We start from the raw sequence: 112,704 nt of genomic DNA, 5'->3' as shown, positions 1-112,704 counted from the left end.
GACATAAACAACATACAAAATCAAGGAACCAACCGCTTGATCGAGATATTTATAGCAACATTAATCGCGAACCAACCGCTTGATCGAGATCTGCTAGTTACGTTACTTTTGATTAATTACGAACACATACAAAATCAAGTACCCAACTTCTGGTTTTGCATTGTAGCCCCGGGCAACAATCTACGTCCCAGCAACTAGCATTCAACTCTGAACAACTCTCTTCGACATTAACTGCCTGCCGCAACAATGTCAAAAACTTCCGATTTACATTGCTATGGATCAGTTTCCCAATTTGCTGAACTAGATTGTCATCGGCCTGCGGGACATATATATTTTAATTATATATATGACAAATTAATCGAGTTAATGGTGTATATGGAAAACTTAATCACCAAAATGGTATTTTATCATCATTTTGCTAATTATAACTCATTTTGTGTTCTTTGTCACCGACATTAACGGCAAAAAAAATTAGAGAAAAAAGATATCCGTTAATGAGCATATAAGTGGTACTGAACCTTCGTAAGTCTGATGGCTGCCCGGTTCCTTACATACTACGGGTAATTTTTTAAAATATCGGATAAATGATTGGCCCCGTGTTTTTTATATGGATTAAAAAATTTAGATGTGAGAGTTTCTGTACAAGCAAAAGTGAATCTAAGATTGTTTCAAATCCAAGCTTAAATATATATGAAATCTCTCACGTCATATCATTACTTTTTTAGTAATATTTTTTGTATAATAAAAAAAATATGTAATGACGTACAAACCTTAGTTATGCCCGTCATCCCTGGCTGTATGCTCGATGATGTTTGATCATCATGATCCGTGGAGAAAGACAAGACCGAGGTCGTGCTCATGATCATAACAACTAGTAACAATACAACTCCTACTGTATTATTGTTCATGATCTATATTACTTGCTAGCAGCTAGGCAATTAAGTGTTCTGAGTTGCAATACGAGTGCGCTAGCTATATCTAATTTATATAGACTTTTATTTTCTTGTATTTTATTGATCACGAGTTGCATGTCTAACGAGTGACGATCAAGCTTTCTCTCTTCTAATTTAATAACTTGTTTATTAGCTCATGTTTATCGTGACAAATCCAAAAGGAATTTTACATAAAACTATATTATATTGGACGGTCCCATGATATATGCCTTTGATTTAGAGTACTTAAACATTTTCAGTAGCATATTACTATAAAAGTTATATATACACAAAAGTGAAATTTTGAAATAAGGTTCTTAAGGAGGAAAGAAACTTTGTTCTTAATTTTTTTAGCTTGTTTTTTTTACAGTACGCTTTTAAGAGTATAAATAAGGAGTAGCTAGTATAGGTGATATGTCATAAAGAGTAATAGGTAATAAGTAGTAATCGATGATGAGGAGATTAACATAACGGGTTCTGCTCTTACTCATCATGACTCTAGGTTTTGCTTATCAATTACGGGTTACGTCCTTTTAGGGAAAAAAAATTTCTGAAAAAGATTTTAAATTTTTTAAAAAATTAGTTAATTAAAGATAGGATGAATAAATGAAAAAAAGAAAAAAAATTCCAAAAGCAAGCGAAAAAAAAAAATGAATCTTTTATTTTTTTGAAATGACCATATTTGGCGGGTATTTTGTCAATTTGCAAAAAATTTTTATCAAACAGGTAAAACCGCGTTTGGGAAACATGGTTTCGGCCATGTCGGACCAAACCGAATTTCCTAAATTACCATGAGATCTGCATGAGCCGAGTATCCAGCTAAATGCTTCGGGGCTAAAAGGTATATCATTTATAAAATGTTTGGCGTCCTCAGGCTTCCCCGCCCCTGCTGAATAGGTAAGTCATGCAACTGTAATGGTCATAAAGCAGCACAATTCCATGTTTTCAACCATTGACTTAAAACACTCACGCCCTTGTTCCTCTAGCTCTGCCTTGCTGCAAGCTGAAAGGACACCAATGAAAGTTACTGCGTAGCCAACATTTGGTTAAACAGATTTATTGTTTTATCGGCTTCCCCAAATTGGGAATACCCTGTAATCAAAGCAGTGTTAGATACTTCATCTGTTATATTCATTTCATGGATGAACTGACTAAATTTCTCAGCAGTTTTACATTTACCATAGAAGGTCACAAGGGCATTAGAGACAGTGATAAATGAAATCAAACCTGAAACCAGTATTTGACCATGAAACTGAGCACACCCTCTTCTAAACAAGCAAGATTTTTAACCTCTTACCCAACCCGACCCACCCATTTTTCCACCTCTAGTGTAAACATATAGCACCAGGGTACCCTCCGGCCTCCGCAGCCTACATAACTATGATATAATTGTCGACAAATCAAAAACCCTACAATTTTCATTCAGTCTCATTTAAAAAACTGCAACTTTGTTTTTGAGGTTTAAACCCATATGTGGTGCATCACTTTAACCCAAATTTAAAGATCATATATACAAACTCTTTCCAGTGTATTCATCAGACTCAACTCCATTCTTTGCATGTCAACATAAACCCTTAACGCTTCTTCACTATGCCCGTTTTGACCATAACCCACTATAATTGCTAACCAAGATACAACTTTTTAAAACGCCATCCTTTTACATACCACTTCTGCATAGTTAACATGTTTACACTTCATATACATATCAACAAGGGAACTTCCGATATACACATTATCCATAAGATCGTTCCTTACAATATATGCATGAATTTGTGAACCTTTTCTTAAAGCCGTAATTGTACTAAAAGCCGTCAAGATGCTTCCAAGCGTAAACTGGACTATACCCATTCCCTACATCCTTATTACCCTAAATATATTACTAATTGCCTTTCTCTCTAGACCATTTTGGGTATACCCTGTAAGTCTGTAACCATTTTTGTCCAAGTGATCGAATCTTTCTCATGCATAAATTTATAGCTCCTCTGTATCATTAAACATGCCACAACGAAGCAGACCCATAATGATCGTATTATACATCACCACATTCGTTTCAGGCAACAAATCAAAAACCCGCCTCGCGGCATTCACAATACCTGCTTTGCAAGACATTTCCACCATTGGACTACCCACAAAGGCACAAACACATAAGATTCAAGCCCATAACTCACCACTTGTCGATATAACCGAATTCCGCAACACCCCATCTCGTCTCGGCATGATATCCAATATCTTTTCCATTTCTAATAAGTTCCCAGACTTCGAATATGCAATAGGAATAATGTTCCATGATACTGTAATAGATTTGGTTGGGGAATTTCATCAAACACCTTGCGTGCATAATTAATACTTCCTAATTTACAGTAACTACTAATGAGATTATTGAGCAAAAATGTTTCGGTATCGAGAAGCGTCAGCGTTTTTACTTGAAAATGGTTATGAGCTTCACAGTAGAGCATAGGTAAAGTGTAATAGTATGTAGTTTGATATATGGCTGGAAAAAACATTATTTCTTTCTAACAAAAGAAAATTGACAATTTGCTAATTTAATAAATAAGGCCTCATACTGGCTGATTATCTGTTTGGGCTGGGAGTTAATGTACAAAATGATGTATGTGAGAAAAATATTTATTAAAATGGTGTATTTTTAAAAATATTTGCTAAAATGATGTTTTTTTAAAAATTATTTACCAAAATGTTGTTTCTATAAATTTTGTATTATTTTGCTTCAAAATCTTGAAACCAAACTAACATCTCTCCATTAATCTATCAACTCTATGTTTGGTTTGTAGTTGTTTTCGGGTTTAAAGGTTTGGATCGAGACCGAGTTACAGCATACGAATGATGACACGAATTTTAACATGGTCATGTTTTTAATATTTCGTGATGTAGTGATAATCGATCAACGCGAAAAAGAAAAAAAAAAAAACTAAAATACTATGCATATTAATGTATCATTCCCTTTCCCGTTCTATAGTAATTTCAAATTAAAACATTCCACCTAATAAGATTAAACTAATTATATTAATAAACAGCAAATCAAAGAACACAACTTAGCTTTTGGTTTGATTTATAAATTAAAGTTGAATAGAACAGAAGTAAGTTAGCTTTTATTTTAATATGCCTCATTCATTATAAAAATTAAATACAAGGGATTTCATTATATATTTCAAGGAGGTTCCTAAATAAAAATTGTAAAAAATCTCTAACATATATTAATTTGCAAGGAGCCATCTTGAATATATGGTGGAAGTGTCATTGTGTACAAGTATTAGTATGTTACTATGTTAGTATGCCTTATAATTTTATGTACGTGTATATGTCACTATGTTAGTATGTCTTACAACTTTAACTCGGTCTTGATCCAAACATTTAAACCCGAAAAACGACTACAAATCAAACATAGAGTTGATAGATTAATAGATAGATGTTAGTTTGGTTACAAGCTTTTAAGTTTTAATGGTCTAGCTAGTAAAGATTGTAAAATAAACAAAATTTAGTTTTTAAGTAAAATAATACAAACCTTATAAAACCACCATTTTTGGTAAATAATTTTTAGAAAAACACCATTTTAACAAATATTTTTGAAACTACACCATTTTGGTAATTATTTTTTTTCACATACACCATTTTAGGCATTAACTCTTGGGCTGGTATGGGCTTGTTGGGCTTAATTAAAACTGTCTAACGACCCCAAATAGCCGAAGGTTATTAGTTTCCACAGTAAGTCGGTATACATGATTTTTTAAAAAATTATTTTAGATTTGTCAAACTATTAATACAATTAGACCTGGACAAAAAAAAACGGAGCCAAAAAAACCGATTTGGATTATCTTAAACGAACTGGTTCCGGTTTCTCAAGAACCGATAAATAGGAACCGTTTCCACATTTGGATCCAAAAATCGGTTCCTTTCTGGTTCCAATTGGTTCCAAACCGGTTCCGAACCGAAAAAGCAGTCAAACTTTGACCAATAAGCGGTTCTAAACCAGTTTCGGTTTTTGAAGAATCGGTTCTTCGCCACGTTGACTGAAACCGGTTCCGATTCCGATCCAATGGCCACCTCTAAATACAACTATACAAGTCAGAATGTCAGATTGTATGTCAAGTTAATACAACTAAAATGGAGGCGGATAACATTTGGTATCCACTAATCCCACAGGAAGGTTAGTGTTCAGGTGAATCTCAACCGCTTAATAATCCCCTGATTATCTCAAGTTTTTCTTTGACAAGACTTGAACCCATGACCTTTCCTGAAAAGTGGCGGCTGGTAATCATTGGGCTATTACCCAATGGTTTTACGTGTCTAAATGTATAAACAATGTTTGTATGTATTACCTAAAAAAAATTAGGCAAATAATGTTTATTATTGTTTTCTAAGTCAAAAAAAGAACATGAAATTTGACCTGGGATGATCTACTTGGGTTTAAGTCTCACTTCTCATATTTGTGATAGTGGATTAATATGCATTATTTCGAAAGTTTTAGTTTCCAGGTATACATGTAATATTAAAGTAAAATAGAATGTCGTACAAAATAAAAAGTTCTTAATAAGTATATTAAATAAAAAATGAACGGGTCTAAATACATATAATTTTTCTCCCAATAAATTAGAGATAAAACCGTACAACGTAATATATACGAGTACTATATAGAGTTAAGTTACTCGTCTGTGACATAAAGATTTGATAAGATTGGATGTACAAAGATAAAATTTAAACACTTGGCAATGGTTTTTAGAAAATATTATCACATAAGTTGTTGCACACCATTAAAGAATTTAGAGTTGTTACATCTAATTGATTTATAAGTATTATATATGATTAAGTAAAATGTTGATAAGATTGGTCGACATTTTTTTTTTTTTGGATTCAAACGATCGACATATCAACATTGTCGACAACTACAATAAGCGTTTTCTTAATCTTAAGAAGCATTACAAAAGTCAAGCTGCTACAGGTGTCATCAATTTAGTTATTATCAAATCAAAGTTGATATAATAAATGAAGACAAGTATATAATATCAACAATCAAAAAAGATTTACGTTGTCAAATTATTTTAATTCTTTTTAATTTACGATATCAAATAAGATATTTCGAATGAAGTTTATTTCGCACCTTTCATGAGTTGAGGCTATAATTATATCTCTTTGAATACAAAATAGAAAATCTTTGTGTTTGACAATGACTTTTAATCGAAAACATAGATATTATGTTTTGGGAAATTAAAAAACAACATAATTATATTACTCTTCGTCTCAATTTTAATATTCAGGGGCAATTTCAATGTTTACTTGATACACATACAAAGTTTAAAATAAATTGTAATCATTGTATGTTATATTAATTTGTAAAATGATCATTTTTTATCTTTATCCTTCATTTATTACTGTATATCTTTATTCTTTAATATTTTAAATTACAATAAATATATTTAGGAGTATTATGAGATAATAAACTAAATAGAGTTTTTTTTTCATATGGATATTTAATAGGAGATAGTTTTAATTTAAAATCGAAATGTAGACGGATAATTGATATGTGAAATAAAAAGAATAGTCTATTATTTTATACTAATAATAATAATTTAATTTAATCTTTGAAAATTTGAACAACAAAAGAATTTGGGATTTGAGTAACTCAAAATTTTCCAGCTCATCAACTGACAGATTTCATCCTTCCCCACACTTTATGCATGGAGCACTCATTTTCTGCCATATGTTGTTTATTTATTTGATATTATATGCTGGCAATACATCACCATTTTTCCTATTTTTATATCTTTCTTTCAAACTACTTTTCATATCAACTCAAGTAACAAATTCTTTTAAACTACTGTTTAGAAAATAAACAAAAAAACAAATTCCCATTCTTTTAAACAAACCATCCCATAAATTGATTGATTCCAAACAAGTTGAGCAATATAAATATATTAATTGCACCAATAAATGTCAATGAATGAATGAATATTGTAGCTTTAGAAACTTAATTAAAATGATGATATTTTACAATGATTTATATATTTTTTTTATGAGAAACTAACTTTTCTAAAACACAATCACTACACATGATAAAATCAAAAGATTGAGCTCATGAAAAAAACTCACTAAATTCTATAGGTCATAAAATTGTAATTTTACAACAATTATCAACATGATATGTTAAAATGATATTCAAAAAATTGATGATAACTTATACATAGTAAAGAAATTAAACTAATTAAATTAAAAAAAAACAACACTAATTAGGTTACTTATTACAATTATTTTACTTATACTTTACTCTTTAAAGTTTATTAAGATTTATACAAGTGGACACCACGATTCCATTAAAGCCAAAAACACTGGTTATGCAAACACAAATACAAATAAATAAATAAATTCACCGTCTTTTATTTAAATTTTAGTAAATACCAAGCACCCCAAAATTCATAATTTAATTAAATAAATTAATATCCAAAACCCCAATTTTCTTTCTTAAAGTGAAAAAAACGGCAATACATCAATCAAGAGAAACAAACAAATAAATAAAGGCCCAACAAGAAATTCAGGTTGGGAAAAACAGAGTATTTCAAGATTTTGCCACAAAAATCAATAAAGTTTGAATATTCATATTTATTCAAAACTCAAAGATGGGTTGCTATGATAATTTCAAGAATTCGATCACTTTTTCAATTTCTTGTTGATTTTTTGAATTCTTATTTTCAAGAACAGATATATTACCAGGTGCTGTCACATCCCTGTTTTCTATATATATATATATATAATATGTATATATTTTTTTGAAGTTTTGAATTACACTTTTAAGATCTTAGTGGCAGACCCATGTGCTTAATGCTACTTTTTATGTGTAAAAATATAATATTTCTAGATCCCATGTACATAAATTCAATTATTGGCTCTGTTTTCTTGGTTCATTTTATTATTTAAAGATTTGGGCTTTTTGGGAAATTTGTAATTTTTATATAGATTTATTATATGGGTATTTGTTGTTTATAAGTTTGGCAATTGCTTTAAGTTGTGTTTGGGAAGAATGTGTTGATAATGACAGAATTTCATCTTGTTTGTTGAAAAAAAAAGTTGTTTCTTGCAAGCAAAGTATTTGATCTTATTGTGCTAATGTGATTCTTTATGCTTGTCTTAATCTTTTGATTTTTGTATCCATTGAGAATTACTTGTAACCAAATTTATATTTTGAAATTGATATATAACTATATATTGAGCTTTTATATTTATGCACTTCCTTTGTTATGATGTAATTTACGCCTTGTGAAGTTGAAGAATTCGTTGTTTATAGACCGTTGTTTGGTTTAGGTGATTCTTAAAGTTTGTGTACGAGTTATTTTGTTTGTGGATTGAAGTATATTTTGGCTGATACTTTATTCTGATATGTAAAAATGCGTAGTGGTGATTAACATCAAAATTTTGTTTTTTGATGGCAGGATTACTTGTTCGTGATATTTTTGTTGTGTTCACCGTTGGTAATTAATAGTGAATAAGATTGATGTAGAATGCAGAGATCGCGTAAAGCTCTTCTCTCCAGAAGAGCTTTGGGAAAGTCTACACTTGGAAAAACTAGCTTTTTCAAGGTTTCTTTGTCACTTGTAATCTTTATTTGGGGGCTTCTGTTCTTGTTAAACTTATGGATCGGACAGGGTGACGGTCATAGAGGTTAGTTGCAATCATATTTTAATGATTTTGAATTTTATCATCTGATATTAGAGTTATATAGAAGAAACTAGAGAGGTTTGGGTAATTCCCTGCACATAGTTCTACAAAGAAAAACCATGATAGAGCATTACAATAGGGTTGATATCGGTTTACTTTTGAATGGGTTGATCTTTGTCTATGCTGTGTCTCAAATGGGTTAATTCAATAACTTTAGCTGTCATTTCAAGGAAAATATTAGCTAAAAATGGGCCAAGAGGGTTGGAAGTCTCCCAAAGTATATTTGTACCGTTATAAAATAACAATCATTTCAGGTATCGATGGATGTAAATACTCTCATATGAACCTGTTTATCTTGTTTTATAGATAGTCCTGAAGATCTTCCAAAAGGTATAAGAACTTTTGATGAATTTAAACTGGAGCCTGATGTAGATTCCCATAGCTCATTATCGTCAAGTGAATGTCCCACCACAGAACTCATCTCAGAAAACGTTATCCAGGGTGATTTAATTAGTAACTTTGAAAACCTTATCGAGGGTGATTTAGTAAATCACTCTGAAAACAAGGAAGAGATTATCAGTCAAGAATTTGAAGCTGTCCAAAAAGAACCAATTCCTCATTCGGTTTCTAAGTCAGAACCAAAAGGGTCATCTAAAACTGAAAGATCAAGACCCGTACCTCTAGGTCTTGATGAATTCAAGAACAAAGCTTTCAACATAAAAACCAGAATGTCAAACGGTAATGTCGGAAGTATAATTCACAGACTTGAGCCTGGTGGTGCAGATTATAACTATGCTTCTGCTTCAAAGGGTGCAAAGGTTTTAGCTTCTAATAAAGAAGCAAAAGGTGCATCTAACATCTTGACAATAGACAAGGATAAGTATCTTAGAAACCCATGTTCAGCTGAGGAGAAGTTTGTGGTTGTAGAACTTTCCGAAGAAACCCTAGTTGACACCATAAAAATTGCTAATTTTGAACACCACTCATCGAATCTTAAAGAGTTTGAACTGCTTGGGAGTTCAGTATATCCAACAGAAACTTGGCTAAAACTTGGAAACTTTACTGCTGGAAATGTGAAACACGAACAAAGATTCGTTCTTCAGCAGCCAAAATGGGTGAGATATATAAAGTTGAATCTTTTGAGTCATTATGGAACTGGGTTTTATTGTACATTGAGTTTTGTACAAGTTTACGGAGTCGATGCTGTTGAAATGATGCTTGAGGATTTGGTTTCTACACAAGAGAAAAAGTTTCCTTCAGAACTTGAAAGTGACTCAAAACCGGAGGGTGAGCCGGTTGATCATGCAGATGCTGATGTGGAACACGACCTCTTAGATGAATCTGAAGGTAACCGTGTGATCACACCAATTGATGTTCCTGACCCACTTTCGGAAGTGCGCCAACAACAAGCTGGAAGGTTGCCAGGTGACAGTGTTATCAAGATTTTGATGCAAAAAGTTCGTCTGTTAGATATTAACCTATCATTGTTAGAGAGATACCTTGATGAATTGAACTCCAAGTACGGGTACATATTCCAAGAAATTGATTCAGAAATTGGAGACAGAGATCTCATCATGGAGGAGACTAAAAGAAACTTGAGAAATGTCCGTGAGAGTAATGAGGTCTTGGTACGTATTATTATCAGATTCTTGTATTACTTCTTGTGTTTTATCAGACTTGCCTAAAAACTACAATGAATTGCATTTTGTGTGCATATCAGAATCACAGTGTTTTCTTTGATGACAATATTGATCTAAAAATTACATTTTGTCCATTGTCATTGTGGCTACTGTTTCTAGGATTGCTCAATGGTTGTTTAGACATTTACTGATTTAGACTACGTGATGAGTCCAAAGTTGCAGCTCTAATGGGGTTGTGGGAGGGGTGAAGTTTTGATTATTCCTCTATTCGATCATAATAAGTGATGTTGTGCATTTGACTGTTGTTGCAGACTAGAAAGGTTGATGATTTAGAATCATGGAAAACGCTCGTGTCTCTTCAGCTGGATGAAATCACAAAGAGCAATTCTTTCCTCAGGTTAAATTCCCTTCTTTTTCCCTTCTTATCATATTATCCAATGGTAATTGAGACGATTACAACCAAACCACTATCAGTGCATTTCAAAAGAAGTATATAAAGAAACAACTGGTCTTTTTCTATCAGTCTTTATGTCTTTGTTTTATTCAGCTGAGTGTGTAAATGTCTATGCAGATCGGAGGTAGCAAAGGTGAAGGAGAATCAAGTACATATGGAAAATAAAGGAATTATTATATTTCTTGTTTCCTTATTTTTTGGATTTTTAGCTATTGCCAGATTATTTCTGGATAAAGTTTTGTTCTTTTTACATAGTAAACATAGATCAGAAGAGAGTAGTAAGTCGGCAGATCGTTCTTGGATTTTCCTGCTTTCTTGTTGTACGACTATCATCGTCATCCTCTCATTATAATCATTTTCTTAAGGCGCTTTGTCTCCTTTTCGTACTTTGAAGTTATTTTGTAAAATATTTATAAACAGTTATATGAAAATAGTTTTTTTGGTGAAATGGAAATAGAAATGTTGAACATATGACCTTTTTATTGACATCCTCTTAAATCCTTGTTGCTCTTTTCAAGTGGTAATGTACAAATGTGATATTTTGATCTGGCTCTTTAGACAATCAAAGAATGATGAGATCGTCTTGTTTATAAAGAACGTTTGAGTGAATTGATTGAATTGGGGAAAGAGAACTTCGCGTGGTGTTTTGCTAGGAGTGTTCCTGACGATCAAAGTTTAATGAAATCGCTTTGATTTGCAATTTATCTGATTTTGAAGACAAGGAAGACAAGGTAGGGCTGTTTGGTTTGAACATTTGCTAACTAGTCTGGATGCATCTCCAAGGAACTGATGTAGTTCCACTACCAGGTAGGCAATTACCACAGTCTGGGAACTCCAACCATAACATTGATGCTTTGTCTATAAAGCTAATAAGCAGCCAAAATATAAAGATGTATATTTACAATGAAATCAAGCACAGTCAAAAATTTAATAAAAATCAGCCATGTAAGGGTGGACAATAAAGTTGAAACGAACAATATAATGAGATGGACTTTAATAATAGTAAAAATGAAAACATTGGCCTATTATCGATTGAAGTAAAGTTATACAAAAAAAACATAGATCTAGAATAAAAATCCATTGTGTGTCTAGATACTCCTATGATGACATAATTTGTGAAACATGATTTGTAAGACAAATGGGGGTGTTTGGTTATGTGTTTAAAAAGAAAATTTTGCGAAATGAAATATATCGTAGATTATTTTAATATTAAATAAAATACTTGTTTAAGGTTTTTTTTTTGTTTTTTTTTTAACGGCAAAAAAGAAATACTTGTTTAAGCTTATTTGACTTGTGAACTTATTTGAGTTTAGTGTTCCAAACGCAAGCATTAATAAACCTCAAATTATCAAATTACACTTAAACTTGACTTGAGCTAAACTAAACTCAACTCAGATTAAGTTTTTATCGAGTCGAACTCAACTAAGTCGATCCATTCATACCCTTGTTAAGAATTTAAGGTCCTTAAAGTTAGAAATTAAATTCAAATGTAATTTTTTAAAATAAATTTTCGGTTTTAGTCAAAAATCCACTCAAACCGAACCACACTCAGTAGTTATAACTTTAAGAGGTATTTGTGTAATTTTAAAAATTAAAAACTTAATCTAAACTAAAAGCGACCGAAGTTATAGCTTATAATTAAAAAAAAAAAACAAAACAAAACTTTGAAAAACTTGTGTCAAAGACTCAAAGTTAATCTTATTAAAACTTTAAAAGTTTAAAACTATAATAGTCTGGAATAATTTTTAACGATTTTAAATATCGAAACCTATTTTTGTAAACAAAATAATTTTATTAAAAACGAGCATGGTATCCGTACAATGCGGCGGTGATAACATTAGTTGCGATGTGGTGGCGTCGACAGATGGTAATGGCATCGGTGTAGGTAATTGATTCAAAGATATTTGATTTTTAGATATAGTGAATATCTTTTAAAAGATTATATAATGATTGTATAAGTTAATTAATTAAGGGTAAATTGGTAATTTCGCATGTCCAAAAATTGTAAACTTTTCAAAATAGAGGTATAATTTTTATTTAGTAGCACTAGCATTGTACCCGCGCGATGCGGCGGCGGTTTGGTTATGAGGACGACTGGTGGTGGTGACGGCAGTTGTGGTGGTGATGAACTATTGTTGGTGGTGGGTGTAAGTAATTGATGTGAAGATATAGCGGAGATATTTTAAAAGATAAGGGATTGATGATGTAAATTAATTAATCAAAGGTAAAATAATAAGTTTGCATCTAGCGCTTTTACGAGAGAGAATGTAATAATTATTATAAGATAGTATAGATAAAAGTATAAATATAATTTTTAGATAGTTGTATAGATAGATAAGTCGGTGGCTGTAAACAAAAATCTAACAAAATAAGTCGGAGTCTAGAAAGTTCGCTTATATATTAAGCGCCTAAGCGGGCACTGCGTCTTTGTCTTGTAATTCATTCTTCCCCAAAATTTGCTTTCGCTACTCTCGTTTTTTCCATCAGGTTAGTTTTTTTTTTTCTTTTCCCCACTCTTACCTGTTTATTTATTTATTTATTATTTATTTAAGCCCTAGAAACCCTAGCTTTTTTACTGTACATAATAATAATCAGTAAATAAATAATAAAATACTATACATATAGGCTTACTGTTAGGTTTAGTCGCATGTTGGATAAATTGTATGAAATTTAGGCAGCCTAACTGTATGATGTTTACCTAGGGAGTTTCAAACCCGGATTATTATGCTATCAAAAAAATATGTGTATATATGATAAACAGTCTATTGTTGTTTCGAGAATAGGATTTTGGAAAAGGTTTTAGTTGTTGAATGTTCATTGAGATAGGGGAAATAAACAAAATAATCGTAATGTTTTGGTGCTAATCGTTGAAACTTGAAAGTTACTGTCGAAACTATATTTTTTTACAAAAGTAAACAGCAAAATTCGTACGTTATATTTATATCATTGATCTTCTTTGTATAACTAACAGAATAACAGTTATTATAGTTATGGAGAATGTATACTATTATTCCCGTTGTATTATTTCGCTTTTTTACTAGCTGCTGAGTGTATTATATGATATGATCATTCTGGAGCAGGGGATGATGATCTGTATTGTACCCTGAAAACTGTTTTAGTAGTTCAAATATTTTTTTTTTTTTCAAAAGTTATAGGATAAAACTTGTGTATGCAACTGGTTTGGAGACATATCGAAATATAGAAGATGTGGTCTTCCGTATAATTATCAAATGAAGAAGAATGTAAATCTTTTTCGGAAAACATATCTAATGGTAGAATATTTGTTTCGGAAATACCACAAAGACAAACTTTTGTGTTCGTTTTCACACTGAATGTTGGAGAAAAGTTTAAATGTTCATAGTATGTTGAGTTCATAGTATTATATGATGATTCTTTTTTCTTATTTCCTATATATATCACATATATATTTATCTTTTGTGTGTAAACAGGTTTATGTAAGGGGTTTCTATTGTTTTTATATAATTAATATAATCATATGTATATAGAAACCGGTTTTCATAGGGTTTCTATTCTTTTTTTGAGGGCTATAGAAACCATTTTTCATATACTATAGTAGTGTATGTTTTCGTTATTTAGTAGTTTTTATATATTTTTCTACATTCTACTATAAATTATTTCAACATAATTATGAATAAGTTGGATTGAAGTTTTTTGTTTCCAATTTATGAACAATTTGTTTTAGGTTTTTGGTTGAATAGTTTATGAGTCTTTGAATGGTATCTAGTAATTTGAATACATTTGATTTTTTTACTTAGGTGCGCTTTTACTTTTTCCAGGCCCTGCCCTTTTTTGCGCTTCTTGCTTAGGCCCCCATTTGGGTCACTGCGCTTTGAGTGCGCCTTCGGTTTTGACAACTATGGCGTTATGCTATTCTTCGTGGTGACTACTGAATCAAGAAAATCCAGTTTTTAAATTCTAATCTTATGCTCCTCTTGTTTTATTTATTATTTCTGTTTAAGTGTGTATTAGAAATAATTCGTTGTTTTTTTTTTTCCTTTCAAAGGTGTTTAAAAGCTACAATTAAACTAGAGTTGTTTTTTGGTTACATCTATCGATTATGATGATCTCCCTCCGACAATTCTTTTCAGCCTTTAATCTTTTTCTCGAATGACAGAGAGAATTCTATTGATGGAATATGTGAGCAACACGTCAACACAAAGAAATATGTTGAATAAGTAAATACTGCTTATAGATTACTAAAGATTAGCAAATGCTTTTACACAAAGAGAGACCTGGTTGTATGGTCTTACCAGTGAATAACAATTGATGCTGCTAGAAACAAAAAGAGGAAACTCATATATCATGGAGGCAGCTTTTAGAACCAAAAGCACTAAATACATTTCTAATTTTGGCCATGATATTAGAATGCACCATCTGAGATTAGGCCATGTATTAATGGCCTCTCTGTAGCTCATGGTCAATTTATCTTGAGGGAGTAAAGAAAATTGATTACCATCTAACCTGCAGCAGACCATCATGCACCATGTATCTTTATATTCCTTTTCTGCAGAGGTAGCAAAATAGGTGGCATTGGGTCAAGTATCAAAATGGGTACTGGTAGTTCTTTATAGCGGGTCAAAGGGGACCTGGCTGAGCTGGCTGACCTCAGACACTCGCGAATACTTCTTTTATACTTTTATGAATAGTGCTTTACTATGACTATAAAAAACTGTATTATTACAAAAAAGTATCTGAATCATTTTAGTAAATGCAGTTTAGCAGGTTTTATGCATTTGATTATTTGAATACATTTAGGATTACATTTGTGCTGGCTGACTCCAAACACTTGTGAATACTCCTTTCAGGCTTTCAGCCCAGTTTCTTTTTCACTCAACTATTTTAGCTTAATCCACCCAATAATTACCCATCTTTAGGTCAATAGGACCAGTTTGCTTCTTTGCTCTTCAGTTTCCTACCAAGTCTGAGCAAGTTACACTGACATAGTCTGATAGGTTGTTCACATAGTAGCCAGTAAAGACATTGAACTTTAAGGTAGAAGTGTATATCAAACTTAAAAAGACCTCTAGCATAATGCTTGCAAGGGCTTGTTCTCAGTGACCCTAAGTTTCTTGCTGCTGTTAGTTATCGAAAGTAAGAGGATGAACAAAGAGGTCTTTGTGCAAGTCATATTGTTTTAAAGCCTTTTACCAGATTTAACTTTTCAGTTACTTATTTCAAACTCTATTATATGCAGGCCGTTTTAAAGATTTTGGGAATTCGGAGCCTTATTCAGAATCATGGCGAAGCATCATCCTGATTTGATCATGTGCAGGAAGCAGCCAGGAATTGCCATTGGGCGACTTTGTGAAAAGTGTGATGGTAAATGTGTAATCTGCGACTCTTATGTGCGTCCATGCACACTTGTGCGTGTCTGTGAAGAGTGCAACTATGGGTCTTTCCAGGGTCGCTGTGTCATATGTGGGGGTGTGGGCATTTCTGATGCCTATTACTGCAAAGAGTGCACTCAGCAGGAGAAGGATAGAGATGGGTGTCCGAAGATTGTCAATTTGGGAAGTGCTAAAACAGATCTGTTCTATGAACGCAAAAAGTATGGATTTAAGAAACGATGATAGCACAATCTCCCTTGCATGATTGTAATCGAAGATGAGTAGAAGTCATTAAACAGCAACTATTTGTACCGAGTCAGTATTTGGGTATGAGGATGTTACCAATACTTTATGTTTTCTATCTGGCATGGTGTATTAATTCTTGTCTGCTATGTTATTGCTTCTGTTTGCACTAGCATTTTGGTTCATTTATTTGGTATGTTGTGGGTCTGATCTTCGTTCATCCAAACATTACTGGATCTGTTCTGTAGAAGTTAAAAGGTTTTTGATGACAAGTTTCTAACTCTTGGATGAATATGATTTTGGCTGGTACTTCCTAAAACAAAGGAGTAATGACCATTGGATTAGTATGATTGATGAAAATTTTTCTTACGTGTCTTAATAAAATATTATCTGTAAAAAGTAAAGTATTATCTAGTATCACTTGAAAACGTCTGTGTTTGTTGAAAGTTCGAGTTACAGGTTGATATTTCATCTGTGACTGAAAGGGTAATAAATGTGCCTTTTGATTCCTTGTTAAGTGTGGGTGAAGTCGCACTTGTAGACTTGTAGTCATCATGGAAACCACACTTTCGTATTTGGCGTGGGGATGCAAGTCGTCGAGGGATAGAGGTCGTTTAGTTTTCTTTTTTTCCATTCCACACATGTTAGTCTCCACTATTGTTGAATAGTGTTTCAAGATAATCGTTTTTATTATTGATGTTATAGTGTCATGTTGTCGTTTAATTTGACGATATAGTTACATGTCATTATTGATAAGAAAATGATTAATCCTCCTAAATATTTTCTTAAAACTTTTAAATCATAACATATGTATCCCACTAATTCTCTTTCTTAATCTCAACTCTTAATTTCACCATATGTCATAATCTTATAATTAGGAGGACTTTTAAGAGGTTTAGTTAAGAGGATTAATCATTTCCCTGATGATATGTTGACTACAATAATGGCTTTGTTCATTTATGTATATAGCATTTTCTAAATTGCAAATTTGTAAGTTATTAGTTGACTACTGAATACTGTCTTTATTGAATTGTTTATATTTAAACTTATATTATTTAGTTCAAGAAGAATTGGTAGTAAAAAGACTTTTAACCGCTAGACCAAAATTAAGATATTTTAATATGGTTTACACTAGAGCAGTAAAAAATACTCCTAAAAGCACAATTTTGAGATGTTTTAGACAAATATGACGTCTAGTTTGAGACTTTGACCGGGTTAATACAAGGGTGTTCTTGTGTTGCTCCGTATAGTTTTTTTTGGAACAACATGAAAGGACAGGGCTCGATAAACCGAAATATTGAAAATAATTTATTAATTTTTTATATATATACTGCGCGCGCAGTGGGTTGAGCACTCCCCACTGCGCCGCAGTGGAAAGGCTCGGAACAGAAAGTTAGACACCCTCCCACTGTGCCGAGAAAACCAAAACTTTACGTGGGATTCCACTGCGCCGCAGTGGGCAAAACCACCCCCACTGCGCCGCAGTGAGCCACCTGACCAGCAACCCTAACCCATTCCATCACTTGAGCAAACTTGCAACCTTCACAATTCAACATGTACTTCATAAAACACATTCCAAAAGTTACCAAGAACGACATAGACACATTGTAAACAGGATTACAACATCATCTAATTTCAAAAACTATGAACACCATCAAATGGGTCATTTACCCATTTTGACACAATTTTCGCCCAAAACTCAATTATACAACTTTCCAAAAGAACTTGCACTTGACCATTTACAGAAATATAACAGTGGTAAGACTTCAAAACATTATGTACCAAGAGCCAAGAGAGAATGGACAACTAAGCCTCTAACCAAAAGATCGTCATTCTTCCACAAATGACCTAAATACTTCAAGTCTTGCAAAAACTTCACCTCAAGCTCTAGATCAACACTTTCCAACCGTCAATATTAGTTCCTTCTTCCGGAACTACCTATAAAAGGGTAGACAACTAAAATATAAACAAAGGCTTAGTGAATATACTTGCATACATTTACGAATACGAAGGAGGGCAAAGTACAAGGACTTTCACATGTAACCTATGACACCGTCATGCCACATTTACATGCTCACCTTGCACACTATCAACACATATACGAATCCATATAAGCTAAACAATCATATCAATCATATCTATAGGGATTCTTAGGCCCCGGAGGTTCTTAGGCCTCATAACATAACAACTATCGGGATTCTTAGGCCCCGGAGGTTCTTAGGCCTCATGACATAACAACTATCGGGATTTTTAGGCCCCAGAGGTTCTTAGGCCTCATAATCACAATGCCCCACATGGGCCCATGCCACATCAATTACCACACATGGATTTACAAACTTTAACATGAAATGGTCAAAACCACCATGGACAAAAGGCTTCAACATGATGTGGTCAATTGATCCAACATATACATAAAGGTATGCAAATATACTCACCTCCTCCGCAAAAAGGCCAACAACGCTAAAACGAAAAGCACAAGCAAGCTTCAACCTATAATCATATCATAAAATGCATAAGCTTACATTCACAACTTGACTAGCTCAACCTAGTCATACTCAATTACTAGCCTTTCTAAACCCAAGACCCAACCCATTTGTCATTGAGTTACTTTCACCTATAACAACAACATTAATCCTACCATTTTCATCCACATTTCAATAACTAGCAAAATTCATCTTTTCTTACAAACTCAATTTATCACATTGAACTCATATATTTCAAAATCAAACACATTATATAACTCAATGACAACTAGGTTAACTAAGGAATTGGGGGAAAATTAACCATAATTCATTTCCTAGCAAAAAACCCCAAATTGGTTCACTCCATGAACCCTAAATTAAAAAGGAAGATGAATACTAAACTAGGGGATATCAATACCTCAACAAGATAAGTTAAATTCAAGCCTTGAATTGGAAATTCTCCTTCTTCTCTTTTTCCCTTAAAATTTCGGCCACCACCACCCTTCTCCACTCAAACCCTAACTTTTTGATTCTTGAATGAAAATTATATGATGGTGATGTTTAGTATAATGATTTCCCTTGAAGAATTAGAGAGAGTTAAGCTTTTTGATTTTGAAAGAAAGAGATGGAATTGCATGAGGAAAGAAGAAGAAAATAGTGGAACTATGAGTAAGGAAAAATGTATGTGGCTGGCACTCTCTTTGGGTGCCACGACCCACTTCTAAATTTGTGGGTATTTTACCTGCTATCATTAAAGTTCCAACTAAATTAACCCCATATCCAAAAATAAAATACTAGAAAATTAATTTAATGTCAAAACTATGAAAAGGGGTTAATTTTTTTTACCTTAAAATCTTTGGGGTGTTACACAACAAATACATTATTATAATTCAACTAACCAGCAAGACGCTAGTAGGCGAAAGTACCAAGATACAAAGAACTTGACAAGGAACTAGCATAACAACGATACCAAAACTTTATAAAAAACAACAATTACAAAGTTCTAAAGAAACCAACTAAGAGTAAAACCTGTCGTGTCAATCAACAAGCAAAACGCACAAGTTGGCTCATTTATAAGCCAAAGGATTCGCTTTCCAATCCCCACATGAAACCGAGAGCTTTCGCTTTATATTCGTTATCCCATCGTGCTTTTCCGCATAATCTTAAATTCTAAAATACTACAATACCCCATTTACATCAATAAGTTACATTAATTGTTGCCGCCACCACCAATAATCGTCACCACAATCTGTCACCGCCATCACACCACTATTGTTACCTTTATTGTCGCCTTATCATGGAAAGTCCTATTAATAATAAGAAATTGTAATCTCATTAATGCCAAAGCCAATGAACAGTGTCACGTGCCACGTGGCGCTGTTCTATTGGTCTTGCCTGTATCCCGCGTTTTTCCCAGACTTTGCCATATCGGATTCCGTTAAGGTTATTTTTTGTTCGGTTTTTTTTGGTTTCCTACATAGTTCTTTTTACTTTTGTGTTTTCTTTCTATTGGTCCACCTATACCACGCATTTTTTCGAATTTTGCTATATCGGATCCCGTTAAGGTTATTTTTCTTTCGGTTTTTATTGGTTTATTACATAGTTTTTTTGCTTTTGTGTTTTCTTTCTATTGGTTCATCATATACCCCCATCACTATTTAGAGTTTGCCATTTTGGATCCTGTTTGGGGTTTTTCCTTGGTGTTCATCATAGTTTTTTGGCTTTTGTGTTCTGAATTAATATATTGGAAACTTTTACACAATATTTAATTTTTCCTTTGTTATTTTTATTTCCGTTAAGGTTATTTATCTTTTGGTTTTTGTTGGTTTTTTGATACCTTTTTTTTGCTTATATGATCTCTTTTATTGGTTCATCATATACCTCGCATCACTATTTAGATTCTGACATTACGGATCCCATTTTGAGTTTTTTCTTTGGTTTTTTTTTTGGCATGGTTATCAATAGTCACCATGCTTATTAAAACTTGACACGTCGCATCGGTTATAAAGTGACACATCGCACGTTTCCTATAGTTTGGATTTTGCCACATTGCATCCTGTTCGGATTTTGTCACGTCTTTTTCTTTTTTAGTTTTGTTTTTCCTTTTCAGATTTTTTCACACTTTTTAATTGTCATTCAACCTTATTGTGATACACCCCGTACCACTACTTGCATTTTGCTATATCGCATCCAGCTGATATCTGAATTAATATATTAATATTTTTGTCATATCATATCCCGTTCAGGTTTCTACTACGGGTTACATTTTATTTTCTTGCATACTTTTAAATAAACATATTAATGACAAAATTATTTCTATTAATTGCGGCCCCGCGTAGGGTCCAAAATTTTCTGAGTTGAAATTAAATGGAAAAGATATATATATATATAGCGGGTAAGTCGAAGAAGAACCTGTGGTTTAAAAACATCAACCAAAACACTCTCCCAACCCAACACCACCACCACCTCCACCTCGCCGCCGTGACGGTATGGCTACGAACCTCAAATTCTTCTTATCCACTAAACCACCACCACCGTACGCCGGAACCACTATTTACCACCACAAACACAACCAACTTCATCTTCCAATTCCACTTTCTAACCGAACATTCTACACTCCACACTCATTTATCTCTTCCAACAATAAATTTTTCCGGCGGAGGTATCGAGTGTATAGTAAAGCCGTTGACGTTGTTTCTGATTCCGACGCAACTGCTCTTGCCGGCCGAGACCGTTTATTGAAGGTATTGTTCATCATTTTATATAAGTATTTTTGATTTTTAAGAATTGCAATACGCTGTCGTTTTATAAGACTGAGATTTATTATTATTGTATATGTATCTCCATTATCATCTCATTTCCCTTCTTTAGTCGATAAAATGATGTCGAACTTCGAGTACTTACGAAACGATTTTAATGGACTTATGTTCTCCATTGTGTAACGTTCAGCACCTGATAGACTTGATTCCACGGTCGTTTTGGGGGTCAAAATTCGTATGAGGTTGTAGTTTCGGATATAGTTTTCTAAGTTTGATATATAAATCTAATACTTACTAGATATATAGTTGCTATAGTTTCGGTTATATGTTGCACAGTTTGACTCCAGGAGCTACATTTAGTTTCGCAGTGGATTTTTCAAGCTCACAATGAATCTATTTTAAAGTGTACTAGTATAGTTCGCACTTTATGTGACGGAAGTGGCGGATAGTTTTGTGTAATATTTTGATTTCTTTTAATAAAAAAGAATTCAGATTTGGCGGGACAGCAGTGGCCGTGGTGGTGTGCAAGAGGGGAAGCGAGATGGTGTGCCATCTTTAAGATAACCTCTCAAATAAAATACATATTCTTCTGAACAAGTTAACCAATATAAGTGTAGGCTTGGTTATCATCATAGTAATTTACATGCTTTTAGGTCTTGAGTTTGATGTTTGATTTTTATGGTATTGCCATAATGCCATTTAAGCTTGCGTATATTGTTTGAGTCAACTGTCGCGCTCTTTTTGGTATTCTTGCTTTGATAGGTCATGAAGGAAGTTTAAGGCTTGAAGTACTTCTATCTACTTCGTTAGTTTGGATGGACATGTTACACTGGTTAACTTAGGGAAGGATAGTGTTCTAGTTATCTTTGATTTAAAATATGTGATTTTTATGGAATTGCAGGTACCTATAGAAAAGATTAGGAATTTCTCTATCATTGCACATATTGATCATGGAAAATCAACATTAGCAGATAAGTTGCTGCAAGTGACCGGTACGGTGCAAACACGTGAAATGAAGGAGCAGTTTCTGGATAATATGGATCTTGAGAGGGAAAGGGGCATCACTATCAAATTACAGGTGCATTATCTTAAGCTGAAATTATGGTAGATTTAGTGTAGCTTTACTTAAAAAGAAGGGAAATGTAATAAGGTTTGCGTTCCTTTTTCTGCTATAGGACATGCCACTTGATTCGTTACTGCTGTCAGCAGGTTGACACTCTTTATATTAAGAAACCGATTAGGAATTTTCTTGGTGGATGTGCCTACATGTTATTGTGATACAGCTTTTTCCCTTTTTCAATCATAGAATAATTCATATAAGCTGAGCTGAATCAGAAAATAATATGGAGCTATAATATCTTTTTAGAACTACTTGTTGATGCCTGAAAGTAGTAAAGATTCTTAAGGTTTATATATTAAACAAGTATGGCTACTAGTATTTCAATTACGAATGAGGCCACTTGGAGGGCTACACTTTTAAGGTGATTTTTAAATTTTTTTTTTTTTTTTTTATCTCTGTTAAGTGTTACAGTATATATCAACATCAGTTTCATCATATTTTCTCATAATATAAAAAGATCAAAAGCAATAAGTTGATAGTGGTTTGGAACACGAAAATCGGCTTTGGGATGATCCATCTTACATCTAATTTTCAATACAAGTATAACATGGCGTGATGGTGATATATAGTACATGTATGCAGGGTGTAAAAGCAAAAGCAGCATGATACTAAATCTTTTGTTGGCAGTCCTTTGGCATTCCTGTGTTATCTGCTAAATTATTATTGCTCATTTTTTTTATCAGGCGGCTAGAATGCGGTTTGCGTATGAAGGCGAACCTTATTGCCTTAATCTTATAGATACTCCAGGTCATGTTGATTTCTCCTATGAGGTATGACCGTATGACATGACATTCAATCGAATTCACTTAGTTTTATGCAACACTTGACACATTCGTGTTGGCTGGCATTCTATTTATTGGATGTATGCTGGTTTTGGAAATATCAAGAAACTATCATTTCATATTTTATGTGCTATAGTATATAATCTATCTGACAAGGCGTCATGGTCTCTCTTCCCCTTTTCCTGATTGCAGGTTTCTCGATCTCTTGCTGCATGTGAGGGTGCTCTCCTTGTAGTAGATGCCTCACAGGTATGTTTTTCATATATTGTTTACTAAGTAGTGGTTCTCGTTGAATTGTTTTGCCGAAGGTTTTCCTGGAAGTAGTCTCTCTACCTTCGGGTAGAGGTATGAATGTCTACATCTCACCTCCCCAGTACCCGCCTTTAATCGGATTGGGTATTATTTTTGTTGTTCTAGCTGAATTGTTTTGACACAATGATCTGCATTGACCTAATGATGCATCTTCTTATTACCTTGGTTCTTACTACTTCTATGTCATCCAAGATCATCACTGTTAAAACATATTTGAATTTTCTTACATGCGTCATATTTACTGATTTTGCTTCCAGCCTTCTAAATTTGATTAAGGAAATTGTGATATTTTATAGTACTTCTGCCTCTGTCCTCTGGTGGCAGTTTGACTTAATAAAGAGCCTTATATTGTAGGGAGTGGAAGCTCAGACACTGGCTAATGTTTATTTGGCCTTGGAAAACAACCTTGAAGTGATTCCTGTAAGTTGATTGGAACATGTTGTTTGTCTGAAAATAACTTGGTATTTTAACTGCTTTTCAATATTATCTGACACAACTTTCACAACCGCAGGTGTTAAATAAGATTGATCTTCCAGGTGCTGAACCAAGTCGTGTTGTTCAGGAGATTGAAGAGGTTAGTTCAGTGGAGGCAAATATGTTTCTATCCGAAGCTGTTGGGATTTTTCTTTAGGGCATTCTTTCCTGTAGTTATTTTTAACTATAGCATGTACTCCGGTGAGCATGCATACCTAATTAAAATGTGCTGAAGCCTTTCAAGAAAGGAAAGATAATCGACATTCATGTGCTGAACATTTGGCTTGCATACCATGTTATTTCAAGCTGGTAGGTTGTATTAAAACATCAGTTTTGTATGAATTGATGACAAGAGTAAAGGCAACAGAAAAGTGAATAGTTTCTATACGAGTGTAGCTGGATGATAGAACTAGCAAAGAATATAAATCAAAGGTTAAAAAAGACACTGCAAAACTAAACCAAGTCAAATAAACAGTGACCAAAGTTTGTAGATCAAGCTACATCATTTTTGTTAATTATATTGTTACTTATTCTGATTTGAACCGTCAAACTAGGCCGATTTATCATTCATTATGTAGGAAATCATTTTTTAATAATTAAAGATAAACATTTCTTCCGATAGTATTGTACTGTTTATATTATTTTTCTATACTTGAAATTCGTAGTTGCATTCTTGAATTTTATGCCTTGTAATTATGGAGTCAATCTTGCTTTGGAGTTTCATCTTCATTAAATTGTTGCATTCTTTCTATGGAGCTAGTTTGGCTTACTTTTTAATTCATTGTATTTATTTGATAGATTATCGGTTTGGATTGCAGCAATGCTATTTACTGCTCAGCAAAGGTTAGTTTATATATCTATCTTTTGAAAAACGCTTGAGATAAATGGTGAACGAGCTAACTCTATTCTACAGTGTGCTTTTTATATTATTCTTTGAAGAAAAAAGGTTGCATATTCTCTACTATTTTAGAAGTCCTCTGACAGTTATGATTCATCCACTCAAAGTCATGTGCCCATGCTAAAACTTCAAAAAATTTCCTCGAATATGCATACCAGAAAATTATTAGCTAATATTACTTGAACATTTGAAACCAAGTAAGGCTTTGTGAACTTTTTTTAAATGGCAACCAGTGATGGGGATATTGTGTGTTTTCTACAGGAAGGAATTGGTATCAATGAAATACTGAATGCAATTGTTCAAAGGATTCCCCCACCACCTGATTCTGCTGGAAGACCTTTAAGAGCGCTTATATTTGATAGGTATACAATGTTGTTAGAGTTGAAATATTTTATGGCATAGGTAGGAGGTGTTTGGAACTTTGGATGGCATATCTTTAGCTTATGCTTATAGTGTAGAAGCGTTTACCAATTTCTTTATCAAAAAGCGCTTAATTCAAATAAACGCAAGATAATAAGCCAATAAGCTGATATCAATTCAGACTTTAAAAAAGTGCTTACCACTTGTAAGTAAGCCCAAAAATATTTAACACCGTCGTAATCATCTTGGAAATAACTTGAAACCAAAAGGTTGCTTTATTATGTTAAGTTCTTACAGCATTATGCTATATACAAAAATAATTAATAGCAGGCCATTAATATGACTGATAAATTGTAAATTAACTAAACATTCTTAACATTTATCTTTAAGGTTTGATATTTTGATCAATATTTTACTCTAATAGGAGCATGAGATTCATGTTTTTGATAATTGTTTTGTGTAAGTAACCGTTCATATCTATGAATTTTGCAGTTACTATGATGCATACAGAGGTGTTATTGTTTATTTTCGTGTCATTGATGGAACTGTAAAGAAAGGTGATAGGATTCTTTTTATGGCTAGTGGGAAGGTAAAACAAATTTTCAAGCTTGTTGATATGCATTTTGTGAAATTGGTCTGGTGCAATTTAATCCTATTGAGTGAAAACTTCCAATGGTTATATTTTCATATTTTTGCAGAAGATGTAATTTAGCTAGGAACCTCAAATATTGTCCTTCAGTTTTAATATTTCTTTTCTATAATATCATGATGCAGGATTATTATGCTGATGAAGTTGGTGTTTTATCTCCTAATCAGTTGCAAGTCGATGAACTGTATGCTGGTGAGGTAGGAATACATTTTACTATTATAAGTCCGTACTCTAGATAATAATAATATTGTGGTTTAAAATTACCAGTCTGTTTTGCCTGGTAATACTGTTCCAGTAATTTATTCTTTCTCTCTGACTAAACCCTTATTTTAGGACAGAAATTCCTTGCAGCTTTATTAATGGCTTACTTTTTGAATTGAAACTTTTGTCTTTGGGTTAACTTGATTGTTTCCAGGTGGGATACATTTCAGCTTCAATAAGGTCAGTAGCAGATGCTAGGGTGGGTGATACCATTACCCACTATAGTAGAAAAGCAGAGCAGTCGTTGCCTGGTTATAAAGAGGCCACTCCAATGGTGTTCTGTGGCTTGTTTCCAATTGATTCTGACCAGTACAATTCTTTTCTTTCATGTTACTCACTTCAAGAACTACATTGCTATGACACTTTTTATCATTCCATAACAGGCATTGATTGGCATTATTGATTGTTGCAGATTTCCAGATTTACGTGATGCACTGGAGAAACTACAGCTAAATGATGCTGCATTAAAGGTTAAGTTCTTTGCTTGATGTGTTGATAAATGGTGACGGTGTGTCACATTATTATTGGGTTGGAAAAAGAAGGCGGTGTTTTACATTCTTATTTGACATGAAATAGCAGGTAAGGTAACACAATGTGATTGGTAGTATTGAATCTTGAAAGTAGGGGTGGTGGGTGCAATATACAATAGTATAGAAAAATGCAACTTGTAATTAAGAACAGTACAGGCTATTAATTAGAATGCTTTGAGTTCTAAATGCTAAACCCTGGCACACTGTTATAATTAGTAGGTGTACGCTTCGATTCCGAGAGCCTGGAGTAATGACCACACTCAGTGACAGGTCCTGAAGCAAAGGACAGGAATGAGTGGAATTTTTTGTGTCTTTCAATTTCTGGATTTGTTTCCTTTTTAGGCCTATTTTGTTTTGTCGTTTGGACTTTGGACCTAATATTGTATATGAATTGTGGTGATTATCTCAAAATGTCAATAGGCATCTCAGATACATTTAAAATTTCAAACGTAGTTATTACTTACTGTGGACATTGTTTCTTTCTTACATTTTTTTCAGTTTGAGCCAGAGACATCAAGTGCCATGGGATTTGGCTTTAGATGTGGGTTTCTGGGTCTTCTTCATATGGAGATTGTTCAGGTACCGTAGATGTCTTTCATCCAGAATTTTTATTACCTAGTATGACAAGTTATGTTTTCATGTAAATGACATTTTTTTTTATTGCACAGGAAAGACTTGAACGGGAATACAATCTGACCCTAATAACTACTGCACCAAGTGTTGTATATCGAGTACACTGCGTCAATGGTGAAATTGTAAGTTTTCGTTATGTTTTCTTATTTCTCCAATAAATTCTTATTTCTCTTGCTGCTATATTGTAACAACCAAACCACAATTTCAAATATTCATAAAAGTGATATAGATAAATATATATATATTTTTTTAAACAAAATTTCATAAATTTTTCACTGGGCCGCAGTGGGAGGGTTCATGTCTCACTGCGAGATAAGAAACAAAATTTTTCCAGAGATTTCCCACTGAGCTGCAGTGGGAGTGTACAAGCTCCACTGAGCCGCAGTGGGAGTCCAACCCAGATTTTCATCATTACTTTTTGACACTAAATTCAGTTAGTAACACCTTTCTACTCATAACCAACTTCTAAAACCTGCTTAAACATCTTTCAAAATGCATTTCAACATCATGTGCATCAAAATTTAGTTTTAGTTACATTGTACAACTTGACCTTACCCCAAATGGGTCAATTTTTCCAACATGTAACCCTACTTTGCAAAAACATTTACAATTGGACATTTCCATGACTCAAGTAATATATTTGCAGATTTTACATCATCAAAACACATTTATAACAAAACCAAAGTATCATTGAGCCATGAATTGCAAAGGGATATTCCTACCCATAATTATCTAAGTTGCCAACCTAGTAATGGCAATCAACAAAATCTTCAAACTTTACCCTAACTTGATCAAGTCCTTTCCTTTGTTACTTGTTTCTCCTATAAAAAGAGTAAACAACTAAAACATAAGCTTCATGCTTAGTGAATGTATACATGTATGATCATAATCTAGCTATATAATTTTTTAAGTGCATACAAGCAACTTTGAGCCATTCTTGCAATAGTCAAAACAACAACATAACAATTCATGATCATGCTAATTCTACTTGGCCAAGGATGTATGCTAGTAGGTATCTCATCATCTACTAGTCTTACATACAGTACATGCTAGTAGGTAATTACACATCTACTAGTCTTACACAAAATCAACAAACATTTGGATCATAGGAATTTACCCACCTATGACCTCTATATAACATAACTATGATCATATACATATACACTCACCTTGGTCCTTGACAAAAGCACACTTGACTATTTGGCTCACTAGGTCAATCTTCTCTACCTATACATTAAGTAAGTCACTATGAGTTTTTCTTAACTCATTTCATTCACAAAACTAACCAAACTCAAAATTCAACAATCATATATGGTGTTTGGCTTTCAAGATCATTTTCCATAAAATTCCCATAATTCTTACAATATAAAAGTTTAGCCAAACACTCTAAAATAATACTTTCACCAATATGGGTTCACCATCAAAATCCTAATTCCATCTTCCCAATTTTCTCAATACAATCTCATTAGGGTTCTAACAAATTCCCAAACTTACAAAAATCCCAATTTTTTCAAATTCCCAATTTCAAATGGAAAGAACCCTAATTTCAATATTATAAGAACCCTAAATTAAATTAAATATTTGGGAGGATTTCTTACCTTAAAAGAACATAAAACAATTGAAATTCTAATTTCTCCTCCTTTCTTCTTATAGATTTCGGCCACCACCAAGTCACTATAAGCCTTCAATTTGCTTCTTTATTATTTGGATTAGTTGATTGGATTTAGGAGGATGAATTTCTTAGATCAATTTTGTAGATTGGAAGATTATGAGAGGATTTGAGAAAGGAAGGATTTAGAGAGGGAGGAGATAGTGAAGCTATGAATCATCAACACAAAGTGGCTGGACACCTTACACACTTGCCACGTTTTTATTTAATTTTAGTGGGTATCATACCCGCTAGCCACTAAGGTTCCAACTAAATTAACCTCTTATCTCAAAACAAAATACTAGGAAATTAATTTAATGTCAAAACTTTGATAAGGGTTAATTTTTTATTACCTTAAAATATTGGGGTGTTACATATATTCTGATAATCTGATATTTGTAAGCTAAATATAAATGCTGGATGAAGAGACATTGTGCTTATCTTTTATGGGGATAAAAGAACAGAGTTATGTCTTTGAAACGCTTTATAGCATCATTATTATAATGTGATCTACTCTATCGATTCACATGTTTAGGTTGAATGCTCGAACCCATCAGCACTTCCTGAACAAGGCAAGAGGAAGTCAATTGAAGAGCCGATTGTGAAGGTTTGTCAGTATTCTATGATTAGTATCTGTAAAATATCGTGCACTTTATGTGGTGTGTACTAATTTTGTTGCTTTATATTCTTTCCAGATTGAGATGCTCACCCCAAAGGACTATATTGGCTCACTTATGGAACTTTCTCAAGATCGACGGGGAGATTTTAAGGAAATGAAGTTTATTAACGAAACTAGAGCTTCACTCATCTATGAGATGCCACTGGCAGAGGTTGGTCCATGAAATAAGTTTAAGACTCCCTGTTTGAACGATTTCGAAATCTAGAGTCTGCTTTTATTTCATCATGCCTTTTGAGTTTTTTTCAAGAAACTAACTGTGATATATCCTTTTCCAGATGGTAGGGGATTTTTTTGATCAGCTAAAATCAAGGAGCAAGGGCTATGCTAGTATGGAGTATTCTTTTATTGGGTAAAGCTTTAGATGAGTAATTTAGTAATTCATTTTGTATAAGACTTGTCTGCTACTTCTTTGTCAGTGGTGAGGTTTCTTATTTTGGTAGGGATTGAATGATTAAGAAATTTGACCTGTAAAATGATATTGATATATCTAATGTGAGTGGTACTGCAGGTATAAAGAAAGTGATTTGATAAAGCTTGATGTGTTGATAAATGGTGATGGTGTGGAGCCTTTGTCTACAATTGTCCACAAAGATAAGGTAGTTTTCTAATCTTTCCTTTTAGTCATTCTTTCAAGAATATGAAACAAATTAATGTCTCCAATACATTTGCGTAGGTTGCAGTAGATATGTTAAGGCTGCCATTGCACTCAAATTGCTTTTGTTTATCATGATTTAAGTTATATAGTTTTTTGATGCTCCATTCTAAAAATTTGCAAGTTTAGTGTGTATCACTTATATTGGTACATGCACATTGTATCTAGCAAGGATATTTACATTACTTATAAGAATTTAGAGAATTTGAAATCTTTTAGTTTTCTTTAATGGTTGAGTATAAATTTCACTTGAATCTGCACCTTAACAATTTTGTTTTATTTTGCCGTTTCAGTGACACGTTATAATGATATGAACTTTTTTCTCTCTTAGGCATATTCCGTTGGAAGGGCTTTGACTCAGAAGCTTAAGGAACTTATACCTAGGCAAATGTTTAAAGTACCCATCCAGGTAAGAGTTGTTATTGCAGCTGGATATCAGTAATAGGACTTTGAGTTGGCTGCTTATGTAAAATAATATTAAGTTGATTAACTAATTCTTAAGCATTCATGGCTAGTATTTACCTCTAATATTGATTTTCTTAATTGTGATTTAAAAAAAAAAGGGTAGATTTATATGTAAATTGATAAACTGCTTTTCTGGCTACATATCAACTACACATGTGTCAGTTACTCAGATGCATACTCATGCATGAGCGTGCTGTTGTTACTTATTTGTTAAAGTTTTAGGGTTATTTATCTTATATCCATGTAAGGTTTCTTGGTTTTTTTATTGTTTAGTCCTAGGATCCTTGTGTATAAATCTATGAATTATCTATTTATACAAAGCTTTTCTTGTACCATCACAAACTTTGGCTGCCTTCAGTTGAACAGCAAAATGCTAGTCGTCACAAGACATTTAGCAACTCTATCTGCCACTAAGCAGGTCCTAGCTTACATCATCACTGACTGCCATTGGTGCCACTTGCCGCCACTAATTCGTATGCCCTAATCTTTGGTTTCTAAGAACTGGAAGCAGTTTTCTTGCCTTAGAAACCTTGTTCTTCAGTCTGTCTAAGATTCTGTGACTTCAGAGATACCCATGTCTTTTGTTTTTTCAATTCACCCTCTGTTGGTGAATTACCTCTATTTGACCAGTGGCCATGTTTTCCTCAGCTTGAAATTCTTTAACTTTAACAAGGATGGAAAACAGTAAATTACAAGAAAAGTTTCAATAGAGTTATTCGGACAGTGCATATGAACATAATAATGAGGAAGACAACTAGATAATGCTGTATTGTAAGACAGATTTCTTCTTCAGGTATATGAACGAATAAACAGACACGCTCATACCTCCCGACTTCTATTCTGGTTCTGCATCTAGCATGCCTCCTACTATCAAGTATTCCTTTCTTGCTGAAAAGACAAGCGTACTTATCTTATGCCAGTTGTTGAACCAACTTTTTCTCCCAATCTTTGTCACAAGGAACTTTTCTCTTGTCGTTTTCCCTAGATCTTAGACGTAGACAGTTATCATATTCCTCAGCAGTATTGAAGCACTACCTCGTCTACGATGCAAGTATCCAACGCATGAAGAAATCTATGCTCTAAAGTAAAATAAAACTTAGCTGACCTTCCTATGGGTAAGAATACTGATGGTTCTACATGTGTGTAATTTGTCAACTTAGACCTGGGTGGCTTACTTGCTAATGTGAAGATGTCAAAAGGTTATCATGTATAGCAAGGATTATGATAAAGCATTCGGCTATGTGGGTAAACCACCTCCAAGGTGGCACAGTGGTTAACATCGTGGACCTCTTTACAAGAGGTCTTGGGTTCAAATCCTACTAGGCACAATCTTGGAGGTGGCCAAGGAAAGGTTCGGAAACGGTTACGCGATACCCTGGTTAGCCTGGTACATTTGGTTTAAAATAAAAACTCGCCTTCTTCAGGTAACCTGAATAGGGAAAGCGTTATCTTTTTTTTCCGGTATAGATGACATTTTTCCGAATCATTAAAGCTCAGTTGCCATCTGGCCATTGCCTCATTTTCCCTTGTATTATCTAGATATCAAAAATCTATTTTTCAATGAACCTCTTGAGGTTTTTATGCATGAAACTAGAAAAATAGATTAATATCTCATTCTCATGCCTCCATCAAAGGAAACTAACATCGTAGTATTCACCGTCTCTTAGTGCCGCCACACATTTGTCTAGCTTTTCATGATAGCCATCAACCACATCTCTCATCTCTGATAATGATCAAGTATTATGAACCTGTGTTACTATCTCATATAATTATCTATAAGAAATAACACGTAGGATTTATGTGGTTGGGTTGATCAGTGAAAATCTTTGCTTAGGTGGTCGATGTATACACTGGCCCAAGCTGTCTATGTTCTAATTTCATTACTGTTCAAATTATAGTCATTTGTAATAAGATTCATCTTGAGTAACTCTAGGTTTCTCTATGATCTCAACTAGTGGCCTGCATATCTGTTCTATCTATACAGATTGTAAGCAGGTTTTTTGTGCAATGCATAATGCATATTTAATGAAACTCATGTTATACAATTGTTTTGACAGGCATGTATAGGTACCAAGGTGATTGCTAGTGAAAGTTTGTCAGCAATTAGGAAGGATGTCCTGGCTAAATGCTATGGTAGGTGACCATTTAGAGCTATCTACCCAGTATTATTGCTGAGTATTTATTGATGCTCAAGGAACTTCAGTCCCATTTTTTACATTACTATGTGTATAATGAATAGCAATTACAGTGTCCATAGATTGTTTTCCTGATCTTGCACCTTTTATTTCCCGGTAACAAAGTTGGTTGTTTAACAAGTCAATGATTTTGTAGGTGGTGTTTTAATTACAAGTTATTTACAGTAATGAGTAATTACTAACTTCTGACAAAATTTAATTTTATTTAGGTGGTGACATCTCAAGGAAGAAAAAATTGCTAAAGAAACAGGTTAATATTTTTTTCTTCCGTTGTCGCAAATTCGCCAACTGATACTATGGCTGGAAAGAATGCCCGCCAAGTTCAGATATCTGTACATTGTTCCTTAACTTATCATTAACTGATGTTTCCTGTTGTTAGGCTGCCGGAAAGAAAAGAATGAAAGCAATTGGAAAAGTCGATGTGCCTCAAGAAGCATTCATGGCTGTATTGAAACTTGAAAAAGAGGTGCTGTAGTTAAATACATGTACATTGTGTATCTAAATCACTACCAAGGTAGAAAGCGAATTTTACGTCAATTAACTGCCTTGGTGTTTTCATCAAGGATTTAGTGATCAGAAAATTGAAGTATATTTTTAGGGTAAATACTACCGATGCTTCTAAATGGGAAGGAATATCAAATTCCTATTTGTATCTACTCGTTTTCCTGTATGGAAGCCAAATTTTTGAGTCACACACAGCTTCAAGCTAAAGGTTATTTACTCATCCAAAGTCTATACTGGTTGGTTGCAAGTTTGTAACCTTATGATTATGTGGTTAAGTGTTAATAGTTTGATCAGTTGACGTTTGTTTATCTATTCATGCTAGTTTCAAAAGAATTGTTTTATTCAGCATCTATATTCAGTATAGATCATGGTGTATAGATCATGGTGTTAGCACCTGACCACTCAACCCACCACTCACTATTTAGTTCTAAGCAATCCCTTTATGACACCTCATTTACTCCTCACTCATACAATAATCCACTTTTTTATTAACTCAGCACTCATCTATCACTCATCTACAATTTTTATTTTGTTTTTAGAATTAAAATTCCATTAAACATAAAATCATTACATAATATTACTAACAAAACATAAAATCATTACATAATATAAATAAACATACCCCAAAAACAAACTAAAAATAAAACATTATGAAAACACTACACGTTTCACACTTCATCGTCGAGGTATGTCAAGTCTTGAGCCGCAATATGCTTTGTAAGACTTAATATAGGTATATGAAAACATTATGAACGGGATTGATTGCGCGGTCGGTGTCATGTATAATCATGTTGTGTATTATGACACAAGCGTACACGAGGTTCCTTATTGCTTTTATCGTGTGTTGTCGAAACAGTCAAGGATCACCCCTTTTATATTGGTCCCTTAACTCGTTTGGAGACAATTTCCATGCGAAATGTGTATGATCTAGGCTGCCGATCATACCGGGGAGGTGATGTCTCTCCTCGTGTGCTTCGTACAAACGTAAAATATCATGTGTTGTTGGTCTATGTAGATAATCTTTCGCATAGGTCTGTACAACAACGTCACAAAAAACTAACATTCACATGACGTTTCTTGAGCCACCTCTAAGTACTCATTGTACTCATATGGTGGATTACTAGTTGCGAGCTGCCTAATAGCAGACCTACATTTTTGTATTGTGGTAAAAAATTTTCTTAATCTAGCATCACAAGACTACTAAAAATACTCGTACCGTAGAATATCATGCACAAATTTTCAGAATTAAACGTTTAGGCATACGACACCTATCCTCGAAAAATACTTCATCGAATTTCGGTTCATCACAAAAGTAGTCATGATCCAATCTTTCTGCAACGGTCCAATAGGTGTGGTTGACAACTTTACGCTTCGACCTTGCCTTAAAACTTTCAGCATCGGCCTTGATCGCATCCGCTAACACTTTGAGACTACTATCGTCCGACCACTCAAACGGTTCATCTAAGAATACTGTAGAACCAATTTGTTTTGCCATTTGTGAGATTGAGTTTGTTTGATGTCTGTGTAAAAAAATGGATGTGTGTTTATGTGTGTGTTAATTTGAAAAGAAAATGAAGTATTAAAAAAAAAACAAAAAATACTAGCCGTTGGAGGGGTTTAGGCCTCATGGTCGACTACCATTCGTCCAACACACTAAGGGTTCTACCCCTCACTTCCACCCTACGCCGCGAAAAAAAGATCGACAGTTAGGAAGTGGTGTGACGCCGCACCAACCTCGCGCCAACACCGCGTAAGACGTCAGTCCCCTTATAGTCACACAAACGCGGTACAATTTGGTAGGGGTACGCAATACGGGTACACCATTGCCTCTTTGTGACGAATTTGGTACGTAGGGGCTACACTCATTTCGGTACAAAGCGTACGGTGTACTATGAATTCGGTTTAGTGTACCAAAAATAAAAACATAAGTAAACAAAATTTCATTAAAAAAAAAAGAAAATACAATATAAAAAACACACAAGCTAAAATCTGATCTACTTGTGGCCTTTATCGTTTTAAAAGTAAATAAGTTCTTATAATAAGAACCTTGGAAAATGGTGAGTAAATTGTAAGATTTGAAGTCACGAGACATGTTTTTCCTGCAAAAAAAAAAAAAATCAAAAACCAATGGAATTCGGTGATTGGAAGGGTGAAGTCGACGGTTGGAACTAGACTCGGTTCGGTTCGCTGTACCCTATCGACTCGGTTTGACGTACCCTCATCGTTTGGAACGCTTTCGAATTGCGCTTTGGTAGGTTTTGTACCAATACTCAATACACAAATTTTTGAGCGATTCTGTAACTATGGTATAGGGTATGTTTGGTAAAGTTAGTTGTAGCTAGTAGTTTTACCCGTAATCCATAGTTTTTAGTTGGAGCTGTAAGCTGTAGCTTTTAAGCAAAGCTGTTAGCTAGAACTTTTATTTTCCAGAGGTGTTTGGTATGGTAGCTGTAGCTGCAACTTTAAAAGGTATTTGTGTAATTTTAAAAGTAAAAAGCTACATCCAAATTAAATGCTCCAAAAACGTTACTTCAAATGGCGTTTCATTTTAGAGTTTTTATATTTAAAATAAAAACTAAAGCTAGTTACATCAAAACAAAGCTTTTAACGCTACAGAAGTTTTTAGTTTAAAACAAAAAACTAAAACTTCCGAAAAGCTTTTTTAAAAACTTGAGTCAAACAGATAGTTATTGGCTCAAGTGGGTGTGGGTATGAAGGTTGCAATACAGTTTTCCAGTCTCAGTTATAAAGCATAGTTTTTTCTTTTCATCATGCTAGTGGTCATTTGACAACGATTAATGTGAAGTTGGCTTTTGCTATCTGCTTGTCACTTTTTGTTTACTATAAACTGAAATGTGAAGGTATCTTCGGCATTATAAGCTTTTTGCTAAAAGATATATTTTGATTTTTTATTTTGATTTTTTTTTAAAATTTCTTTAGCCTTAATCTCCAAGCTTTTAACATCTTCAGTGTTTATTTGACAAGTATTAGATTTCCAAGTGTTAAATTCTTCAAGTGACAAACAATAACCATCCAATCCATTAGTTAATCCTAAGCTAAATCTTCATATATCTATCTATAAGAATATAACTAAAAGAGGAGGTTGTGAGATACTTGGCATCCCTAATCCCTCTTCTTTAGTTTAATATTTCCTCCTTATTAATTCTTTATTTTTTAAAAATATTTATTTAATAAAAAAAGCCGACCTTTAATAGAAAAATCTGTATTATGATTATTTATATATATACCACCTAGAAAAAACCCACACATATTCTCAACCCTAAGAAAAAACATACGGCAAAAAAAAAAGAAAATATGATCGACTACCAAAAAGGGTTATGCATTATTATTTAACTAAAGTTGAAAAAAAAGGTAAACTGGAATCAATATTTATATGGAGTTAAGTTTCATATGTTTATTCTTTAGCTTTTGTATAAATTTTTTTAAAATATATTCTATACACTTTTTGTTTCTCTTTTTATGTAACTAAAGTTGGAAAAAAAAAAGAATATAAACTAGATACAATATTTATATGTAGTTAATTTTCATATGTTTTTTCTTTTAGCTTTCGTATTGATTAAGTTGTGATTGTGGTCATACACTTTTTGTTTTTCTTTTTATGTAACTAAAGTTGAAGAAAAATGGGTAAACTGGATAAATATTTTATGGAGTTAATTTTTATATGTTTCTTCTTTAGCTTTCGTATTGATTAAGTTGTGATATTGGTCATACATTTTTTGCTTCTCTTTTATTTAACTAAAGTTGAAGAAAAAAAAGGTAAATCGAAATCAATATTTATATGAAGTTAATTTTCATATGTTTCTTATTTAACTTTCGTATTTATTAAGTTGTGATACAATTTTTGTTTCGCAATTTTTATATAAGATTTGTATATTTTGAGATTACCCGTCCAATTGACGGGTCTGAGCACTAGTTGACTTATATAAGCTGTTTAAAAACAATTAATCTAGTTAACTTGTAAAGCAAGATACTAGTTAACATTATTGCCTCTGAACATAGAGGTCAAAAGTTTCATTCTCATACCTTGTAAGGTTGGCGTCTTTTCTATTTTAGACATAACTTGAAAGCAGTTTCTCTATACCATCGTAGTAGAGGTAAGGTTGTTTACATATTAATATCCCCCGTACACCATCGATTTATTGGGGCCAAAATATGTGAAAAACGACATTGAGTGTATACTTTACTATTTACTTTTTATTTTTTTTAAAATTAATGATAAAATACAGTGAAACTAAAATCTCATTTATTGATATTCCAAAATAAGAATGAAGTAAAGTAACATTTCATGAGTATGTGTAATATATGGCATGGTAAAATGGTAAAACCTATGACCAATATTTTGAAAACTGGATGGGATACTCAACGATCTCAAAATATTTTATTGTTCGAGTTGATATATATATATATATATATATCAGTTGTATTCATGTGAAAACATAAATTTTGGTGAAACCCAAAGGCTAAGTTTCAGCCCTTGGATCAAAACAGATCTACGACTCATTAAAATTTTTAAAAAAAACACAGAAGGGTATTTTCATTATTTGACACATTATCCCACTTTTTTCCTTTCTAGTTCTAAACACACACACACAGATCTCTCTTTCTCTCTCACTTCCCCTCTTGGGAAATCACCACCACCACCACCACCACCACCACTACCCTCATCGTGTTTAGGTCACCGTCACGTTCCAATCGAAATGGCAGAGCCATCATTTCCGTTGTCATCGTCATCTTCATCAGTCATCATCAATGGATCTTGAGAAGTTAATATCATTGAAGGATGTATTGAATACGAACATTACGACTTTTTGTTATGTAAATTCGAATTTTCTCATGTGATAATCAAATGTAATTTGATAATATGTGATTAGATTTATTCTAACATTTGAACTTGTTAAATTTTATTAATTATTCAATTGACTTTGTTGTTTGGTACAATATTGCATACAAGGTGTTTGATGAAATGTTTGAACCAAAGTTTCTTATATATGATTTAATATCAAATCACATTTGACTGAGTATTGCACAAGGTGTTTGATGAAATGTCTAAATCAATGTTTGATAATATGATTTAATCAACTTTATGATTCTGTATTAAATTGGTGTATAGGTTCGTGGATATAAACTCCATTTGTTTTGTGGAAATGTATGAGTAACATCAAATTCGATTTGTTATCTGTTATTGTTTACTTTTATGTTCATAATCATAGTTTATTATGTATAGAGATTATAGAAATTTCTGTTTTTGTAACTGTATGTGTAAAATCATATTTGATTTTGTATATAGATTCTATAGATTTGTGTTTTGTAACTTTGTTTTGTACAATCAAATTTGATTTTGTATTGAGGTTTTAGTTACTTGTTTTTTTATGCCTAGAATCATATTTGATTTTACTCTTACAGTGTGAAAAATCCTATATATAATGAATTATTCAAAATCAAAAATGATTTTACGCATACATTGTGACAAAACCTATTCAAAATCAAAAATGATTTTACGCATACATTGGAGAAAACCTATACAAAATCATATATGATTTTTTATAACACATTGAGACAAAACCAAATGAGTTCCATACAAAGAAAACCATTTAAAATCAAAAATGATTTTACGCATAGAGTGTCAAAACCCTATACAAAATCATATATGATTTTATTCATTCATCTAGATAAAAAAAAAGTGAGTTCGGTATCATTAAACATATTCAAAATCAAAGTTGATTTTAAGCATACACTATGAAAAATTTATCGAAAATCATATATGATTTTACGTATTTTGAGACAAGGCAAATGAGTTCTATACAAATAAACCTATTTAAAATCAAAATAGATTTTATGCATATAGTGTGAAAAGCGTATACAATATCAGATATGATTTTACGCATACATTGTCAAGAAAATACTCGTATACAAAATCATATGATTTTGTGTAGCACATTGAGTCAACTAAATGGCTTCCTTAAAAAGATATTTATTCAAAATCGTTTTTGATTTTACTCATAAAGTCTGAAAACCTATTCAAAATCAACTATTCAAAATCAAAAATGATTTTACGCATACATTGGGGAAAAGCTATACAAAATCATATATGATTTAGTATAGCATATGGAGACAAAACAAAATGAGTTACATACCAATAAACCCATTTAAAAATCAAAAATGATTTTAAGCATATAGTGTGAAATACCCATACGAAATCATATTTGATTTTATTCATACATCTAGACAAAAGAAATGAGTTCGGTATCATTAAACCTATTCAAAATCAAATTTGATTTTGTATAGGTTTTTAAAACCGTATGCGTAAAATCAATTTTGATTTTGTGTAGGTTGTTTGGTATGAGCTAAATTTGTTTTGTTTAAATGTATGCATAAAATCAAATTTGATTTTGTATAACTTTGACACCATATGCATAAAATTAAATTTGATATTGAATAGGTTTCTTGATATGAAGCTCATTTGTTTTGTCTAAATTCTCTATACATAATCAACTTTGATTCTATACATAAAGTTGTAAGAACTGAAATCCCAAAAAATATCAACACATGATCAAATTTGATTGTAGGCATATAGTCACAAAATCAAAGTTACAAAATCAAAATATCAATACATATAATCAAATTTAATTCTAGACATATAGTCACAAAATCAAATTAACTATAAACTCAATACAAAATCAAATTTGATTGTCCAAACAAAGTTACAAAATCAAAATCTCTAAAATCTCTATATATAATCAAATTCGATTCTAGATATAAAGTTGCAAAAATAGAAATCACTAAAATATCAACACATAATCAAATTTGATTATAGACATATAGTCACAAACACACAAGTAATACAAACTCAATACATAATCAAATTTGATTGCACAAACAAAGTTACATAACACAAATTTAACAAATTCATATTTTAGAATAGATATATGTACAATCAAGTATATGATTGACTGTACAATCAGTAAATACATATATAATCAAATTTGATTTAGTACATACATTTTGGTTTAGACATTTCATCAAATACTTTGTGTGCAAAACTTATATAAAAATCTTAAACAACAACAACCAAATATACAACTTCTTATCATATAAAAAACAAAAATGCTAAAACCTACAGGAGGGGGACAAATGTATATGGTACGCTTAGGGGTTTATGGTTTGAAGTGGGCTAACCCTACAACTTCAAACCCTAAGCTACAATATAAAAACCTCGGAATAAACTAAAACCTAAATGCTAAAGCCTACAGGAGGGGGACAGATGTATACGGTACGCTTAAGGGTTTATGGTTTGAAGTGGTAGGGTTAGCCCGGTTAGCCCTACAACTTCAAACCCTAAACCCTAAGCTACAATACGAAAACCCTATAAAATATAACCCTAAATGCTAAACCCTTAAAGGCTAAAGCCTACAGGAGGGGAACAGATGTATACGGTACGCTTAAGGGTGTATGGTTTGAAGTGGTAGGGTTAGCCTAACGGCTAACCCTACAACACTTCAAACCCTAAGCTACAATATAAAAACCCGGGAAAAATCTAAACCCTAAATGCTAAACCCTAAAATGTTAAAGCCTATAGGAGGGGGACGGGTGCATACGGTACGCTTAAGGGTTTATGGTTTGAAGTCGTAGGGTTAGCCGGCTAACCCTACGACTTCGAACCCTAAACCCTAAGCTACAAAGTAAAACCCGAGGGAAAAGTTACATTCTAAAACCCTAAATGCTCAACCCTAAAATGCTAAAGCCTACAAGAGGGGGACGGGTGCATACGGTACACTTAAGGGTTTGAAGTCGTAGGGTTAGCCTAGGCTAACCCTACGACTTCAAACCATAAACCCTAAGCTACAAAGTAAAACCCGAAGGGAAAGTTACATTCTAAAACCCTAAATGCTCAACCCTAAAATGCTAAAGCCTACAAGAGGGGGACGGGTGCATACGGTACGCTTAAGGGTTTAGGGTTTGAAGTCGTAGGGTTATCCGTTAGGCTAACCCTACGACTTCAAACCATAAACCCTAAGCTGCAAAGTAAAACCCGAGGGGAAAGTTACATTATAAAACCCTAAATACTCAACCCTAAAATGCTAAAGCCTACTGGAGGGGGACGGGTGCATACGGTACGCTTAAGGGTTTATGGTTTGAAGTCGTAGGGTTAGCTTAACGGCTTATTTAGTTTAGTATTTAAATCAAAAATGATTTTGTATATATTTTCTTAATAAAAGATTGGGCTTATTTATTCTGGGCTTTTAGCATAACCATTATGTATTTTCTTAATTAGGTCAACTGTTGAGGATATATACTCAACACTACCACCGCACTTTAATTTTAAGAGACTGTAAAAATAAAAAAGAAACAAAAAAAACAAAAAGTAAAACATAGATTTAAAATGAGTTACATACAAAGAAACTCATATAAAATAAAAAATGATTTAAAGCATGAACTGTGATATTCAAAATCAAAAATGATTTTACGTATGCATTGGGGAAAACATATACAAAATCATATATAATTTTATTTATAAATATAGACAAAAAAAAAATGAGTTCGATTTCATTAATCCTATTCAAAATCATATATGATTTTAGTCATAATTAGTCAACCAAGTATACCAAATCATATATGATTTTGTGTAGGACATTTAGGTGACTTCCATCTCATTCATAAAAAAATAATACGAAATCAAAAATGATTTTATACCTCATTTAGGAAACCTATGCAAAATCAAAAATGATTTTACACATACATTAGAGGAAAACTTTAGAAACTCATTTATGATTTTGTATATTACATCGAGTCAAAACCAAAATAAGTTGCATAAAAATATAACCGTTTGAAATCATATATGATTTTAAACATAGTGTGAATTATCCATACAAAATCATTTTTGATTTTATTCATACTTATACAAAATCATTTTTGAATTATCCATAAGAATGATTTTACGTATGCATTGGAGAAAACATATACAAAATCATATATGATTTTATTTATAAATATAGAAAAAAAATGAGTTCGATATCATTAATCCTATTCAAAATCATATATGATTTTAGTCGTAATTAGTCAACCAAGTATACCAAATCATATATGATTTTGTGTAGGACATTTAGGTAACTTCCATCTCATTCATAAAAAAACAATACGAAATCAAAAATGATTTTATGCATCATTTAGAAAACCTATGCAAAATCAAAAATGATTTTACACATGCATTAGAGGAAAACTTTAGAAACTCATTTATGATTTTGTATATTACATCGAGTCAAAACCAAAATAAGTTGCATAAAAATATAACCGTTTGAAATCATATATGATTTTAAACATAGTGTGAATTATCCATACAAAATCATTTTTGATTTTATTCATACTTATACAAAATCATTTTTGAATTATCCATAAGAATGATTATACGTATGCATTGGGGAAAACATATACAAAATCATATATGATTTTATTTTAGTTAAAGCAAATGGCTTCCTTAAACAAATCATATATAAAATCAAAAATGGTTTTTAGCATACACTTTCATATTCGAAATTTGATTTAGTACATACACTTTGGCTTAGACATTTCATCAAACACTTTGTGGGCAAAACTCATTATAAAAATTTTAAAACAACAACCAATAATACAACTTCTTATCATATGAAAAAACAAAAATAAGAGAAAAAGACTACAAATCATGGATAAAAATGGTTTGTTTGTCTATTTTTTATATTAAAAACATAAATACATAAAATATCACTCTAATAATATCTAAAACATCATCTTTTATTTGTTGTTGTTGCTAGTGGTTTGAGATGAACATCCAGATTTTAGTGGTAGTGGTGGTGGTGGTGGCGGCGGTCGGATATGTTGGTGGTGGTGGTGGTTACTGTCCAAGGAGTAGAAGAGAGAGAGTGTGTGTTTGTGTGTGTATGTTTTGATCAGGAGAAAAGAAAAGAAGATAAATGAAAGATAGAGTCTTATTTTTTTAGTGTAAATTACGAATATACCCCTCCGTGTTTTATTTTTAATTAGGGGTAAATGTTAAACTCCACCATTGATGGGAATGATCCAAGGGCTAAGATTAAGCCCTTGAGATCCATGAAAAATTAAGGATGTAAATGAACAAAGCTCATATATATATATAGGGGTGGGTTACATTAGGGACTGTTAGGGACTCGATCTAGACCGTCCATTTTCATCGTATCTAATCACCACTGATCATCTCCGGCGACATCTCTGGCGAGACTTACACATGTGTAAGTTGAATAAAATTATGATTCGGAGCGGGCTTCGCCCTTAAGGATATTAATAAACCAAAGTTGGTGGGGGTGATAGGTCATTGAGGGTGATAGGTCATAGAAGGTGATAGGTCATAGGGGGTAACCGGTGATTAATGATCTACCTAAAAAAATTGTACTTAAAACATGTGTAAGTTACTTACACATGTGTAAGTCTCGCCGGAAATGGTCGCCGTCGCCGGAGGATCATGGTGGTGGTCGGAAATGATGGTGGTGGTGGTCGGAGAAGAAGGTAGAAGGGGTCCCTAACAGTCCCTAGAATAAGGAGTCCATAATTTACCTTTTCCCTCTCTCTCTCTCTCTCTCTATATATATATATATATATATATATATATATATATATAGGGTAAAGTTATTTTGAGAACATTTTTTTTTGCGAGAACCTTTGAGAACTTTTCAAATTAAGCCCAACCGATGATTGTTCTTTACATGAAAATTGTTTTTGACTGTTTTCTGAATAACTTATGTGTAACTTTGAAGTTTATAATTGTGTGGAAACATGGATTATCATCCGTTATACAATTATGTGGAGATTTGGATTCTTGATCACATGTGCACGAATATTGCTATGATCACATGTATGCAAGTCGATCACAAGTAATCATAGCAATATTCGTGCACATGTGATCAAGAATCCAAATCTCCACATAATTGTATAACGGATGATAATCCATGTCTCCACACAACTATAAACTTCAAAGTTATACATAAGTTATTCAGAAAACAGTCAAAAAACAATTTTCATGTAAAGAACAATCATCGGTTGGGCTTGATTTTAAAAGTTCTCAAAGGTTCTCGCAAAAAAAATTGTTCTCAAAATAACTTTACCCTATATATATATATATATATATATATATATATATATATATATATATATATATATATATATATATATAGGAAGGTTTATTTGAAAACTCACAAATAAAAAAGAATGCGAGAACAATTCTGGACCACTCATTTTCTTATATTTTCCCTCTCTTCCATTAAATAAGAAAATTCACCCAAATCATTTAAAATGTTTTATCTCACAAACCGTAAATCGTTAGACGAAACTAAAAGCATGGGTAGTCTTAAAATTTCGTCCTCTTTCATTAAAAATCCAATTCGATATAATTTTGATGACTTTTTAGTTTTTGTTTTTTTTTTCCATCGCGTTCATCCTACACATGTGTAAGATCATTGTTTTCACATGTAAATTAGTAAATGAACATATGTACACAACAATGAAGGTCAAGGGCGCAGCCCGTCAATCCATGGCAGAGCCCGTTAGGTAGATCACCCCTCACTGATCACCCCCTATGACCTATCACTCTCTATGACCTATCACCCTATGACCTATCACCCTCTTAGCTGCTATTCCTCCGCCATGGACTGACGGGCTCTGTCCTTGGCTACCATGGCTCTGCCATGGATTGACGGGTTCCGCCCTTGACCTTCATTGTTGTGTACATATGTTCATTTACTAATTTACATGTGAAAACAATGATCTTACACATTTGTATGATGAACCTACACATGTGTAGGATGAACGCGATGGGGGAAAAAATGAAAATTAAAAAGTCGTCAAAATTATATGGAATTGGATCTCTAATGAAAGATGACGAAATTTTAAGACTACCCATGCTTTTTGTTTCGTCTAACGATTTACGGTTTGTGAGATAAAGCATTTTAAATGATTTGGGTGAATTTTCTTATTTAATGGAAGAGAGAGAAAATATAAGAAAATGAGTGGTTCAGAATTGTTCTCGCGTTCTTTTTTATTTGTGAGTTCTCAAATAACCCTTCCTTTCTCTCTCTCTCTCTCTCTATATATATATATATTATAATATAGGGATAAGTGCGTCGGAATGCAGTTAACTAATACCAAAAAGTTATTGTGTGCACAAACTCTAGGTCGACTTTATTGTATCCAAAAACCCGGCCAAAAGTCCTAAAGTATTTATACAACCTGCTACGAGTTTAGAAAGTAACTCTCCACATGACTTGAACATTTTTATTAAGATTTTGCATATAATAATGTAACACCCCGAGCTAGGCTCGAAATACTACCGAAAAGATATAGCGTATACATGGGATTATCGTAGAACATGAACTATATGAAAATAAAGGGATTTGGTGAATCCATCATCAACAAACAAGTACATAAAGCATAATGCAAATAGGGGCAAATGAATCCTTGATCCATGTAAGACTAAGCCCAAACTCTAGCGCAAGCATCCATCAACCATCACGTCTTGGATTCATAAGGTTACCTAAAAAGTGTACTAAACAAGGTCAACACTAGGTTGGTGAGTTCGTAAGGGCGAATGACAAGGATCTAATGCCAAAGCCATTCACAATATGAACTAAGCTAACGAACAAGGAACACACTTACAGTATGCCCTTAAAAGGCACGAGTACTCAATATAGGTTGGCTCGTAGCGCAACCTGGACCCACATATATCCATTGCACAATCATACCATAGCTAGAACACACATAATGCACAAGAACACAGAATGTCGACATCAACAAATATCCATCAAGTTCTAAAATGTCAAACATGTCCATCAATGTCCCTCAAATGTTCTCATGTCATCCAATTGTCATCAAGTACGTATAGCACCCGTTTATTGCACATGCACACATTGTCCCTCTATTGTCATCGATATTGTCATCAAGTACATAAGTACCTGTTTAATGTCATCAAGTACATAAGTACCCGTTTAATGTCATCAAGTACGTAAGTACCCGTTTATTGTCATCAAATACGTAAGTACCCGTTTAATGTCATCATGTCCATCAACTCAACCATGCACAATGCACATACATTTCATACGACTTTACATTTAAGGAATCTTAGATGTTTGTATACAGGGTCACCCGCAGCCTTCCCACCACATCTCCAACTCATTAAATGTATCATCGTCTTCCATGTATGTACAACTACCCTAATCATAAATAAATCAATCATACTCAAACAATACATAAAATCAATGTCCGTCAATGACCCTCACATATGTACTCACATAATGAACTACGCAAGGTATTTAGAATACGCATAGTAAACAAGAACAAGTAATAATGATATCAAGAAGTATCTAACAAGTTCTATAATGCCCAACATGTCTATCAATGTCCCTCAATTGCACTCAACTACACGTAATGTACCTGATTGTACTCAATTGTGCGTAATGTACTTCATTGTACTCAATTGCACCATGACCATCAATGTCCACCCAGGAACAAACACTATGTGTATATACTTCGTACAATACTACTTTTGAAAGGCCTTTGATGCTTATATATAGGGTCACCCGCAGCCTTCCCACCACATCTCCAACCTTTCGAAAGTATTACCGTCTTCCATATATGCACGACTAACCTAATAATCAACCAAACATGCACATACAATAATCATATAACAACCACGTATTTACACGTCAACAAATCCATCAATCAGACAATGTCATCACTCAAAACACTCAAACATATGCACAATCAAGTCATGTCATCATCAAGGAAATCAAACGTATGCACAATTGAACTATGTCATCAATCAAGGCAACACATAATTGCACAAACAAACAAGTAATCACACAAAGGCTGTACACTTTTCAGCCCGAATCTCAAACGAGTAGGGAGCTACGAACTCACCTTTGCCTTGCAGTGTTAAGTTTAGAATAGGCTACAACGTCAATTGTTCACCAAACATTCACGACCTATCAAGATATATCATAATGTCATCAATGTTAATTTTAAACTCTTAAACAAGTCGGTCTAGTCAATTTAAGTCAAGTCACAACCCCAAAAACGCTACAATGACTCTCCCGGCTATGAACAAGACACTTGACTTGACACTTTTAGAAATGGAGTAAGATTCACCCCAAATGGATGTTATCACAAGAAACTAGACTCTCATACGATTCCAGCGATAGTTTATATGGCTTAATTTGACTTACGGATCAAAAGTTAAAAACGTTTCAAAATGTTATCAAAATCGGTCCTTAACGGGAGTTACCAAAAGTAACGGCCATCACACCCTTCAGGTACTAACGGCCATTAACGAGACTAACGGCCATTACACGCCCTTCAAATACTAACGGCCATTAACGAGACTGACGGCCGTTACAGGGTCAATTGACTAACGGCTATTACACGCCCTTCAGATACTAACGGCCATTAACAAGACTAACGGGAGTCACGACGTGCAGATGTGAGAAACAACCATTCTTGACCTCACAAATTGATTTGAGAAGGTTCAAACTCTATTTTAAACATATACAAACATAATTAAACATAACCCATATCATAATTTTGATTCATAACATCAAATCAAGGTTAGAAATTGTTTTGACCCATATGAAACCCTAGGAAACCCTAAATGCCCTTTTGACCCAATTTGTGACCCAAAATTTGCTTGAAATCAACTAGAAACAAGTTAATAAACATAAATGATGATTTTGGGATGAGTTTAGCTTACCAAAACCTTCAACAAGTGTTCAAACTCGAAATTGACCCGAATGAGAGGTGTTCTTGCACTATGAAACCCAAATTTTTGATATATTATAGATAAAAATGAAGATGATAATGTTTCTTGTATAAATCTTGCTTTAAAAGATAATAATGGTGATGAATTTCTAGAGAGAGAGATATGAGTGTAAGTGTGTGTGTTCTTGAGAGTTTAGAGAGAGAGAAGAGATGAAAAATGAGAGGGTGGTGGTGGAATGGGGGAATAAGAGTTGGGTCACGGGTTAGGGTTAGACCCATGGGTAGGATCCACATTCATGTTACTTGTTAAATGTCATCCAAATGAAAATCGATTAGCACCACTAATGACCTCGACTAACACATAAACCACCAATTTAATAATACATTGACCCATATGAATGCATTGCACCCAATTAAACCTCAAATTGCACTTGAACTATATTGGTTAACTTAGTAGTTAGTTAAATTGTTCACAAGTCAAAGAGTCAAGGATCGCGGTTGTTACAAATAAAGCTCACCTAGAGTTCGTGCACATAATAATTTTTCGTTATTAGTTAATTGCATTTCGGCGCACTTATCCCTATAATATACTAAATTATTAACTATAAAACAAAAAAGATACGCTTATAAAGAATAGACAAACATTTACAAACTGTATTTATATATAATAAAGACCCACGAGATGATAAAAACCAAGAGATGGCGAGTACCAATATAACAAATATCATATAAATAGATAACCTCTATATTAAATAAAACAAAATTATGGATTACATTCATTATTCTACCAAAATATCTTACATGGCAATTCCAAAATCCTTTTAAAAGTTTATATCTTTTTTAACTAAATAAATTATGACATCATTATAACATTAAACTACATTACTTAATTTGTTATACTATATATATATATACTAGGTTTTTTACCCGCACCATGTGCGGTTATTTAAAAATGTTGTTTTACTTATATGAATATTTATAATAACTTTTAACAACTATACATTATTTAGGCATATATGTAACACCCCGCTAAAGCGGAATAGACGGGATGCACAGACAAGTACAAATGCACACAGTACAAGTTCAACACAGCCATTAAGATTAATCAAAGATCAGGAGAACAAAGTCATTACGAATCATAATTAAGTCTAGATCAGAAGTACGAATGTTATTACAGAATATAACTGAATCAAAATAGTCAAATTCATGGGACAGAACAATTGTCTCATAGAACAGTACTTGAGCTAGAATAGTAATAAGGCCTTCGTAGCTCCAGGACTTGCATGCACGAACCGTCGCCAAAAGGATGAGCTTAGAACGGAAGACTCTTATGCTAAAGATCTAGTACCTAGCCTGAAAAGCATGTAAGTTCAAAGGTCAACTACGAAAGTAGTTGGTGAGATTCACATAAAGTATTTTATAAATATACATAGTACTGGTATGTATAAAAGTCAAGTAATATAGTCTGTACGGCTGTCAAATGTACCTTGCTGTAATAACAATAGTTTAGAATCTGTAATGTACTTAATATGTATGTCTATTATTATTGCTAATCCGCTTGGCCATAACGAGCTATGATAAATCAGGGAACTCATGCAATCAGAAAGTATATAAGTACGAGCTAGGTCAGAACTGGTGACCAGAGCATGTGATCAGAACAGGTGATCAATAAGTCTAGGTAATATGCATTCTCCTATCCTGAGGAGAATGAGGATGGGCCTACCCTAACAGCGCTGTCCATAATACCTACGGTCCATTCCCAGAACAGGTGGGAGATGAATTGATAGCAGTAAGTCTTAGGTCTCATACATAGACAATAAGTACACACAAGAATGTATTCAAGATCCTGCCCATTCAAGATCTAGAACACACATTTAGAAAATAAGTATCATAACATAAATAGTCTGTCTGTAAATAGTCTGTCTATACATAGTCTGTCTGAAAATAGTCTGTACATAAATAGTCTGTCTGTCTTAAGATAGAACGTAGTACAGTCAAGAAAATATATATATATGTATAAGTACAAAATAGTTTTCATGCTTTTCAGTCCCCGATAAAGAACTTTAAAAATGTACGAAAGGGGAAATAAGTGAACTCACAGTGATCTGGTACAATATATAGAACTAGTACAGTGAACAAGTACAAAGATAGATAACTATATCTATCGGGATCCAATTACGCCTTGCCGAACTCCTATGCACATAATAACCATATAGAAGTACATGTATTAGTCTAAGTGATTATTCAAATCACAAATGTCCTTGGTGAACTGATGATTTGGTCCTTTGAACATTTTGACTCAAAATAGTTTTAACTGAACTTTACGTACATGAACTGAGCGAAGGTGAGCCTTAAGTCTATTTGAACTGAACTTGAACGAATTTAGACATTAAATTCGTTGGACTGAACAGAACGAAGTTAGACATTAAATTCGTTGGACTGAACTGAACGAAGTTAGACATTAAATTCGTTGGACTGAACTGAACGAAGTTAGACATTAAATTCGTTGGACTGAACTGAACGAAGTTAGACATTAAATTCGTTGGACTGAACTGAACGAAGTTAGACATTAAATTCGTTGGACTGAACTGAACGAAGTTAAACCTTAAGTTCGTTGGACTAAATTCGTTTTGAACAAGATAATTTCGTTTGATGCAGAAGGCATACGGACATAACACTAAACTTAACAAAATCACGAGTTTTGAAGATTAAGGCATGTTACGACCCAAATTTGATCCCCAAAACAGTTACTAGACTTATTTAAACATAAACCCATTGTTCTTTAACACGTTTTTGACATCAAAATCGACCAAATCATCAAGAACATATAGTTGAAAAGTTTGAACTTAATTTGATCAAAATCACAAAATACGTTGTTGTTACCTCAAAATCAGTTTCAGAAATATGTTTAGATGATTACAAGGAAGCTAATGATATCAACGATTCGATCTAACAATCACGAAATCAAAGAATTTCTTATGTGTGTGTTTCTTGGTGTGGTGAGTGTGTGGAGGTGATGAAGGTGGTGAAGAATAGAAATCTTTTGGGTTTACACTTCTTTTTATACCTTACCATAAAAGTGCAAATTTCACAACTACAAGGACCATTTTGCAATTAAATTGAGCTGAGCTAACGATCTTGTGATATTTGTGAACCGAACTTACTATATTATTGAATGTAATCACAAACTCGTCGTACAATAACAATATTTAGATCAATTTGAAGTTCACATAAGCACATAATGAACATCTAAAGTACGTCTATAACTCATATAAATTAGACTGTCTGACCGATTTAGTGGCATATGTACATTTTCAAGGACTTAAATAGAACATTTCTGGGACGGTTGTTACATCCTCCCCCACTTGGGCGATTTCGTCCTCGAAATTAAGAGTCTCGTCGGTCAAAAAGATGAGGGTACTTCTTCTTAATGAAGTCCTCGCGTTCCCAGGTGTCATTGTACCCGTGTCTAGCACTCCAACGTACACAAACTAGGGGTACGCGGCTCTGTCTTGTCTGTTTAGCATCTTTGTCTACGATTTCGATAGGCTCTTCGGTGAACTCGAGCCCTTCGTCTATGTGAACATCCTTAACAGGAATGATGGTCGGGTCGTCAGCCATGCACTTCTTAAGATTGGATACGTGGAACGTGTCATGAATATTGTCGAGCTCTAACGGTAGTTCCAGCTTGTACGCTACTGGTCCTACACGTTTAATGATCTTATATGGTCCTATGTACCGAGGCGCCAACTTGCCTCTCTTGCCGAACCGGGCGGTACCTTTCCATGGGGAAACTTTCAAAAGAACTTTGTCGCCCACCTCGAACTCAAGAGGCTTACGGCGTTTGTCTGCATAGGATTTTTGTCTGTCTTGAGCTGCCTTAAGCTTTTCTTTGATAACAGCTATCTTGTCTATGGTGGTCTGTACAACTGGAAGCTTCATCCAACTCCTTTCACCGGCGTCTAGCCAACACAGTGGTGACCGGCATTTGCGACCATATAAGGCCTCGGACGGTGCACACTGAATACTTGTGTGATAGCTGTTATTGTACGAGAACTCGATCAACGGGAGATGTTTATCCCAACTCCCTCTAAACTCTAATGCACAAGAACGGAGCATGTCTTCCAGAGTTTGAATAGTGCGTTCGCTTTGCCCGTCTGACTGTGGGTGATAAGCGGTGCTCAGATTAAGTCTAGTACCTAACGCTTCTTGAAGTGACTGCCAAAAGTCGGACGTGAAGCGCGGGTCGCGGTCAGATACAATTGATAAAGGAACACCGTACTTAGTTACGATGTCATCTATATAGATCTCAGCAAGTCTCTCCAGTGAGTAGTCATCTCGGATAGGAAGAAAACGGGCTGATTTCGTCAGTCTGTCTACAATAACCCAAATGGAGTTATGGTTGTTCTTCGTACGAGGCAGTTTCATAATGAAGTCCATAGTAATGTCTTCCCACTTCCACACCGGGATTTCCAATTGCTTCAACAATCCAGAAGGTTTCTGATGTTCGATTTTGACTTTAGAACATGTCAGACATCTGCTGACGTACTCAAAGATCTCTCTCTTCATCCCAGGCCACCAATAATCTAGCTTCAAGTTCTTGTACATTTTGTCTGCGCCTGGATGAATCGAGTATTTAGAACGATGAGCTTCCTGCATGATGATCTCTCGAACACCATTAGCTGCAGGGATCCAAACTCGGTTCTTGAATTTTCTAACTCCATTATCATCAACTTCGAATTCCTGAGCGATGGGTCCTAACCGCTCAGCTTTTATACTGTCTTTCGATCTCAAGCCGAACTCTTGGCCTTTGATCACAAGTTGCCTCAAGTCTGTACGATCTACCTCCTTAATGGATAAGATTTTGACTCGTTCCTTTCTACTCAGCGCGTCGGCTACTACATTCGCCTTCCCGGGATGATACTTGATTTCACAGTCATAGTCATTCAGCAATTCCACCCAACGCCTCTGTCTCATGTTCAGCTCTTTCTGGTTGAATACGTGCTACAAGCTCTTGTGATCGGTAAAGATAGTACACTTGGTTCCGTATAAGTAGTGCCTCCAAATCTTCAAAGCGAACACAACTGCCCCAAGTTCTAGGTCGTGGGTGGTATAGTTCTTTTCGTGCACTTTGAGTTGTCTGGATGCATAGGCGATCACCTTGCTTCTTTGCATCAGTACACAGCCTAGACCTTGATGTGAGGCGTCACAGTACACCACAAAGTCTTCAGTGCCATCTGGTAAAGTTAGGACAGGTGCTTTACACAGTTTGTCCTTTAAGGTTTGGAATGCTTGTTCTTGCTGATCACCCCAAATGAAATCTCGAGTCTTTTGCGTCAATTGTGTCAAGGGTAGTGCGATCTTAGAAAAATTTTCGATGAAACGACGATAATAACCAGCTAATCCGAGGAAACTACGAACTTCAGTGGGAGTTATCGGGGCCTCCCATTTCTTGATGGCTTCAACCTTGGTCGGATCAACATGAATGCCCTCCTCGTTTACAATGTGACCTAAGAACTGTACTTGGCGAAGCCAGAATTCGCACTTTGAAAATTTGGCATATAACTCTTCTTTTTGTAGGAGTTGAAGAACAGAGCGTAAGTGTTGCTCATGGTCGGTCTTGTTTCGGGAGTAAACGAGAATATCGTCAATGAACACGATCACAAATTTGTCTAAGAACGGACGACAGACACGATTCATCAAGTCCATGAAAATAGCTGGAGCATTAGTCAGACCAAATGGCATAACGAGGAACTCGTAATGACCATAGCGAGTACGAAAGGCTGTCTTTGGGACATCACCATCTTGAACACGAATCTGGTGATAGCCCGAACGTAGATCGATCTTAGAAAAGTACAAGGCACCTTGCAATTGATCAAATAGATCGTCTATGCGTGGCAAAGGATACCGGTTCTTGATGGTTAGTTTGTTCAGTTCTCGATAGTCTATGCACATTCTCATTGAGCCATCTTTCTTTTTAACGAACAAGATCGGTGCACCCCAAGGGGATGAACTGGGACGGATAAAGCCTTTGCTCAAGAGTTCTTGTAATTGATTGGACAGTTCTTGCATTTCAGGAGGAGCTAGACGATACGGTGCTTTAGCGACAGGTGCTGCACCGGGAACAAGATCAATATTGAACTCGACTTGTCTCACAGGTGGTACACCTGGTAAGTCGTCAGGAAAGACATCTGGAAAGTCCCGAACGATGGGGATGTCTTGAACTTTAAGTTCTTTAGCACTTTTGTCAATGACATGAGCTAAGTACACGAGATGGTCTTTCTTGTCTAAGTACTTGCGAAACTTCATGGCTGAGACGATCTTTAGCTCGTTCGTGGACTTATCGCCTTGTACTATCAGGATCTCACTGTTCTGGAGTGGTATATGAACTGTTTTCTCATGGCAACAAATAGTCGCGTGGTGTTTGGATAGCCAGTCCATTCCCACGATAACATCAAAACTACTAAGTTCAACAGGAATTAGGTCAATCGTAAAAGTCTTGTCTACTAAAACCAAGGGACAGTCTAGAGCAATTTCATTAGTGCCGTACTGTTGGCCATTAGCGTACTCTACCACATACTTCTCATTTAGTCTGCCAGTGTTCATGTCAGTCTTAGCTTTAAAGTCTAATGCAACAAAGCTACGTTCAGCACCGGAGTCAAATAGTGCTGAAGCATAATGATCGTTCAGAAGAAAAGTACCTGTCACAACCCGTGGGTTCTGACGAGCTTCTTCAGCATTCAGAGCGAAAACTCGAGCGTTAGCAGGGCCCTGTCGGTTTTGCTGGTGCTGGCAGTTCTGGTTCTGCTGTCTTGGTCCGCGTGGATGAGCATCACGCTGAACATGGGCGTTCTGAATCTGATTCTGATTTCTTTGAACTGGTGCAGGAGGTGGTGGAGGAAGTCTGTCATTCCTCATCTGAAGATTTCTGTTCACTGGCGGCGGGTTAGCTCTGATCATGTTTGTCGACACGACATTGCAATATCTAGCCAAGTGCCCAATGCCTTGGCACTTGTAACAGGTGGGACAAGCACCAGTGTGGTGAAGATAGCACTGGGAACACTTAGGAGCGGTTCCAGAATACCTAGGCGGCTCAGGTGCTGTTGTCACAGCATAATTCTTCAAAATCTTCCCCTTCTTACTTGGGGGCTCAACTTTCTTCTCAACAACCTCTTCAGCTTTTCTCTTTCCTTTCTCATCACTCTCCAACACATCTCCGGATCTGATGATGTCCTTGGTCAAAGTCTTAGCCAATACAGTGGCTCTGGACATAGTCTTAGGACCCTTGCTAGTGAGAGCACGACGAACTTCTGGGATCAAACCCCAAATAAAGCGATCAATCTTCTTCTCCTCAGTAGATGCTAGATGTGGTACAAGTCTGGCAAGCTCGTTGAACCTCAAGATATACTTCTCAATCTCCGTTCCCTTCATCTTTAAGTCCCAAAACTCCTGCTCTAATTCTTGCAATGCATCCTTGGTGCAGAACTCAGCCCTCATCATCTTCTGGAGTTCTTCCCAAGTGTGAGCATATGCAGTCTTTCTGCCATCAGTAGAAACAACGCCAGTCCACCATGACCTGGCAGCACCATCGAACTGACTAGTGGCATGCTCAACCATCTTCTCCTCTGCAGTCTCTGTGTGATATAAAGCCTCTTCCATGTTCTCAAACCACATCAACAACTCCGAAGCTCCCTTTTCTCCGGTATAACTGGGGGTTTGCACTGAGTGAAGGTTCTGAATGAACAACCTCTGTTGCGGGTAACTCTGCCCTCAACAGCAACTTTGGTGTTAATCTGACTGGCACCTTCAGAATCACTGTGCACTACTTGGTTCTGCTCTTGTTCTTCCTGCGTCTTCTTGGTGCCTTCAGTCAACGGGATCGCTAACATCTGAGCGACTTGAGTAGCAATGTTGGGTATCATCGCATTCATGCGGTTGGTGATAAGATCTGCTACATCTTCTAGAGTTAAGTTTTTATTATGTAATATGGATATATAAATGATTAAACTCTAAATATATGTATCTTCAATCCCGGGTTTAATAAGCTAGTAGATTATAGACAGCCCACCTATTATACATGCTATCAAATTAACTTCCAATAGGGGTTTCTGAAAAAAAAAAAGAAAAAATAACAAACTTAGTACAACCACGTGAGTAGTCTGTTTCTTCAACCGAAGTACAAGACAAGCCTTGTATGAGTAACCATTTTCATAAAACATTTCATTTCATTGTTAAATCAAACACACGCATACATACATTTACTCTAAAACAAAAACCCCAATCATATTTCCGGTCTACCTATTCATCGTAGCGGCCATCCTTCATGTCCACCTTCCACCAGCCTCCGCCCTCTAGATCTGTTGATTTCTACATCATTGTTGTCGTATTACTTCAACATCACATTTTTCTTCTAAAATATGGGGGGAAAGGAAATCAGAAAGGGGTGCCTCAGACATTTATTGAAACCTTCTTTAATCTTTGCAATATTCTATACATATATAATACATATATTATGATTTTGTACATAATTTCATGGAGTTGTATTATACCTACCAATTTCTTTTTGTTTTTAATTTTTTTTTAAAACTGTCAGAATTTAATTCTTTTGACCATGTGAATTTTATCATCTTTCTTTCTTGAATATTGTAATGTTGGGACCAGATTTCAAGATTACTTTCATGTCTCTTTTCATATTTTCTTAATCTAAAATATACATATACTCTAAACATGTATAAATATAATCCTAAACCTTTTTTTTTGAAAGATCAATCAATTTTCATTAGTTCAGTCTTGAATGAATTCTATTTATTATTGTGTATGCTTTGTCAATAAAGGTTTGTCTACTATGTTTCTTTCGACACTTGATGTGGCATTTTGTACAGACATAAAAACATCATGCAAATTCAGTTAAAAACACAAGATACCATAATACGATGTAGGTTTTTTGAGTTCCTTGTAAACATGATCACTTATAGTAGCAGCCTGAAACTAAATCACAAAGCTAAACCTTTTCATTATATAAGATACAATCAAAAACTAAAAATAATTGTTTAAAATAAAAATAAAAAGGGATATAAGATACAATTAAAAAATTAAAAAAAAAAATTGTTTAGTTACAAATTTTTTTGCAATTTTGAAACAATAATATACAATTAAAAAACATAACTTCAAAACTTTCTAACACTTCAATCCAGTCAAAATTTTAAAAATATAATTTTGAAAAGATAATTTTGTTTAAAAAGATAGTTAATTTAATTGTAATTTTGGAACCATAAAATACAAATAGCAAAACAAAAATTAAATACATAGATTACCAACAAATATAATACACTATAAATAGTGAATTAAAACAATCATTTTCACTAAACAAATTACAATAATAACAATAACAACAAATTAACAGTATTTACAATCACAAGTGCAGGTTAATTTCTTACATGTACATACATAAATCTTTCCGGCAAGTATCTATTTTCCGGCGACATAATATTTGATCTCTAAATACATATCTGTATACATATTGTCATATGTGTATGTATACTTACTGAAAACGGCCTCCACTATCCTCCACCTCCAGCCACCACAACCACCACATGTGATGAACTCCGGCCGCCACTATAAGATCTGAAAAACAACTGCCGCCACTTTCACCCACCTCCGGCCACGTTCACCAACCACACCAGCCACCCCGTAACCCCCAATTCCGGCCGATTTAAATCGCAACCACCACCCGCCATCGCGTAACCCCCACTTCCGGCCATGATCTAAACCACAACTACCACCAACCACCGAATCTGAGAAGGATCTAAACCACAACCACCACCAACCGCCACTTTACCCCCACTTCGGCCACGATCTATACCGCAACCACCACCAACCGCCGCTTTACGAATCCAAACCGCACCACCACCAACCACCGAATCTAAGAAGGGAGAAAACGAGGGTGAGACGTTTTTTGGTGGGTGAGAGAGTGTGGTGGCCGGCGGCCGGTTGGAAGAGGGAGAGAAAAAGGTGGAGGTTTTTTGGGGGGAGAGAATGGAGGGATAATGGAGAGAATGAGAGGCCGGTTGTTTTTGGCTTAATATTCCCACACACCTTTTGCCTTTAAAACATAGTGTGGTCCAGTTTTTTTTTTTTTTTTAATTTGTCTTTTACTCTCATTTTTAACTAGTCTTTCCCTTTCATTCGTAAATTTGATATTATATTGTCAAAAACTTACATTTGTCTTTACTCCTTAATTTGTCTTTTACCTATCATGAAATCATGTGCCATAAGATCATCAAATAAGTAATAAATATATATATATATATATATATATATATATATATATATATATATATAATGAGCTGCTTTTAAGTTTTTTCATAAAATAAGTAATAAAAATATTAAATTCTAAAAATATAGATTAAAACCATATATAATTTTGAGTCTTACATAAATTAAGTAAAATAATAAATGCAATCTTTAGAAAGCATTATTAATTTTATAATACAATATTGATATGATTTTTGCAGGTTTATATAACTTTTGACAGAATATTTATTAATTACATTTTTTGTTAAAGACAAATACAATTTCAAAAAATTGACATTATTTTTTATGCAATATAGTGCTATACTTTTTGACATCTAAAAAGTTATTTATTATAAACAATGTAAAGTTGGTTATCTTTCATTATCAGTAATAAATGTGTCAACTTCTATATAATTAGTATATTTCCTACCATAAACATACAAACAAGCGATGAGTGTACCAGAATTTCTTACTAACCAGGTTTCATCTTTTATCTTAATTTTGTAGATTTTAGTTATTGTAACTTATTTAGATTGTTTGCATAGTGTTTTAGATGTATTATTTGTTTCATTTTGATTGTTTTATATTTTAATACTTTAGATTATAGCAAGTTAGCTTGTTCTATATTATTTGATGTAATATTTTAGATTGTTTACATATTGTTTTAGATGTATTATTTGTTTCATTTTGATTGTTTTATATTTTAATACTTTAAATTATAGCAAGTTAGCTTGTTCTATATTATATGATGTAATATTTTAGATTGTTTACATAGTGTTTTAGATGTATTATTTGTTTAATAGCATTTTACCTAGCATTTTACACTTTGATATTAGTTATTTGATAGTTACTTATTTGATAATATAGGTATTTGACTCAAATCAAGAATGAGTTGAATGGGCACAAAAGGTGGCACGTTCTTATGGTTACATTCTTGTAAAAAAAAGATCTAAGAAAAAAGATGGCTACCTATCTAAAATCACACTTATTTGTGATCGCGGCGGTGTGTCCCGAAGTAGTGGTTGTGGTGTTAAAGACATCGCAAGTAAAAAAATTGACTGCAAGTTTGAATTGGTTGGGAAGTATTACAAACTTCAAGATATAATGTGGTTGTTGTTTTTTTAAGCAACTGTGGAGAGACAACCTTTCTACCACTTTTTAGTAGTCCACCAATGTCACAACCACATAATATTTGGGTAATTGCACGTGTCAATGGTAACCATTTCGTAAGATTGGTGCTACAAGGGGATTTTCCGATACCTCCTACGCATCCACTATGGGCTCCTAACGCATTCGACCGGACATGGGAAAATTCTTATTTGAATAGACAAAATGTGTACAACCAACTTAAGTTTCATAATCATAATTCAGTAGGGATGAAAACTTGTATTAGTATTGATGATTAATATAAAATATCTATTAATTCTTATTGTTTATATGTTATAATATCATGTATTAATTCTGTATGTTCATATCTGTGTAGGTGCAATAATATATAAGTTGTATATTTATGGTCAAAAATTGTGTCATATGTTATGTATATTTAAAAAAAATTATTATAATACATCATGGTCATGTCATTGTCAAAGAATGATAGTATTTTGAAAGACAAAAAAAAAACGGCATTTCTCACAATTCTCAAAAGGGGGCTTATTTACGTACACCCCCATCAAACATTTAATAGGGTTTGGACCACAGGAGCATTATGTAATAATATTGAAAATTGTGAGAAATATGACATTTTCTATCTTTCACCGGACTATCATGTTTTATAGATAATGACATGACCATAATTTTATAATTTGGCTGGATTCAGAAATTCAAATCAAACCTCAAGGATCATTTCGAGATAATAACTTATATATAGATGGTATCCATTTCACATCTCGAATCAGACAGAAAAGAAACCTTGATTACAATCACCAACAACCACAATAACAACAATAAACAATACAATCCGAAGTCAAAGTCAAACTATTAGATAATCGACACACTAGAATCAACAAGTTTTTCATGGATCTTCGTTGATCAATCAAACCCATATAAAGCTACTCTATCATGGATCATTTTTTCATATTCACAATTGGTACTTTCGTCTACCTGATCGGAAAAGGCATAGATCTATGGTTGATCTAATCAGAAAAGGCGTAGATCGGATAAGAAGTGATGATTGTTGACTTGTTGATCTATTCTGAAAAAAGCCTATAGGAATCTTCGCCGGTGTTGGGTTAGATATGTCGGAATCTTCATAAAAGAGAAAATAGGTTGGGAAACTGGAAGATAAAAGAGAGTGAGAGAAAATAAAAGATGAATGAGAAGTTTTTTTTTTTTTTGAACAACATACTTCATTCATTCAAAACAAGCAGGAAGCTTGATATACAAAGGTTGAAATTACAAACATTAAATTGAAAGATGCAGAAAGTTTGAAAATTGAAAGAACTTAACAAAAACATGATAAAGTGAATGGAAAGAGAAAGTGAAAAAGTAAGAACAAGCAAACAAACTTGGCAGTGTACAGGGAAAAGTAAGGACCACCCTATTTTTAAACAATGGGGGTGTGCTGGAAGCATGCGCCTTCTCAAAAGTTAATGGCATAGTGGTCCCATGTGGTCCCCTCCCAAACAAGTACTAGTTACTTAACAGTACCCTAAACCATGTAAAGTTGAAAAGCTGAATTTTATGTTATGGTCCCCTAAGTCTAGTATATGTTTTACAGGGGTGTACTCCAATCACACGCCTTGTTTTTTTTTTGGTGTGGGGAATGTACTTTTTTTATACAGATAATTATATATGGGATGATCTTTTTTAAAGAAATTTTTAATAAAACTGATTTCTATAAATTGTAAGACTAAATTGTAGGACTAATAAAGCTGATTTTTATAAAGTGTCGATGGATATATTTAGTTATGTTTAATTAGTTTTACATTATTTATTTTTCTTATTAATATGATAATAAAAATTGTAGGACTATTTTAATATTTTTAATTTTTATAGGTGTTGCAAAATTATCCAATGGAAGACAATAAATTTTTTATGACTACACCAGAATTTTTCACTAACAAAGTATATTATATATATATATATTATTTATTATATATTTTAATATATTATGTAGTTATTGAGTTTTTATTATTAAATGCATTTCTTATCTTTATATTTATATGTTTCTTATTGTTTTTTTATTATTTAGAGTACTTGATTTATATATCTTAAATTTCATATTCTTTCGATAAAGTCTAACACGATATAATTTATTTTAGGTGTTTAGCTCTCGGGAAGAGTTGATGAATTGGGTAAAGAACGTGGCATACTCTATTGGTGTTGTCGTTGTCACTAAAAGATCTAACAGTTATCTTAGTAGTTTCGTGTATAAAGTTGTACTCATGTGTGATCATGGAGGCAAATATAAACAGACGGCTTCAATTAGAGCTCCCCGTACAAGAAAAACGGACTGTCCATTCGAATTAGAAGCAAAATATTCAAATGAATATAATTTTTGGACTCTATCAGTCATATGTGATGAACATAACCATCGCCCGTTACAAGATATGGAGGGTCACCCATATGCAGGGCGGTTAACTCAAGATGAGTTTAGTTTGGTTGAAGAATTGACAGCGATGAATATGCCTCCACGTGATATTTTAGCAATCATCAAGGAGAGGGATCTAAGTAATGTGTCTACAATTAGTACGACCTACAACAGACGCACTAAACTTCGCATGGCCGAGCAAGTAGGCAATTCTCCAATGCAGGTTCTCATGGCTATTTTTATTTTTATTTTTAGAAATCTTGTCATTTTATTATAAACATTCAAACGTAGAATGCAGGTTCTCATGGCTCTTTTGCATTCTAACAATTATGTTTACGAATTTTCTACAACTTCTTCGAACGAGCTAGAAAATCTATTCTTTGTGCATCAAACATCATTCAGTATTTGGCGTGCATTTCCACATGTGTTGATTATCGATGCCATGTACAAGACCAACTATTACAATTTGCCTTTTGTGGAGATTGTTGGTGTAACGTCGACCAACAAGACATTTTTGATAGCTTTTGCATTTATACAAAATGAAAGGACAACTAACCATACATGGGTCTTAAATTGTCTTAAGTTGACTTTAGACTGTTGCATGCACCCACGTGTTATAGTTACTGACAGAGAGTTGGCTCTAGTAAATGCATGCAAAGAGATTTTCCCAGATGCAACTCAACTATTGACAGAGAGTAGACCCTTGAGATTGTGATTGCCGACTTCACAACAGTTGTGGGTTACCATGTTCTTGTGAACTTTCGAAGTATATAAATTCAGGTAAGTATAATACGATAGATTTATTTTTATAACATTTCTTTAAAAGTTGTATATACAATACTTACTTATTTTTTAATGTAGGTCAATGTATTTCATTGGATTCGATTGACATCTTTTGGAGAAAGTTAGATTTTTCACCGGCAACATCTGTGGAAGATGATGATGTTAGTTGTGGGAGTGTATTGGAACATTTTAAAGAAAACTACAACAAGCAGTCCAAAGATGAAAGAAAGAGCTGGTTAAGAAAGTTGAAGAATATATTCAGTCCAAATACAACCGACATTCGGGAACCGCAAGTTCAAAAAAATACCCGTGGACGACCAAAGAAATCGCAACAAAAAAGATGTGTCGAATTTTCCTCAACAAGATATAGTTGTTCAACTATTCCCGATTTTATTAACTCGGCTAATGAGTCGGCCAGGCGTAGCTGTTTCGAATCTGACCTAAATGAGGTCCCAACTGATAGATGTTTCGAATTTGACCTAAAGGAGGTCTCAGCTAATAGCTGTTTCGAATTTGACGAAGGGCCACCCATGAGTAGTTCAAATTTAATGGATGATATTCCGGAAGTCTTTCATTCTAGCCAACCATTCTTTCAAGATCCTTTTATGAGCCAAAGTCCATACTGTCCGGATCCATATGTGTATACAATCGAAACCCACAATCCAAATCCATATATGTACCACAATCCAGATCCATATATGTATGCACCTGAAACCCAGAATCCAGATCAAAGTATGAACAATGAAGATTATTTAATTGATCAAGGAGTCAAAGATTTTCTTCCGTATATCACATAGGTTCAGAATATACTAGGAGATGGAAACTGTGGATTTAGAGCGACAGCTGTTTGCATTGGTCATCATCAAGATGATTGGCGTCAAATTTGTATGGATTTATTGGATGAGTTATCTGTGCATAATGCAAGATACACTTGCAATTTTTAACAAAGAAGGCGTACAATCACTTCAGTACATGCTGAATCACTTTGAAGGAGGATTTGCATATCCACCATATTGGATGATTATGCCAGACACTGGGTTACTCATTGCTTCAAGGTATAATGTGGTGGTTGTTTTTTTGAGCAAAGAAGGAGATACAACGTGCTTACCGCTTTTTACTAGCCCACCAAGTTCACAACCACCTGATATCTGTGTAATTGGACGCTTCAATGGTAATCATTTCGTGAGACTGGTGTTACAAGGAGATTTTCCGGTACCTCCTATGCATCCACAGTGGTTTAGTCACGCATTTGATCGGGCATGGGAAACTCTTTTTTTGCATAGACAAAATGTGTACAACCAGATTAAATTTCCTAGACGTAATTCAGTAGGTGTGAGAACTTGTATTAATATTGATTAAGAAAATAATATAAAATATTTTATTATCAATTTTTTATATATCTTCTATTATTGATTAAGAACATGATAAAAAATATTTCCTAGATTTTATTATATTTTTAGTCTTTTAATTGCAATAAAAAGTTAAATGCATGATATTGTAAATAAAAATAATCAAATACAATAATATATAATATATTTAAGAAAAATTGTGATAAGACATCATGATTGCTATATCATTATTACTAAATAAAGGTTAAATGAAAAAGTTACACTAAAAAGAAAAAAAACATCATGATTACCATATTATTATGTTGACTTTTATTATGTTGGTGTGAATAATGGAAAAAAATGGTGTGGATAGTGAATCCCATTTCATGATTTTAGACGACTTCAAGCATGGGGAGATGTAATCTCCATTTAATGCTCCGCTTTTACATCTGATCATACTCTTTACATCTAATAATATATCCACACTTTACATTTTTTACATACATATATTAGCTAACATGCATTATCATTTCTAAATCCATACGTATTATCTATCATTTATACATACGTTACATATTATATAACTACATAGTATAAACACGACAATAAAGACAAAAATTTCATCCTCACATTACCGCATAATCTAAATTGTACACTGCCTTTAGTCGACAACTTGGATTTTATGGTATCTACTTCAAAACTCCTCTAATTTAAGAGAGGATGCAATGATGATATTTTTTTCAAAGGAATTTAATTTGTTTTGTATTTTGGATATGTTTAAAATAGTGTTCTACATGTATTTGATGCTTATTAGAAGTATTGGTTGCCTCTCTTCTACCTACCCTACTCGGGCCCATGGGGGGGGGGCACTCAATTCAATTTTTTCTTTGCCATCATCTTTTCAGCAACATCAACCCCTTCATAACTGCTGATTGCTTTTCCCTTCGTCACATTCATTTTATAATCCCCTTTAAAAACTATTTTACCTCCTTCATCTCCTTTCAAACTATTTTTTCATAAAGAACAACAGCTTACTCACAGTTCCCCAAATCTTAGATTATGGAGGATCATCATTTTCTACATCATTACTGCTGATTGCTTCTTTCTCCTTCCGCTTTACCTTCATGACCTTCATTTTATACTCCTCTAAAAACTCTTTCACTCTCGCCTCCTCCGTTTTCCTTTCAAGAACTTTCCGTTTAAAGAACAATGACTTCTTTACAATTCCTCATTACAAGAAGCCTCTGCTTCTGACAATTCGAACGGGATCAGATGATCAGATATAGCAGTATAGTGCAGGGTGGGGAGGCACAAAGTGAGTGGTGATGCTGTTGGTGGTGGATGATGGTTTTTTATTGGGGGTGATGAACATTCGTGTGGTGTATTTAGGACCATCAAGGTGAGAATTGGGGGAGGTGGAGAAACATTGGGGATTTGAACAACTTGAACGGGGGATCTTGGTGGTGGTGACGGTGATGGGTGTGGCGGTGGTGGTGGTTGGGGTACGGATGGTTTGGTGGATGAGATTTTGTCAGCTTGGGTTTGACTTCTTCATCATGATCGGATCGGATTGGATTTTAGGTGGAATTGAATAGATTGGAAGGAGTTTTGAAATATGAATATACATTTCTAGGTTCACGTGGAATTGATCGGAGGAAATGTAATGTAAATTTTAAATTGATGTTATCAGTTGAAAAGAGGCTGATCTGTGTCATGTAATCAAATTAGTATCAAACTTAAGGAGGCCTAATTTAGAATATCAAGATTACATGATGTGAATCGACCTCTTTTCAAAGAATGAGATCAATTTGGAATTCACGTTTCATTTTTGTTTAATCCATTCTACCTAAATCTATAGATTCACATTTTGAAATTTCCATCTAACCAATTAAATTCCATCTAAACATCCGTTCTGATTCGATCATTATGAAAAAGGGGGAAATCCAATCCGGCAAAACATCATCCACCAAAAAAGCAACAACCACCCTTAGACACCCCCCCCCCAACCCCCAACACGACAACCACCATGACCCCCGTCAAGTTGTTTAAATCCTCAATATGTCTCATTCTCCCCCCGCTCCCTAAATACACCATATGAAAGTTTATACATTTGACAAAAAACCATCATTCACCACCAACATTACCATTACTCGCTTTATGCCTCCTCACCCTCCACCCATACTACCTGGATCCAATAACCCGATCTTGTCCAAATCATTAGACACGGAGGCTGCTTGTAATGGAAAAAGGATGATGATGATCCTCTAAGATCAAAGATTCGGGGATATGTGAAGAAGTCGTTGTTCTTTTATGGAAAAGAACTTGTAAGGAAAATGGAGGAGGTGAAAGTGAAAGAGTTGTTACAGAGGAGTATAAAATGAAGGTGATGAAGAGAAAACGGAAGTAGATGGAAGCAATCACCAGTGATGATGAACGAATTGATGACCCTTCAAAATCTGGGATACATGGATCTGTGAAAAAAGCCGTTGTTTCTTAAGGGAAAGAAGTTTGAAAGGAAAATGCAGGAGGTGAAAAAGTTATCAAAAGAGGAGTATAAAATGATGGCGATGAAGGGAAAAGCAATAGAAGTTATGAAGGGGTTGATGATGATAAGGAAGATAGTAAAGAACAAGTTGAATTAAGCAACCTCCTTCCACCTACCCCATGGGCCCTTTGGAATTCTCAAACTATGTAGATCAGTTGGAAACGTCCCACTAGTCCTCCATGGCAACCAAGAAGACGAAACTAAAAATAATAGTTGTAGCTAAGTTGTTGCATACTACATGTTAATTCTTGTAAATCAAATCCGTGTAATGAGAGGAATGTTAATATAGTTATAGATACTTACTTTTTACCTTAATTTACCTTTTTATATTTTTTTTGGTTTAATTCATTGATGCGCAATTACACGAATCCTTCTAAGTGTATGGTTATAATGTTTACTCTAATCGTCACTAACAAGTACAGCTTGAAAGGCTTTACTATACGCATATGGTTTTTTGTGTATATATTTGACGAATGATTTATTTTAGGTTTCCCCCCATGTATTTTGGCTACTTTTAATGCAAATACGAGTTAAAATGAGCGAACTTTTGGTACTTAATGGAATAAAATGTTCTTGCAAGTTCACGGAGCGTACAAATGAGGGTAGACGCGATAAACCAACTCAACTAAGGTGCCATGGGACTTCATGAGACATAAGACGGAGAAATCAAAGCAAAAAACAAGAATCAGACCTCCAGGCCAAGTGTGCACCGCTCGTGGACACCCACGAGCTCCGCTCCTCATGGTCAAAGAAAACGTGAGTGCCACTTGTAAGGACTCACGAGCGACGCTCGTCGAGGTGGCTGAACCGACTTTTGCCTTATAAACAGAAGAATAAAGCCTTGGTTTTCTGAGGGAGCACAGTTAGCCTACCAAACGAAAACCCTATCTTCGAGGTCGAAAAATAGGTACTTCCAAAGGGATACTGGTCTTCCAAACATCTCTTAATCTACAGATCTTCATCTAGATCTTTATCTTTCTTTACTTTCCGTTGATAAATGATGTCTTTTTACTTTAGAAACTTTGTTATTTCTTTAATTATGTTTGGCTAATAGGGTAATACTTGTTTGGATTGATGTGATCATGTAGATTATCAGTTTCTTTGTCTTATGTGAGATCGGTTGGACTGTGTATATGTTTATCGTTGACCCATGATTGTCTAGTTTTTCATATTATATTTAATTTCATATCTAGGGTTTATTAATCTATTTTGGGTTTGATTAGACTATAATTGGCCGGTCATTGGGATTTTATAAAGTGTATACGGAAAATGACTAATTAGTCTATGATTTGCTGTAAAAAGTGAATTTACTTTACAAGCGAATCCATAATTAATATAATTTAGATGAAGAAGATGCTTATAATTTCTAAGGGGTGCTAGTGACACGGACACGCGCCCTAGACCGCCGTAGATAATTAATACAAAGTGATCGACTTAAGATTCGAGTATACATATAAATGAATCGTAAGCTTAACGGTGAATCTAACGAAGAGCTTGTTAAAGGGTAGAGTGAATCTAACAAGAATCTTTACTAATATGGTTAAGTAAATCTAACGAGAATCTAAATCGTGAAAAAGTCCTTCAAACAAACAAACATTAAAACTATAGTCTTAGACTGTCATTGTGCATGTGATCGGATTTCCAAACAAGTATATTTAAAATTTTACTCTTCTTGAAATTTAGGATTTGGACTAGACTAAGCAGTTACGACCTTTAATTTGCTTTTACTTTTCCGTTAAGTAGTTTAATTAAAAATCGTGATAATCACAATCGCTATAGAATTCTACACGTTACTAGATTTAGATATTGCAAACGTCCCGTGAACAATCCTATACTTACCAACTAACAATTTACAAATGAACAGGTGGTAGACAACCTATAAATGCGTATTAGTTATCAGGTATTCCTTGTGCTTTCATAAAGTTTAAAATACGGTATTTTTATTGAAACGAGGTTGAGAAAGCAGAGGAGGAAATTCCTATCTACAAACAAAAGTCCAAGGACGAAAGTTTATCGAACAAGAACTTGAGCAAGCATTTAAGGATCTAGCGAGCACCAAAAGACTCATACAAGTATTAAAACTTAATCTTGAGAGAGCCAACTACGAGTTTAAGAAATGGAACAAGGAATCGAGGATGCTGCATAAACACAACTTGAAGTTGCCAAAAATCGACATCAAGCCTATGTTGCACGGGAACTGGTACGGGAACGAGAAACGGGTACGGGAACGAGAAACGACAAAACTAAAAAAATCAAGAAACGGGTACGGCACGGGTAGAGATATATATACATATATATATGTATATATATATATATATAGATAATGTACAAGGAATATATTTTTAAAAATATACATTTTATTAATATATGTATAAAAATGTATTTTTTACATATGTATTAATAATATATTATAGTTTTATAGAAAATAAAGATTTTTAGCTAATGATATTTTTAAATAAAAGTTGTGAAAAGAAAAAGAAAAATTAAAAAAAATTGTTGATGTCTAGGAAACCGCCCATTTGGAAAAGTGGGATAAGTCATCACGTGAAAAGCCTGATATATGTTTTTAACTTTTCAATGACTTTTCAACACACATATTCCTTATCTCATTTCTTTAACTGTATAATTTCCTTTATGATATCTGTTTCATCTTTCTCTCTGTATATTTCTTCTGAACGGCATCCCTACACCTTTGGCCGGAATTTATTGCTCTCTCATCTTCCTCTTTATCTTCTTTTTAGTTGGAAACTGGAATTTATTGATGTTTTACACCCCTGGATTGCTGGAAGCTTTTAAAAAACGTCCCCAAATTACAAGAAATGCCACTTGACTTTTAGAAACGATCAACGAACGTACCCAAATTGTTGGAAACGGCCCAAAAACGTTTCGCCCACGTCCTAGTACACGTTTTCGTCCCCGTCGAGTTTCCGGTACGGGGTACGGTGGGTTCCAGCGGTTTCCGTGCATTAGAGCATCAAGCAGCTGCTTTAGTACTAGCTAGTATCTGGAAGAAAAAAAATGACATTTTAGAAGAAACTTTTAAAAGTTATGAAACATTAATATATGAAAGAGATGCTGCTTTACAGAAAGCTAAAGAAACAATTTTAGCAGCCAAGATATATCGAAAGAGAAGTAGAAGGTTTTATCATCTAACTTATCTATCTTAACTTCTAAACTACCTTATAAAGCATTTACCGGGCCATCTCATTTTCTAAAAAAAAAACCTTGATCTACCCAAATTAACATTCTCTTTTATCCATTAATTTGAATATCATCACCTAATATATCTATAATACCCTTAAATCTTAACCACTCACTTTCCCTCTCTCCTCAAATCTCAACCATTCGTTTTTTTTCCTATCATTTATAAATTATTTTATTCCTCTAATTCATTCAAAGTCTTTTATCTCAAAAATCGTACATCGATAAATTCATTCAAAATCTTTTATTTTATTTCGGATGTCATTTGATATGATTTTCCGAATTTTTAAATACGAGGGCGGAGCCCGTACGGCTAAGGGCGAAGCCCGTCAGATAGATCACCAATCACCGATCACCCCTATGACCTATCACCCTCTATGATCGATCACCTCCTATGACCTATCACACTCTATGACCTATCATCCTCACCATCTCACCGTCGCACCGCGCGAGCATTTGGCTAGTAACAACAAAAGAATCCATTCATGCTTCTCATTTAGAAGCGGAAGAAAAAAGAATTTTAGAATCTATTGAAAGAGATCAAGAAGCTTTGATGTGTGAACGTGAGTTGAAAGAAGTTCAAGAGGATATAGAAAAATTAGAAGAGCAAATCGTATTAGCAGATAATGTAAAGGCAAAACTAGAAACTTCTGGCTTGCTTCAAAAAGATGAATTAGTGATTTATATGCAAGGAAAGATGCTTGAAGAATCCGAAGCTGATGAGAAAGTCACACGTTGAGATATACAATCGGGCGTTGGTACGTATAGCTAACAAGAATCTTGATGAAGTGAGCCATAATATCGAAAGAATAATCGGAGAGATTATGTGTTTAAAAACAACTGCAAAGTCGTTAACTACTAAGTTAGAGAGTGGCAAACAAGTTTTAACGAGAATGTAAGAAAGCAAAATGACCGTTCTATATAAGGACTCACAATGCCCAATGTTTGACTCGTGTTCGCCTGTTCGGCCTGTATTGCATACGTATTTGCCTATGGTTAGTGCATCGTTACGCTTATTACATCAAATTATTGTTTTTACATGGATAAGTAAAGGTATAAGCATTATCTCACGATGTGCATGAAAAGAGTTCATGGTTTTCCCGGTATGATTGGTAGTATTGACTATATGCATTGGCCGTGGGAGATGTGTCCGACGGCTTGGCGAAGCACCCACACACGTGGTGACCTAGGTAGGCCTTCGTTGATTATTCAAGGAGTTGCATTGTATGATCTATGGATTTGGAATGCATACTTTGGGCCACAAGGGTCTCATAATGACATTAACGTATTCGAGTCATCTCCTGTGCTTGAAGATCTTATATCTGGTTTGACACCCTCAGGTACAGTTATTTACTAATATGTTTAAATTATATAGTTATTTGCCAATTTATTTCATTTATATTGTTATTTACTAATACATTTTTATTTACTAATGTGTAGCTTCCTTTTATGCAAACGGTAACTTCTATCAGAGGGGGTACTACCTAGGTGACGGGATATACCCCGAGTATGCTACATTCATCAAGACTTTTACCGATCCAGTTGACGAGAAGAGAAAGCTTTTTAAGAAAAAGCAAGAGTCGGAACGTAAGGGTATAGAAAGGGCTTTTGGTGTGTTAAAAAAGAGATGGAAGGTCCTTAATCATCCGGCTCATTATTGGGACAAAGAACTTATGCAAGATGTGATTTATGCTTGTATCATCTTGCATAACATGATATTGGAGGACGAGGGCAAGGCCACATGCCAGGACTATAATCCGGATGAACCTTCTCTAGTACCGGGTTATTGGGAACAAATGACACCGCTCGAACAACGAATTCAAAACCGCCATGCCATTAAAAGTAGAGAAACACACAACATGCTTACGGCGGATTTGATTGATCATCTTTGGACGACCCAAGCACATGACTTTGATCCCGATAACGTGGTTCTCCCGGATCTCAACGAGTACGTTAGCTCCGACGATGAGTAGGTTGTTTGTTTTTTTATTTAAATAATGATGTAATATGTGACCTTTAATAATTTGGTATGTATTTTATAAGTTTTATTTGATTTTGGATTAAAAATTGTATTTTTATTTTTAAATTTTAAAAAAAATATTGAAAGTCAAACCTAGAAAAAATTTAAAAAAATAATAAAAAAGGCAAGAACCCCTCATGTGGGAACCCCTTGCTACAAGAGAACCCTTAAAATTACATGCTCATCCACGTGGCCAAAAAAGATGGAGGGGATGGGGTTCTTGAAACCCCTTACTCCTAATAGCCTTAATGTCCACTCAAAATGTCTTTAACATGGATTACTAAGTATATAGTAACCGAATTTGAGTTTATTTACTTTAGTTTTGCGGAATAAATTAGTAAACTCACAAAGATCGCCAAAATGCTTGACATAGATTAACAACTTTGTCACCTTGATAACTGATTTTGTGTTATATTGATTTTTAAATTTCATTGACTATATCAATTTCACATGGAATATCAAAACAAGAGGGAAAAGTTTTCATTGGCTCAATTTCATATGTACCATCATATTATAACGAAAAGTTTTTACTGGCTAAAACAATTAGACATAAATCACCTAAACAGATATAAAAGTTAGAAACTTGGGTAACTGGTAACCGCTTTTGGGTTTATGTCATGACATAATCCTACAATTCGATCACCCACACAAGCGAAAGTGAGGATATGATGTATCAAGGTAAATTTGCAAGAAATATTATGACACAAAATAAAATAACAATTAGACACGATGATTTACGTGGTTTGACATAATTCTTTGCCCACGTCCACCCCAAAAGTCTCCTTAATTTATTCTTCAAACCAAGAAATAAACACCGTACAGGGAAAATGTATAACTATATATGAGTTTACCTAAACCCAAGCCAAGGGGGTGTTTGGTATGAGTGAATCAAAGAAAATGAAAATGTAATAGAGAATGAATATAATGGGAAAGAGAATGAGTATTTGGAAAGAGAATCGATTCCGTCGTTTGGTACAAGCAGAGAATGAATATATAAAAAATACTAAATTTTAAATAATAATCAAATTTAATACATATAACATCACTAAAACAAACAAAAAAATTAAAAATTTCCATTCCCATCAATTCTCTACATTTCATAGAGAATTGAGGGAATGAAATCGATTCCCTATTCTCAATTCTCTTTCCCATTCTCCATTACAACAAAACATGAGAAGTGTTTCTCATTTCATTTCCACCCTTTCAATTCCATTGTACCAAACACCCCCTTAGGGGGGGGGTTTGATAGGATAGAATTATAGAGAATGAAAATGTAATAGAGAATGAAAATAGTGAGAAAGAGAATAAGTATTTGGAAAGATAATAAATTCCGTTGTTTGGTATCCACAGAGAATGGATATATAGTATAAATAAAATTTTAAATAATAATAAATTTAATACATATAATATCTTGAAAACAATTTATTTTTTTTTCCATTCTCACCCATTCTCTACAATTTGTAGAGAATGGAAAGAATAGAATTGATCCTTCTTTCTTCATTCTCATTATCTTTTGTTCGTTGTAAACAAATAAAGAAAGTCTTTCTCATTCCCTTTCTCTCTTTTTATATTTCATCATACCAAACACTCCCTTACACTTTAAGATAAGATCTAAATATCTCGTATACCATTTTCTCTAACCTTACAAGAATAAAACTCTTAATAAGAAAATACACGTAGTTTACTCTTGAACTCTCAATTCTCTTTGTTATGTTTCATATGGTTAAGGAATCATATATTTATACTACTTTGCATGCATACATTAATTCATTAAGCTTCATGTGAAAAACTATTTCCGGCAGACCTATTGCCTCCTTTCTTGTTTTTCTTGGCATTTAAATAAAATAAAAAATTCAAGTTATAATCTTTTTTCTTTGTCTATTCACGTACATTAAAAACATATTTATATGCACCGTGGTAAATGTGCCTACCACATGTTTATTTTTTACTATAATTTCATTAGTTGAAACTAATCACATGAATCACAAAAACTAATCCAATTGGACAAATTTAACATCAAAAGAAAAACAATCTAAGTGCTATAAAGATTCATGACTTGCTGAAATTTTTCTACTTCTGAATTTCTGATGCTCCAGATTTGATAAGTGGGACGAAAAAAAAAATATATCAGTTTGACCACTCAGTAATAAGCCAGGGACTAAATTTGTAACTAACTCAGTTTTACAACCCATCACTTCCAGTCTTCCACTCCCTCTGTGCTAGGGCAAATAACTAAAATAAGTTAAATTAAAAAAAATACAATTTGATATAAAAAAAAAATGCCTAGAAGCATATCAAGGTCTCCGTCGTCATACCGCAGGAGACGCTCACCGTCTCCGGCCATTCGCCGCCGCCGTAGAGACCGGAGCCGGTCAACTTATACTAACCACATCAGGTCTGTTCAAATTTTTATTATTCTTTTTTTTTTTTAATCTCACTTTTTATATTATTGTATCTATTTATAAGTAATTATTATATTATTGTTACAAATATATATTTTATAAAATTTTTAATTAGTATTTTTTGTTTTTGTATGTGAAATGTTGGTTTATTGTATGTGTTAAGTAGGCGAAGAAGTCGGTCGAGTAGTCCTAGACGACGTAGAAGTAGATCTCCGGTTTCTAGGCATAAGAAAAGCCGGTCCCCAACGCCGCCTCGGCGTCATAGGAGACGAAAAAGTAGGACTCCGTCGGTTAGTCCTGTGGAGTCTCCAACCAAGAGTGGTACGTCTACTGAGCGGAAAAATGCCCTTGCGAAATCGAGAAAGGAAGAAGAAGAAAAGAAAAGGTATGTCAACTCTACAAGTTTTATTTCTGTTGTCTAATGTTGTGTATAGAGTATTTTATGTTGAATTATTATTAGAAAGTAATGAGTAACTATGTGAGTATGTGGTTTTGTTGGTTATCGGTGATCTTTGCTTGAATATAGAAAATACTTGTAGGCGTTCACCTTGAATATGGAAACACATTGGAATAGCCAGTGTAGAATTAGAAATGGCCACGGATTAGCAGTTAGATAGTGTACATTGGAGCCAAAGGTGTCGATACTTCTGGGTAGCTTGAACATGGATCTCTCTTTGTTTGAAATAGGATTTTATTGTGTAGTATCATTAGTTGTTTGATATTCTTTATGTTAGGAACTCGGGTCTGATTATTAACACACACACACAAACTGAAATCTGGAAATTACAAGAAAGTAAAGAATACGAAGATTTAACGTGGCATCTCACACATAGGCATCTCACACACAGTATGTGTGTGAACTAATCCACGGGGGGCAACTAGGGTTTTTCTTTTATTGAGTGATGATAAAACATGTACAAGAGATAGGTATTTATAGGCTACATTATTAGGGTTAGCAACTTGCTCCCCATGTTTGAGAACAACTGAATTAGGCCTGCTGTCACAGCAGCCCATCTAATAAGGTCTACTGCCTTCTGTTGAATTCTGGAACTTGGCAGCCCTAATTGGGCCTAAGACAACATACGGCTAACAATCTCCCACTTGGTGTCTTCGGACCTCCAACTTCACGATCTTCTATCTTTTCTGTACATTTGTAATAAGAACCATTCTGTTCATTAATGCGCCCTTGTTACCCCCGACCTTCTCATCAATTAACCTGAAGACGAGCTCAAGCTATAGCTTCAGCTTTTCCAACACCACACACTTGGTAAACATATCTACTGGATTACTAGCACCTGAGATGTTCTTCAGACTGATAATGCCTTCGGTCCTTCACCGATCAGATCTCTGACAAAATGATACCTCATCCCAATGTGCTTCGTCTTCCCATGATAGACTGGATTTTTTGCCAATTTAACAACACTCTCATTGTTACAATACAATGAGTAATTAGCCTATTGCTTCCTTAACTCTTCAAAAAAAGTCTTCAACCAAACTAGTTCCTTGCTTGCCTCTGCAACTACCATATACTCGGCTTCTATTGTAGATAAAGCTACACTTTTTTGAAGTCTGGACATCCAACTTACTGCTTTACCTCCCACTGTAAAAATATATCCGGTAGTGCTCTTAAATGTCCCTTTACAATCACCTAGATCAACATCAATATAACCTCTGAGTATAGCATCATTTCCTTTGAAACACAGCCCCATATACCCTTCAGATAACGAAGAATCCACTTAACCCCTTCCCAATGTTCTTTCCCCGAATTAGACATGAATCGACCGACAACCCCCATGACATGAGCAATATCTGGTCGGGTGCAAACCATTGCATACATAAGACTCCCAACCGCTGATGCGTATGGAACCTTGGCCATCTCTCTTCTGCCTTTTTCATCTTTTCGAGATTTATCTTTGGTAAGGACCAAATGAAATCCCAATGGAGTATTCCTCGGTTTGGTTTTCTCATTATTCATCTTGAACCGATCTAACACTTTCCCAATGTATTTCTTTTGGGACAAAATTAGAGAATCGTCTTTCCTGTTTCTGGAGATGCTGATTCCAAATATCTGTCTGGCTGGACCCAAGTCTTTCTTCTCGAACTCATGGGACATCTGTTTCTTTAACTTGCTGATTTCATGCATGTTAGCTCCAACAATCAGCATATCATCAAAATAGTAGCAAAATGATATAAGAGTTCTTGAATTTCTTCAAGTAACAACAATGAATCATCTGGCATCTTTTAAACTCGGACCTCTCCATAAAGTTATCAAACTTCAAGTACCATTGTCTAGCACCTGTTTGAGACCATATAAACTCTTCTTCAATTTGCATACCCAATCTTCTTTTCTGACAACATGAAATCCTTCGGGCTGTGCCATATAAAGGTCTTCATTCCGGTCACCATGTAGAAAAACTGTCTTCACATCTAGCTGCTCTAAATGCAATTTTTCTGCTGCTACTGAGAACAAGCCTGATGGTAGTTATCTTCACAACTGGAGAGAAGATCTCATCGTAATCAACCCTTTTTACTGTTGAAACCCCGTGACAACTAAACGAGCTTTGAATCGTTTAGACTCATCGTGTTCATCTTTGACCCTGTAAATCCATTTATTCTGTAATGCTCTCTTTTTCTGCGGAAGCTTTATCAAAACCCAAGTTTTGTTCTTTTCAAGAGAGCTCATTTTTTCCTTCATTGTATTCTCCCATTGGCGAGAATCTTTCGCCTTGACTGCTTCCGTGTAACTATCTGGTTCACCAATTTTGAGTCAAAAGAATGTAATTAGCTGAAGGATCATAGAATTGTGTCTGCTTTGTAACTCTGGTGGATCTCCTGACATAATGATCATTCTGGTCAGGTTATTGTGGTAGTGGTTGATATACTTTATTTGAACCTGTACTCCCACTATCAGAAGCTTCCTTTTCCTCTTCATCTCCACCATTATTAAACTCAAACTCCGTGTCGACATTTTTGGTTCTGTAATCTGTTTAGCGACCGATTCAGCTTTATGGTTACTACTTACTAGTTCATATCTCGAACTCTACCTTTTGTTTTTGAACCTTTGAGTTTGATCCCGTCTATGTTATCAATTTCGGTGAAATTTCGGTGGTATTTCTGTGGTATATCGGTTTTCGGTGGTGGGACATAATTTCGTTACTGAATTTCGGTTTTGATATTATTTCCAAAATTTTCGGTGGTTTTGACCGAAATTTGACCGAAATACCACCGAAATTTGGTGAATTCTGTTTCAGCACTTCCGGGTTTTATCTTTTACTCTTATTTATGTATATATATATATATATATTACCGAAATACCACCGAAGTACCACCGAAAAAAACGATATTTCGCATACCAGTCCGTGACCGAAACACCGAAATTTATGTCCTTGACTACTTAGGATCTCGTTAAGTCTTTATACAACTCAGACTCATTAAAAGTGGCATGTTTACTTCGAACTACTTTTCTAGCTTTCTGAATCCTAAAGCCAGTAGCCCATCTTATCTGACCCATAACCAATGAAAATGTATTTCTTGGCTTTTGCATCTAGCTTGTCATCCAGATTATACACACTACACCCAACTATCTTCAAGTGTTTGTATTTCACAACTTCCCCTTTCCATTCTTCTTGTGGCACTTTGTATCCCAACGGTACTAATAAATCCCGATTGATTAAATAAGCAACATTATTGACTATTATTGATTGCATCTGCCCAGAACATCTTTGGTAACCCTGCATTTGACCTCATGCTTCTGGCTCTTTCATTTAATGTTCTGGTCATCCTTTCTGCAACCCTGTTTTGCCGAGGTGTGCGCGGGATTGTATTAATCATTCGAATGCATGTTCAGCACAATAATCAACGAATTCACTTCAAAGCCTTTACCTTCAAATTAGTTTCATTTTCAATAGCAATTATGCATTTCTTAAAAGTATCAAAAACATCAGATTTATGCTTAAAAAATTTTACCCATACCTTGCGTGTTGAATCATCGATGAAGGTGACATAGTAGTGATTTTCTACCACTGAAGCAACTGTAGTAGGTCCATAAACATCAGTGTGAACAAGCTCTAACTTTTGAGACTTTGGTGCTTTTTCTGTCCTTGCAAAGGTTACTTTTTCTTGCCGAGAAGACAGTTCACAAAATTGAGATTCAACCTTCTTCCGTTCTGGAAGTTTTCCTCTAGCGACAAGCATTTTCATCCCCTTTTCACTCATGTGGCCGAGTCGTTGATGCCAAAGCTTTGACGGACTCGGCATTCTGGAAACTGCATTAGCACTCCCTGCAGGTACTTCAACCATATACAAGCTACCCCGTTTCTTTCCCTGGGCAATTACCATCCCACCCTTGACAACCCTTGACAACCCTCAACTGTCCACCCCCAAAGTAGACACTGTATCCCTGGTTGTCTAATTGCCCAACATAAATCAACATTCTTTTCAATTCTGGGATTAATCTAACATTTTTCAATGTCCAAACGGTACCCAAGCTTGTTTTCAAGTCAATATCCCTTATCCCGGTAACATCAAGTAATTTATTATTTTCAAGTTTTACCTGACCGAAATCACCCAGTCTGAGATTCTTCATTCTTGAACTCCATATGGCATGAAACGATGCTCCCGAGTCCATAATCCATGCTTCAATTGCATCCTCAACACAACAAATTAAAGCATCATCAGACTCAGATGCGGCTGTGGCAGAATGTAACGCATTCTTGTCCGCGGGTGGTTAAGTGCATTGACTTGTGAAGTGACCATTCACATTGCAGTTCCAACACTTGATATCTGTTCTTTCTTTTCTGACTTTAGAATTTCTTCTCTTGCCCCTGGACTTAGACCTGCCTCTGTTATTGCTTCGTTCTTTCTTCCTACTTCTTCCCTTAGTGTTAAGCAAAGCACTGGATGATTCACCTGCACTCCTTCTGATATCCTCACCTAGGATAGAATCACGAATGCCGTCGAACTTGAGTTTAGTAGATCCTGAAATCCTGATGAACTACTAATGGCGGTGACAAATCCTAACCAACTTTCTGGTAAAGAGGATAAGAGTAATAAGGCTTGTACCTCATCATCAAAGTCAATATCAACTGATAATAACCGGGATATAAGATTGTTAAAGTCATTAACGTCAGCAACAATAGATGCACCTTCCTTTATACGGGTGTTAACCAATTGTCTAATCAAAAACTAAGTAGTTAATTACTAAAATAGCGGTATAGCGGTCAAGGTCCGATATATGATATATCAGTTATAGCGGTGATATGGCAGCGGTATAGCGGTACTAAAAACATTATGCAATATCTATATAATTAATACTTAATATATTTAATAAAAATATCACAAGTCTTTAAAAATGTCAATTTTTGATGGGTTCTTCTTGCCAAACATGAAAAAATAGAAGTCCAAAGGGGTGTTATGCACGATTTTCTGTGATGATTCTGATCGTATCTTAATCTTTTCCATCTAGATCTTCGTCTACTACCTCTAATTCTATAAAATCTTTCTTTTCCAAATCAATTATACTATTTTAAACCTTTTTCAAGTCTTAAAATCTATTACTATGAACAAAACCTTGAATACGGTGTGTTTAGAAATCAAAATATTGGAGTAATAGCGGTAAATAGCGCCGATAATAGCGGAATTGCTATTTTGACTGCTATTTTTCCTTAAGGCCGCTATCCGCTATAGCACTACTATAGCGCCACTATTAACTACATAGATCAAAAATACCTTGCTAGACGCGGAAGGTTTCTCGTACATGTTTGACAAAGCTTTCATCAACCCTTTAGCAGTGGTTTCATTCACAATGTTGAAGGCGACACTCTTAGCTAGAGTACATCTGATAACAGCAAGAGCTTTTCTATCTTTTTCTGCCCATTCGTCATCACTCGACTTCTCGGATCTTTTATCTGATGTCAAACCCGGTAACAAATCCTTCTGGCAAAGCAAGTCCTCGACAACCAAGCAAAATCCTGTCCCTCAAACTTCTCAATTCTGATCTTACCGTCTTCAAACACCATCTTTGAGTTATGCTACTTAAAAAAAAAAATATTAAAGAAACCTCGAGAAAATAACTTGAAACAACCAGATTGACCTAAGTAGAAAAACGCAGCAGCAAATCTCAACCAAACTGTCCAGAAAAAATCGCAGAAACCTGGAACTGGTTTGCGATAGCAGCAACAGTGTTTTACGGCAGTGTGCAGGGAGCAGGCGGCGGCGGAATGGCAGAACCTTAGCTTGGTTCAGCTGTGACGTGACCTGTTACCCCAGAACTGCTGCGAAACAGAAGCAGCAGTGATGATTCAGTGGTGTTTCAAGGACGGCAGACCCCTAGCAGCAGCTAGAGTACAGCAGTGGCGTATATGTGTGAATATTGAATGTGGAGTTAGTTGAACTGTACAACTTAGTTTGTTTATGGTATATCTAGCAATTTTCATGTGGAAGTTCTTACATGGAAAATAAATATGTTAATTTGTTAACTTTTTGAAGCAGTCTACTTTATGCTGAATCTGATACATTTTCAGTTTATGATTGTGTATGAAACCAAGCAACTGTTCTCATGTTGATTGTTGATGGAGATGTATTTGACCTTTCAAAGGGGTGGACATTCTGTCAGATGTATTTGTGTATGGATGATGCTTTATTGTGGATACATACCTCAAATTCATGTGTTACTATTGTTTATTTGTTTTAGTTCAATCATGCGGGGAAAGTTAAAATAGATACTCCATTACAAAGTTTCAGATTTTTATGATTTGATAAGATGTCGGTATTCATTTGATAAGTTTTGAAAAAAAAATTCTTATAATGTTAACAATTCTTTTCATCAAAAAGTATGAATCAATAAAATATTCTGGTCAGTAGGAAATGTAAATTCACAGCTATTTGTATTTTAAGTTGAAAATTCATTTTGTTTCGACATGTTTCAAAAAGTTCGAGTATTACCTGAGTTTGTAGAATAAAAAGATGGAAGATGATAATGACAGCCCTAAGGGTTGTCATTAATACCTTATTACATGCATAAAAAGTAGTACTTTATACATAAAAAACCACCCCTTGAATTTTCGCATGACAAAGTACAAATTTTATTGCACCCAAATAACTGCTGTCATTAACAAAACCCTAAAAAGATTTATTATGAAGAAAGGTCTAATTACAAACCCATTCTGAATGGTACTTATTTAATCAACTATAATTGATTATCATGAAAGGGTTAGCTTACAAAATATTATTAATCATTTTATGAACATGTGTATTTCTTTCTGAAGAAGCTCACACTAATTGGTTGTTGACTACCTTTATGTGTTGTAAGGCTTGAACAGGAGATGGAGCTCAAAAGATTGGAAGAAGAGACAGCAATGAGAATAGAAGAAGCAATCCGCACAAAAGTTGAAGAGAGATTAGGCTCAGATGAAGTTAAACAAGAAATAGAGAGGAGAGTGGAAGAAGGTCAAAAGAAACTTTTTGATGATGTTGAGGCTCAACTTGAACGAGAAAAGCAAGCAGCTCTTACTGAAGCTAGGCAGAAAGAGGTAACTATCCTGATCATATATTAAAGTAGAAGTGGCAAGATGGGCCATCAGTTAGTGCCATGGTCAAGCATGTTATATTAACTGGTCAAAATGGGTCCGGGTAGTAATTGGCCATTGTTTATTACCATTTCAACAAGAGCGGTTACGGCCGTGTTGAAACATTTTCCTTACCATTTCTTGCTTGTTTTAAGGTGTTACAAAAACTGTATGTCTAATAAGCTAATGATTTATATGAACATAATTTAGGAGGTTGTGTATATAAGTAGATTTTGGGTGACTCCCAACCTGTTTGATCTATTTGACCCACATTGGGATAAAACACAACCTAAATTGACCCATTCATAAGTCGATGGGTTGAAATTCTATTACTTTAGTTTTTGCCATCTGCTTTTTTTCACCCATTGGCACGGCTTTATGGCCTCTCCAAAACTTGGGTTGTTTTGTTAGTGATAATTTTGAGAATAAAAACTGTTATAACTTGTTAGCAAATTACGTTAATCAGGAACAAGCAAGAAGAGAGAGAGAAGAGCTTGATAAGATGTTGGAAGAGAATCGCAGGCGGGTAGAAGAGGCTCAAAGAAGAGAAGCTCTTGAGCTTCAACGCAAAGAGGAGGAACGGCACAGGGAGCTTGAACTAATTCAAAGACAAAAAGAAGAGGCTGCTAGAAGAAAGAAGCTTGAAGAAGAAGAAGAACTTATAAGGTTATCAAGTAAGCTCAAATCTCGATAGCAATAACAAGTCAAGCCAAATGCAGCTGACCAAACACAAGTATTATCCAGGTGATGATGTGTTTTTTTAGTCTTTTCTATTAACCCTCGAATCTGTAGTCTTATTTATTTGAATATGCTCTGTTTTTGTTTGCTCCTTTGTGTAAGTTAGGAAAGCAGCTTAGTGCCTTGAAGTCAGGCGAATGTTCTTTAGTGAATACTTTGGTAGATGTAAGTTAACTTTTTTGTCTAAAAACCGTAAATTTAGTTTAATGATTTTTCAAATAGACATCTCTTCGCCCGACATCCAAATACATCTTTGTTCGTCTATCTCGCTTTTTAGACTAGATATGCATACTGTTGTGTTGTCGCATAGGTTAAGCTTGCAGATAGGGTGGCTCAGGGAAGTTCATGTCAAACAGATTGATTTTAGTATGGGTTAAAACTGGTGGTCACTGGTCAGGTTGGTCTGAGCTTTGAGTCGTCTTTTTTTTTTTACTTAGTATGGGAGACTTGGCAAATAAAAATGTGTTTTCACTCATTATATCAACAGTAGCAACATGCTATGCAATTTACCGAATAGCATAATAGCATTATCATACTTTCACCTCTTTATGATTCATAGAAACATGCTCTATGAATGATAACGTAGCTCACCTAGTCACCTCATGTGCATATTTTACCTCACAATATACAAAGCATGTATTGTCGTAGATGGCTAAAAGTTGCGGATTACCAAATGAGTATGGTTATGTGCTAGGGAGAAATATCATTTTGCTTTTGAAGTATGCTGTCACAAGTAAAAGTGTGGAACCATGTTACTATTTTCTGCGAAATCTTCCTTTTTTTAAGTAATCAACTGGTTAACTACTATTACTGAACATTACACTATGGATGAGTGGATGGGAAAGATATTGACCTTAACCTATTTGACCTCTTTAACTTTTTAGTCTTTTAAGCTGTACAGGTAAAACATAGCCCGACCCAAATCAATCCCTTTTGTATGTAGATGGGTCGACTTTATTGCTCTACGGTCTACTGATAATGCTAATTTGGCTAAACATTCCTCACCCACTTCAGTTTTGATCCTGGTGATGCTAAAATAGGACCATAGTTAGCCCAACTAACAATTTAAACCAATATGGGTGGGAACATACAAGTACTTACCTAAAATCTAGACAGTGTGTCACCATCTTTTTGGTGGACGGGTGGGTGGGAAAGATAGAATAACATAATTCTATCCACCTTACTGTTGTGAAAATCTTCTTGGTTTAAATGCAAGTAACATGGTGATAGCTACATAACAATTACTCAATTTTTTTTTAGCAAAATACCATGTTATAAAATTGGGTTATATATTGGAAGTGACGTTATAAGCAGACTTTTTTTTTTTTTTTTTTATAAACAATTAATGTCTTTCGGTTAAAGTAAACAATAATCTTAAAACAAACATGTATGACATATAGACAATTAAAATAGGACCTGGAACCAAATGTATAATTATATACTCATATTTTACTTATATTTGGCTTTTATATAAATAATTTTGTATTCTCCGAATTAGGAAATTTGTATAATTATATACTCATATTTACTTTTTTTATATAAAAGTTTTCATTTTTTTTACTAAGAACTATTTTTTACCGGAGCCTACCAGTATCTACTATACATTGACAATATGCATGCATTATGTTTAGTGCGTGCAAAATCACTTTAATTTTGCTTTTAAGTAGACCAATCAAACAGCTATTGATTATAGAACTTTTAGGTCGCATGATTATAGAACTTTTAGATTGGTGTGATAGGTGGAATAAACAATAATGCTCATGCATTTTCAAATTACTATCATTCGAGTTTTGCTTTTTGGTTCCAATATTCAAAGACTTTGTCTTGTTTCCAACACTCATTTTGTGTTTGCATATATTTCAAATCTTCTATAAAGATTTATATGCTGACAACATATTATGCATTTGAGTATTTAGCCACAAATATCGTAGAACTATAGCTACAGATACAAGTTTATTGGTTTTGAGCTTCTTATTCAGGTAAAACATATTAATTGACTCTTAACAAAGGAAAACCACACCTACAAAGAAATTTCAAGCGAGCAATCAAACCACAAAAACTACCGGGCCAAACACAATCATGCCCAACCAAAAGCTAATGAGGTTCTCCTAAGGAAATTCCCCGAATCATTTTAAATATTCTCTCTTCCAATTTAAATATCTAAGTTTGACTATCAGTGTTTTTATTTTGCAACTTCAGCCATTAATATTAGGGAAAAACCAATATGCTGCTAGAAGAATGGAAGAAACATGTTTTCCCCTCACAAACTCCCCCTATGAAAATCACATGTTTAAATATAAAATCTCCCCCCTGAAAATCATGGTGGAAGCATGTTGCTAGAAGCATACTAGTTAACCCCTTAATACTATTGTTTGTGTTTTGTATAATATCATATTACAAGAAACATCCATATACTTATATTATAATTATTATTTTTAACCTTATTCGTACTTATATTTTTAAGCCATTCCAAATAATCTTAAATTAAGAGGGTAAAAGAGGGAACCTTAGCCCCGGTACCACACTTGGATACATTCACCATGTATGAGCCAAATGATGTTGCTACAATACTTCCATTTTAATCCCCACATGATCTAGCACCCGAAGGATCGAACCCGCGTATTTAAACTTCACATGTGGGTCTAGGCTTCATTAGTAACGGATACTTTAAAGGATTATTTTTTGTACGAAGCAGGAGGTCACAAAGTCTTTTCTTTACCACTAGGCTAACTCCTTGTTGGTAAGAATTAAAACTTGTAACTCATGCTAGAAATTAAAACTTGTCCTCTTTAAAAGACATGAGTTGCTACCATGATATACTCTTTTGTTCAAATTCAAAACTACTCATATAATTGTGTCATCTCATTGGTTAAGCGTATTAAAATATATTCAACAGTATCAAACTTTAAATGGTATTATTGTGGAGTAAAGGCATATACATGTTGGATATCCATGCCCGAAAGTTACTCCGGCATCACGGATACCAAAAGTCATCTATAATACTGTAGTTGTAATACATACAAAAGTTCACACTCTATCAGCATTATCTGTTTCTTCATTTCTATATATTGGAAAGTGCTGGGGCCATTTTCTAAGTCTTTTCTATATATTGATTGAAGGGAACATGGTGTGTCAACTCTCAAACCTTATGTTTCATGGAACCTAGCTAATGATTGCTACAAATCTTCTTTCGTTAATTATATCTTCTTTAATTAACTCGGTACCCTGTTTATGATGACTTGAAGAATAAAACCTTTTATAAAGGTCAGCTATATGTTTGAATATGAGACCCGTCCGATTAATCAGTTGTTCAAAAGATCTATCAGATTATTGAGTAAATGGTTTGATCGTCTCTAACCATTCATACCTACCTCAGTTTTAAAGTTATCACGTCAGTTTTACACTAAATATATTACATCCAAACACAGAACCAATTTTAAGTCCAATTATATTCATCAAAATTCAAAAGAATTAAATAAAATAAAAAAATCATTCACTCATTTGCCTTGGGCTTTCACCTTGTCATTCACGCCGTCACGCCAGAGTCCGGCCCTTTGCGTCAGTATAACCTTGACCGTTGGAGATGGTCAGATGCAAATATTACTACACAATACGTTGCTCTGTACATCGGTCGCTTAAAATCGGCATGACAAGAGTCATAACCATTTTAGATATTCTCAAAAATTACAACTCATTGAGTCAACTCATGACTCTGTGATTTGTCTTTCGTTATATAATACAAAATTAGATACAAATATACGAAAATGTACATCCTTCTTCTTTGCTATATCAAGAATAAGCAAATGCGAGGTCTAGTTAAAACCGAATTTATCAAGTAAAAAGGTCAAATATCATCTGTCATTATTCATTACTACCAGATACCAGTTATTTGACACTCGTTAAGAATCTGTATCAATTAAGAAGTCATCAAGCGTTGCAAGAGTTTTCAACTGTCGACTTAGAGACGCAATTGTCTTCTGGCACTCGGCAAATTTACTTCCTGCCTTTGCTAATTCCGCTTCCTACAAAAAACATTACATTAAACATGTTCATTTAGTATGTCGTGTGTTCATCAAACATAAGAAAACACTTGAAGTTAAAACTTCGTTAGTAATTAGCAAACCTGCTTTATTTTGATGAATCTGAGTTCTTCCGCTTGAGTAATTCCTGACTTTGGACCTTTAACTTCATGTTGCAGTTTTATTACCTCATTTTCAAGTTCCCTACACTTGGCTTCTGCCTTCCTTGACAAGTCCCGTTCCTTTTGAACATCGGTTTCTAAAGATTTAACTTTTGGAACCAGGATTTCTAGCTCGGCTTCTAAGGCCTTGCATCGTGATTCAGCCATTTCTAGATGATTTAGGGTCTTATCCAACTTGGATTCAGCCTCTTCAAGTAGATAACTTGTTGCATCAAGCTCTGTTTCTCGGTCGTGTAGCTTGGTTTCAGCCTCCTTAAGCTGGTTTACTGATGCCTTTAGCTTGATTTCTTGCTCAGCTAACTTAGATTCAGCCTCTTCAACCTGGCAATTTGATGCGTTAAGCTTGTTCACATGCTCAGCCAACTTGGATTTAGCCTCTTCAAGTTGGTATCTTGATGCCTTAAGCTCTTTTGCTTGAATATTTAACTTAAGTTCAGCTTCTTCAAACTGGTTTCTTGATGAATTAAGCTTGTTTTCACACGCAGCCAACTTAGACTCAGTATCTTCAAGTCGGTTTCTTGATGCATTAAGCTCATTTTTAAGCATATCTAACTTAGATTTAACCTCTTCAAGGCAGTCTTTTGATGCAATGAGTTCGTTTTCACGCTCATATAACTTATTTTCAACCTCTTCAAGCCTACTTCTTGATGTCTTGAGCTCGTTTTCACGATCCTTCAGAACAATATCCAATGATTCAACCTTCCGTGACCTCTCTTCAGTTTCAGAAATTTCTTGCATTGCCGCAAGTCTTTCCATTTCAAGGAAATCATCCATGAGATCCATGTCTGCAAAGGAATCCATTTGGTTTCTTCCAAATTCACTTGTTTCCTTCAACTCATCATTCTGAATTATAGATGTCATTTTTCGACCTTTTGATTCATGATTGAATGCTTTTTGAGGAGTTGCTTTTAGCATATGACACTCGGCTTCAAGCATAACTACTTTCTTTACACTATCAAGATATTGTTTACAAGCTTGTTCTGCTGTTTGGTTGCTTAAGTCCTTTTCAATAAGTCGTATTTCAAGCTCTTCAGCCATTGATGAAAGCTGAAGTTTTAGATTAGAGTTTTCTTTCTCAGCCATCTCAAGCTTGTGATATACCTCTGTATCAGCAGAGGTCAAAGAACTTTCGGTTTCAGAATTTTTCTTCTCCAGAGCTTGCTGCACAATATGGTCTTTTTCTTCTCGTGCTTGTCGCAGTTGTCTTAAACACTCTTTCAAGGCCCCATCAAGATGAAGAACTCGGTCCTCAAGGGTCGAGTTTTTTATAGTTAGAACCTCGACTTGCTGCCTTAAAGCCAAGACTTCCCTTTCGGATTTTTCCCATCCTATAACCACCAAACACACTATTTGTTACTAACCTAAGACAGTTGATTATAACATGAAACAAACAAGATTTTTGTCAGCTTATCCTCCTACTATTTGATGTTAAACTTGTGGGAAAAATATGTTTACAATTTGAAATTTAAGTTTAGTTTGTTTAATCTCTAAACTCAAATGGTCCCTTTTCCTCTTTTGTGGAAGAAAGGGAGAGTAGCAATAGGTATACCTGAGACAGCCTCTTCTGCTACTTTAATGTGTTGTTTTACCGATTCTTCTTTGGCCTTAATACTCACAAGTGCGTCCGATAATTTCTCCGAAAGGGTCTTTTCTTCATGGTTATGTTCAATCTCGTGTGCACCGGCCTTTGAGGTAACTTCGGGTGATTGAGAATGTTGATTCAAGTATACCTTCCCAAAAAAATTGATCAAAACATCATTTGATGTCTTCAAAGAATGGTTTTTAGTGATAGAAAGCGAAAGATAACCAATTGACAGAGAACTAAATCAAAGTAGACCAACAAATTACATATGCATTAAGAGTAAACAAGATCTTGTGTGTTCATATATATCAAACATTCAAATTTATGGCTGGCTTTTTACTCCAAAAATGATAAATAAAAAAAAAATAATAAAAATAAATAAATAAATAAATACAGGCAAATGTGTCATTTATCTTGTAAGTTATCAAATTACATTGTAAATGTATCTATAAAATCTCATTGAACAGATAAGCATCTTGTTCCAAATAGAACGCACACTTGATGCTTGAAACTGTGAAACATCAAGTCCACATCTTCTATAAAAGTTCAAAACTTTTACATCTCATGTTTTCTCACTTTGTATGTGTGTTTTTACATCTCATGTTTTCTCACTTTGTATGTGTGTGTTTATGTGAAATACTGAAATTCATATTCATATGGATATTAAATTTAAAGTTGACATGCATTCTGTTTGACTCTATACAACAATAAAGTCCCTCAAATAGGATGATAATCTTACATTGTCACATAGACCATAAAGCTCAAGTAATGAAGATGCATGTAATAATACTATCAATTTTCTTGCATGATTCAAGTATTTAATGAGTTGAACAAACCTGATCATCAGAAAATCTCTCAGAATGAGAAGAAATGGACCCTACCGAGCTTTCGGTTTCTCCAGGACTCTTCTCCGACGATTTCCTTCGCCAAAGCCAGCTCCGGCGGTCCATCCTTTTTTTAAGAAAACTTCCAAACTAAACAACACTACTACTCCCACACACTCACCCTCCCACTTCATCTACAATTTCACCAAATTTGATCATTCAAAACCAAAATTTATCACTATGTAATGAAAACCCAATAACCAATATTGAATTATAAACAAAACCCGGAATTCAGATTTTCATAAAACTAAATTTCAACTCATAAAAATACAAACTGAAGAAGAAAAAAACAGAGTTTGGGCCTTTCTTATGACTTTGTAAATTCAGTTGACTTTAACTTAATTTACAATAAATGAAAACAACCCATAATTATAATTTAAAGAAAACACAAAACCCAGAATTTATAAAATAGATTTTTATCAAGAATGATGTTTTCTTGGTTTATAAAACAGAACAAGAGAGATGAGTTTGTTGACAAATTCTGTTGACACTCATGCTTGGCTTTTAAGTTACTATATGCAAACATAAGAACTATATATCTATCTCTCTATAAATAAATAAAAGAATGTCTAATCAATCAATCATTTATAAAAAAACACTAGAAAGGAATGAATTGAATGATGGTAAGAATGATGTAGGAAAAATAATGTCATATTTTTGGTGATATTGTGGGTGGAAAATTTAACTTAAAATGCACAAGTTTGAAAAACAAGGCTCTTTGTAGGATGTGACATCATATCTATTAAGATGTAGGATATGATTGTAGTGTTTGTGATAAAAATTGACACAATGAAATATGGAAAAGAAGAAAGGCATATGACCCATGTTTTCTTTGCCTTCTTGTTATTGTTTTTTAATTTGTGGCTTATTCACTTTTGAAAAATAACTTGCATGGTTTTCTTTTAACAAGTGATGGTTGCATGTTGTTGTATATAATTTATTACATTTGTCATTATAGGTTTTGAATAATGAAGTGTAACAAATGGTCTACTACATGTGTAAAACAAGTTCACGTACAAGGAGGCCATTTATGGATGATTAATCATAACTTTAAATAAATAGTTATGTTAGCAAAACTAGGTTGTATATTGTACTATTAGTTTTAATTTGGAGCTTTTGTTACTATAACGTGTATGAGAGATCGGGTAGTTGGAGCTTATAAATGTAAAATAACGTAAAAGAACAAATGTATTAATTTTAAAGAGTATAGTTATTTAGGGGTATGTGTCTAGTTTGATTTTCATAAGCTACAAGCTATTTTCAAAATTCACTCTAAATAATTTATGTCGTTTTTGAAGCTTATGAAAACAATATACTACCAAAAAAAATTATATAACTAGACAAAGCTTATATGAAGAATAAAAAATATGAGTACGTGACAAACGTTGAAACTTTTAAATAAAAGGTCGACTATTGTCTACTTGTTTATTTATTTAGCATATATATAACTGAAAATGATATTAAAAATCAATATCAATATCGATATAGAACCGGCAATTAATTGTATAACACGTTGACAATTTGAGTAGAGTAGTATTGTTTAAATAAATTATCTAGTGAACTTAACGTCTTATGATTGATTTGTTTATAACGATATTAATTCGATAATAGAGGTTTTCTAATACAAATATCTACACCCACATACGACATAAAAGCTTCTTCTGTATTCAAAGTATATTTGGCTCTCAATGATAAAGAAAAAGAATGACGATGTGTCCAAAAAGAATTAATTGAATTGTACTTGACATAAGTCGATCAATAATAGACTAAGAAAATATTGATACTAAATGAAATTTTTTTATAATGATATGATATAGACCATACCATATATATGTTTAACTTTTCAAATATGCCAATGCAAGATGTGTTTCGAACTAAAAGTTACGAATGGGATTCATTTGACTAAAGGTATCGGATTTATGAAATATGAATGTATTTCCAACGCATTAATTTGGCCATTTTGTAATATGTTTTGATATGTAATGTAATGTAATATGTAATTGTTAATGTATAAAATATGAAATTATTGATTCTTGATAGAGGATAAAAAGTCATCTTCATGGGGGCCAAACGGTGACAAAGACTCGAAATCATACAAAAACCTTTTGAGTGTTAAAATGGTCCAACTGTAGTTGTAGGTCCTCACTAAGTCATGCTTCGGTTTGGGCCAATCCCTATTAATGACGATAAGAAAAAAAACACCCCCTTTCTAGTTAATTCAACTATACAAAATCGAATCAAATCGAATTACCCTTACATGATCTTTATGGTTCTGATTTTTCCAACATTTGATTTAGTTGAGACCGTTTGATAAAGCGAGACAGTTTGGTAACTAAATAGAACTAGCATGGTACTCGGGTAATACAAAAACATGTTGTGCTGGATAATTAGTCCCCGGTCATGATTATTATATGATTTGTTTTTCACCAAATGACTTTTTACAAACTGGTAACCGTTTATAAATCATGAATAAGTGGAATCGAATTACTTTTAATTGGTCGTTTTGGTTTCAGATTTTTCAAACAATTGGCTTAGTTTTAAACATTGAAAGTGAACAAGTTTTTTCTTGCAACGGAGACGCAGTTTAAGTCATAAACAACCCAAAGTTTTATCAGCAACTATAAACAAAACCAGTAACTACTAGCTGGCATAGCAAATGCTTAGGCCAATTGTCTAATAATGCCATATATATTCCCATGTTCACTTCCTAGTTCCTACATATTATTTATGTAATGTAGATACTTTATTACCTTAGGTAAAGTAATATTTCATACAATGTAAACTTCTAAATGTTGACACTAACATCCTGTCATTGCCTACATCGAAATGCATTTCCATAACATGTTCGGGAATAAGGTTCAAAGAAATTACTTTGTAGTTCAAAGAAAAAAAGAAATAGCTTTGAAAACAACCCATTTCTTACCATAGGCCCATATCATGTATCAAATGAAGCTTATCAACCTTTAAATTTGAAGAAAAAAACTTTCAATATAAAAACCCATTTAGTAGGATAGGCCCATATCATCTATCTATTTATGAAGCCCATTTAACTAGAAAAACTGAAAAAAAAACAAAAAAATAAAAAATTAATTAATGTCTGAGCCCGGGTTCGAACCGGGGACCTCTAGTGTGTGAGACTAGCGTGATAACCGACTACACCACCCAGACAGATGTTCTTTAGTATCACAAGGTAATTTATAGCGTACAAAATTATTACAGTAATATACAACTAATAAGTCATTTATTGTTTCGACTATTTACGAATCTGTTTGGAAGTATAAAACGGTATTAAAGAAATAAACTTATATGATTTGGTTATCACACGTTAGATAACTGTGATGTGATAACCAAATCATATAAGTGTATTTCTTTAATACTCTTTGATGTCAACCACTTAGCTTTTGGTATAGTGTTTAGTTGGGAAATCTTCTGAGTATTTTGGCGAGAGGGAATTTTGGCTTGGAGGTCATGGGATCGAATCTTGTATTCCTCATTGACCTCGGGTATTTACCTATTTAGTGTAAAATGGGCTCCCTTTAGGGTACCAACGGTATAAGGTGCCTCGAACCCTGAGCATACTGCCTGTTTGAATGTTACTGCTCAGCTCGATGTAACGACCTTCCCACCTACCGTTAAAAAAAAAAGAGATAACTTTGATGTGAGATAACTTTGATGTCTTTTTGATGGTTTTTATACTGTGACAAGTATTGGAATAATAAATGTAGCTTGTTTTAAAGGGTTAAATTTTAGGAGCACGAAATCAAATCTTGCTTAGGGTCATGGGATCGAATCTTGTATTCCTCATTGACCTCGGGTATTTACCTATTTAGTGTAAAATGGGCTCCCTTTAGGGTACCAACGGTATAAGGTGCCTCGAACCCTGAGCATACTGCCTGTTTGAATGTTACTGCTCAGCTCGATGTAACGACCTTCCCACCTACCGTTAAAAAAAAAAGAGATAACTTTGATGTGAGATAACTTTGATGTCTTTTTGATGGTTTTTATACTGTGACAAGTATTGGAATAATAAATGTAGCTTGTTTTAAAGGGTTAAATTTTAGGAGCACGAAATCAAATCTTGCTTAGGGTCCATTTCGTTGTTAAAAATGTTTCAAAATTTTGATTTAATTTTTTAAAAAATAAAAGGGTTTTTATATTTTAGAAAATAAATAAACATTTTGAAACGCGTTTTAGTTAGAATATTAGAAAACATGTTAGAGATGTGAGGGAAGATAACGGGAATGGAAAATGAAAATAGAAAACAAGAAAAAGATGTTTTAGTTAGAATATTAGAAAACATTGTTTTTTGTTTTCTTGAAAATATTCTTAGAAAACAATGATTAGACTATACGGTATGAAGTGTTCCCACCCCTTCTTTGTCTGTGAAAAACCCTTAGAACATCACCCCGGCGGGCGTTCCAGTTGGTCAATTTGTGGTCCAAGGTTGCCTCATACCACTCTTTCTTGAAGGATATGTAAAAATAAAAATAAAAAACACTAATCATTAGAGTTTGGCAAACTAACTAAATTCTAAGACTAGTAATAACAAATGTAAATTAACAAGAATAAAGATAAAACTAATCATTGATAATGGATTTAGGTGGTAATTATTTGAATTATAAAAGAATATTAATGGAATTTGATTATACTAAACATAAAAGAGCTAGCAACTAAAGTTTTTTTTAGGCTATCTCCCATGGGGTGTCCTTGGGTGCCCTTAGGTTCCCTTGGATATCCTTTGCCGTTAAAACTTATGCAAAACTAAGGATTTTTTAAGGATGCCCTTACCTAAGGGCATGCCCTTACTTGTACTTACCTAATATATTTTTGTTTTTAGTTGAGGTAAAAGGATATGTAAGAATATATGTATGGTTGGAGATAAAATTATAAGATTTGAAGGATTTGTAATGATTTGATTTGTAAAGATATGATATGACAGCTCAAGGACGCCTAAGAACGTCCTTAACATTGGAGATAACCTTATTAAAATTAAAAGCTTAGAAACTTTCCGAGCCATACATGGAAGTCTATGTGAGGTTATTTATCTTAAATGCTAAAAGTTAAAACATTCGAAAAACTTGGTAATATATATATATCCTTAAAAGAGTTATTTTGATTGTCGCTTTCTAACCTTTTTCATACACCACAATTTCACTTCTTACTCTTGACCAATTTCCTTACGCCACATCATTCACTCCCTACCCACCCTTCATTCCAATTTTTTTTATGGCAACGCTCCCCTCACCTACGCTCCCTCCCCTCACCTGCCATTCACTTCAATTTTTATATTATTTAAAAACATAAATTCCATTAAAAATAAAACATTATATAGCATTACTAAAAAACATTAAAAACAACAAATCCTAGAATACGATATAAAACTTAAATAAAAAAACATTGCAATACATTTAAAAAAGCTACACATTAAGACCTAATGAAACGTCCGTTGATATTAAAATTGCGTGGATTGTACCTTTGTGGACGTCTCACCTAATCGACCGTCTTCTACCATTCGATACGCCCTTGCCATTGCTCGGCGTGATAAATGCATGTCCCAACTCGAAGTGAACATCGTTAAGACTGCCGATTATACTGTTCAGCTTGAAAATTGGTCTTGGAGATAGCTCACAAAAAGAATTTTGAGGTTAGTATTTTTCCGCCACATTGCTTATAGTTCTTGTATTTCTGGTACCTACCTTCCTTCTGTCGATAACTTCTTGATTACGGCCCATATACCTCCCTTCGGGTGTCGTCATCGTGTAGCATGTGTTTCTGCATTTCAACTTTACACTAAAAAAACGTCATTGCTGGCTTTTGGGTGTTTGAACAGAAAGCCATTTTCAAATTTTCGTTTGAAAATTGTTGGGGTTTTGATGGTGTTTTAGTATGAAATTGTGTATGTGTATGCGTATGTGTTTAAATAGGAGGATAAAAAGAACAATTCAAAACCAACGGCTATATTTCGCTTTCCTTGCTCCTCCTTCTTCGCGTGGTCACAACACGCATTCTCACCCCGACAACGCACTTTTGGACGTTGGAGGCGGTGTTCCAGTGCGACGCACGTCAACACCACGCCCATGCCGCATGTGATGTCAACGCTCTTATAAATTGTTTATACCTGTTATTAAACCCAGTTGCAAAACAAACAAAACCTTAGTTTAATGTGATATTACTATAAATAAAATTTGTACTCCTTCCGTTCCATCACATGTAACTTTTAAGTTTTCAAACTTAATTTTTAGCAACTTTGACCTTGGATATTTTTATTTGTGTTATATAATACTCGATGAAAATTATACCGATGTAAACATATGTAAAACTCAGTTATTTCATATAATTTTCACCAAGTATTATACAATACAAACAAAGATATTCAAGGTCAAAGCTGTAAAAATTCGACTTTAAAAATTTAAAAGTGAATACATTTAATGGAACAACAGGAATAACATTTACTAACATGTTACACATTTTTCAGATACCAATAAGTATTAGAATATAAATTTTGATGTCAGATTGTATTATTTTTCATACTTAATGGGTGTACTTGTAATTGCATCACCATGCTTGAAGGGTGATGTGAATTGTGTATTGTGTATTGTCGATACTTGATGTCGATTAACATGGGTTCCGAAAGCTCATCCGACATTATCTGATCTTGAAATACTTTTTGACATAAACTATTTATATAAAAGTTGTGTTTCACAAGAGCCCCGATAGGAGACACGTCTAAGGTACGTTTCTAATGTACCTCAATTCTTGATTGACGTATTATATTCAACTAAAATTCTGATCCAGAAAACTACAATTAAAAATTTGGAATACTTTATGAATCAGGAACATTATCAGAGGTCCATTTAACGCAAGACAACAAAATGCGCATGAGATAAAATAGTAAGCTTCTTAGCTAAGAAATGTTTTTCATATTTTTAACAGCAAATTTTCATTTGTTTGTATTTTTGGTCCCTTCAGTTTTAACATCTATACACATCACCTAATTTGTTTTTCGTGTTCCTTTAATTTAGACTTGTTTAAATTGTAAAAATTTAGCTTGAAAGTGTTATCTCATACTCCTATATATGTCAAGAGTTTGCTATTTAATTTAACCACACGTTGAAGTCTTATTGATTATCATTACAATCATAATCACTAGCTTGTTGAAATTTTTCTAAGTGACCAAAATACAAAGCCATACACAAAAACAAATAAGAAATCTTTATTTTTATATGAAAAATGTTTGATAGGCCTAATAATATACATACGGAAATTATAAATTTCATTTGTCAGATATCTAAGTACATTGATATCATCATTCGTCAATGTTAAAAAATCGAGTCTTTCCCGTATCAATGCATCATGATGTATATGTATACAATGAAGAACACATAAAATAGTTTGCAAGATTCATAATTCATAGTTTTATGAATTAACATAATTAAGAACACATTAGAAAATCAAAAGCATTTAAAAAAGTATAACTTACTTTTACGGAGGAGTGAGATGTTTACTGAATTTATGGAACAAGCGAAAATGAGAGACGTGCACCGCCTATGGCTGTTTGGCCAACCCCACGTGTCCAAGTAGTTATGAGCCATGAATAGGTTATTGAACTCTCGGGTTCGAATCATAATGTTAGCTATATTCTTAGAATTGAAGCCGTCACAAAAATTTTCAAAAATTGTCATGAAGATATTCTTGTTGGATACCGTACTCTAAATTAAAAATACCAACTTTCTTATATTTCGTGAATAAGAAAAACCTCGTGAAAAAGAGGAAAAACCGAAAAAGAGTAAAAGACTAACTTGGTTTACTAAAAAATGCCAAAACTTATGGTGCGTCTATGTGGTAAATTGGTTGAATTGGTTCATCGTTCAGTCATAGATGGTTATTACAACACTATATCAATGTGATTTATTTTTAAATATATTATTTTAAAACAAAAAGGGTAATGGAAGGAACACTAGCCCCAATACCACAATTAATTACTGATCATCGACTCACCACGTATGAGCCATATAATGCCGGTACAATATTTCCATCCTAATCCCCACATGATTTGGGCATTCCGAAGGATCGAAATTGCGTATTTAAACTTCACATGTGGGTCTAAGCTTCATTAGTAATGGATATCTTAAAGAAATTATTTTTGTGTGAAGCGGGGATCGAACTTGAGACCTTAAGGTCACCAAGTGTTTTTTCTTACCACTAGGCTAACTCATTGTTGGTTAAATATATTATTTTTAAACTATCGAGTATATTTAACTGATAATAAAAAGAAGTATATTATTTTTAGAATGTGTATAGATGTGACACTAATGAATGAAGAAAATGATGAGGCGTTAGTGACGAGTCATATTGAAAATGTTTTAACACGGTGATATGATAAAATCAATTGCTAGCACTATAAAATAAAAGATGCTAAAATTACTGATTAATCTCCCTTGATAATGATATACTTATTAATTCCATGCATCTACATTCTACACCAAATACTTGGGATTAGTTTTAGTGAATAAAAAACTAGGTTGCACTTTCAAAAGGAAGAGTTCCTGCACACTTGTAAACTTTAGGAGATTACACTTATAGTGGCTTTAAAAAAAGTAACCATAATAATGGAACAAATATCGATATAACTTTTTCTTTGATTATTACTCGTACTTGACAAAACACACAGTACATTATATACATCATTTCTTCTTAAATTTTACTTGACAAAACACATGACCATTATTAGAATGCAACTACAAGTCTAGGTACAAATTGTGTAAATACCTCCTATTTGGCTATTTGCACGAACACAGCTCTACAAATATCCCCAAGTTAATTTGCAAACTCAGCCCAAATAAGCACCTCATGAATCATGATCGAAACCGAAAATACCCACCACAACACCTTTCACGAGTTCTTTGTTTGGTGGCTCGGTAAGCTAAACGCGAACCTCGAACACCTTGTCTCCGCCGCACAAACATACCAAGAAAATGACAACACTGAAGATGACTCAAGTCTACGCCATCTAATAGATCAAGCCGTTAGCCACTACGAAGAGTATTACAAAACCAAGTCAGATGGAGCAAAACTAGACGTCATTTCAATGTTTTCACCCACATGGCTGACCTCACTAGAGGATTCCCTTTTGTGGATCGCAGGTTGGCGGCCAACTACTGCGATCCACGTGCTGTATTCCAAATCTGGAATACAGCTTGAGGCCAGACTAGCTGACCTCGTCCCAGTGTTTAACACTGGAGATTTAGGAGACTTGAGTTTAAATCAACTCAACCAAATCGATGAATTACAAAAGAAAACGATCCGTGAGGAGAGGATAATTACTGAGAAAATGGCGAAACTCCAAGAATCGGCTGCAGACACACCCATGGTGGATCTATCCAACATGGTTTCTGAGGTGATGCGGAACGAAAACACGAACCATGATGAAGGAAGGGAAGATAATGAATCAAAAGTGGAATTCTTGTTAAAATCGAAGAAGAATGAGTTGGAAGAGTTGCTACACATGGCGGATAGTTTGAGAATGGAGACTTTGAACTCGGTGGTGGAGATACTAACACCGATTCAGGCGGTCTACTTCTTAATTGCGGCAGCCGAGCTGCATCTTCGGCTACACGATTGGGGGATGAAGAGGGATGCCACTTAATTAGTTGTGTAATCATATATCATATATATCCGTATATTATAAGTCGTGTATATATGGATATATATCTTAGTGGTTGTTTACTACTAGTAGTACTATATTTCTATTAATTAGTCGTGTATGGATAATATGTGAAATCTAGTGTGTACTATGGAATAATTACTGTTTTCCTTTTGTATTCAATTGGATAAATCGAAAATCTAATGTTCAAAAAATAAAAATAAAAATCGAAAATCTATAAAGAAAGTTAAAATCTGAACGTTTTGCTTTGTTACTTAGTCAAACTTTAATTTGTTTGTACCTTAGTGACAACCAAAATACAAACAAAAATTAAGATGTTCTAATTATACATATTTATTAATCGACATTATAACTTGAAGTAACATATATGGATACAATAAGGTTGCCAATTCTCAGTCGTAGCAATTGATAATATTGCTTCCATTTCTATCATCTTGTTAGCGCTTAAAAAGTATAATTGGTGATTTACTAGCTAATTAATCAACCGGTAATTTCCTATAAGGGTGTTTGAGGTTGCGTTTATAAAATAAATTTTGCGTTTTTAAAATAGATTATGCGCTTTCAAAACTGCGTTTTGAAAAAGCATGTACAACTGCGTTTTCATAGCAAACAATCACTTTTTTACACAAACACTTTTTTAGATTATTTGCATTTTAAAAACGTAATAATCAAGTAATCATTTTATATCGTAATCTCAAACACCCTCTAAACATTCAGTATTAACTTAAAGAATTACTAGCCAAAAATTTTAGTTAGGACGTAAATTGTTTATCGGTATGAACATATATGACTATGAATATGTGATTTTTTGGTTAAAAGACCAATTTGCCATTTAAAATATGTAAAAAGAGCTAGTAAATTTGTCACTAATTTTTTTAAAGGCTTAAATTTGCCACTACATAACCCTAAAAGGACCAAATTTACCACTTGAAATATATGAAAAGTTGGTGCATTTCCTAGTGACAACATCATTATAGAAGTTTGTCTTGAGTCTATTAAATTTGTATTTGTAATAAACGTTAAGTTTTCATATGTAATAAGTCAAACTTGGATCGGTCAACCTCATATTGGTCAACCTCGCATGGTATGAGCTTGCATGATATGAGCTTGTATGGTTAGAGCTCACATGATCCAAGCTAGACGAGTTGGGTTCGACCAATGAACCTTGAGGCTCGACTAATCCATTAGTTTAGTATAAATAGAGTTTAAACCTTATGTTTAAGGGTGAACCTCTCATTTGTATTGTTGCTTGTATTTCCGTTTATGAACTTGGTTTTGTTAGAATATGAGCACATAAACATATAACAAATCACGAGTGTGCAGCGGATAAGAACGTATATGCAATCAAATTAATTAACAAAGTAAAGGATCGAAACGTGTACCTTTGCGCAAAGCTTCCAATAATATTAATAATAAGATTATTATTATTATTTAGGGTTTAAAATAAAACCCCTCTACGATTGCACACTAGACACCCCATACCGTATGCTAGTACCCAATCACGAACAACCAACCCTTTGTCTAATACCCTAATATTCGAAACCCTAAAACCCGAACCCCTTGGGGTTTTTGCTTTCGGACGATCGAACAAAGAAGGGAGAAAGAGAGAGAGAAAGAGAGGGGGGTGGAGATTTACAAGTCTATTGTCTTGTGTGAAAGTATAAAAAACCCTTAAGCCTAAGCGCTCTATTTATAGGCTTAATTGTAAGGGTTTTAAAATTGGTGACCAAGCAATCTCAAGGCTTTCTAAGCCTCTTACTTTCGCCCCCTATAGTGGAATTAGGAAACAATTCTAATTCCTAATTTCACTCTAACACATTCTCTTTAACTAATTAAACACTATTAAACATTTAATTTAGTTTAATTAATTATTTCGTGATTATATTAATTAATATATTACTTTAATAAATTAACTAATAATATAGAGTTACTGTGTCATTTCGTGTGACCCGTAGGCTTAAAATATTTCCAGACATGCGTTTATTATAACATGATCACATACCAACAGCTCCCACTTGAGCATGCTATATAAAGGCAATAACATTGGTTAGCGTCTAGCAACATGCCAATGCTCCCGGAAATATTTATGTATAATTTCTTAAAGTATCAATTGAAATGATTTATTTTTTATTATCCCTTTGTTTCAGATACCCTTGTTAATTATGAATATGGATCAAAGTCATTTCATAATTTAACGATTCGGGATCTCATTTTTGCGACTAATTAAGATTACCAAATTAATCGAGACAACCTTTGGAGTTCATTTGGGTATGCGCATACAAACATCTTAATTCATCAATGAGGGGCCCAAATGGTATCATACTTCAGTTGCAAATTGAAGGAACAAATCATATATTGACTACACGTGTTAGTCATGTCGTTTCATTACATTTCTGAAAATAGCCATTTATTTCTACATTGTTCAGGACAGTTAGAACTATATCAAGAAAATGCAATCTACACATGCATAACCTGCTTGTATCTAAAGTCTAAGGATAAATAAAGTAACCATTTCATGAATATCACTTAATGACGTCGATCCATAGAATGATAATTCATTAAGTGGGATAGTCTGATATGCATCTCTATGGATACCATGTGAGTTTGGCAGGACCATCTTCAAATATTCCCTTAATATTTACCAATCTCTCAGATTTGTTTTAGTTTAACTATATTCCCATATAGTTAATTGACAATGAACATTTAGAATTTTTAAAATATTCATGGATTGAAACATGCAAATATAAGACACAATCATTATGAACTGAAAACACTCATACCAAGTATATAATTCATTTATTGAAATAATAATTGTTTAACATCTCATTATCCAAATACCAATCAATAGATACATGATGTAATTAGCTAATTTAAAACCTATGCCCTCGACATGCTTATTGAGCTTTCCTTTTGACAATGCCTTTGTAAAAGGATCTGCTAAGTTACAATCTGTGTGAACTTTGAGTAATTTGATTTCACGTGATTTGATTTGCTCACGAACATAGTGATATCTTCTCTGGTAATGTCTGGCACCTTTCTGAACTCCCGGTTCATTGGCAATGACAATAGCTCCCATATTATCACAGTACGGATCCATAGGTGAGTTATTTGAGGGCATCACGACAAGCCCAGAAATAAAATTTCTGATCCAGACAACTTCCATGGCGGCCTCCGAGGCGGCAATATACTCAGACTTTGTAACAGACATAGCAACTGTGGTTTGCTTCTTGCTCTTCTAATCCACCGCGCCTCCATTTAAAACGAAGACGTATCCTAACTAAGAGTTTGTATAATCTTTATAAGTCTGAAATCCAGCATCACAGTATCCAGTCACTTTAAGTTCTGCATCGGGATTTCCTCCATACACCAAAAACAATTCTTTAGTAGCTCACATGTACTTAAGAATATTCTTCACAGCAGTCCAATGATCCTCTACAGGTTTTTGCTGATAACGGCTAACTATATTTTGCGTGAACGCAATATCATGTCTAGTGTATCTTACCGCATACATGATAGATCCCACAACCGAAGCATAAGGAATTATTTGCATACGCTCCACCTCTTGAGTTGTAGAAGCACCATTCTTGCTAGATAAATTAAGTCCTTTTTGCATGGGAACGAAACCACGCTTAGAATTCTCCATCTTGAATCGCTTAAAGATCTTATCTATATAAGCACTTTGAATTAATCCAATCAACCATTTACTTCAATCTCTATAGATCTTGATTACAAGAATAAATGTTACTTCACCCAAGTCTTTCATAGCGAAACACTTTCCAAGATAAGATTTAACATCTTTCAACATTGGAATGTGATTTCCTATTATCAATATGTCATCTACATACAAGACATGGAAAGTAACAATACTCCCACTAGCTTTGCGATATATATGTTTCGGTCAAAAATTACCTAAGATAATTTTAGAAAGGATTTTAGACAACTCAAGAACCGAAGATTTGTAAGTGGGGTTTGGTGTTTAGGATCTTAAATTAAAAGTAAAGTTTTCTTAATAATAACGACTAAAACTAAGAGTTTTAACTAAAAGAGTTTTGAGAAAGCCTTTGAGACAAAATTACTTTGAGTAATTAAGAAAACTGTTGAAGATAAAAGTAAAGCACTTGCGAATTAACACTAGGATCTTAAAGAAAAACAGAAAAGCACAACGACACCAGAATTTTGTTAACGAGGAAAAACCCATGATCCAGTTAAGCGATCTTAGGTAAAAAAACCCCGAGAGGATTTAATCGATCCTACCTGCTGTTCTCTTATTATTATTATTCTTGTTTGTGAATGATTACAATGAAATGGATAAATGAATGAATGAATATGAAAACAACTGATTGCTAAGTAAGTAATTTGTTGTTGTTGAATGAGTGAATGCTTGTATGATGATTGCTTGTGTGTAAGTATGCGATGTATGTGATGTATCTGATGTGTCTATGATGTCTCGCACTTCTGAATGAGATCCTCTTCTATTTATAGAGCTATACGTTGAACCATATCTCCAAAACATCTGGGATCTTCCTGGACTTGCTCTTTACGGTGAAGAAATGACATAGATGACCGTTGAGTGGTATTCTTTACATGGTAAATCTGTTATCAATCCCGATTCTTATGGTTGAAGTGGTAAACTATCCGTTGAAACACGTTTTCTTCATGTAACATGCTTTTACTTCGATCTTGCATATAATATCTACTATACTACACATATATTCATTAGTAAAATCATGGATCCTGAAGATATCAAGATCCTGTTATATTATGATAATAACATAATATAGTCTGAGCTAATAAACTAACCAAGATCAAGGATCCTTTAAGACTACACATTATTTAAGTGTTTATTACGGAAGGACTAAAGTGTAAATTCCATTAAGGATCCTAGTACCGAAAATAAAAATAAGTTTTATAATTTATTGTCCCCAAAACTTTTTCATTGCAAATAAAAATAATTTATAATTTATGGTCAATTTTAGCGGTCAAAGGAAAGCCAAGGGGTGAAATCTGCATTGATGGGACTTTTACAACTACCCACATTTATCTCCCCACTTATCTACATATATGAAACGAATATAAATGAACTTAATTGAAGGTTTAATGGTGGATTCTAGGGTTTAGTGTGTGTTTTAGTGTGTAAGGGTGATGAGAGGTTGATGATGATGTGGAGAGAGAAAGTAACTTAGAGAGAAATATGTATGGATTAATTATGTCAAAGGCTTATTACAAATGACTTGTGGAGGGGTATTTATACACTTCAACTAATTAACACTAATACCCCTTCCATAGATAGAAATATTACAATTTAACACCATTTATATTTCTAACAATATATCGACAATTTTTTTCTTTTTCAGTTTTTATCTCGAGCTAACATCTTCTCAAACCCTAAAGGTTAATTTTTCTTTTTCTTCAATCTTTCAGAATTTTCTTTGTTTTACTTTCGTTTATTAAGTTATGCCTCGAATATCTTCTTCCCATTCCTTAATCAAAGTGATGATATACCCATACAGAGCTCTAACTCCGTATCCGAAGCAGAAGCAGAAAACAAAGTTATCTTCGAACAGGTAAAGCTATAACGGAGCTCTGCCTCCGCTCAACATAGTTACCTCGGAGTTCTAAAAGGTAACAAATACCTAGCTCAAAGGAATTATACAATAAAGGACGTATATAATCTTTCCTATAATTAATCTATTAAATATATCGAAGACTCCAATATACTCGGACACAATTAGGTAACAAGATTACCACAAATCTCCTCAAGAAGGAAACAAGATATTTACAAATGAGGAAGAGATTTACCCTAATTCTCTCACCCTCTTCTCCAAGTTATCCACCCTCTATATAAATAGAGGAGGAACCTCACGACATATTCATTCTAATCATCCTTAAACCCTTAAGTCGAGCACAAATCAACTTATAAACCCTTACAACTTATTCGACTTCCGAATAAGTCTTTTACACAATTCCAAAATCCTAACATACGGTTTATTCATCCCCCGAGTAAATCCTAAGTCGAACGAATCGACTTAGCCATAAAACCATCCGGCGTAAAGTGGTCTCTCGTACTCTCTGACCGTAAGGGAATCGCCGTTCAACACCTACAACCCAGCTCACACCTCCGGTTGAGTCATGGTGCGATTATTTGATCAAACAAATTGGCGCCATCTGTGGGACACTTTGTCCTCAAAATCGAACCTAGCCACGATCAGAATAAGAGCATTATGTCAAACTCAGATTCCCTATCGGAAAAACACCGGTCAAAGACAGCTCATGGTGACAGCGAAGACGGTGACAAGGACCTCCCCGCTGCTATTGCCAGCTTTGCCGGTGGTCAGGAAGGTGATCTCGCGCCTTCTCTCGAACAAACGCCAGCCCGGTTGACATACGCTGAAGTACGCCATCAGGTAGGGTTGGAGGGAGCAAGGAAACCATGCTTACCTCAAAGCAAGCAACAGGTTGATAAACGATATCACCGAATTTCTGAATGTCAGAGGCGCTGGGTGATGCACACGTCGTCACAGCGCGGGCGGCCGAAAGAATACCGTAGGCGCAAAGACATCCATGGGAGAACCATGGACCTGGTCAGGAAAAACATTCATGTATAAGCCCTTTAGTTTAAGGGACATGACCTTATGTATTGGGATGTATTCACATATGATACTTAACTAATTTAGGAGTTTTATGAATTGTTTTGATTCTTCCATTTTCACAAAAAACACATTAGTCTGTGAATTTAATAATATGGAATAGCTCACCTGATAGGAATCACGTGAGGAGTTCTTGTTTAATATGAGAAACATATCTATTGACTTATCCCACTCCTTATGCTCAAGTAATCTTCCATAATATTTTATCAGAAGGAGCAATGGGTATCATGTCTTGATGGAAAAACAAGACTCGATAAGAGCAAAATTTAGTGAAACTTATTTTAGGTTTTGTAATTAGAGTGGATTAATGTTGAAATTTAAGGCTAAAGAAGAATCTAATAGGGCATAATTTATTTAGATTGAAGATGTGATATTACTACTATAACACCAAATTGTAGACTAAGTAATATTCTACTTAAATAGTTGCGTTCAATTTGGTTAATAACAATTATCTAAGCATTAGGAATTACATGTGCAATGTAAATGTATCACATCACCTTTGGGCAAAAATGAGACATATAAGTTTAGTGCACATGTGAAGTTTGCCAAACATGAATGTAACACATCAGCTTTGGCCAGAAGTGAAACTTTCAAGTATTTAGGACAAATGTCATGTTTATGTTAATGAACAAAATTTATTAAAAATATGCAACATAAGTATAACACATCACCTTTGGGCAGAAGTATAATATTTATGCATATTAGACTAATGTCATATGCATGTCTATGTCAACATTAAAATAAATGAGGTAAGGACATATGTGACACACATTTAATTGACTTGTTCATTATAATAGACATATACATTTCATAACAATGTTTAATTATACTAAATGACAGTGTAAGAGTAGCAAATCACCTTTGGGCAGAAGTGGTACCTTGATAAGGTCATTTAGTTAAGCTATATAAAATCAATCAAATGAAACACATTGAATGATTAGGTGTTATAAAACATGATTTAGGTTTTATAAATCTAAAGAACTTATCACTAAAGTTTGATACTAAATGAGTTACCGGAAAAGATAAATTATTTTTCGGTAAACTTAAGTTCGCGGGAAAAAGGCCATATGTAACGAGAAAGATTTTATGGATGTAATAAAATTTAAATTTTATTAAATACATCTCCAAGATTAATTTTGCAAATTTTGAATAATAAAATATATATTATTATTTATGCAAAACTTGGGACAAAGTTTAGAATTTTATGAAATATTATCACACTATAATTCAATCACAAAAAAAAAAAAAATTAAGGTGATTGATCTAATAGATTTCGGAAAAAAAAATAAGGATCTCAAAAATACAACATATTCGAGATCAAACTACGAAATCTTATAATTTTCTTATGAAAGTTAAGATGAACATCAGAACAAGTTATGAACACGGAGAACAATTAATGTTGATCATCAATTTTATCATTCAAATCGAAATCAAAATATACTAATAAAAACTGATTTTGATACATAAAGTAATACACATATTGCTCGTACAAGAATAATAGCAACAATTTATAAGAAACTTAACTGATCATTATCATGAATATTAGTATTAATCAGTTAAATAAAATAGGAGAACTAATATCTTCAAAAAAAATCATTAACATTAATAACAACTCGATCTAAATCATTAGCATATCCAGCCGTCGAAAAATAAAGATTGAGAAAAACTATTGTTTTGTTTGCGGCTCAGAATAAAGCAACAGATTGAAAAATAATCTTCATCATTAATTTTTATCATCCATATTGGCATTAAGATATACAAAAGAGAATAATTAATTTTTTTATTTCGAGATAATGGCGGCATGGAAAAAACAAATCAAACAAAACATTAAAACATTCGTAACTTGTTTTTGCGGCAGCGAAGAACGAAAGGATTTACACATATTCATTAGATCGGATTAAGAAAAACAATAATTGATTTATCAACATAATGCTCTGATACCACATACTGATCAGTTATTGTATAAACTAAACACATAATGAATTAGAGATGTGTAACTAATCATCCAGAAGACGTAGAGGGAAAACGACATGACTCGGTTGAGGATCGAGTTCCCGTTTAGGGTATGCGCTAATGATGGGGTTTAGGTGACAGAGATAAGGACACAAGAGTTTAAAGAGAATTTAGAGGGGATGATTTATGTTCTGGTGTTAGGCCCCTACCCAAGGGGAAACCCTAATTAATAACTATGGTAATTACGTCCATCAAATAATTACCTATTAATTATTTAGGGGTAATTATGTCATTGATTATTATAATTAGATAAATGATTATAAGGGCCACATATATAAATATATATTTATTCTTACATGTTGTTCCTTTTCATCTCAATTTACCTCCCTTCAATCGTCTTCCTTTATTTCTTTTCCATTATATGAGCAGAAATTAATTATCCCTCGCATGATTTTATAAAAACCAGTTACTCGTACATGATATATTATTAATAACTATAAAAAAGTTCTAGACCCAATAACTTTTATACCCATCACTTTCCTTTAGAGAGTCATTCCTGCGAATCTCAATATCGTTTTACTATCTCAGATTAAACAAATGAGAAGAGAAATAAGATAAATAATGAAAGAAAATCGGGATGCAGTGTCGATCAACAAATCCTTTGACACTTATGAAGAAAAGTAAAATTCATTAAAATTATAAATTATAAACAACAATAAAACCTAAAAATAAGAAATGTGAATCTGAAAATAATCATCTGATTCAAAAAATTCATATTATGAGATGTAAATATTTGTGTTTTTTGGTGAGAGAAATAATTTTTGTATTCGTAGAAGTGAAAAATTGATAAGCTCATGTATCCCCAATCATCATTATTGAAAATAAGAATTTAACTTGGTTAAGTCAAAGCTATAAATGGGGATGACGATTGAATGGAGGTGGATTAAGAAATTGGGATGAGGAAGAACAATTATAATTTTGAGCAAGGAATTTAATCGGTTTAATATTAGGTCAAGAGATAAATCATTTTTTTTGAACACAAATTTGGGTTTAGCGGCATGCCTCTTCATATACTCAACTCCAATTATAGTGGAAACCCATACTGGGAAAATCCATGTCTCCATTACTGAGAACATTTTGCTCACACTAAGATTTGAACCCAAGACCTCTCAGTCTCAGGCTCCACTATGTACCAATTCATCAGGCTCCACCATATAACAATTGATCTATTGATGATTGGTAAGAGATAAATCACTTAACTAAGGTTAATTAATGTATGTTAATTTTAAAACATGGAAAGTCCACATCAGACATGTAAGTTAGTATAAAAAAAATTTATTAAATGTTATTCATTATAGCATTACTCATCATAAATATATGTAAAGTGTATTAATTTAGACATAAATGAATGATGAAAGTAACATGTGGATTAAAAGGTTAATATTTTTTATTCTGTAAATAATGGTTAAGTATTTAATTTTCATCACATGTGCAAATAAGGTAGTTTATATCTTAACTTTCTTTATACATCATCGAACCTAAGAATCATAAATTACAATATCGGGTGTTTACTTGCTTACTTAATGTTCTAGACATAAATGCATGATGCACTGAGCCACTGAGGAAAAAAGTAGATGTATAAAAGCTACAGTACCTAGTAAGGTAAAAAAAAAAGCAGCAAGCTGCTAGAATCGGTGAACACTAGACAATACGCAATTTCCAAGAGCTTGTGTGATGGGTGTTAATTGGGAACAGACAAGTGTTCTTATCTGAAGCAATCATCACTAAATTACATAATCCTCCAAAACGTATGTGAACTCATTATCGTAACAAGACACTATAGGCCCATAACTCATTTGAGTTTTATTTTTTTATTTTTTAAAGTTAAATTTCGTTTGAAAACTTCGAGTCGTGATTCGACAGTGGGAGATCTAATATACATTATTTTAACTGGATCCATGTTGGAGAGCTTTCTCGAGTCACTACAAGCAACTGTTGATTTTGTTACAGAGATTTTTGCAACGACACAATAAATCCCGTTACAGGATTGCCAAATGTTGCTGACTTTTAACTTTTTAAAAGTGATGATACTATGTTTAAGGGTTTTGTGAAACGAAGCCTTAAAGAAGGTTTTATTTAGCATTTTTATATTTTTAATTAGGTAATATGTCAAAACGTATCAAAAGAGTTATAAAATAAGGTTTTAACAAGAAATAATGTCTTTAATCTAACGGAGATTCAAAAGGTAGTATTAGAAAGATTTATGAAATGGATATCAATATCTTAATAAGATCTTTTATTTATATTAAAAGATTTATTACTTAACTTTCAATTCACTTTTGTATATATATATATATATATAGGATAACAATCCGGTGAGAACACTTTTAAAATAAGAACGGTGAGAATATTTAAAAACATCATTTTGATGCATTAAAAGTCCATAAAACAAACATAGTGCTTAACTAATTTTTATTATTTAAGTGTTTAACAACACATTGATCCGTCAAAATCGAAAAAATCACATTTTTTGTTTTGTGCATCCATCTTGGATGCATATTCATCAAAATGATGCATCCAACAAAAAACATGATTTTTTGATTTTGACGGATCAATGTGTTGTTAAACACTTAAATAATGATAATTAGTTAAGCACTATGTTAGTTTTATGGACTTTTAATGCATCAAAATGTAGTTTTTAAGTGTTTTCATTTGATTGTCACTCTATATATATATATATATATAGAGAGAGAGAGAGAGAGAGAAAGAGGTACTTTTAGGTAAAATAAAACAAGTATTAAACTAAAACAAATAAAACAATAGGTTTCTTTTCATTAAAGATCATTGTGCATCAATTGCTTTGTGAATCTCCGTGCATCAATTTAGCCACGATCTAAGGGTCAAAATCTTGTCCTATTTGTTTTATTTTAATATTTGTTTTATAATACTCAACCCCACTATATATATATATATATAAGAAAAGGTTCATGTGAGAACCTTTTGAATTAAAAGAATTATGAGACCTTTTATATTATAACTTGATGTTTATATATGAATGATATATGTGAACATATTCGTTCACATATGAACTCTCAAGTTATACTTATAATTATTTATGTTCATGTGAGAACCATTTTAATTGAAAGAACCATGAGAAATTCTATATTATAACTTGATATTTATATGTGAATGATATATGATTCTTTTGATAGGATGAATAATAAAATAATTCATTCTCTTCAGTCTCCACTTCTGTTTCTTCATTGTTCTTCTTGTTTTACAGTGTCACTAGCTAATTAACTCGGGTTCAACCTGGGCATATTAATAAAAGTTTTGTGAAAACCTATCGTTGCTATGACGTTGCGATGAAATTGATTGAGCGTATTACCAAAAATCTATGTGATAATTTACTAAAACACTTTATAATTTTGATAATCAAAATACATTATACATATAGTTACCTTCAAGTTTTCTTTGTATTAAATTTACATAGTATGCGAAGACAACAAACAAATATATATTTCTCATAACCTTGGAATAATATATTTTATGTTTCACATAAATATAATTAATTTATTAACCTCATAATTTACAGATAACTTAAAAATCTATTATGACAAAAATTTTGAGATAATGGAAATTTAAAAGAATTTTTATGTGAAAATAAAATGAAATTAATTTTATGAAGAAAAGTGTTTATGATATCATAATTAAATAAAAACTTATACTTTATGTTTCAAAATTTTTATTTAATATGCAGATAATATACTTTATGTTTCACATAAATATAATTAGTTTATTAAGCGAATGTTTATGTCATAACAAATTTTTTTTATTTAATATAGAAATAACATTATTTTTTTATTGTGGTATTTAAAAAATAACTAAATCATCACTTATTATACCTTCTAATGAATAGTGAGGAACGAGGCATAGCATAAGTGTTATGTCCTATTACAATTCTTTTTTTCCCTTCTATTCAAATCACTGGTAACAAATCGTAATATCATGACAATAGAATCATAGAACATCTATAAAAGTCTTTTTTCTTTCAAAACAGTCTTATAATTACAACCTAACAATGATGTCAGGCTTGAACATGATTTTAGTTAAAATGTATGTACAAATTCTCATTTTTTCAACATATTTAAATTTATTTAAAATGGAATGAAATTACAAATATAGCCCTCTAACTTCTTCATTAACCCACTACCTTCTATTATGGGTATGTTTGATACAAAAGCTTGGAGCCGGTGTTGTGTTAAGGGGCTTGGAGCTGGAGCTTAGAGATGGGGCTAGGAGCTGGGGCTTCTATTTCAACTCTTCTTTCACAAGCTTTTATTTTAAAGACCTTTCGGGGCTTTTAGGAGTTTTTTGGAGTTGGAGCTTTTAATTTAAAATGCATATCCAAACAGAGCTATCGTAATAAATGGAGCTTCTTTCTAAAAGCTCAGGGATTTAAAGCTCCTAAATCCCCCAAAAGCCCTTTACCAAACAAACAATATATATTGGATAATTCATTCTTCTTTTTTTAATTAATTCCATTTCATTCTATTCCACCATACCTATCAAATATTACAAGGAATGCTAATGACTCAGGGGTGCTTGGTTCAATTAAAGGAATGGAAATGGGAAATGCAAAGGGAATACTAAAGAATGCAATAAGTATTTCATTATCTTTGATGTTGCTTAGTTAGATTGATTTATAAAAGTTAATTAAATATAAGTATAATAATATTTTTTTATTTAAAACTTCTTCTATTATATTTATATATACTTGATTATTGTCCCGCGTAATACGCAAGTGAACATATATAATTTATATAATATTACTGCATTATAAAAAAACATACGTTAACACTCATATATTACATGTTGTAAAAAATTTATATTATGATAATGACAATATTTTTGTTAATTATGTAAGTTACCATAAAA

At 33.8% G+C, this 112,704-nt stretch overlaps 8 protein-coding genes, 1 non-coding gene and 1 pseudogene across 11 annotated transcripts; 7 read left to right on the top strand and 3 right to left on the bottom strand.

The window, feature by feature from the left end:
- Positions 1–2,384: 2,384 nt before the first annotated feature.
- Positions 2,385–3,388, bottom strand: LOC122583434 (annotated as a pseudogene).
- Positions 3,389–7,439: 4,051 nt separating this feature from the next.
- Positions 7,440–11,157, top strand: LOC122581632 (SUN domain-containing protein 4-like). Its single transcript, XM_043753876.1, has 5 exons — positions 7,440–7,652; positions 8,369–8,597; positions 8,961–10,222; positions 10,546–10,631; positions 10,806–11,157. The coding sequence occupies exons 2-5, from the start codon at positions 8,438–8,440 to the stop codon at positions 11,038–11,040; spliced, it is 1,743 nt and encodes a 580-aa protein (XP_043609811.1). The 5' UTR covers positions 7,440–7,652; positions 8,369–8,437; the 3' UTR covers positions 11,041–11,157.
- Positions 11,158–13,063: 1,906 nt separating this feature from the next.
- On the top strand, positions 13,064–16,451 carry LOC122581800 (PHD finger-like domain-containing protein 5A). 2 transcript variants are annotated; one of them, XM_043754082.1, is made up of 3 exons: positions 13,064–13,175; positions 14,486–14,588; positions 15,904–16,451. In XM_043754082.1, exon 3 carries the CDS (start codon positions 15,947–15,949, stop codon positions 16,277–16,279), a length of 333 nt encoding a protein of 110 aa, XP_043610017.1. In that variant the 5' UTR covers positions 13,064–13,175; positions 14,486–14,588; positions 15,904–15,946; the 3' UTR covers positions 16,280–16,451. The 2 variants fall into 2 exon arrangements, with proteins under 2 accessions (XP_043610017.1, XP_043610015.1); XM_043754080.1 differs by lacking the exon at positions 14,486–14,588.
- Positions 16,452–21,230: 4,779 nt separating this feature from the next.
- Positions 21,231–33,850, top strand: LOC122583433 (translation factor GUF1 homolog, chloroplastic). The gene is made up of 22 exons (XM_043755836.1): positions 21,231–21,485; positions 22,402–22,578; positions 23,304–23,390; positions 23,595–23,651; positions 24,069–24,134; positions 24,226–24,288; positions 24,987–25,031; positions 25,348–25,448; positions 25,939–26,035; positions 26,221–26,292; positions 26,511–26,665; positions 26,769–26,826; positions 27,385–27,465; positions 27,555–27,641; positions 29,703–29,774; positions 29,863–29,997; positions 30,122–30,195; positions 30,355–30,442; positions 30,830–30,907; positions 33,021–33,096; positions 33,368–33,408; positions 33,538–33,850. Exons 1-22 carry the CDS (start codon positions 21,231–21,233, stop codon positions 33,631–33,633), a joined length of 2,061 nt encoding a protein of 686 aa, XP_043611771.1. The 3' UTR covers positions 33,634–33,850.
- Positions 33,851–62,272: 28,422 nt separating this feature from the next.
- On the top strand, positions 62,273–62,968 carry LOC122583432 (protein FAR1-RELATED SEQUENCE 5-like). The gene is made up of 2 exons (XM_043755835.1): positions 62,273–62,476; positions 62,552–62,968. The coding sequence occupies exons 1-2, from the start codon at positions 62,273–62,275 to the stop codon at positions 62,966–62,968; spliced, it is 621 nt and encodes a 206-aa protein (XP_043611770.1).
- Positions 62,969–71,182: 8,214 nt separating this feature from the next.
- LOC122583431 (protein ALP1-like) lies at positions 71,183–72,118 on the top strand. Its single transcript, XM_043755834.1, has 2 exons — positions 71,183–71,450; positions 71,551–72,118. Exons 1-2 carry the CDS (start codon positions 71,183–71,185, stop codon positions 72,081–72,083), a joined length of 801 nt encoding a protein of 266 aa, XP_043611769.1. The 3' UTR covers positions 72,084–72,118.
- A 2,224-nt stretch (positions 72,119–74,342) lies between these two features.
- On the top strand, positions 74,343–83,054 carry LOC122582354 (uncharacterized protein At1g10890-like). 2 transcript variants are annotated; one of them, XM_043754732.1, is made up of 4 exons: positions 74,343–74,525; positions 74,699–74,917; positions 81,842–82,061; positions 82,564–83,054. In XM_043754732.1, the coding sequence occupies exons 1-4, from the start codon at positions 74,410–74,412 to the stop codon at positions 82,789–82,791; spliced, it is 783 nt and encodes a 260-aa protein (XP_043610667.1). In that variant the 5' UTR covers positions 74,343–74,409; the 3' UTR covers positions 82,792–83,054. The 2 variants fall into 2 exon arrangements, with proteins under 2 accessions (XP_043610667.1, XP_043610666.1); XM_043754731.1 differs by having other exon boundaries at positions 74,696–74,917.
- Positions 83,055–86,534: 3,480 nt separating this feature from the next.
- Positions 86,535–89,866, bottom strand: LOC122582151 (filament-like plant protein 3). The gene is made up of 4 exons (XM_043754506.1): positions 89,455–89,866; positions 88,586–88,766; positions 86,959–88,364; positions 86,535–86,857 (listed from the first exon to the last, which is right to left on the bottom strand). The coding sequence occupies exons 1-4, from the start codon at positions 89,566–89,568 to the stop codon at positions 86,735–86,737; spliced, it is 1,824 nt and encodes a 607-aa protein (XP_043610441.1). The 5' UTR covers positions 89,569–89,866; the 3' UTR covers positions 86,535–86,734.
- Positions 89,867–92,596: 2,730 nt separating this feature from the next.
- Positions 92,597–92,670, bottom strand: TRNAV-CAC. Its single transcript has one exon. It is a non-coding gene; the product is annotated as a tRNA-Val (tRNA).
- A 5,679-nt stretch (positions 92,671–98,349) lies between these two features.
- LOC122584007 (protein DOG1-like 3) lies at positions 98,350–99,253 on the top strand. Its single transcript, XM_043756373.1, has one exon. It carries the CDS (start codon positions 98,360–98,362, stop codon positions 99,146–99,148), a length of 789 nt encoding a protein of 262 aa, XP_043612308.1. The 5' UTR covers positions 98,350–98,359; the 3' UTR covers positions 99,149–99,253.
- Positions 99,254–112,704: the final 13,451 nt, after the last annotated feature.

The sequence above is a fragment of the Erigeron canadensis genome, chromosome 9 (genome assembly GCF_010389155.1).
Source record: "Erigeron canadensis isolate Cc75 chromosome 9, C_canadensis_v1, whole genome shotgun sequence".
Lineage (NCBI taxonomy): Eukaryota > Viridiplantae > Streptophyta > Magnoliopsida > Asterales > Asteraceae > Erigeron > Erigeron canadensis.
Note: the sequence above shows the minus strand (reverse complement) of the source record. Positions and strands in the feature narration are given on the sequence as shown.

Coding starts and splice junctions, on each gene's coding strand:
- LOC122581632 (XM_043753876.1), top strand. CDS start 8,438: ATGCAGAGATCGCGTAAAGCTCTTCTCTCCAGAAGAGCTTTGGGAAAG. Junction 10,223..10,545: donor GTGAGAGTAATGAGGTCTTG/GTACGTATTATT, acceptor CTGTTGTTGCAG/ACTAGAAAGGTTGATGATTT. Junction 10,632..10,805: donor AAGAGCAATTCTTTCCTCAG/GTTAAATTCCCT, acceptor ATGTCTATGCAG/ATCGGAGGTAGCAAAGGTGA.
- LOC122581800 (XM_043754080.1), top strand. CDS start 15,947: ATGGCGAAGCATCATCCTGATTTGATCATGTGCAGGAAGCAGCCAGGA.
- LOC122583433 (XM_043755836.1), top strand. CDS start 21,231: ATGGCTACGAACCTCAAATTCTTCTTATCCACTAAACCACCACCACCG. Junction 27,642..29,702: donor ACTGCGTCAATGGTGAAATT/GTAAGTTTTCGT, acceptor TCACATGTTTAG/GTTGAATGCTCGAACCCATC. Junction 30,196..30,354: donor ATGGAGTATTCTTTTATTGG/GTAAAGCTTTAG, acceptor GTGGTACTGCAG/GTATAAAGAAAGTGATTTGA.
- LOC122583432 (XM_043755835.1), top strand. CDS start 62,273: ATGGAGGGTCACCCATATGCAGGGCGGTTAACTCAAGATGAGTTTAGT. Junction 62,477..62,551: donor TAGGCAATTCTCCAATGCAG/GTTCTCATGGCT, acceptor CGTAGAATGCAG/GTTCTCATGGCTCTTTTGCA.
- LOC122583431 (XM_043755834.1), top strand. CDS start 71,183: ATGTGCATGAAAAGAGTTCATGGTTTTCCCGGTATGATTGGTAGTATT. Junction 71,451..71,550: donor ATCTGGTTTGACACCCTCAG/GTACAGTTATTT, acceptor ACTAATGTGTAG/CTTCCTTTTATGCAAACGGT.
- LOC122582354 (XM_043754731.1), top strand. CDS start 74,410: ATGCCTAGAAGCATATCAAGGTCTCCGTCGTCATACCGCAGGAGACGC. Junction 74,918..81,841: donor GAAGAAGAAGAAAAGAAAAG/GTATGTCAACTC, acceptor ATGTGTTGTAAG/GCTTGAACAGGAGATGGAGC. Junction 82,062..82,563: donor CTGAAGCTAGGCAGAAAGAG/GTAACTATCCTG, acceptor TACGTTAATCAG/GAACAAGCAAGAAGAGAGAG.
- LOC122582151 (XM_043754506.1), bottom strand. CDS start 89,568: ATGGACCGCCGGAGCTGGCTTTGGCGAAGGAAATCGTCGGAGAAGAGT. Junction 88,365..88,585: donor AGCAGAAGAGGCTGTCTCAG/GTATACCTATTG, acceptor TGGTGGTTATAG/GATGGGAAAAATCCGAAAGG. Junction 86,858..86,958: donor GATTCATCAAAATAAAGCAG/GTTTGCTAATTA, acceptor TGTTTTTTGTAG/GAAGCGGAATTAGCAAAGGC.
- LOC122584007 (XM_043756373.1), top strand. CDS start 98,360: ATGATCGAAACCGAAAATACCCACCACAACACCTTTCACGAGTTCTTT.